Source organism: Canis aureus, chromosome 4 (genome assembly GCF_053574225.1).
Source record: "Canis aureus isolate CA01 chromosome 4, VMU_Caureus_v.1.0, whole genome shotgun sequence".
In the NCBI taxonomy this organism is placed as follows: Eukaryota; Metazoa; Chordata; class Mammalia; order Carnivora; family Canidae; genus Canis; species Canis aureus.
Genome location: NC_135614.1, coordinates 23,013,229 through 23,116,051, shown reverse-complemented (window position 1 = coordinate 23,116,051; position 102,823 = coordinate 23,013,229). Strand labels below are relative to the sequence as shown.

Sequence of the window (102,823 nt, the reverse complement as noted above, 5' to 3'; positions counted from 1 at the left end):
GTTTTCATCCCCTTCCCTGTATTCCTACTTACCATCATATTAGTTCCCTAGGGCTGTGATAACAAATTGCCACACACTGTGTCACTTAAAAGAAATATATTTTCTCATAGTTCTGGAGGCTGGAAGTGCAAAACCAAGGTGTTTGCGGAGTTGTTTCCTTTCTTGTCTCTGCCTAGCTTTGGGTCCTTGCCTACACAGTCCTTGGGATTCCTTGTGGCTTATAGGCACATCACTACCATCTCTGCCTCGGTCTTCTGAGTCCCTTCTCCTTGTGTGTCTGTGTCTCTTCTCATCAGAACACCATGTACATCCTACTCCAGCATGAACTTATCTCTTTTTTTTTTAAGATTTTTAAAATTTATTTATTCACAAGACACACAGAGAGAGAGGCAGAGGAAGAAACAAGCTCCCCTTGGGGAGCCCAATTCGGGACTCGATCCCAGGACCTGGGATCACACCCTGAGCGGAAGGCAGATGCTCTGCCTGAGCAGACCCAGGTGTCCCTGGTATGAGCTTCTCTCTGCAATGACCGTATTTCCAAATAAGGTCACATTCTTAGGTACTGGGGGTTAAGAGTTCAAGATACCTCTTTTAGGGGAGACCATTCAACCCATAACATCCCTCAGGACCCAGGGGAATGTGTGTTCCTTATCCGACTGCCCTAATACCCAGAGACAGAATTAGGACTCCTGCATATTTAAGACACGCTTCTGTTTATTAGAGCATTAGACATGTTCGTCGTCACGGGCTGAGCCCGGGGCCTGGCCTCTTTTGAGCTCTCCAAAGTGCCTTGGAAAGGGGTAGATGGTGAGCTCTTCATAAATGAAGCAAGCCCTGCGAAGCAGCCCCCCTTCCATAAGCGGACGTGCTCTCAGCACTGTGGGAAACATTCCCTGTAGTAGTCCTCGCAATGACTCCTGTAAAGTATTTATGCGTTGTCACTCCTCTTTTATAGTGGAGAATGTTGGGATTTAGGGAGGCGAGAGAGCTCTAAACCTGAACTGGCGCCCGAAGGCATCCCATGAAGTTCCCCATCCCCCACCTTCACATCTCCCAAAGTACCCCTGATCTGGCTAATTCGGCTCTCTTCCCTTGAGAACCTGGAGCCCCACTCAGTCCTACTGCCCCCGGGATCTGTGCGGCGCGTTCGGGTCCACACGTCCGCCCTCCCGAGCCGCGTCCGTCCCGCAGCCGCACACAAAGCGGATCCACCCTGCGCCCGAGAGCGCGCGGTCCGCTTCTCCGCGCGGGCAGCTCCCGGGCGCGGCGGGAGGCCCGGAGCGCTGATTGGCTGCGCGCGGCCCCGGCCCGATGCCGGCGCGGCGATTGGCCGAGCGGCCCCGCGCGCCCCGCCCCGCCCTGCCCCGCCCCCCCCCGCCCGGGCGCGAGGCTGTTGCATGGGCGCCGCCGGCGGTGGAGGGAGCGTGAGTGCGCTGCGCAGGGCGCTGGGAGGCTTTGTCGCTGTAAGTGGAGCCGAAAGCGGCCTGCATCGGGGCCCACGCTGCGCGCCCCGCAAAGTAGCCGCAGGCTGAGGCCGAGGCCGAGGCTGGAGGGCCGGGGGCGCGGGGATGGCAGCGCCCCGGTCCTGCAGCGGCCCCTCCCCTCCCCCAGGTCACCGGGTGGAAAGGGCAGCGGTGCGTCAGCCGCGGCTTCCGCAGCGCCCCGGGGCCCGGAGCCCGGCTCCTGCTCGCGTCCACTGTCGCTGGACCCGGCCGGCCGCGGGGTGGGCGCGGCGGCGGCAGGGAGTGGGGAGCCCGGGGGCGCGGGCCGGGCCTCCGCCTCCGCCCCCGCCCCGCGGGAGGTGCAGCGGAAGCAGCGCTGTCCGGGCTCGCTCCCGCCCTGGGAGCACGTGCCCCGGCCCTCCGTGCTGCCCGCGTTCGCCCCTCTCCCCGCTTTATTGCCCCCAGTCCCCGCCTGCCGCGCGAGCGGAGGCCCGGCGGCGAGGAGCCATTGGCTGCGGGCTCGGGGGTGGGTAGACGCGGGAGGCGGGCCCCTTGCGCGCGGCGCGGAGACCCTGGCCCGCCCCGCCCCGCCCCGCCGCGCCTTCCCGGGAGGCGCTGCCGGGCGCCTGGAGCGGAGGGAGCGGAGAGAGCGGAGCGCGCGGCGCTGCGAACCCCAAGGCCCAAACCCAGGCGCCAGCCCGTCCGCTCGCGCCCCAGCGGCTGCTCTCCCTGGGGTGAAAAAGTGGGTCAGCTCTGCCCAGGTCTCGAGGGCTTTCGGGGCTACTTGGATACCGTCCAGCTTCCGCCGCTCTCCTTCCCCACCTGCTCCCCCCACCTGGCCTGGCCTGAAGGACCCGCAGGAGCCAGCGGTCGGGGAGCTTGCACACATGGCTCGGGAGGCTCGAGTTGCCCTTCGGAGCGGATGCCAGGCTCTAAAGTTCCCAAGGGACCACAACAGTAACTAAATATAGGAGCAGCTGGTGCGGACGGGGTGTCGCAGCAGCTCCTTTGCACAGATCTCGAGGCTCCAGATAAGGTGGAGTTCTCACGAGTGAGGACAGGAGCTCCAGCAGGGGGCTGCAGTCAGGGTTTAGGCAGAAATCACCCCAACTCCAGCCTCGTTTCCGGATGAAACTAGGTTATAGATCCAGAAGGGCCTATCGCCAGCTCCCACAGAGGAAGGCAGCTTTTCTGGCATTGAGTTAATGATATCCTAACTTACTGTCTGTACTTGTCACCTATGCATTTTGTGGGAAGTGCTTAACATTTGCAAAGACTCTGCTCAAAAGTTCTATATCATTTACTTGTCAAAACAACTCAACAAGGTAGGTGGTATTTCCATTTTACAGATGGCGCTGCTCACAAACACCTGGATAACTTTCCAAACTGGCCTTAGGCTGCTGCCCTCCGAAAACTTCCCCTAGCTGCCTGCAGAGAAACAGAGGACAGAGTTAGGGGAGTGCCTACAGCCCCCTCCCCCAGTAACCTGGGGACAGATTGGCTACCTGTCTGCCTCTTTCTCTCATCTCTTTGGGTCCCTCTGCTCTCTCCCTTTATACAGAGGGAATACAAACTCCTTCCAGTTGGCATCACAGCCCTACTAGCATCTAGCTCATTCTTTGTCTTGTCACTAAGTTTCTCCTGGTTGGGGGAACCTCATTCTGGCTCATGCCCCATCTCTATAACTCTGCTCCCCTGGGTGGCCCTTCTAGAAGGTGCCCAGGAGATGTTTGTTGGATTTAAACATTTCGTGAGGCTATGATGTCCACTCTGAGGAAAGGGGAGTTGGGGATGTATAGAGAGGGATGTGTTGCTGGGGCAGCAGCAGTGTGAATATGGCTTTGGATCCTGTGCTGAAGGATCTCTAGGATTTGGAGCACTTGCTTTGAAATTAGCTAAGGCTTCCCTGCAGTCCCTTGGGGGACATTCTCTGACTTTCTTCTGCTATGGACTTTGCCTGTGGGTTTGGCCAGATGCCTCAAGGAGCCCAACACTTGCGTCTGTGGTGTTACCCTGGAGCCCTGTAGTTGGCTTCTGGTTCCAGGAGGGCTCTTTCAGGGACCCAATCCAGACTCCTGTCATCCTGTTTGTTCTTCCCTCAGTCTGGCGCCCCCCTACCCCATCTTGGGCCTTCTACCCCATGCGGCCCTGCCATGCTCCTCTCTCACTGCCCTGACTGTGCCAGAGTGACCAGCCTTTGTTGTCTGACCTCAGAGAGGAACAGCCAGCTGGACTGTAGGAAGGAATTCTCCCTTGGGAGGGAAGGAGTAGTGTTAGGTGAAGTGAGGTGGTGTCCTGGCCAATTAGTGAGGGTGGCGATTTTAGGCAGAAGGTAGTTCTTGGGGGTCTAGGGCCCATCTGTGAGGTACCCAGAGCATCCTCTGGGATTTAAGTCCGTCTAGTCTGGCTGTCAGATTGCTCCTGTTCCTGCTCTGATGTCCATTCTCTGACCCACACCGTAGAGTGTCTTTGCTTGCCACCAGGGGTGAGATTTTTAATTTGATTAGTTATCATCAGTGGGCTCTATCCCTAAGATCCTCCTGCCCTGCTCCCCCTACCCCCCAACCTGGTGACAGCTAGTAGAATTGTAAGCATAGTGCCTGGCTGAAAGTCATCAGCCCAGACAGTCCCACTTAGGGTTATTAAAACAGACCCTGGGCAGCTTGGAGATCTATCTCTTTCCCTTGTGCAGGGAGGACAGGATTGCCTCAGTGATGTTTCCTAAAAAGCTGTCCATCAGAATCACAAGTCAGAGCTTTTTCCTGTGTTTCTATCCTCTTTATTCTTATATGCCCTATACCTAGTAGCTGCTCAGTACATGTTTGTGGTTATTGATAAGTAATGGAGATAGGGCAAGGAAGGAGCATGGTGTAGTAGGAAGAAGACTAGGCTGGGAGTTAGGAGACCCAGGGTTTTTGTTTCCCATCTAAGCTCATTTATCTCCCCTCTTGGGGTTCAGTTTTCCCATTCACAGGGATAAGCCACCAAGATCCCAGCAACATTGCTGTGCCCTAGACTTTGGGGATGGTCCTAAGGGCAGCATGGTGGAGGTGTTGGGTTTAGTTTGCCATAATCATCACTATTCCCTACTTTCTTATCCTGGCCTACCTCATACAAGTTGTCTACTTAACACCATTAGGCATTTGACTATATGACCCTTCTTATTTAAACAGTATCTTAGATTTATTATGAGAGTCCACATTGACTTGTATTTAGATTTGAAACCCAAATGATGGCTGTTGATCATCATCACCATTGCGGTATCCTAACTAGGCATTTATATTCAGCTTATGGTGTAAAGTGCTGGGAGAAAGCACAGTATAGATCCGCTCCCTGTGCCAAGCTGCCCACAGGCCAATTAGGGAGACAAGTATATTTATTTTAAAAAGCTCATAAACAACCCAAGTGGCTTGTACTAAGTCTGTAAGTGGTGCTGAAACTCAGAGGGAGGAGAAAACACTGAGAGATGAGGCAATCAGGGAAGACTTCCTGGAGATGGCAAAGGAAATCCTAGTCATTCCTTAAAGATGAGTACATGTTCCACTGAGTTATTTGTTTGAAGTCACATGGGTATGAAACTGGGTTCAGGGGCCAGTGTCCTGTCTGCATGTGTACCGTTTTATCCTCCTTTTTTTCTTTTTTTTTTTTTTCTTTTTATTTTTTTTTATTTTTTTTATTGGTGTTCAATTTACTAACATACAGAATAACACCCAGTGCCCGTCACCCATTCACTCCCACCCCCCGCCCTCCTCCCCTTCTACCACCCCTAGTTCGTTTCTCAGAGTTAGCAGTCTTTACGTTCTGTCTCCCTTTCTGATATTTCCCACACATTTCTTCTCCCTTCCCTTATTTTCCCTTTCACTATTATTTATATTCCCCAAATGAATGAGAACATATAATGTTTGTCCTTCTCCGATTGACTTACTTCACTCAGCATAATACCCTCCAGTTCCATCCACGTTGAAGCAAATGGTGGGTATTTGTCATTTCTAATAGCTGAGTAATATTCCATTGTATACATAAACCACATCTTCTTTATCCATTCATCTTTTGTTGGACACCGAGGCTCCTTCCACAGTTTGGCTATCGTGGCCATTGCTGCTAGAAACATCGGGGTGCAGGTGTCCCGGCGTTTCATTGCATCTGTATCTTTGGGGTAAATCCCCAACAGTGCAATTGCTGGGTCATAGGGCAGGTATATTTTTAACTGTTTGAGGAACCTCCACACAGTTTTCCAGAGTGGCTGCACCAGTTCACATTCCCACCAACAGTGTAAGAGGGTTCCCTTTTCTCCGCATCCTCTCCAACATTTGTTGTTTCCTGCCTTGTTAATTTTCCCCATTCTCACTGGTGTGAGGTGGTATCTCATTGTAGTTTTGATTTGTATTTCCCTGATGGCAAGTGATGCAGAGCATTTTCTCATATGCATGTTGGCCATGTCTATGTCTTCCTCTGTGAAATTTCTGTTCATGTCTTTTGCCCATTTCATGATTGGATTGTTTGTTTCTTTGGTGTTGAGTTTAATAAGTTCTTTATAGATCTTGGAAACTAGCCCTTTATCTGATATGTCATTTGCAAATATCTTCTCCCATTCTGTAGATTGTCTTTGAGTTTTGTTGACTGTATCCTTTGCTGTGCAAAAGCTTCTTATCTTGATGAAGTCCCAATAGTTCATTTTTGCTTTTGTTTCTTTTGCCTTCGTGGATGTATCTTGCAAGAAGTTACTATGGCCGAGTTCAAAAAGGGTGTTGCCTGTGACCTTCTCTAGGATTTTGATGGAATCTTGTCTCACATTTAGATCTTTCATCCATTTTGAGTTTATCTTTGTGTATGGTGAAAGAGAGTGGTCTAGTTTCATTCTTCTGCATGTGGCTGTCCAATTTTCCCAGCACCATTTATTGAAGAGACTGTCTTTCTTCCAATGGATAGTCTTTCCTCCTTTATCGAATATTAGTTGCCCATAAAGTTCAGGGTCCACTTCTGGATTCTCTATTCTGTTCCACTGATCTATGTGTCTGTTTTTGTGCCAGTACCACACTGTCTTGATGACCACAGCTTTGTATTACAACCTGAAATCTGGCATTGTGATGCCCCCAGATATGGTTTTCTTTTTTAAAATTCCCCTGGCTATTCGGGGTCTTTTCTGATTCCACACAAATCTTAAAATAATTTGTTCTAACTCTCTGAAGAAAGTCCATGGTATTTTGATAGGGATTGCATTAAACGTGTATATTGCCCTGGGTAACATTGACATTTTCACAATATTAATTCTGCCAATCCATGAGCATGGAATATTTTTCCATCTCTTTGTGTCTTCCTCAGTTTCTTTCAGAAGTGTTCTATAGTTTTGAGGGTATAGATCCTTTACATCTTTGGTGAGGTTTATTCCTAGGTATCTTATGCTTTTGGGTGCAATTGTAAATGGGATTGACTCCTTAATTTCTCTTTCTTCAGTCTCATTTTTAGTGTATAGAAATGCCACTGACTTCTGGGCATTGATTTTGTATCCTGCCACGCTACCGAATTGCTGTATGAGCTCTAGCAATCTTGGGGTGGAGACTTTTGGGTTTTCTATGTAGAGTATCATGTCATCGGCGAAGAGGGAGAGTTTGACTTCTTCTTTGCCAATTTGAATGCCTTTAATGTCTTTTTGTTGTCTGATTGCTGAGGCTAGGACTTCCAGTACTATGTTGAATAGCAGTGGTGAGAGTGGACATCCCTGTCTTGTTCCTGATCTTAGGGGAAAGGCTCCCAGTGCTTCCCCATTGAGAATGATATTTGCTGTGGGCTTTTCATAGATGGCTTTTAAGATGTCGAGGAATGTTCCCTCTATCCCTACGCTCTGAAGAGTTTTGATCAGGAATGGATGCTGTATTTTGTCAAATGCTTTCTCTGCATCCAATGAGAGGATCATATGGTTCTTGGTTTTTCTCTTGCTGATATGATGAATCACATTGATTGTTTTACGGGTGTTGAACCAGCCTTGTGTCCCAGGGATAAATCCTACTTGGTCATGGTGAATAATTTTCTTAATGTGTTGTTGGATCCTATTGGCCAGTATCTTGTTGAGAATTTTTGCATCCATGTTCATCAGGGATATTGGTCTGTAATTCTCCTTTTTGGCGGGGTCTTTGTCTGGCTTTGGAATTAAGGTGATGCTGGCTTCATAGAACGAATTTGGAAGTACTCCATCTCTTTCTATCTTTCCAAACAGCTTTAGGAGAATAGGTATGATTTCTTCTTTAAACGTTTGATAAAATTCTCCTGGGAAGCCATCTGGCCCTGGACTCTTGTGTCTTGGGAGGTTTTTGATGACTGCTTCAATTTCCTCCCTGGTTATTGGCCTGTTCAGGTTTTCTATTTCTTCCTGTTCCAGTTTTGGTAGTTTGTGGCTTTCCAGGAATGCGTCCATTTCTTCTAGATTGCCTAATTTATTGGCGTATAGCTGTTCATAATATGTTTTTAAAATCGTTTGTATTTCCTTGGTGTTGGTAGTGATCTCTCCTTTCTCATTCATGATTTTATTAATTTGAGTCTTCTCTCTCTTCTTTTTAATAAGGCTGGCTAATGGTTTATCTATCTTATTAATTCTTTCAAAGAACCAACTCCTGGTTCTGTTGATCTGTTCCACAGTTCTTCTGGTCTCGATTTCGTTGAGTTCTGCTCGAATCTTTATTAACTCCCTTCTTCTCTTGGGTGTAGGATCTATTTGCTGTTTTTTCTCTAGCTCCTTTATGTGTAAGGTTAGTTTTTGTATTTGAGTTCTTTCCAGTTTTTGAATGGATGCTTGTATTGCGATGTATTTCCCCCTTAGGACTGCTTTTGCTGCATCCCAAAGATTTTGAACGGTTGTATCTTCATTCTCATTAGTTTCCATGAATCTTTTTAATTCTTCCTTAATTTCCTGGTTGACCCTTTTATCTTTTAGCAGGATGGTCCTTAACCTCCATGTGTTTGAGGTCCTTCCAAACTTCTTGTTGTGATTTAGTTCTAATTTCAAGGCATTATGGTCCGAGAATATGCAGGGGACAATCCCAATCTTTTGGTATCGGTTCAGACCCGATTTGTGACCCAATATGTGGTCTATTCTGGAGAAAGTTCCATGTGCGCTTGAGAAGAATGTGTATTCAGTTGAGTTTGGATGTAAAGTTCTGTAGATATCTGTGAAATCCATCTGGTCCAGTGTATCATTTAAAGCTCTCGTTTCTTTGGAGATGTTTTGCTTAGAAGACCTATCGAGTATAGAAAGAGCTAGATTGAAGTCACCAAGTATAAGTGTATTATTATCTAAGTATTTCTTCACTTTGGTTAATAATTGATTTATATATTTGGCAGCTCCCACATTCGGAGCATATATATTGAGGATTGTTAAGTCCTCTTGTTGGATAGATCCTTTAAGTATGATATAGTGTCCCTCTTCATCTCTCACTACAGTCTTTGGGGTAAATTTTAGTTTATCTGATATAAGGATGGCTACCCCTGCTTTCTTTTGAGGACCATTCGAATGGTAAATGGTTCTCCAACCTTTTATTTTCAGGCTGTAGGTGTCCTTCTGTCTAAAATGAGTCTCTTGTAGACAGCAAATAGATGGGTCCTGCTTTTTTATCCAGTCTGAAACCCTGCGCCTTTTGATGGGGTCATTAAGCCCGTTCACATTCAGAGTTACTATTGAGAGATATGAGTTTAGTGTCATCATGATATCTATTCAGTCTTTGTTTTTGTGGACTGTTCCACTGAACTTCTTCTTAAAGGGGAATTTTAAGAGGCCCCCTTAAAATTTCTTGCAGAGCTGGTTTGGAGGTCACATATTCTTTCAGTTGCTGCCTGTCTTGGAAGCTCTTTATCTCTCCTTCCATTTTGAATGAGAGCCTTGCTGGATAAAGTATTCTTGGTTGCATGTTCTTCTCATTTAGGACCCTGAATATATCCTGCCAGCCCTTTCTGGCCTGCCAGGTCTCTGTGGAGAGGTCTGCTGTTACCCTAATACTCCTCCCCATAAAAGTCAGGGATTTCTTGTCTCTTGCTGCTTTAAGGATCTTCTCTTTATCTTTGGAATTTGCAAGCTTCACAATTAAATGTCGAGGTGTTGAACGGTTTTTATTGATTTTAGGGGGGGATCTCTCTATTTCCTGGATCTGAATGCCTGTTTCCCTTCCCAGATTAGGAAAGTTTTCAGCTAGAATTTGTTCAAATACATATTCTGGCCCTCTGTCCCTTTCGGCGCCCTCGGGAACACCAATTAAACGTAGGTTTTTCTTCTTCAGGCTGTCGTTTATTTCCCTTAATCTATCTTCATGGTCTTTTAATGGTTTGTCTCTTTTTTCCTCAGTTTCCCTCTTTGCTATCAACTTGTCTTCTAGGTCACTCACTCGTTCTTCCACCTCGTTAACCCTTGTCGTTAGGACTTCTAGTTTGGATTGCATCTCATTCAATTGATTTTTAATTTCTGCCTGATTAGCTCTAAATTCTGCAGTCATGAAGTCTCTTGAGTCCTTTATACTTTTTTCTAGAGCCACCAGTAGCTGTATAATAGTGCTTCTGAATTGGCTTTCTGACATTGAATTGTAATCCAGATTTTGTAACTCTGTGGGAGAGAGGACTGTTTCTGATTCTTTCTTTTGAGGTGAGGTTTTCCTTCTAGTCATTTTGCTCAGTGCAGAGTGGCCAAAAGCAAGTTGTATTGGGAAAAAGAGAAAAAGAGAGGAGAGAAAGAAGGAAAGAAAAGAGAAAGAGAAAAAAAAAGGGAAGAAAAAGAAAAAACAAAAAAACAAAAAAAAAAAGAAGAAAGAGAAAGAAAAAGAAAGGAGAAAAAAAGGGGGTGGGGGAAGGAAACAAATCAAAAAGCAAAACAAAACAAAAACAAAAACAAGAACAAACAAACAAAAAAAGAACCACCGGGGAGTATCTTCTGATTCTGTGTACTTTAAGTCCCTTGGCTTCTCCTGGAAGTTGTCCGTCTAGCTGGTGTTCTGGGGGAGGGGCCTGTTGTGCTGGTTTTCAGGTGTTCGCAGTTGGGGGAGCTGCTGTGCCCCTGCCTGGTGCAGGGCTCAGTGGGGGTTGTTTACCCCGTGAGGCCGCAGGAGGAACAGCCCCAGTGGCGGGGCAGCTCTGGAAACCTGGATTCAGCTCCGGCAGGAACTCCGTCTGCAGGGCCTGGAGGCTCCGGGGCGGGGCCGCTGATCTGCTCAGCTGGGGCAGGAGCGTCCTCGCTGTCCTGGGCCCTCCCGGCCTCTACCTGTCCCGGGGGAGGCGGGATCCTGGGCTGTGTCCCGGCGCCCTGTGCTCCGGGGCCTGCGCTGTTGGATTCGCGCTCCGGCCCCGCAGCCCCCTCCGCGGAGCCGCCGCCCGAGCCCCTCCGAGCTGCTCCGGGTCCCGCCGTGCGCGCTGCAGCCCTTAGGGAGCTCGGCGCACTCTCCTGGGCGCGCAGTTGCTGTTACTGTCCCGGGGAGCCCGAGGGCATCTGCTCCCTCCTGGGTCCTGCTCCACCTCCCCGCGAGCCCCTTTCCGCCCGGGAAGGTCGGTGCAGCTCCTGCTTCTCTGGGACGGGGCTCTCCTGTCCTGGGGACACTCGCCCCGGCCTCAGCCCGGCTCCTCGCGGCCCCTCCCCCTTGGAGGCCTTTGTTCCTTTATTTCTTTTTCCCCGTCTTCCTACCTTGATAGAAGCGCGAACTCTTCTCACTGTAGCATTCCAGCTGGTCTCTCTTTAAATCTCAGGCCGAATTCATAGATTTTCAGGATAATTTGAAGGTTTTCTAGGTAGTTTGGTGGAGACAGGTGATTTGGGGACCCTACTCTTCCGCCATCTTGCTCCTCCCCCCTCCTTTTTTTCTTTTTTTAAATATTTTATTTATTTATTCATGAGAGAGAATGAGAGGCAGAGGAAGAAGCAGGCTCCCTGTGGGGAGCCTGATGCAGGACTCGATTCCAGGACCCCAGGATCACGCCCTGAGCCGAAGGCAGATGCTCAACTGCTGAGCCACCCGGGTGCCCCCTGTTTTATCCTCGACTAGAATCTGTTGAGACCTACATGTCCTGGGCCCTGGCCTGGAAAGATATAAATATTTTTGTTCAACCCTCATGTGAATTCAGTGAGATGGATATTACTAGACCTCCACTCAGATGAAGAGACTACAGATCAGAGTAGTTAAAAAGCTTTCCCAGGCTCCTGAACTAGCAAATGGCAGAGTTGGGCACTAGGCTTGTCTTCAAAAACCCAGACTGTTTCCACCGCACTGAGTGTCTCAAGTCTTGAGTGTCAGCCTCCGTGGGGAGATACACCCACATATTCACCGCTAACACGCTCAGCACATGGGTGGGTTTGACTAGCCGGGGCAGCCTTGTCTGCCGACACCTGTGTCGTTGAGCACGTTTGGACTTCTACGTGGTATCTATTAGCAGCACCGAGTACTACCCTCACCCCCTTCTTTCTGTCCTCCCGTTCTTTGGCCTCTGACCCTCAGAATGAGCGCATTAGAGCTCCCTGAGCCATTTTTGAAGCTGGGATTGGGATCCAGAGGCAAAAAAGAGTCCTGACCTTGGCCCCAAGTTCATTCTGTCCCCGGGGTGCTGCGGCCTTGTGGGCGACTCTCGTAAAGAGGTGATGGCTGGATATGGAGCTGGGCTGTTAACATTGTTGCCAGTGACTCACTTTGACCTTGGCCAGGTATCTAGTCCCTCTCTGTGCCTCAGTTTCCTTCTCTGTAATAAACAGGGAGTTGGAGACATTTCTAGAGTCCCTCATGTCTTTAACACCAAATAACTTTGATTGTGTTCCTCACCTGTCTTGAAGCCTTTTCTCCCCCAGGGATCCAATTTCCCTTCTCTCCTTTCCTTGCCCTGCCCCCGCCCCCTTCTCCCTCTGGGTCTGGCAGATAAACTCTGCACCAGGCTGATCGTCAGGTCTGCGGCTTAAAACTGTAATCAACCTGTAGCCTTCCCTCCATGTTGACAGGTAGGAAGGGAATTCTTAGAGACCCCCCACCCCTATCCCACCCCTTGCCTGTGAGCTCTGACCTGGCAGGCTGGCTGGATTTGCCTCTGTGCCCCCACTTCCCAGCACACAGAAGGTGCCTGGCAGAGGTGGGTGAGATGAACCGGGGCTGGAGGACTTGTCTGTGTGTGTATGGACAGGGCAGCCACCCAGAGGCTGTAGGATGGAGGGACACGCATCTCCCCCCTGCGGTTGGCTGTTCTCTGCCTCTTCCCTGCTGCTCCACCTGTTAAGTGAGTCACAGGCGGCACACACCTGAGTCCTCACACACACCTGGCCGCTGTTTGAAGCGCTTGCCCTGAGTCTGGTGAGGTCACGAGTGGATCACCCAGGAAAGTGGTTAGGCTGGGCTGCCCCGACCCTCTGATGGGCAGATTGGCTGCTCCAAAGGCCAAGCTGTATGTGGCCTGGTCTCTGGGCCTCTTGGAAGAAAGTGAGTGGCTTGGGGCTCTCCCTGAAGGCTTCCTGCAGCCTGGGTCCCTGGGGAGGACAGATTCAGGGGCATTTCTCTGGCTGGCGGGTGGGCGCTTCATGGCCCTGTGTCTTCCCCAGGCACAGGCCCCCTTGTGAGCAGCAGACCGGCCTGGTGGCTGGCAGCAGGACCCCCTCGCCTGCATGCTGAAGAAGATGGGTGAGGCTGTGGCCAGAGTTGCAAGGAAGGTCAACGAGACCGTGGAGAGCGGCTCTGATACCCTGGGTGAGTGAGGGCAGGGCGCCCCTCAGGCAGCATGTGATATCAGTGTCGATGTGGATTAAAAGAGAAGAGTGTTGGTGTGTCCCCTCCACACCAGGAGAAGTGTTTTATGGAGTTTTATCGCACTTGTGCTTGGTTTTCGCCTAAGAAAATAGGCGAAACCAAAATAGGCTGCGTAAGACCTATTTCTTATTATGGGTCACAGTCAGAGAGGTTTGAAAAACATTGAGCGAGGGCTTCCATCTGCTGGGAGCCTGTCTGCACTGCCACTGACTCTGAGTGTGTGTGCCCTTGGTCCAGGTGACAAAAGCTGGCACTGCCGAGTAGCCCCAGGTACCAGGCCCTGTGCAGGTGCCTCGTGAGTGTTGCCATATTGAATCTTCAGCGCGGCCTCGTGATAGAGGAGACCCACCAAGCATGACTAACCTTGATCTTCAGATGAGGCGATGGAGGGTCAGAGGCAAAGTGGGCTTTTTCCAGGTCACCCAGCCTGGAGGCCCCTTTTCACTACATTGCTTTCCTTGAATTGCATCCTGTATGTTTTTTGCTTTCACTTGGTCGTAGCATTTTAGCCCATACAGCTATGCCAAGCCTTCAAGCATCTGAGCAAACCATCCTATTTAATTGAATTCAACAGATACTTATTGACCATTCGCATGTGCAAGGATTGCGTGTGTACGTGTGTCTCACCCGCTGGAATGTGTGTACCCCCTTAGAACCATTAGCATGTTGTGGGAACCCAGAGCGAGGGGAGCACCATCTCACCTTGGGGATGATTGCGTAGATAGGGTGGGATTTGAATGGGGACTTTGGCACACAGAGAGGAATTCCACAGGAGGGTAGGGATGTGTGTGTGTGCCCGTGTGCGTTTGTGTCTGTCTCTCCAAGGAGCATTTCCATGGAGGTTATTGCCTGACCAAAGATCCAGAGACTGGGAAGATAGAATATTTCTGTGAACAGCCATTGGTCAGGTGTGTCTGGGGCTACTGGGCAGGGGTGGTGGCCCAGAAAGTGGAGGGGCACTCAGCCTTCAAGATGAGCTTGGTCACCACCTCTTTCAGGAAGCCCTCAGCTCTACACCATTCACCCCTCGCTCCTTTCCTCCTCTATGTAACATTCCCTCGGTGTCCCTAGAGGGCAGGGACTTTTGCCCCCACCCCCCACCCCAAGAGCTGTGTTAGGTACTTTGTAAGCACATAGCATTTGGTGAACTGGGTGGGCTAAAGCGAGAGAAGCATCTTCCTCTGCCAGCGGACAAACTTGAAGGTTGTCTTTGGTTTTGGAGGGAAGTTTCTGGGGGATGCCTTCAGCTGGTGAGCGAATGGCCATGGGCCCTCAGGAAAAGAACTCTGGAATCTTGTGCTGGTTACTGATGTTTTCATGCTTAGCCCAGTGTTCAGAGCTCTCTACCACTCATACGGCCTGGATTCGAATCCCCACTCTGCACCAACTAGGCCACTATCTTAGCAGGTAGCTTAACTTCTAACTGAACCTGGGTTCTCTGTGTCTGTAATGGGGATGGTAACTGTGCCTATCTCATCAAGAGAACGGGGATGTCTGTAAGGCACTGGCCTTCCCAGTTCAGTGAATGGCAGCTGTTACTGTCTCACCTCCAGGGGCTGGGGGTGGCACCGAAGTCCTGCTCTGCCACAAACATACCTCCTCCAGGGTCAGCTGGCCACCTGGCTGGATCTCTTCATGTTGTTTTCAAATGGGGAGCTCAGTGCAAATCAACAAGTCTCTGCAGGGTATAACATACCCCTGCCTTAAAATGTTGCAGGGGGGAAGACACAGGTGCAGCGCGGCCTCGTCCACATGTCTCATGGGGGCAAGGATGGAGGAGCAACATTTTGACCTCCTGGGTCTGTTGTTGCTAGATAAAGGACTCTAGGAGGCAGTAGTGAGGAGGCTGGGGCCCCAGGAAGCTGCGCAGTTGCCACTGTGACATGGAGAAGGGGATGGGGGAATGGGGGATGGCACGCAGCAGGTAGGGAACCTGGAAAGCTGCATGGAGTCTAGACTTAAATGTCTGTGGACCGGAGATTACAGTTCTCTCCAGGCCAGGTGAGGAATTTCTGGAACTGAAGCGGAGCTGCCCTGCTGCCGGGGTGCAGTGTGTAAGGGGTCTAAGGTGGGGTGTGCTGTGACCAGTTCCTTTGTCGTGCCCAGGGCTGTGCCCACTGAAGAACCCAAAGGCAGGCCTCTGTCATCCTGCCTGGCCACTGCTGTACTAGGATTGGAACACTGGCTGTCCAGTGCCAGGGCTCAGGCAGGCCCTTTCCACACCACGCTGTCCTGGGGTGGGGGCACGGATGGTTGCCAAGCCCCAGGGTTGTAAGCACTGTAAAGCTTTAGCCAGGTTTGGAGAGGAATTCATCCTTTTAGTCCTGGATGTCTTGATTAGAGCTCGAAACTTTCACAGGGAGGTCTTTAAAGTTAGAGCACATTGATGGGGGCCTACCTACCTCTTCAGTGCCCAGTGAAGAAGCAAAATGCCAGACCATGCCACTATGGGCACCTGTAGTCCTGACCCTTTGGCAAGTGGAGTTTACTGAGCTTATGCAATCTGAGGGGTCTGGGGGTCTGAGCTCTCTGTATTGAGCATCTGGTGTGTGCAAAGTGCTGGGGGGCTCCCTTGGGCTATGTGCAATAGAGTTCTGGATGTGAGACCAGCCTACCACTGTGGGATACAGAGCAGTGAGTGACACAAGGTTTCCATGCTGAGCCATGTGGGATACACTGCAGGTGGTCGGAGTTCAGAGGTAGGAAATGTTACGGGTATTAAAGGCATTCTGGAGGAGGTGGGAATTGAAATGGGTCTTGAAAGATGGGCGAAGTAACCCACTATGATTCTCATGTAAAACAGCAAGCAATCTGAAGCAGCCTAAAAAAACCAGGACCAAAAAATTGCTTAAATAGGTTTTGTTAGAGCTGTACAATGCAATTTATGTAGCTATTAAAAGTGGCGCATAAAATTTCATTACATGCTTGAATGAAGACTGGCAGCTTGTTCTGTATAACATGAATTGGAAAAAAAGTAAAGATCCCAAAACTGTATAGGCAGCACGATGCCAGTTAAACGTGTGTCTATAGGGGAACTAATTGAAACAAAATAAAACAAGATACAAATGGATGTTAGAAAATACCATTGTGCACTTTCTGAATGTCCTGTGATAAACATATTACTCTTTTAAGTAGAGAAGTCTAGGGACGCCTCGGTGGCTCAGTGTTTGGGTGCCTGCCTTTGGCTCGGGTCATGATCCCAGAGTCCTGGGATCAAGTCCCACATTGGGCTCCACGTGGGGAACCTGCTTCTCCCTCTGCCTGTGTCTCTGCCTCTCTCTGTGTGTCTCTCTCATGAATAAATAAAATCTTAAAAAAATAAAATAAGTAGAGAAGTCTAGATTTTGGAGAAAGGACCACCTGCCGCTATAGGAGGTGGAAATAACCCTTGCCAACAGCAGAGGAGAGTTTTGGGGCTACCTCCATCTCAGCCCTGGGGTGTGGGCCAGGCTTCTCTGGCTTCTTCCCATCTGCTGGCTTCCCCTCCCTGCTTACCTGGGTGCAGGCCCAGGGTGCAGCTCTAGGATGGCTACTCAGAAGACGCAGGTGTCTTGCTGCAGGGCGGAAGATCCAGACTGGGCTGGGAGAGCTCAGTTACAGGCTCTCACCTTACTTAGGTAAGCATCACGCGCACTCCCCCAGGTGCTTGCGGGTGCCCTCTGGAGCCAGGCTTGCTCCTCCTGCAACCTGAGCTGTGACTCCCAGCCCTGGTCTTCCCACACCAGGCCTCTTCATCCCCCCTGGCCCCTGGTCTGCCCCTCAGCCTGAGCTGAAGCCACTTTCCCCAGCCCCTCACCCCTCCTCAGCCTTTTTGAATGAGCTTGCACAGAGTTGGGAACTCTGCACCATCCTCAGGCTTTCCTCACCCTCCTCTCCTTGTGTCCCCAAATTAGTTCTTTATCTTTGTAAGGATCTCAGACCCATCTGGGCTTCCTGGGTCCTCAGATCCCTGGGGCCCTCTGTCTGACCTTACCGTTCCCCCTGGCCAGTGGATCGGCAGGCCAGGCCGTCCTGCACCCCACTCCTCTCCAGGGGAGAGATTCCCAGGCCTTTGCGGATGACTTGTAAAAACTGATCATGATTGCTGAGGAGCAGGACTTGGAAAGGTCTGGGAGAGTGTGGCTGGCTGGGACAGAGTCTGGCAAAGCTGGTGGGAAGGAGCACCCAGTAAGAGCTACAGAGGAAGGAGCCAGCATTTCCCAGGGCCTGCTGCGTGCTGAGCACAGATGTTTGAGTCCTCTTTTCATTCTTTCTGTGGTCTTTTGTACTTCCTGCCAGAGGATTCCTGTCTGTGTTCATTTCAAGTAAATTCTGAATCAATAGCTCTAGGCACGTTGCCTTCCCCTCTTCCCTTGGGTTTCTTTTGCCTCGAATTTCTCTTGGGGCTTCCATCCTGTGCATTCGTCGCTCTAGTGTATTTCCTTTATCGTCATCTCTCCAGTACATTCTAGATCCATCTGCCATTTCACTGTTTGCTTCTCCATTTGTGTTCAATCTGCTCCTGAACCCATCGTTGAGTTTTAAGGCTACATACTTTAGTTAGTTAGTTAGTTAGTTAGTTAGTTAGTTAGTTTTCAAAAGTTCTGGGGGATCAAAAAAAAAAAAGTTCTGAGGGATCAGAACTCAGCCGATGAAGTGATTGACACTTGATCTCAGCTCAGGTCTTGAACTCAGAGTTGTGAATTCAAGCCCCATGTTGGGATCCACGCTAGGTGTGGAGCCTACTTTAAAAAAAGTTCTATTTTAGTTCTTTTAAGAAATCTGACTTTATATACTCTGATTTCTCTTTATATCTGATAAATCTTTTACCTTTTACTAAAAAAAAAAAAATCCTATTTTAGGGAATAATTTCTTGTTCCTTATGTGTTTAAATCTGCTTGTAATTTCTTTAATCTTTTTTTTTTTTTTAATCTTTTGTACTACCTCTATCACAGGGCGTTCTCAGCAGCCCACGTCTGCTGTTCCTCTTGACTCTAACTCACACTGGGTTGTTCTGGATGAATTTGATGTCATTTTAGGCCCTATGCCTGGTAGAGCCTTGTCTGTGTGACCCTGGGTCAAAGGGGCTATCCTCCAGAGGGGCTGTGGTTGCTTCCAGCAGATACCTGCCTGCAACCAGGTTAGACACCTGTTTTGTTAGAAATACTCTTTCTGGGACGCCTGGGTGGCTCAGCGGTTGAGCGCCTGCTTTTGGCCCAGAGCATGATCCCAGAGTCCTGGGATCGAGTCCCACATTGCGCTCTTTGCAGGGAGCCTGCTTCTCCCTCTGCCTATGTCTGCCTCTGTGTGTGTGTGTGTGTGTGTGTGTGTGTGTGTGTGTGTCTCTCTCATAAATAAATAAATAAAATATTTTTTAAAAAGCCCTAGGGGCTTCTGGGCCTTAGGGGAAAGGACTCTTCAAACCCTACCCCTGCCATGAGGGTGGTGGTTTCAGAACCTGTGATTTCAGAACCTTACAGGGAACTTGTTTTTTTTAATTCAGCGCCCAGGCAAAGACAAAGCAGCATTCTAATTATGAAAAAGCGCGTCTTATCCCTAGTCCGCTCTTCCTCTGAAGTTAGTCCTTCAGAACTCCAGCTCCACGGGGTCTCAGCTTCAGCATCCCTCAGTCAGGCCCAGCACTGCATTCCTCACCCTTCTAGACCATTCAGCCCGGGCCCCCGGTAACCCGGATTCACAGCAGACGTGGTGGGCCGAGCGTCTGTAGCTGCCTGTCGCCGTATCTTGGCGCTCCTCTCTACTTTGGACGCCTGCAGCTTGCTCTCATTAAATGCCAGGCGGTGTTGTCAGCACTTGGCTGGTGTTGCCTCATTGAATCCTCGCAGTGACTGTGTGACAGGGGTGATCTTAATCCCCCCATTTCACAGATGAAAAAACCAAGGCACGGAGCTTTCTTAATCCAGAGTTTCTAAGTGGTGGCACTAGGGCGTTCAGCTTGTCTCCTCTGCCGTGTTGCTTTTGAAGTAGGAGTCTCCCTGTTTTCTAGAAGCTGGAGCTAAGGCTGAGGATGTGACACAGGTATCGAGAGGTGGAGCCAGTTCTGTCCCAGCCCCGGGTGGCCTTTCCCACTGAGGGCCAGGGGAGGAGATGAGAACTTGGAGCCCCTGCTCCCCCTCATGCTTGCCTCTCTGCTCACACCGTGTCAGAACCACAGTCGGCCCTACCCTGTTCCTTGACAAGGAGGAGAATGATCAGAGCCTGATACCTGCCTGGTCAAGATGTCTCAGGTGGTGGTGAGAACAGCCGCCGTGAGCTGCTTCTGATTACAGACAGATTCATGGAGCCCATTCTAGAGCTTTAAAGGTGAAATCCCAGCATGGGCATGGTGATCTGCATTTGAACATGAACTTGTATGATTCTTCGCTGTCTTGAATAAACTACTGGCTTATGATTTACAGTCTGGAACTTCCTTCTCCTGGTGGGTTCTGGGGGTCTGCGTAGGGAGGGGTGTTGTCTGGGCAGGTCTCTGTGTGTTTATATGCGTCTGTGTGAGAGAGAGAGACAGAGACAGAGAGAGACAGAATGAATGTGAACGTGGGTGTGATCCATCCTCAGGGAACTGAGCAGCTGGGCCAGGAGCTGTGAGATAGGTGGGCAGACCAGAGCTAGTGAGAGAAGAGATGCATCTCCCCTTTGCAACTTACCCTCTCTCCCAGGCTTATCCCCACTTTGCTGGGGTGACTGCTTGTCTCCTCCCACTCTCACCAGCAGATGGTGCCCTGTCACCATGTGACAGGCAGCTGATGCCGGGTCTTGACCACACTGTTGCTAGGCAGGCATGAATGCCCACGTCCCACATCCTCACCTCCTGTATTCACATTCCTAGCTGACTCCCATGGCAATCTGACTTTGTAGCCCCTTTCTTGAGCAAGGGTATTCAGGAAGCTCAGTATTCAAGAAGCACGTAATGTATCTGTATATACTCACTAAATCAGAGTAATATCTTCCCTTGGGCCAGACACGGTCCCTTTTCAAGAAGTAACTACATTGAGCCCCTCCTTTGTGTACCTCACTTAGAGGAAGTGCCCCAGGAGTGCCCAGTCTGGAGGGGGAGGCAGACACACACAGACACGGACTCTCTCAGGCACATGTCAGGGAGGGGAGCAGCCAGGGGCTGTGGTGGAAGCAGTCTTTCTTGGTCCCAGGCAGGGGCCTGCATGCAGTTCCTGACCCTGAGCCCAGGAGGCTGGTGCTGGTGGCAATGACGGGTATGCCGTTGCTCGGATGTATCCTGGCCTGGGAAGTCCTGAGGTCAGCCAGGCTCAGGTCAGCTCTGAATGTGCGGAAGAGGGAGTGGGTCCTCACAGGGCAGCCCTCAGCCCACTCAGGGCCACCTGTTCACCATGAGGGCTGGAAGCCTCTGATATGCTGTCCTTAGCTTCCTGCCTTTCAATTGGGAAGGCAGGCTGCTATAGCTATAAACATTTGATTTAAAAAAAAAAAAAAAAAAAAAAAGAGGCAGCCTGGGTGGCTCAGCGGTTTGGCACCACCGATCCTGGAGACCTGGGATCAAGTCCTGCGTCAGGCTCCCTGCATGGAGCCTGCTTCTCCCTCTGCCTGTGTCTCTGATTTTCTCTCTCTCTCTGTGTCTCTCATGAATAAATAAACAAACAAAGTGATGCCAAGGTGGCTCAGCAGTTGAGAGTCTGCCTTCGGCTCAGGGTGTGATCCCCAGATGGGGATCGCATCGGGCTCCCTGTTGAGGAGCCTGCTTCTCCTCCTGCCTATGTCTCTGCCTCTCTCTGTGTGTGTCTCTCATGAATAAATCAATAAAATCTTTTAAAAAGAAAAACAAAAACTTGGTAGGTATTACATGCACCCGAGTACAAAGCATGAGACTCAGTGGATAAATAGTGGGAAGCCAGGCTTCCTCCTGCCCTGTCCTCTGTGCCCTGGCCCCTTGTCCCTCGCATAGTGTCTTGTGGAAGCAGAGGGTTAGTTATAAGGCCCTGTTGGGGCTAGACTGCCAAGCTCTGGAATTGTTAGGGGTGAAGATAGCTGGTGTCCTGAAGTTTTTCCAGGACTCTTTCTAGCAGTGGTGGGAGAGGATGCCAAAGCCCAACAGATATGGCCCAGGTCTCTCTACTGGGATTCCTTGAATCCCCTCCTGGAGCTTTGAGAGCTCCATTGACCACGAGTCCCACCTGCCCCTACTGGAGCCCTGATGTGGACTTTAGACTTCTGGGTGGGAGATGGGGGGAGGTGGGGGTGGGGGTCAGTGCTGGGTGACTTCCAGCACGGCCAACCTGTATCTTGGGTTCCTGGTCACTGCAATGGTGCCCCATGTAGCAGTGTTCAGAAGGCATCTGCCAAGTGGATGGACAGGTACCCTCAGACCACTTAAGGCATTAGCCGTCCCCCCTCGTTCTTCTGTCTGCAGGAAGGAAATTGCTCAGCTGTGAGAACTGGCCCAACCCTGAGTGGTCTCCAGGGAGGTCCTGTGGGAGGCAGAGAGCCCTGCACAGCGAGGAGGCCATTAGCTGGGTGTCAAATACTTGCAGGATGGAAAATGAACCACATGGATGAGTCTGCCTTTACTGTCTTGGGTTCTACATACCCCGGGCATTGTTTGAGTGCCCGTGCTGAGGGGGTGGCACGGAAAAGGGGGCACTGCAGCTGAGCCCCTGAGGATAGAGCAGGTTTGAGGGTGTGGGTGAGGCATGAGGGGAAGGCTGTTCTAGGAGAGGGTGTCTCTGCGGGCAAAGGCATGGCTGTATGCAGGCAGGCTCCTGTGAGGGGTGACCCAGAGAGGAAGGAAGGCCCTCAAGTGTCACCTGCAGTAGTGCCTATAGCAAAGTCCTGTTGTCAATACAAAATGAACAAACCTCTTAAAATCTCTTTAAAAAAAAGAAAAAGATTTTATTTATTTATTCATGAGAGACACAGAGAGAGAGAGAGAGAGGGAGAAGTAGGCTCCATGCAGGAGCCTGACGTGGGACTTGATCCCGGGACTCCAGGATCACACCCTGGGCTGAAGGCTGAGCCACCCGGGCTGCCCCCCTTAAAATCTCTAAAAGCAAGGAAGAGAGTTTTATTAGAGCCCAGGTTAGGACAGCTGCCCAGGAAGCACGGCCTTTGCAGGGAAGAAAGTGCTCCGGAGAATGAGTGGTTTTTATTATAGGGTTATATACTTCTTACATCCTGCAAAATCTCAAAAGATTGGAGGTTTACATATAGGCAGGAGTCACAAGTTTTGAAGGAACGCAGGGAGGAGGAGTACTGATCGCTATCTCCAGGACAGGATGGTTTTTCTTGAAGCTGCTCACTCACAAAGCAAATGTACAGTGTACGCGTGGCAGGCTGTCAGCCCAGCTTTTGAACAAAGTCAGAACACGGTCATGTTGACTTAGAAATAAAAAATGGATTCCTTTGTATATCAGGCCTTTAGAGTTTTTCTCTCATCACTTTGTATGCAGGTTTTAGGTTCTAAAGACAGGTTCTAAAGACAGAAAATCACCTAGAGTCAGGGGCACCTGAGTGGCTCTGTTGGTTAGGTACCTGCCTTCAGCTCAGGTCATGATCTCAGGGTCCTGGGATCAAGCCCTGCATCAGGCTCTCTGCTCCCTGCTTGTGCTCTCTCTCTCTCTCTCTCTCTTTCTGTCTCTTTCTCTCAAATAAATAAAAATCTTAAAAAAAAAAAAAACCTTGAGTCAAAATGACCCATGAATTATAATGAGCTCACACTTAATTTACAACCCGCTATGTGCTAAACTGTCCCAACTGTTTTTTTTCAAGATTGATTTATTTATCCATGAGAGACAGAGAGAGGCAGAGACATAGAGGGAGAAGCAGGCTCCATGCAGAGAGCCCAATGTGGGACTCGATCCCAGATCCCAGGATCATGCCCTGAGCCAAAGGCAGACGCCCAACCACTGAGCCACCCAGGTGTCTCCCAGCTGTTTTATATATGTCTCATTCCATCCTCACTGCAACCCTGTGATCTGTTCATCATTTAGCCTTGTGAGGGAGCTGCTGTTAACTCTCAACTTTCAGAGGAGGGAACCGGCTCAGAAAGGCTAAGCCGCTTGCTTCTCCAAGGGAGGGGATTCAAATCCATCACTCTAGCTGCAGAGTCCATGTTCTTACTGCTGGGTTAGCCAACAGCATGGGATAGTCCGCTTTGATGGCTGGCAATCAGGGGAAGTCACTGACTGTGATCAGCAGATCCATGTAGGGAAAGACATCCCATCAGATGCTAGTCACGCTCAGCATCTGAGGCCAGTGAGTTCATTGGGACCTGAGTGCCTCTGCCGTGCTTAATCTAGCAGTTTCTTTCTTTCTTTCTTTTTTTTAAAGATTTTATTTATTTATTCATGAGAGACAGAGAGAGAGAGAGAGAGAGAGGCAGAGGAAGAAACAGACTCCCTGTGGGGAGTCTGATGTGGGACTTGATACCAGTACGTACCCCGGGATCACACCCTGAGCCAAAGGCAGACGCTCAACCACTGAGCCCCCCAGTCACCCCAATCTGGCAGTTTCTGAGCAGGGAGTGACATGATCCAGGTGATGTTTAGGAGGATCACCACTAGGCAGAGGATGGATATGAGCACAGCGGGTGGGGAAACCAGGGAAGAGGCATCTTCTGTGGACCAGGCCTGTGCTGGTGTGGCTTTGTCCTGAGTAGGGCCCAGGGTCCAGGGGAGACAGGCGAGGAAGGCTGTGTGTGGGGGTGGGCAGCTGATTGCTTGCGGGAGCATGCAGTCTGAAGCCTAGTGATGCCATAACAGAAAGAGGGAAATCTGGGCCATTGGGGTAGATAAATGGATTCTGATGAGTTGGGGTCCCTAGGGGACATGTGCCTGAAGAAGTGCATGGCATGGACACTGGAAATATTAGCACAGCCAGGGAGAAGTGGAGATTTCTATGGAAGTGCTGCTGCCTGGGAGCAGTGCTGTCTCAGCCCCCACCCTCATTGTGGGGGGCACTGCCCACCCCCAGAGCACATCCTTTACCTCTCCAGCACAGACCCCTGGCCACCTGGCTGCCCTCGTGTCACAGGTGCTCAAAGCAGCATTGTTTTGTTTTGTTTTGTTTTGTTTTTTGAAGGTGAAGAGAAATACTGAAATCACTTGGATAATTATGCAGCCTCAAAAGATACGTGTTGGCAGATGCCTGAAAATGTTCTTTCTCGGAGAGAGAACCACACAGAGCCTGTTGTGGCATCCAGGCTGGCGTTGCTCAAGTAGGAAAGTGTTAGCCTTGGGAAGGTGATTTAGTGAGACTGGGGAGTTTATGAAAATCAGATATTTCCAGAAACACCTCCGTGCCTCTGGCTGCCGAGACGGTGGGCGCCGGGGGCAGAGTACACAATGGAGGGGGCCTGGCTGTGGGGCTCCAGCAAACCCCACGCCGAGAAGGTGGTGACTGAGTGAAACTAGTGGTCTCTGCCTTCCGCTGCAGGCTAGGAAATGTGGTTCACCCGGAGAGACAAGTGCAGCAGAAGGTCATTATCTTTGAAGATGAGGCTGGATTCAATAGACTTGTCATTGGCGCCTGCCTCGTCTTGGTGGACTGTTTTGCTAAAGCGCCTATTTTTCTCATGCACCAATTTATCCCCAGGATTTCTTAGTCTGTCAAGTTCATTTCAGCAGACCTTTACTCGCTGTGTGCTGTGTCAGGCTCTGGAAGGCTCTGCGGAGGATGGGAAGGTGTGGGAAGGAGGAGGGAGCTGACTACTGAGCCCTGCCCGGGGTCCCTTTACACTGTGTGTGTGCTGGCGCTTGTGTTTCTGCCTGGGTTACCCTTTGTCTAGATCTTTGCATGCCCTGCTCCTTCCTACTCTTGTCTCAGCTAAGTGCCACTTCTTCCAAGAAGCCCTCCCTGACCACCCTAGTAAGGGTTGCCCCTGCGTCCGTCTCAGTCATCTGGTCTACCATCACATGGTCTTGAGAGTAGTACCGCCGCTTGACATTCCCTCAGGTATTCGTCTGTACTTAACTACTCTTCTCCCCGCACTATGGTGTAAGCTCCTTGAGGTCAGGGGCTCTGTCTTGCTCACCACCATCTGCCCGGCCAGTGCTAGCATGGAGCAAGGGCTCAGGAGACTTTGTCAAGTGAATGACTGCATCTGATCTTCTCAACAGCCCTGGACGGGTGGTGTCTTCACATCACTCATAGAAGGGGAAACTGAGGCTCTGTGAGCATCCGTGGTTTGCCAGGATTTTTACAGCCAGCAAATCTTGTGTTGGACTTCACACTTGAGTCTGTCAGGCTCCCATGCCCCCTGTAACCTCCCACTCGCCTCTGGGACTGATCCCCAGGGGAGCTCTCCGTCCAGCCAGGGAGGGTGAGACAAAGACACACATACAGGGTGAGCACCCTGACAGAGGGGGCAGATGCGTTAAGGGACCTGGAGGGCAGAAGACATGAGCAAAGCCTTCTTAGAAAGGCAGCCTTCAGGGGATCCCTGGGTGGCTCAGTGGTTTGGCGCCTGCCTTTGGCCCAGGGCGCGATCCTGGAGTCCCGGGATCGAGTCCCACATCAGGCTCCCGGCATGGAGCCTGCTTCTCCCTCCTCCTGTGTCTCTGCCTCTCTCTCTATGCCTCTCTCTCTCTGTGTCTATCATAAATAAATAAATACATCTTTAAAAAAAAAAAAAAAAGGAAAGGCAGCCTTCAGAGGCGTCCTAATATGGTGCTGATGAGGGATGTTTTTGAGGCTAAGGGAATAGCGCCAGCAAAAATACAGAGGTGGGAAAGTAAAGGGAGTTTGCAGGGAGCACTGAGCAGTCTGGCCAGGGTGGGGAGGGGCACCCAGACTCCTCGTTGGAAATGCAGGGCTGCAGAGGATGGGCTCCACTCATGTGATGTGAGGCGTCCTGGAGGTTCTCCAAGGAGCCAAGGGTATTGGGGGGCAGAGGGTGAGAATGGAAGGGTGGGGGCAGGGTGCAGAGCCAGGGAAAAGGATTCCTTAGTAAAGGACCAGCCACAGTCATTGTCAAGGTGGATTCCAGGATTATAAAGCTGGTTTCAGGTAACAAGCCCACATTAGTTTGGGGGGGGGGGGGGCACCTGGGTGGCTTAGTCTGTTAAATGCCTGCCTTTGGCTCAGGTCATGATCCTGGGGTCCTGTAATCGAGCCCCACGTCAGGCTCCTTGCTCTGCAGGGAGCCTCCTTCTCCCTCTCACTCTGCCTGCCGCTCACACTACTTGTTTTCCTCTCTGTCAAATAAATAAATGAAATCTTGAAAAAAAAAGATCTCACTAGTTGGAATCTTCACATCTTGGCCACAGAAGGCTTGATTCTTGCTGAGAACTCAAACCTTAGACAGATACTAGCTCATTGTTTTCCTCATTCCCAAAAGGGCCTATGTGCCCCCGTTTTACAAAGGGAGAATCCCAAGACAAACTTCTCAGTGGTGCAGAGTATAGTTAAGTTCAGAAGTGTTTGGCTAGCTGAGTGCCAGGCCTGAGGGATCTTCAGCAGGATGCACATGTCTCCTGCCAAGTTCACCACTCATGCATCCCAGACACAAGTCTGTAGATCTTTAGCAGCTGGGAGAGGATGATCCAGGACAAGTAGTAAGGCAAGTGTCCTGGAGTTGGTCACCCTTCCTGGGGGGAGTTGGGACTGTCTAGCCGGAGGATTTGTGGGGGCTGAAGGGTGTTCTGGACTGTGGGAATGGCATGGACCAAGTCCAGGTGGTGAGTGAGCTCAACAACTGGCAGGTGGACAAGACAGGGTGTGCAGGCTGATGGCCCAGCACTGGTGTTTGACTAAGTCAGATGCTGAGAGCAGATGCTCTCTAGAGGCGTTTGCTGCTGTTCCCTGGTCCCTTCATCCAGCTGTGACCTCAGGAAGCCCAATTACTACTCAGAGAATGAATTCCTTACAGGCCTGGATTCCTCACTGTTTCAAACCCTGATCGATTCTTGGAGGAGAAAAGGTGAAAATTTAGTCAGGGATTAAGCTTGCAGCTCTGTGGTGCCCAGGGCCCTGCCTTTGTTGTAAGCGTGCCCTCCCCGCTGTCAGCCGCAGCCCGCTCACCGTCTGCCCTGCTCAGAGGTGGGCTCCAGGCGAGCTGAGTTGTCTGCAATCTCATCACCCCCAGAGATGTCCACATGTGCATACATGTGGGCTCCTGCTCTGTGGCCAGCGCCTCAGCCACGGCAGGCATAGGTGAGACTCAAGGCTTCTCCTGGGCCCAACAAGTCAGGCCAAGGAGATTTATTCTGGAACATGCATTGGCCCCTACTGTGGATGAGGCATTGCGCTGGGCACTACAGATGTTGGGGATGATGAGGGGTGTATAGACACTGTTCTTGCCAGCAAGAAACAAGTGTTTGCCTCCCTTTGACCACGCGTAGGTGACGTTCACAAGTTTTTGCCACATCACAGGGCCAGCTGTACTCATTCATCAATGGAATAACACGGTCGACCCTAAAGTCTGGCTACCCTGATTTGAAGCCTGGCTCTGCCGCTTGTTGCTTGGGTGACTGTGGACAAGTTACTTGATCTCTCTGATCAAGTTAAGTTCTGATCTGAGTTAGGTTTCCATTTTCTCGTGTCTAAAAGGTCCTCACTTTCTGGAGTTGGAAGGATGAAAATTGTGTTATATTTAGAAGGGCGGCCAGCATATACACAGTGCTATAAAATTATTGCAATTATTGTTACTTAACATTTTTCTTGAAATGAAATGCACTTAAGTAAAATTTAAAACGACTTTATATCATTACTATAAATGGAAAGTCAATAACTGGTAGCCATAAAAGTAAATATAAAAAAAAAGTAAATATGAAAACAAAGCACCATTGGGGGGCGCCTGGTGGCTCAGCCAGTTAAAGGTCTGCCTTTGGCTCAGGTTGTGATTCCGGGGTCCTGGGATTGGGCCCCACGTCGGACTCCCTGCTCAGTGGGGAGTCTGCTTTTCCCTCTCCTCCCTTCTCATGCTCTCTTCTCGTTCTCTCCGTCTCTCTCGCTGATCTCTAATAAAATAAATAAATCTTTTAAAAAAGAAAGAAAACGAAGCACCGTCAGGAAATCTTAGGTATATAGATGGGCTTAAATCTCCTCCCCCCTTAGAAAGAGGGTAGAGCAAAGATGAGAGAGGTGATGGCCAGGTCCGGACGGGAGTTTGAAATAGGCGTTTTTCACCATGTGGCACATTGCCACTTGTATAGTGATTACCATCCATGTCCTGCTTCTCAAAGTGTGGTCAACATTAGCATCACCAGGAAGCTCATTAGAAGGGCAGATTCCCAGGTCCCATCCCAGACCTGCTGAATCAGAACCTGCATTCTAACAATATCTTGGGGTGACTCATGGGTACATTATGTTTTGGGAAGTCTGGTCCATAGTCACCAGTGTGTGTATTCCACACTTGAAGAGAGATGGGCCAAGTTCATTTTTTTGTATTTGACACATGAGGAGCCTAAGGTTCAAGAGTGACCTGCCCATGAGTTAGGGGCAACAGCATTTCAGAATCCAGGTCTCCAGACTCACTGTGCAGGGCAGCATCCTCAGAGGAAGTCAGGCTCCACCCCGTCTTTACTTACTGTGTGACCTCGAACAAATTTTTAACCTCTCTGAGCCTTAGTTTTCTTATCTGCAAAAGGAGACTGATAATATAATGCCCTTCCTTAGAGGATGTCCTCAGGATTATCTAGGGAAGATGCTCCATCGGTGTGCTTATCTTTGTAGAAGACCTCAGGGCCTGTCTTGCCTTCTCCAGGTCTGGCTCAGCCTGTGGCCTCCTCCTGGACCAGCGTTGGTTGCCTCTGAGGTGTTGGTGGCCACACTGTTGGCATCTTTATGGCTGCTACGTCTATTCCCTTTTGTCCCAATGTGTTAGCAATGAGTCATCTATCAAATTAAAATAATTTAATATCTCAAATGGGAACTATGTGTCATTTGGTTGAATTCTGCGTGGGATTTATTTACTTTTGATTTTAATTAAATAGGTTTTTGTCGAATAGCTCGCTTGCTAGGAGGACATCAAGATTGTTTTGGCAAGTCCCAGACCCCACAATACCATGCACGCTTGTCTCCTTGCTGTGAGGCTCTTAAAGTGGGTGAGTGCCAGGGGTCGTCTTCCTCCTTCAGCCAGCCACGGAGCTGGAGCTCATCCTTGTAATGAATTCTCACCTAGAAACAATGTCTACATCCCCGAAGCAGCACCTCCTCTTCCCTGAGTGACACCGTCTGCCACCTCTTGCGCGGAGCTCCTCGAGGACAGTTTATTTCATGCTCAGAACAATTAATTGGATCATCTTATTCCCATTTTCTTTTAAATTAAGGACTAATTCATATCTGTAAAATTCTCCATTTTAAGCTGCAGTGTTCTGTGGTTTTTCACCAAATCCACGGGGTTGTGTAGCCATTACCGCAATCCATTTAAGAACATTTTCGGGCACCTTGGTGGCCCAGGCAATTAAGCATCTGCCTTTGGCTCAGGTCATGATCCCAGGGTTCTGGAATCGAACCCGGTGTCAGGCTCCCTGCTCAGCAGGGAGTCTGCTTCTCTCTCTCCCTCTGCCTGCACCCCCCCCGCCCCCGCTACACTCATGCTCACTTCTGCATTCTATCTCAAATAATTAAGTCTTAAAAAAAAAACAAAACTATTTCATCATCCCCAAAAGAAACCCTGTACCGTTTAAGCAGTCATTCCCTATTTTTCCCATCTCCCCGAGCCCCTGGCAGTCTCCTTTCTGTCTCTACAGATTTGCATATTCTAGACATCTTATATCATGGAATTATATACTATGTGGTCTTTGTGACTGGCTTCTTTCAGGTTCATCCATGTTGTATCAGTACTTCTTGTCTTTTCACAACCACATAGTGTTCCATTGTATGGAGATAGCACATTTTGTTTGTCTCTCCCTCCACTGATAGGCATTTGAGCTATTTCTACTTTCTGACTATTGTGAATAGTGCTGCTATGAACATGCACCTGTAGGTTTTTACCTGAATTCTTGTTCTCATTTTATCAAAGGGGAAACCAAGGCTGGGATCAAGTAACTTGCTTCAGATCACGTAGCAGGAAGGCCCTGGCACAAGGAAAGGCTCAGTTTGGATCCTGAGGAAGAACGAGCTCGCAGGCCCCACTGCAGGCCACCTCTTCCTTTTTAGGCCTCTGGCTCTCATGTGGTTAGAGCATGTTCTGACCTTTGGGTGTGATGGCCACTGGCTGGGGGACCAGAGTTCAGCTTTGTTCTCTAAGGCAGACACCCTGCAGTCGTGTCATTTCCCGGAGAGGCTGGGACTCCTGCAATAGTCCGTGAGGAAGGGATCCCTGGGTGGCGCAGCGGTTTGGCGCCTGCCTTTGGCCCAGGGCCGATCCCGGAGACCCGGGATCGAATCCCACATCGGGCTCCCGGTGCATGGAGCCTGCTTCTCCCTCTGCCTGTGTCTCTGCCTCTCTCTCTCTCTCTCTCTGTGACTATCATGAATAAATAAATAAAATCTTTAAAAAAAAAAAAAAAGTCCGTGAGGAAGCACGTCTGGATTCATGTGTGTGTGGGATCTATCACAGGATTTCGGCTCAGTTCTGCGGTTAGCTCCTCTGAGCTTGATCCTGATGGGTTTGTAGCCCATCCCTTTGTCCCCATCAAGATGATCTCCACTGGCCCAGCATTCTTAGCACTTGAGGGAAGACATTCTTATGGGTAGGTAGCTGGATGGTAAGGATGTCACTCTCTTGAAATTGAGGTTATTAGTAAGAAACAATGAGTGCTTGTTATAAAAATATTAGACAATACAGAGATCCATAAAGTAGGAGGTGAAAGAAATAACTCTCCCAGACCCACAGCCACATTCAAGTTAAATGGTCTCCCCACATTCCCAGAAGGCACCCTACCCATTTCCCCCTTCTCCTCAAATGCCTTTCTCCTCTTCCCTAACTACTGGCCGGGCCCCAGTATAAATGCCATTGTGGTGGAACTTTTCTGGACTTCTGCGGTCCTTGGTGAGTTCCTCCTCCTGTGACCTTTTCTCTCCAGGTGGCATGACACCTGGACCGACTAGGGAACTCTGCTCTAGAGATGGGAATTTGAACACCGGAAAAATCCCTGAAAAGACCTGGAAGCAGTCGTCTGTGGGGAAGGAGATTTGTGAAGAGGAAGTAGTGCCAGGCCACTTTTTTGTCTTCAGTCTTCTAGAGCTAGTTAGCTCAGTAAACACTGTGCACAAGTAACTCTGCTAAAATCCTGGCAAATTGTGCACAGTGGTGCATTGGTGCTAGTCCTTGATGACTGGTGTGTTTTGCTTGCTCTGGGTGTCCCGCACCTCGCAGCTTTGGAGACCAGGTGGCATTTCAGAGATGGGCAGCCAAGTCAGAGAGGCCCGGCTATCTACGGGGTTGCCTCTTGTTCCAGGGTGCCATACCTGGAGGTGCTGGGAATTTGATCTTCTGGAAGGGGTGCAGGCACCAGCCTAAGTTTTCATTTTCACGTTCCAGAAAAATCTCTTTTCTCTCCATCAGCCTCCTGAATGGGAGCCCCATGCCTCACAGGACTTCTGTTCCAAAGCCCTCACACAATCCCACAGGATAGGGGAGCTGGGTTTGGGTCACAGCTCTTCTATTTACACTCTGTGCCTAGGTTCCACGGTGGTAAAATGGGGACGAACATAATAACACCTATTTCATGGATTGGCAAATTAGACAAAGTGTGTCAGGTGCATGGATACATATGGTACAGAGGAAGGACCACGTAAGGGTAAGAAGCTATTAATACTTTTTGTTTTTAGGACTGTCTCTGACCATGGTAAGAAGAGTGAGCATAGCGTAGTGTAGACTGTGTCACAGAAAGATCATGGGCTGTGGAGTTGGGTTACTCTGGGTTCTAATCCCAGCTCTATACTCGTGAGCATCGGTAGCCAACTTCAAGAAGCTTCTGATCTCCCCATGATAGTCCGCATTCTAGCATGTTCTGAGGCAGACAGCTTAGAAGCATTTGACTGCAACTTGCAGCCTCTCCTCTTTGATGGGAGCATTGGCCAAAGGGCCTTTGTCTAGAAAATCATGGATTCACAGAATGTCCAGCCTGGTTGAGACACCCCAAATCCCCATGGTTCCAGCCCTCATTTTACAGAAGAGGAGAGACCAGGTCCTGAGACCCCATGGCTGTTAGAACAGGGGCCAGGATGAGAACGGGGATCTCCAGAGCCTCGCCCACTGCTGCTTCCACATCGAGGGTCGCCTGTGCCCCTTCCAGAGCTGGAAACACAAACCAGGCCAGTGAGAAGAATGGTTTGTGCCACCAGACAGTGGCTCTGTTTTGAAATAGCCTGTTCTGAGGGGAAACAAGAGGTGGGCAAGGCAAACCTAAGCCCCCTGCACAGGCCTGGACCAGCCAGCCCTTAGTAAATGTGCATTACTGTCATTACTGCCACCATTATTGTCCTCAAGGCCAAGTAGCCACAGCTGATGGGAGGCCCTGTGCCAGTGACTTTAGAACATGGCTGCACACCAGAGGTAGAGGGCTTGTTAAAACACAGATGGGTGGGACCTGATCCCAGAGCTTCTGATTCTACAGGTCTGGGTGGGGCCTGACAATGTGCATTTTTAGCAAGGTCTGGGGTGTTACTGATGCCATGCTGTAGGTCCAGGGTTCCCACTTTGAGAACCACTGTGTGAGCCTGGCCCTTACTACTGAGCATGGTCCTGGGACCTGCCTGGGAGAAATGCAGAATCTCAGGCCCCACCCCAGAAGCCTTGCCTAGCAGGATCCCCAGTCGTCTGTGTTCATGGTGTGGTTTGAGAAGCAATAGTACAGTGCAGAGTTCCCCACTGTGGCTTCAGAGTAGAATTACCCAGAGAGCTTTGGAACCCCCTGATTTCCAAGCTTCAGCTCCCACTAATTAAGTCAGAGTCTCTGGGAGTAAGACTCGATGATCAAGAGTCTGTAAAGCTCTCCAGGTGATTCCAGTGTGGCCAAGTCTGAAAACCACCAGCTAGAGTCCACAGTGGCAGTCAGGAGGCATCTCAGGGACCAGAAGTTCCAACCCTGGCATTTGACCAAGATGCAAACCAGAGCAGTAAGGGCCACAGCCGCCTGCCTGAGGTCCCACGGCGGTAAGTGACACATCCCAGGCTCCTGATGCCAGATAATTCTTTCACCAGCTCTTTCAATTCTAAGTCTCTTTACTCTCTAATAGCTCCGTGGCAGCTGCTATTAATAGACCAGTGTCCCTGGGAATCCATCACACCTTGGGAGATTGGTCTGCTCATTGGAAAACAGTCTCCTGTTGTATTGCAGAGCAGATGTCTGTGCTGAGTGAGTTGTCCATTTTAGGCAGGCAGTGTGCATAGTGATCAGGGGCATGCACTGAAGGCCACCTCTGCCACTTAGTAACCAAGGCCGGTGGCTTCGTGCCTCGGATTCTTCCTCTAACAACGGGGACGGTGATAATAGTATTCATCCATGGAGCTGTGGGGAGGACTAAGGGTTAATGGGACCATGCCAAGATCAGTGACTTGCACACGGGGAGCCCTTCATAAATGTTAATTATTATTTCATTAACAGGGTGACCTTGGATAAGTCACGTGATCTTGTGCAGTCCAGTCCTTTAACTTCTCTGTGACTCAGATTCCTCCTTTGTTAAGTGAGGCAAGCAGAGAACTGACCTTACGGGGTGGTTGTGAAGAATAGGAGAAATTGTAAGTCTGAGGCCCCAAACACAGTTTCCTGCACACAGCTGGCATCCGTGAATAGTGGCTGCGGCTCTGTGTTGTAGACTGAAAGCCTGAATGACCGTAAGTTCTGGCTGAGGCAGGATCTGAGTTGAGCCAGTCCTGGCTCCCTAGAGGGAGCATCTAAAACCGTGGGGCTTCAAGGTTCCTGGGATGTTTTTGTCCAGAGAAAACCTTATAATGTCCCTTATCCTCATTGATGTAAAAGATTGCCATGCCAGGGCAGATATACTGTGTGATCCAAGAGGGTAGAGTAGCAGTTATCACGTAGTTCATGAAAGAAGTCTCTAACAGTTAAAACCATTCTGTAGAAGGGAGGGTGAGCTCCCCATCACCAGAGGTACTCGAGAACTTTATGCCCTCTGGTGGAGATATTAAGAGAATTTCGGGTCTGAGATTAGAGGCTACATTACTTAGTATTTCCCAAGTTCGCTTATTGCTAAGAATCACCTGGGAATATTTATTAAAAACATTCCAGTGGTCATGGCAGACACTGAAGCAGAATTTCAGGGGTAAGGGATCTAGGATTTGTCTCTTCACATGATTCTTACTGGGAAGTTTGGAAAACATGGACCAAATGACCTCCATTCTCCTTCTAACTCTGAGATTCTGTGGGTCAAAAAAGGTTATTTGGAAACAAGACATTCTGGGCAGGATCAGGTCACACTCCTGCAGCCTTGGGAGTCCTGCTTCTTGGCCAGGCCACAGAGCCGGTGTGCATGCCAGCGGAGTCCCTAACACTGTCTCCTTTTGGCCTGGAACTGGGTCGGCCAGGGCTGTGCCACCCTCTCTGCCTCCCCCCAATAGGGCCCCATCACCACCAGGCCCAGCTCTCAGCAGGGACCGAGCAGGGGGCACAATTCTGTGTTTCTCCGAAACACACGAGTTTGACCCAGCCCTCCTGACTCCCCTCAGTACATTTGGTTTACTTCTTGGATTTTGCTTGTTTTGCCCTGGAGCTGCCCACCAGCTACTTTTCATTAGGCATTTACTAGAATTAACAAGATGACCTTTAATGAAAGACCTGTGCATTGTGCATAAAAGCTGCTTTATTAACAAAAGGTACTGTCCTAATTAGAATTTTAGGGAGGAGCAGTTTGGCCTTCTTGCAATAATAGTTACAATGATGAGAATTATTTTGCCTCGTGTTTATTACCAAGCCTTCCTGCAGGCTTCTCTGTTCTCTGCTGCAGCTCAGGTCTCTGCCTCTGTGGGGGAGGACACTGGGGAAAGGCATGCTGGTGTCCCACTGCTGTCCAGATGCTGTCCAGATGTCTCCTGGTGCTAGTACCCCCGAGCCCCACTTGGGGTCTCTGGGCCTGCATGCACCACCCCATAGCATGAAATGGTCCCATGCCAGACCCTCCCTCGTGAGGACTTGCTGAGTGAGGGCCGGGCTCTAGGAAATTGTAGCTCCTGGCAGGAATGAAGGTCTCCAGGGCCTTTGCTTGTGCCATGGCCTGCATCTGGGTTTCCCTTCCCTCTCTCCCCCTACTCTAGTATAACCTCTAGTATAACCTCTCACTCATCAGCATCTAGCCCGAATCAAGGAGGACTAAGTCTCCGGAATTTCCCGGGACTGAGGAGCGGTCCCCCAGGACTTGCAGTGCCAAAATGGGGAACGTTCTGAGCCAACCAGCACAGGTTGGTCACTCTAGTGGGATCTTTGCATTCAGATTCTTTGCCCTTTATCATCTTGCCAATATGACCTTGGACAGTTTACCTATCAATGCAGGCCTCACTTTGTACCTGTGAGGGTAACTCGTGGTTGCTATGGGAATTTAATGAGTTACTATATAAAAAGTGCCTATTACCATGCCCGGCCCATACCGAATACTCAGTGATGTTAGCTATGTTTGGTTGAGTTGAGGGAGAACTTTGAGGTCGCCTGGCCTCCATGTGGTTTGTGAATCCTCTGGGTGGTGACTCCTAGATCATCCCCCACAATGTGGCCCTCACCTCCTTGGGTGGGAGCCCTTCCTGTATGGCTGGCTGAATGATTCTCTGTACTATCAACTATTGCGTAGAGAATGGGATCCTTTTCTTGAAGACATCCCCTGGCTCCTTGAGGAGGACTCACCTGTCTCCAGTCTGGGGCTTCTCTTACCTGGGTGGGATACACCCTCTACCAGTGAGACCTGTCTCCTAGCCATAAATAGTGCTCCTGTAAGCCCCAGGGCCCAGCATCGATCTTAGCTCAGTGTAGGAGGCTTTTCTCTACTGTAGACAGGTGTAGCAGGTATAAATGGTGCCCATCCTCTGTATTAGATCTGAGAAGAATTTCCTGAGAACAAAAGGCCTCTTCCCCAGAATCACATGCTCTGAACTAGATAGAAAGGCCTAGTAAAAAGGATTTTTTAGCCACGGCCCTGGTTTCCCTTTGAGATGTTCTGCAGACTCCCCTTTCTCTGGCTTGGCCTAGAGACAGGCATCTAGGTACTTCTTAACTCAAGGGGGGAGGATAGTACAATGGTTAGGACCCATGGCTTCCTGAACAGCTTAACCATCTCAATCTTAACTCCCCTACTTTTAGCTGTATGACCTTGGGCAAGTCACTGCATTGCAATTTCCTCATGTGTACAGAGAGGATAGCTCTTACAACCTAGCACATGTGAAATAGGAAGTGGTATTATTTATGGTTATTTTTACCCCCCATCCCACAAGGAATGAATGTGAGCTACATTGTTCCTAGGGCACAGGCTGGGAGAAGATGGGACAGGGCTGAGATCTGTTCCCACATGTCTGGGTACCTGGATCTCCATATTCTTGTTCCAGGGACCATGGAAAACTATTTTGGAGATCATGGACCTGTCCTCTCAGCAGGGATTAGAGTCCCTATGCAGTGTTAGTGGCTGGTGATGAGGCCTGGTCGTTTGCCTCGCATCCCAGCAGAGGCCTTTACCATCAGTGGCAGCCAGATTGTGCTGGGCGGGAGCTTTGGGCTCTACCCCTCCCACACGCACACCAGGCTTTAAGAGGTCGTTCTGGGGTCAAAAGATAGGTGGAACAGATGGCATTGCTAAGAACAACAACAACAACAATGCTAGGGAAGTCGCTAGGCACAGTGGGGAACATTGCGTGGCACACAGTAGGGCTATTATGGAGAATGAAGGAGAGCAGCAGGCATGAATACATTCCAAGCCTTCAGCACCCTTCAGATGTTGGGGCGGGGGCGGTGCACGTGCTTCTGTGACTTCGGCCTGTGTTGCTTGAATGGGAGACTGGGAAAGGGGAGAGTGTACAGTTGGGATGGTGTGTGGGTGGCCCAGGTGGCAGGACAGAGGTTGTGGGCTGGGAGTGTCTGGGCTGATGTACTCTGGGAAGACAGCTGCTTTGAGGACCCTTGGAAAGAACTGGAATGGCTTTATGGCTTTATGTCTCTTCTGCCTCTATTGTGAGCACTTTCTCTCCCCACCATGAGGAATGTGGGTGCATTGCATGATTGATTCTTGGTGCTTGAGTCCTGAAAGGTCCATCTCCTAGCTTTTGCTCCACCCGAGTACACCAGGGTTTCTTTCTTTTATGGGTCTTATTTGTTTGTTTGTTTCTCTTATTGACGAAGAGCTGGCTGCCCTCAGTTTATACTTGAATCTGCCAGATTTATTTTTTCCAATAAAAGCTGTTTTGGGGGATGCCTGCGTGGCTCAGGGGTTGGGCACCTGCCTTTGGCTTGGGTCGTGATCGCAGGATACCGGATCGAGTCCCACATCAGGCTCTCTGCGGGGGTCCTGCTGCTACCTCTGCCTGTGTCTCTGCCTCTCTTTGTCTCTGTGTCTCTCATGAATAAATAAATAAATCTTAAAAAAAAAGCTGTTTCTGGGATCCCTGGGTGGCGCAGCGGTTTAGCGCCTGTCTTTGGCCCAGGGCGCGATCCTGGAGACCCGGGATCGAATCCCACGTCGGGCTCCCGGTGCATGGAGCCTGCTTCTCCCTCTGCCTGTGTCTCTGCCTCTCTCTCTCTCTCTGTGACTATCATAAATAAATTAAAAAAAAAAAAGAAGTAATTTATTAAAAAAAAAAAAAAGCTGTTTCTGTGATAAATTAATTTTTCTATTTTATTTTATTTTTTTTAAGATTGTATTTATTTATTCATGAGAGACACAGAGAGAGAGAGAGAAAGGCAGAGACATAGGCAGAGGGAGAAGCAGGCTCCATGCAGGGAGCCCGACGTGGGACTCGATCCCAGGTCTCCAGGACCACACCCTGGGCCAAAGGTGGCGCTAAACCACTGAGCTACCTGGGGTTCCCTAATTTTTCTATTTTAAAAGTAAAGTATCACCATATATGCCTCAGAAATATTTTTGTTTAAATATGCTGTGGTACTTTGCCTATTTTATATAAAATAAACATCAGAACCATAAGTAGTACTAAATTCTCAAATCCTTTGTAATAACTATTCAATGTGCTTATTTTCCTTTTGATCTTCTTTCCCAGGCATATGCACTTTATAACCTAGTTTTACAGTATTACAGAGTGCATATACTTTTTATTAATTGTGCTTTAAAAAATGCTATAACTTGCATTATTAAACAAGAGAAACAATGGACGTAGGTCGATAATACTATTTACGAAGGTCTACCAACATTGGGAGGGGTGGAGAGAAATGCCAGAACTCCAAATAGAAGAACGGCCAGAGATGTGAACAGGATTTGCCACCAGGGAAATAAAAATGGTTGATTACCCATGAATGATAATCCATCTCATTATTGAAAGGCTTGCGGATTAAAAGCAAGGAATGCCATTTCCCCTGATCATATTAGCAAAGATCTTTTTTTTAATGATCCTGTTACTTACTGGGCAAAATGTATGGTAAGTGACATAAATTCTCTGGAAAGCAGTTTGGCAGTACATTTCAGGAACCATGTTTATTTGTTTACTAGTTTTCCCCCTTGTGAACATCTTTATGTTCTTTTCTCGTCTCTCCACTGGTGGTCTTAATTTTTTTATTTGAATTATATTGAGACTGCTAAATAAATAAGGATAGCTTTTTAAAAAGATCTTATTTATGTAAGAGAAAGAGTGAGCATGAGCAGGAGGGGCAGAGGGAGAGGGAGAGAGAATCTTAAGCGGACTCCATACTGAACACAGAACCCAGTGGGGGCTTGATCTCATGACTCTGAGATCACAACCTGAGCCAAACTCAAGAATCAGAGGCTTAACCAACTGAGCCATCCAGGCACCCCAAAGATAATTTTTTTTAAAGTTTTTTAGTTAAGTAATCTTTATACCCAACATGGTCTCGAACTCATGACCCTGTGATGATCAAGAAGAGTTGCATGCTCCACCAACTAAGTTAGTCAGGCTCCCCTAAAGATAACTTACCATCCTATTTATAGACCCTTTTCACAATCTATAGCCCTATTTTTTTTAAAACATCCAGGTGTTCTATATGGTTTATATGGTAGGTTTGTTGATCTGTTCTTTGTGATTCTTTTATTGCTCCTAGGTTTAGAAAGTCATCTTCACTTAAGAGGTTGTATAAATATTGAATTCTGTTTACTTCTGATTTTTTTAAAGATTTTATTTATTTGAGAGAGAGAGGGTGAGTGAAAAGAAGAGAGAACACAAGCAGGGGGAGCAGCAGAGGGTCGGGAAGAAGAAGGCTCCCCACTGAGCAGGGAGCCCGACACAGGGCTCGATCCCATGACTCCGGGATCACAACCCAAGCCGATGGCAGACACTTAACCAACTGAGCCACCCAGGTGCCCCTGCTTCTGATTTTTTTGTTGTTTGATTTCAAAAATATTTCAAGTGTAATTCTCTCTAGAGTTTATTTTCTTTTTTTTCTTTTTTTTTTTTTTAAGAGAGGAAAGGGGAGGGGCAGAGGGAAAGGGAGAGAGAGAATCTTGAAGCAGGTTCCCCTGCCCTGCCTGGAGCTGAACGTGGGGGCTCTGTCTCAACGACCCTGAGATCATGGCCTGAACCGAAATCAAGAGTTGGACACTTAACTGACTGAGCCACCCAAGTGTCCCAAGTTTACTTTGATTCTTAGGTTAATTAAGAGTCTCTCTTATTTTCCCAGAATTAATTGGCTATTCTGATATCAGTTATTAATCCTTCCCTTCCCCAATTTATTTGTGAGACCTCTTTGGGCATTCATTAAATTATGATATGTTCTTTATCAACTACATTTCCTAGACTGTTTTTTTTCTATAATCTATTTTTCCTGTTGTCCTCTGTTTTAATTATTGTAGTCTTTTTTTTTTTTTTTTAAGATTTTATTTATTCATTCATGAGAGACACAGAGGGGGCAGGCAGAGACACAGGCAGAGGAGGAGCAGGCTCCATGCAGGGAGCCCCATGTGGAACTCAATCCCGGGACCCCAGGATCACACCCTGGGCCGAAGGCAGACACTAAACCACTGAGCCACCCAGGGATCCCTAATTATTATAGTCTTAGAATATTGGTTATCACCCTATCTTCTGCTCTTTTGAGGGAGCCTTGCTTACGTAATCCCCTAGCTGAAATTTAAAACCATTTCAAAAATAGTTTTGGGGGATCCCTGGGTGGCACAGCGGTTTGGCGCCTGCCTTTGGCCCAGGGCGCGATCCTGGAGTCCCGGGATCGAGTCCCGTGTCAGGCTCCCGGTGCATGGAGCCTGCTTCTCCCTCTGCCTGAGTCTCTGCCTCTCTGTCTCTCTGTGTGTGACTATTGTAGATTTAAAAAAAAATAGTTTTGGATTTTTTTTTAAAGATTTTATTTATTTATTCATAGAGTCAGAGAGAGAGAGAGGCAGAGACACAGGCAGAGGGAGAAGCAGGCATCATACAGAGAGCCCGATGTGGGACTTGATCCAGGCTCCCCAGGATCACGCCCTGGGCTGCAGGCGGCACTAAACCGCTGCGCCACCGGGGCTGCCCAGTTTTGGATTTTAAAGTTAAAAAGAACTTTCTGAATGAAAAGTAAGGAATTACATTAAACAATCTATAAACCAATTTCTGAAAAAAATCACTATCATTTTAGTCTTTTGACTTATCATGAATGAGCAGGTTCTATATCTTCACTTACAAATCTATTTTTTTTGCATTCCTTAATTTTAAAAATATTTTTGAAATTTAATTTAGTTAACATATAGTGTATTATTAGTTTCAGGGGTAGAGTCTAGTGATTCTCCAGTTGCATATAACACCCAGTGCTCATTACATCACCTAGTTACCCTGTCCCCCCACCTCCACACCTCCAGTGACTCTCAATTTGTTTCCTATGATTAAGAATCTCTTAAGGTTTGTCCCTCTCTCTGATTTTGCCTTGTTTTATTTTTCCCTTCCTTCCCCTATGCTCCTCTGTCTTGCTTCTTAAATTCCACACATGAGTAAAATCGTATATTTGTCTTTCTCTGACTTAAATCGCTTAGCATAATACTCTCTACTTCCAAAGACAGCTTTGTGAACTTTTCTACTTAATATTGGTCAGACACAATTTCCATTCTGATTATATGTTTTATATTATTGTTGCTGTTTGAAATAGGATCTTTAAAAATTATATATTATTGCTGACATTGGGAATATTACTGAATTTTGTGTATGCATTTTGATTAGCCACATTGCTGAGACCTTTTTGATTTGCATAGTTTGTCAGATGACTACTTTGGTTTTTCAAGGTTATGCAGGCATTTCATGTGCACTTAATCATCATTCTGTCTGTTTCTAGTGTTTACATTTTCTGTTTCTTTGGCCAGAACCTCCCAGACCATATTCAGGGATACTGGTGATGGAAGGCACCCTTATTTTGCTCTTTGCTTTAAAGGGAAAGCTTCTGATGTTTTCCTTGATGTTGCTTCTACCTTGAATGAGATCTGCCAATTTTACCCAAAAGGACCATTATGATTTACAACCACAACAAAGATTCCTTTCTAGCCCTAGCCCATCTGGCACAAAGCACTAGGAGACTAATTGAAAGCATTTGCTCTTTTCTTCTTTCTTTTTCTTTCTTTCTTTCTTTCTTTCTTTCTTTCTTTCTTTCTTTCTTTCTTTCTTTCTTTCTCTCTCTCTCTCTCTCTCTCTTTCTTTCTTTCTTTCTTTCTTTCTTTCTTTCTTTCTTTCTTTCAGATCTTATTTATTTACTTGACAGAGCAAGGGAGCACAAGCAGGGGAAACAGCAGAGAGAGAGGGAAAGCAGGCTTCTTGCTGAGCAGGGAGCCCGATGTGGGCCTCCATCCCAGGACTCCAGGATCATGACCTAGCTGAAGGCAGATGCTTAACAAACTGAGCCACCCAGCACCCCATGTTTGTTTTTCTAGAATCCCCAGCCTGCCCCAAACTTTGAGCCTACAGGGCTAGCTAGTCCATTTCCAGATCCTTGATCTCCCTTTACTAAAAGACTGACTTCTGGAGTCATTCCTCCGTGGCAGGACCTCGTGCTGTCTTCTGCTAGCCCTACTGGCTGACAGAACCAGTGCCTGACATGGGACAGTGGCAGGGCTAGAGTCACCTAGCACAGCCCTGGACCAGGGGAAGCAGTAAAGATACTTTTTTTTCTTAAGGTGTATTTACTTATATGAGAAGGGTGGGAGGGAGAGAGAACATGTGTGAGTGGGAAGAGGGGGAGAGGGAGGGAGAGAATCTCAAGTGGACTCCCCACTGAGCACACAGCCTGATGTAGAGCCCAGCCCCACAACCCCGAGACCATGATCCAAGCTGAAATCAAGAGCCAGATGCTTAATGGACAGAGCCACCCAGGCACCCAAAGACACTTCTTAACAAGTTGCCCTGCACAAGACCTGTGGATCCTCAGTCATCTGTACTAGCCCCACCTGTCCCCTTTCTTTTTTCAGACCTGCTCTGTGAGGTTCCATACCCCTGCCTTGCCCTCTGAGCCTGCTGGAGCTCTGCTGACCCTGTGCTCTGGAGGTGTTCCCAGTCCAGTGGGAAACCAGACACAAAAAGAGGTTAATACAGTGCTGGATGAAGTCTCATTCGTACTGTATGAGACTCAGAAATCAGAGCACCTAACTACTTAGAGCAGTCAGAGGACGCTTTTAGAGGAGGTGACATTTGAGCTGGTCTTAGAGCAAGAGTAGGAATTCTATGAGGCAGATAAAGAAGGGCTTCAATTATGATTATTTTGATGGACTTTGCATTATTGTTGCTTTTCAGAATTGGATCTTTAAAAATGATGTATTATTACTGGCATGTAGGAACATTAATTGAATTTTGCATATTTATTTTGGAGCAATCTTTAAAGGCTTAGGGACTTAGGGGAGTCCGACCTCTTTGGGGAAAAGAAAAGTTTGTAGAGAGATGGGATAGTGTTGTTTGATTGGTTAGTGCTCCTGGGGTTCAGGGATTGGAGGGTGACCACCAATAACGGGGATGATCCAGGCAGATTTTCAACCAGGTGGAATGGGAGCTGCTTTGAGGCATAGAGAGAATTTGGGTAGAGTGGGAAGGGAAGGGTAAAGTGGAGTAGACAGAGAGAAACAACATCCCCCCTGTGCACCTGCCAGATACTTTGTTAGCACATTTAGTACTTTTCATATTTAATTTCCATGACAGCTCTGCTCAGGTAGATAATAATACCCCTGTTTTGCAGATAAGGAAACTGAGGCTCAGCGAATTTAAATGTCTTAGAGCAGCTGGAGAGCCTAATTTCTGAGCTTCCAGGCTTTCAGTGCCTCCCTGCTACCATATGTACAGAAAAAAAATTGCTTTATTGGAATAGAATTAACAAGTACCCAGGTGGTTCAGTGGTTGAGCATTTGCCTTTGGCTCAGGTCGTGATCCCAGGGTCCTGGGACCAAGTCCCACATCAGCTCCCCATGGGGAGCCTGCTTTGTCCACTGCCTGTGTCTCTGTCTCTCTGTCTCTCTCTCTATCATGAATAAATAAATAAAACCTTTAAAAAATAAAAATAAATAAAATAAAAAAGAAATAGAATTCAAATATCATACAGTTCACTTGAAGTGTACAATTCAGTGGTTTTTGTAGATTCCCAGAGTTGTGCAGCTATCATCACAATCAGGTTTTAGAGCCTCACCTGTTAGTTGCCAACCCCCAGCCCCCCTGGCTCTAGGCAACCACTACTCTACTTTCTGTGTCTATACATTTGCCTGGACATTTCATATAAATGATCTCATAAAATATGTGGTTGTTTGTGGGTCACTTCCATCACTGAGCATCTTGTTTTCAAGGTTTATCCACATTGTAGCATGTATTGGTACTTAGCTTCTTTTTATGGCCAAATAACATCCTTTTTTATGAATGATACCACATTTTGCTTCTCCACTCAGTCTGTGGATAGACATCTGGGTCGTTTGCACTTTGGAGCTATTGTCCTGTGTGATGTGTTTCTGCGTGGACACGTGTTGACAGTTTTCTCTGGTGTATACCTAGGGGTGAAATTGCTGGGTCATGTGGTAACAACAGGCTTAACCATTTGGGAAACTGCCAGACTGTGCTCCACGGCGGCCTCCTGGCTGCCTCTTGCACAGGCTTGCCTTTAAGTGACAGGGCTGGGAAGGAGGTCAGACCACAAAGTCTATGTGAATCGCCTGTTTTCAGAGTCAACTGTTAAAAAGCAGCGTTAAAAAAAATAAATAAATAAATAAATAATTTTTAAAAAGCAGTGTTAAGACGGCTTCACCGTTGAGCCTTTGGCTGTTGCAGAGGGCGATTACTGCAGGAGCCCCAGGACGCTGCCGTGAGTGCCGGTCAGTCCTGTGCCTGCAGAGCAGCTCCCTCTGCACGTCAGCTCACAGGCTGTGCTACTAGTGAGGTGCTGCACTAAACCCAAAGGTTCAGGGCACGAGAGAGGGGCAAGTGTGACCCATGGTGATGACGGCTCTCAGGAGAGGGAGGGCAGGGTTTCGAGCCTGGCACAGGGGAGACGGGTGAGAGAGAAAGGGGTGGAGAAGAGAGCCGGGTTGGGGGCTGTGTGGTTTGGGGTAAGTCCCTAAGTGACTGTGGCTAACTCTGCTCTCTGTTCTTTGGTTGCAGACCTGGCCGAGTGCAAGCTGGTTTCCTTCCCCATTGGCATCTACAAGGTCTTGCGGAACGTCACCGACCAGATCCACCTCATCACGCTGGCCAACAACGAGCTCAAGTCCCTCACCAGCAAGTTTATGACCACATTTTGTCAGCTCCGAGGTAGGCCCCGACCAGCGCAGGCCGGGAGGGCATGGCCAGTCCTGGTCCTTCAGGCCCCAGCCCGGTCTACATAGTGTCCGCCGGGGCCAGCATCTGGTTGGCGACACTCAGGAAATCATTCCTGAGGGAGACTTCACGGCTGGACCTGTGTGCTCCCTACAGCCGGGAAGTCTCTAAGTGATGCTCCTACCTCTAGCTGGCTGTGAATTAGATCCATCGTGGCAAGGGTGTGGGTCCAGGAGTGATTGTCTTGTTTAGAAGAGAGCAGCAAATCGTGTGGGGTCCTGAGCCCCACAAGTAGTTACCTTTTTTAAAAAAAAGATTTTATTTATTTGTTCATGACAGACAGAGAGAGAGACAGGCAGAGACACAGGCAGAGGGAGAAGCAGGCTCCCCGCAGGGAGCCCAATGTGGAACTGGATCCCAGGGCCCCGGGATCATGCCCTGAACTGAAGGCAGACGCTCAACCGCTGAGCCACCCAGGCATCCCAAATAGTTACTGCTCAGTAGACATGAGCAAGCCCCTTTCCTACCCTGCCACCCTAACACTGGTTTCCTGTGCTGCTGGCTTGGTTCAGGAGTGATGGATGTTGGTGTATCCTATACTGGGCACACACACAGCAAGTGGACAAGGGTGCTTGGCAGGGAGATGGGCAGGAGGCCAGCAGGTGGGCATTGTGGATTCTCTTGAAACAGCCCCTCCAGATGGGCAAGCAGGATGCGGTGGCTGCTGCGGTGCCCACTCCCGGCTCCATAGAGCAGCCCCTCTATCCTTCCACGAGAATCCACTGCCGCTCAGTGAGCCATAGGGTAGGAGAATTGGGGAGGGCACAGGGGGCATGGGGGAGGTGATTCCTGTCTTCTGGAATTCTCTTTGGTAGAGGCATGGAACGGGTCTCAGGGCCTGCTTGGAGAAACCAGTAAATGAAATGCTGATGGAGCAGGAGAGACATGAGCCAGCAGACCTCACTCGGCCAGCCGATCTGAGGCCTCCTAGAGGAGGCAAGGGCCTCAGGCAGAGCCCAGAGGGGCAAGGGAGGCATGAATTGACAAACGCAGCTGCCCAGGGACAAGAAACAGCTTGTATAGTGCTCAGGTGCAAGTTACAGGCAGGGCCTGCAAAGGCCACCGACTAGCTGCAAGCACAGGGGCCAAGGAGGATGGATTGATCTGTGTAGTTGTTTCTGAGATGCGCTCAGGACTCACTGCGTCTGTGCCTAAACCTCTGGGAGGTGGAGGATCCTGGGCAACACTTGGCTCCTGGAAGCCCCGTGGACACTTTTGACCAGGTTAACTTTACCCATTCTTCCTTTTCTGGTGGCTGCTGCTCTGCACAGATGAGATGGGGCCTCATGGCCAGCAGGCCCTGTGGACCACAGCTCTCAGCCCTGGCAGAAATTAGAATCATGTGAGGAACTTTTCTACAAACATAGTTGCCTTGGCTCTACCCCATGACCGTTGAGTCAGAAAGTCTAAGTATGGGCCTGGGCCTTGCGCATGTCTTGGAAAGCCTGTTCTATTCATCCTGAAGTGCCGAGGTCGAGGCCATGGCCTAGGGGTTATACATGCAAATACCTAAGAGATTAGCATGTCAGTGATGAGCGTCTGGGCATGAGAGTGGTGGGGACTGTGGCAAACTAGAACGTGCCATGCTCAGCTTCTGCCAGAGGAGCCCTGAGAGTGTTCTGCTTTATTCGATAGAAACTAGAGGGGGGGTGGGGGTTATGTGGATCTTACCAATTTTTATATAACATGGAACCTAATAAAACACACTTGCACAGTAGATTTAGCCCATGGGCCATCAATCTCCCATAATATATTAGAGCTGTCTCTGTCATGTCCTTTCATGGATGGACAAGGAATGTTGGGGAGAGGAGGCTCGTCAGGCATCTCAGAGCAGCACGCCTACATCGTCCACCGTGCAGGCCAGAGCTGCCTTTCCAGGCCACTCGCGTCAGCTCAAGGGCCCTCTAGAAATATTTGCTTCCCAGAGGAGGGCAGAAAGATGGAAAATGGATAGTGGTGGGGGGTTAGCTCAGACCCCTAGGAAGGGCAGTCAGGTAATGAGCTGCCTTTGGGTAAGCAGAGCGTTCATTTGTGTTCCCTTCATTTAGCTTTCCCTTGAGCCCCTGCTGTAATCCAGACCCGTGTTTAGAGGCTGGGGAACAGAGACCAGTAGACCAGGTCTCTCCCTAAAGGAGCCCAGGGTTGCAGAACAGAGTTGTTAATAACCCCAAGTCCCATGATGCCGGTGTAGACAACATGCTGAGACCGCTGGGAAGAAAGCTTCATGCTCCCTGCGAGTGGCCTGGGCAGCGGGTGGGCACAGAAGCAAAGACTTTCAAAGGACTTGACATTTGGCATTGCCTTGGGGGATGAATAAAGAGGCCTTCTCCAGGGGACACAGTGACACATGCCAGAGAAATGTGCCCGGAGCCCCCAGGCATGTGTGCCTTAGCTATGGAAACGTCTTTATCATAATACCCTTCCGGTCAGAAGTCCATTGAAGGATGCAGTTTGAACTCCCTCTGTGCAGCTGGCATCTCCTGACTCCCCCGCACTGGCCTGGATTACAAAAGGAAAGCTGTGCTGTGCGTGGTAATTAGACTTTGCAGATGTGGTGATGGCGGCAGCAGATCCAAGAGCTGGTGACTAGGGGCGGGGAGGCGCCAGTGCTGAGAGCTGCACCTGGCTCCCAAAGAGATGGCTCTGGGCCCCAGCCTTTATTTATGGTTTCTCTTTCAAATAGAAAAACTCTCTCCTTTTATGTGCGAAGGAGAAGCTTAAATAGGCTTTGCTGGCTTGCCAGCTTCCTCTTCTTGCTTCTTGCCGAGGAGGTGGACTGCCTTGATGCTGGGGAGAAAGCCCTCTGCCTACTTCCCACCTGCCTCATTGTGTCCTGGGGGTGCCCTGGGGACTATCTTCTACTGGGCTTATGGCCCCCGCAGAGTTGGGTCATCTTTAAATTATTCCATCCCTTTATACCCTTCACCTATTTTATAGACAAAAAAACAAAACCTGAGAAAGCCTGTGGCACAAATGGGATCTGTCCATAGGGCAGGTGTGTCCTGTGGTGTGGATTTCATTGTCTGACTCTGGCTCTCCTGTCCTCTGTTCTCCTATGTCCCTATCTCCACACTTCCTCCTCATACCAGTCATTGAACCCTTTTTATTGATTGTGTCTTGGGCCTGCCAGGCCCCAGGTGTGTGAGACACACCTGTGGAAGTCAACAAAGACCATGCAGATGAGAAGCAGAGGCTGTTTATTCAGAACTGGCTCTAGCGGAGGATCCAGCAGCTGTCACAGGCATTTGGCAGAGACTCGAAGGCAGGCAGAGGTGGGGGATAAAAGGGAAGCCTGTACCCCAGATCGGAGGCCTTTGGTGGAAGGGGAGCTTGATGCCGGCCAGCTCCCAGCAGGTATCCTATGGGATTGGTTAGGGTGCATTTTGGTTTTTTCCAGGTGACCCACAGTTGGAAGTTGGAAGAAAAATTAGAGAAACTGTCAGTTGACAATCAAGGCCTGGCTACCTGGGCTGATTGTTACGGGAGCATCATTTGGCTTCCTGGACTGTCAGTGGAGATGGCTGGTCCCTGCAAGCGTGGCCTAGAGCAGATTGGCTTCCTGGCCGGTCCCCACCGCTGATGGGTTGGTTCCCCGGGCAAGGTGCTGCAGGTTGTGAGCCAGAGTTCTGTTTTTATATTTGGCCTGGCCATTGTCTGCATGTCTATTCAGTCACTCACAGCCTGCCTTTCAACTCAATTCAGCAGCTCCGCAGGAGCACCTGTTGTGGCCCTGCTGTGGGCACGGACAGATGAGTAATAACCTGAGGGTCCGAATTTGTGGGGCACTTAGCCCTCAAAGCTTCACTCAGAGGGCCTGACATGTGTCATCTCCATTAACCCTCCTAGTCCTGGCTCTTTAGGGTAGGTAGGACAACAAGGACCTAGACACAGTCTCTGAGGAGTCTCCAGTCTCTCAGGGGAGGCAGGTGTCCAAGCAGACACCCACCTTAACGCACGGGAGGGGCGACACAGTTGTTGAGCAACTGTTGAGCAAGTTGTTTGAGCAGTTGTTCGCTCAAAGTCTGGTGGGCATGTGGAAGTCGAGTCTGCCCTGGGTGGGTGCGTGTACCAGTTCGCTAGGGCTGCCAAACACAGTACCACAACCCAGGGGTACCAGGGAGCTCAACAACAGGCATTTGTCGCCATAGTCCCAGAGCCTGGGAGTCAGACATCAGGGTGGAAGGAGGCTTGGTTTCTCCTCAGGCCTCTCTCTCCAGCTTGGGGGTGGCCACTTTCTCGCAGTGTCCTCGAGTGGCCATCCCGTGCACGTGTGTTCCCACAGTCTCTGTATGTCTTCACTTCCTCTTCTTGGGAGGACCCTGGTCAGATTGGATTAGGGCCACCCTGACAGCCTCACTTGAACTTGAGCACCTCTTTAAAGACCTCACCTCCAAACGCAGCCACCCCTGTGAGGTTCTGGGGGCTAGGGCTTCAATATAGGAAATTGGGGCATTGGACATCATGCAGCCCAAAATACTGGGGAGTCAGGAACCTCCAGGGAGAACGGCCTAGAAGGGTCAGAAAGGGGGAACTGCCATGGCATCTTTCAGGAAGATGGGGGTGTGCTTGGGAAATAGACAAAAATAAAAACATTACAAGACTGTTAGAATGCAGGGGGATATGGTGTGACGTCAGCGACTGGCCCGAGCGAATGAGTGGTCCTCAGAGAGTCCGCCAGGAGGGAGCCCGGGCAAGTGACCCAAAAGCAGCGGTAGACAAGACGGAGGTGGGTGTGTCTCCTTCTGCTTCCTGCTTTGTCCCGGACCCACTGGCTTACCTTTTTTTTTTTTTTTTTTTTTTTTTTTAGCTGATGGCACTTTAGCTGATAGATGAAGAGAGAGAGAAGAGGGCATCTGGAGGTGTGCTGGGAAAGCAGGGCAGAACTAAAGCCTTGCAGTGGTCAATTGCGTGCTAGCGTCTTGGTTTTAGTCTAGGATCAGGCATGTCTACTCTGTTGGGTGCACATCCTCTGCTCCCTCTGCACAGCCCACCCCTGGAACAGTGTGGGCCAGGAGGGTCTGTCTCTCCTGAGTCATTCACAGCTGCTGACGATCAAGAGCTCCTACCTGATACCGTGTTAGTGATCAGATTGTGGCCTTTTGCATCAGTTTTTGCCATTGGGCTTCAAGGATGCCTGTCCTCTAGGGAGCCGAGCTCAGTGGGCCAAATGCCAAGCTCTTAGTGACCTCTGTGTGCACGCTTATGGGCAGTAGGTCAGCCCTCCCTAGCAGAGAATTAAAGGAATCCCAAGTGTTATGGGTTTTAGCATCCGTAGGATGGAATTGCAGAGGTAGAAGCACCAAGGCCAGCATTTTAAGGCTGTTGGTCTATCCTAGGAGGTCGTCAAGCCCTGATGTTACCCTGAGCCTGGGACCCAGCTCGGTGAGGAGCAGCCCGCCTTGTGGTCAGGCTGTACCAGGACCTGCAAGATGGGAGGCTGGGCTGTTTGTTGTGCAAGGTACAGACACCAGTTCTGGGGCGGGCTGCCTTGTGTTTCCCTTGATCCTACTCTAGCCCCCTGGCTGTGGCTGGATGCGGCCAATAGGGATTAGAGAAGAGAGAGAAGAGACACAGTGCATATACCCCCTTGGCCACCTCCCCATGAGGTCCACCTCGAGGGCTGTGCCCCTCGTCCCGAGGTCACCTCCCTCTAGGCAGCCTCCACACGACTCTCTCATCCCAGGGTTCCTGTGGGTGGTGACAGCTCCCTGCTCTGAACCTAGGGCTCCTACACGATCTCTTGAGGTACCCCCACAGCTCCCTATACCTTTGTAAACAGCTCATTGCAAATAAATCCTCCATGGTTATCCTAATTTGAGTGTGCCATCTGTTTCTGGTTGGCACCCTGACCGCTCTTTGCCACTTGTTAGCTCTGTAAGAATGGGCAGGTTGTTGAGCTGCTCCGTGCCTCAGTTTCCCCCTTGGTGTTGTGGGATAATAAAGGTGAAGGCTCTACCTCCTAGAGCTCCTTGGAAGATTGACTGAGTTCATCCCTGTACAACCTGGCTCTGAGATTTAGAAGTGTCCGTCCCCACTCTGCCCTTCTTACCCTCTTCCCATACATTCCTCTAGTCGTTACAAGACTCTAAGGCTTCATTCGAGGTTCCTGTTATATGTTTTGAGTGGGCAATGGATACACACAGTACAATATTCCAAGGGTCAGAGAGGGACATAGGGAAAAATAAGTCTCCCTCTGATCCCTGTCCCCAGATAGCCATTTCTTCCACCCAGAGGCAGCTACTTCCCAGTCCTAGAGGTAATCTGTGCCAACGTGAACCTAAATGTACCTATAGGCCCTATATCACAATGGGCCAGCGCTGATAGAGCACTTTGCCAGTATAAAATCATTTAAATCTGTGCAACCCTGCGAGGTCAGTAGTGTTCTCGTCACGTTTCAGATGAGGAACCTGAGGCAGAACGGGGATCTGGAACTTTCCCAGGGCCCCAGAGCGAGAAAGAAGGGGTCAGGACAGCAGGTCCACAGCCAGGCCCCTTTGTAGAGTGTGTGCCCTGCTCTGTAACTTGTCTCTCCCACTGAGCAATATATTTTAGCAAGTGGCATACAATGAGAGTCACCCTGTTCTTTTCATGAGGCAGACGGTTAGCACTTTGCTTTAATTACTTCTAGACTAGACCCAGTTAGAGTTTTCTCGACCTTTCCTGTGTCCATGTAGATGTGGCTTTTGGAAACTTCACTTTTGTCTCTTCGGCCCTCTGTCTGCTGTGGACGGCAGCCGTCTTTGTGCTCAGCATGGGCCAAGGGAAGGACACCTATTTGCCTCACCCCAATGACTGGCTGCCCTGTGGGGGGCCCCTTGCAGGCAGCAACATGATTGCTCATTGATGCAGGGTCACGGCCGAGATGCTGGTGGATCCTCAGCGGGCAGGTATTTTTGGAGCTGGCACATTCCCTCGCTGCCTGGCTACATAATTACTGCAGACCGGCCTCATCTGTGCTTTCATGGAATCAGCAGGCTTCCTCTGTCCGCTGAGGTCAAGCCAAGGCCTCTGAGTCAGACCTGGCAGTTGCCCAAGATGAGGATGATGCGGAAATAATAAGAAGAACTTGGGGAAGGAGAGGTCCATTAAACAGACACCGGAAACCACACTTCAGTAGGGTTAATAAATAAGGGAATGTCATGATGGGCTGTTCTCAGGCTGTGGACAGCCGTGGGAGCCGGATGGAACAAGGTCTCCTCCCAGAGCCCCTGTCCATCCTGGGAGCCTAGGTTGTTCGACTGAACTGTGGCATAAGAGAGCAGAAAGAAACACATGGGGCCAGCCCCCACTGATGCAGCCCCCTGGCACCAGAAGACCACAGCCCTCTGTGTCTCAAGAGAGAGGCTGGGGAGGCCTGGGCATTGTTGTGACACCACACGTATAAGAGTGTGCCATGGCCCCAGGGGTGAGAAGTAGGGCTAGCCGTGGCTGCTGCTGTGGGTTGTTGGAAGCTTAGCACACCAGCCCATCAGGTGGCTTGGCTCTTGCCATACTTCTGTTCTTCCTCTGAAGTAGAGACAACAGAGATAAGCTCAGGCACCCAGGGTGGGGTCACAGAAAGTGTTGGAGCTAGACGGGACTAGGACTTGGACAGGTATGGTGGATTTGATCCCAAGAAACCTGTGCTCTTTGCCCTCCCCTCATGAGGGGGGCCTGAAGGCTGCTGTTCCGTGGTTTGGTTCCCACTCAAAACTTACCAAGTCTATTGTAAACAAGTTGCACTCGTTAACTTCACATAAATTCTCTAGGCCCAGATGATTTCACTGGAGAATTCTATCAAACATTTAAACAAAAATTAACATCTATTTTATATAGATTTTTCCCAAAAAGTGAAGAGAAGAGCTTGCTTTCCAACCTGTGATATACAGCCAGTAGTGCTTTGATTTCAAATTTAGATAAAGATGATACGAGAAGAAAACTATAGGCCAATGTCTCTCATAAACTAAGTAAGACAAAAATTGTCAGTGATCAAATACAGCAAAGGATAAAAAGAATTCTACGCCATGACCAAGTGGGATTTGCTAATTTTTCCAGATGTGCAAGTTTGGCTCAACATTTGCAAAGCGCTTGAAAAATCGATGTTTTCTATCATATTAAAGGTTAAAGAAGAAGAATCATACGATCCTATCTGTTGACTAGGAATACAAGAGAAGTGCTGTAAATTGGTAAAGAATATCTATAAAAATCGTATAGCTGGGCAGCCCTGGTGGCTCAGCGGTTTAGCGCCACCTTCAGCCCAGTGTGATCCTGGAATCCTGGGATCAAGTCTGACATCGGGCTTCCTGCATGGAGCCTGCTTCTCCCTCTGCCTGTCTCTGCCTCTCTCTCTCTCTCTCTCTCTCATGAATAAATAAATTAAAAATCTTAAAAAAAATTCCTATAGCTAACATCAGACTTAATGATGAAATCTTTTCCCTGTAAATTTGAGAACAAGGTCATGATATCTGCCCTCATCCGGAAAGTTTTAACTATTGCAGCAGGACAAGAAAAGAAAGGAAGGCATATAGATTGGAAATGAAGAAAAATAAAACTGCCCCTATTTGGGGCATCTGGGTGGCTTAGTCGGTTAAGCGTCTGCCTTCAGCTCGGGTCATGGTCTCAGGGTCCTAGAATCGAGTCCCAGGTGAGGCTCCCTACTCAGCGGGGAGTCTGCTTCTCCCTCTTCCTCTGCCCCTTCCCCTGCTCGCACTCTCTTTCTCTCTCTCTCTCTCAAATAAATAAATAAAATCTTTTTTTTAACTGCCCCTACTTGCACACAAAATGATTGTCTGCATAGAAGACTCCAAGGAATCTATAAAAAAAACAAAAAGCAAACCCTCCTAGAACCCATCAACGAGTTCAGCAAGTTCCCAGGGATACAAAATCAACAAAACATGCACACTCATTCTCGAAATGCTTCCCCTGGCTTCCTCTTTCAAGTAGAGTAAATCCACTCTCTTCCAGAGGTCTCTGAGGCCCTGCCTAACCTGGTTCCGGCCTCACCTCTACTATGTTCTTCTTTCACTCCCCTGTCCTGGCACATTGACCCTTCCGTGTTCCTTGGATGTGTTACATCTTTCCTACTTCTGGGCCTTGTACTCATGATTTCCTGATAGCTTCCCCCCGGGCTCTTCCCTTCTCATCCTTCGCTCTGATCTTAAGTGCCTTCCTAGCAATCTGAAATAATCTCACTTATTTATTTGTCTCTCTCCCTCCACCCCTGCTCTCATGTGTAAGCTTGTTAGGGGGAGGCACTAGTATTCCCCGAAGTCACACAGCAGTTGCCCCATGGCAAGCGCCCAGTGAGCGTGGGTTGAGCAAGGGACTGCAAGCTGTTCTCGTGTCATTGTGTCTCAGTGATTTTGCTGTAAGTCATGTGTCCAGGCTACATTCACCTTCTCTTATTTTCCCTTTCAATTCCTGCTGTAATGTTAGCTTTCGGTTTTGTTTCCAGAAAAGCCTCCAGAATCCAAGAATTAAGTCTCATGGCTCTTGTACCTCCCTAACAGAAAGAATTCCATCGATTGAGTGCTTTTACTTTTCAAAGAGTATCCTTTTCATGTCCAAGTGGAGGGCTGAGCATCCAGGGGGTGCTTGAGAAATGATCTTCATCATGCGGCACGTCTGCCAATCACAGCACTCTGTCAGGGCATCCTCATAGCCCTGCTGTACTTGGGCAGGGAAGACCTCCTCAGGGGGCCGATCACAGGGTGGGGGGCCCACGACACAAGAGGAGATGGACCAGAAGCAGGTCAGAAGCAGGGATTTGCTGAGTATCTGCTCTGAGAACAGGTACTTCAGGGTTAGGGAAGCCACACTGGAAAAAGCTGGGTACCCCGAGTGGCCCACTTCTCTCGGGGAATCTGGCTGGGGTTCAAACCCAGGTTTGGGAGTTGGGGGAGGAAAGTCAAATATCTGGAGGAGAGGTTGAAATGTGACCTGGGATGAGTTACTTTATGTTTCTGCAAACTGGGGCTAATGGGTTAGGAGAAAATTAAAATGCTAACTGCAGGCGCACCCCAAGAACAAGCACCTGGAGCCTAGCAATCCCCAAGAACTGCTGGCTGGCCTTACTGATTTTTTGTTAACCAGCCCCAGACCCTGTGTCCAGCAGAAGAGCCCTTTCCTGGAATCCTCCCCAACTCAAGTCTAGCACCTCCACACTTAGCCGACATAGTGGAGCCTGAGTCACCCGAGTGGGCGGACACTGCCTCGCCAGTGCACCCCCGTTGAAGCTCAGTGGTGGAAAGCCTCCCCTTCTATCCAGCCTCCATGTAGCCCCTGTGATGACCCTAATGCAGTGAAGGACTGGACCGCTGAGGGAGCAAGCCCAGCAAGCCCAGCCAGCCCAGCCACTACTCCCTCAGCACCTTTTGCTTTTCAGAAAAGCTTCTGAGCTGTGGGAGAGGCCACTTTCCAGGCAGATCCATCCCCTCCTCCTAGTAGCTGAGCCTTCCCTCAGAGCCTGCCTCGCTAAAAGAAGGCCAGACTTCAGAGAGCAGCCTTCCCCGGGGCACAGGAAGCTGGGGCCAGGGGTGATTTCGTATTTACAAGTTTCTTAATCTTTAGAGCAGTGATCTCCAGAGGAGGAACCAAGCAATAACTTGAAAACTGCCTCAGCCCTGTGGAGTGAAAAAGGCAGGTCTCAAAAGAGTCTATAGTCTGTAGTTGCATTTGTTTTTTTTTTAAGATTGATTGATTTCAGAGGCAGAGGTGGGACCGGGGAGGGCAGAGGGAGATGGGATGCAGACTCCCTGCTCTCATGGGGCTCCATCTCCTGGGAGATCATGACCGGAGTCAAAACCAAGAGTCCCAGTACCCCTGCATTTTTGTTTTTTTAAAACAATACCTGTGGGGCACCTGGCTGGCTCAGTTGGTTAAGCGTCTGCCATCTACTTAGATCATGATCCCGGGGTCCTGGAATCGAGCCTTGCATCAGGCTTCCTGCTCAGCAGAGAGCCTGCTTCTCCCTCTCCCTCTGCTGCTCCCCCTCTGCTTGTGCATGCTCGCTCTCTCTCTCTCTCTCTCTCTCTCAAATAAATAAATGAAATCTTTTTAAAAAATAGAACAATACCTGTCTATCCATCTGTCTGCCCATCTATCCATCCATCTGTGAGTATGTACATGGAGAAATACCGAAGAAGAATAGCAAACAACTCTGGTGCTGTCTAGGGGTAGAAGTACATGAGATTTTCATTTTTCTCTGTTCCACATTTTTGGGATGTCTATATTTTTACAATGAGCATGCACTGCTTTCATAAGCAGAAAATGCATTTGGGGTTAAACCATATCAGTCAGGATAGCCAGTGGGATCACATTTGGTTTTTGTGATAGTTATCAGCACTGCCCAATGCTAGGCTACCTGCCACCTTCAGGAACGATCAAGGACTGGACCATGACTTGTCTTGAGCATATAGCTTCCACAGTAGCACAGACAGTGTCTATGTACAGATGTTCCCTGCGTTCCTTCCGATTTACAGATAAGGGAAGGGGGACCTTTCCTTTCCTCAGGGAAGGTGGGTGGGGTGGGGACACATCCAGATACCAAGATAGGACCAGGACTGGGGGAGCAGAGTCCGAGGAAGGCTGAAGACACTTCTGTGGGAAGCTCAGTTGGCACATCCTCAGGACAGAAGAGCAGCGTGAGCCACTCTGCTGGGGAGCCGTGTCAGGATCAACCAGGGGCTGCTCCAGAGCTGGGGAGCTGGAAAGCTTTTCATCTGATTGATGTTGTTTTAATATATGCTCAGTGTGTCCTGCCAGGTCCCTTTCCTGCTGTTTAGCTTTTCTCTATATCTCTGTCTTTCTCCAGCTATGACTCAAGGGCTCTGCATATCTCCTTCCCTCACATGCTCTTAGAATGAACACATCCAGAGGCTTTTGCAGGATCACAGCCCCTCCTCTTCGGGCTGGGGGAGGAACAGGAGGACAGGAGCCCCCCTCTTCTCGTAATGCTCAATACACATTCCTTGAGCCGAGCCTGGAACTACCCAACAGTGCTTATGGCTCAGTGAATGCTAAGACCTGCCCCTAATCCAACCCCTGCTTTCTCCAGTTCCTGGTCACCCAGGGCAACAGGCTACCACGCTTCTACGATGTAGGTTTACTTGACTGTGAAATGATTTATGTCATTTTTCTTTCCTATACCTTAGGAAAGGACAGAGTTAAATATTTGAGCACCTACTATATGCCAGGCACAGTAGACATACCATCTCCTTCAATTTTCCTAGCACATCAGAGGTGAGTTTTATCAGCTCTTTTTTAATTCATTATTTTTAAAAAGATATTTATTTATTTATTTATTTATTTGAGAGAGAGTAAGAGAGCAAGCACATGAGCAGAGGGGAGAGATAGAGGGAGATGCCAAAGCAGACTCCCCACTGAGCAGGGAGCCCGATGTGGGGGTCTATCCCGGGACCTGGGGATCATGACCTTAGCCAAAAGCAGTCACTTAACTGAGCCACCCAGGTGCCCCTCATCTCTCTCTCTCTCTCTCTCTCTCTCTCTCTCAAGAGATGAAAGAAAGGACTCAGGTTCAGTATTTGCCCAACGAAACACAGCTAGCAAAGTGGGGCAGCTAAAATCTGACACTGGATCTGTCTAGCTCCAAAACACCATGGGCTGTCTCCAAAAGGGTGGGCGAAGGATTCATAAGTAGAATCTATTGCAGAGGGTGGTTGCTCTGAGATTGGAGAGTCTCAAAGCCTGACAGACCCGGGAAAAGCTTACTCTTACAAGATTTACAAAATGCCAAGTCCCTACATGTCGAGGCCCCAGGTATCAGAAGGCCAAGACTGCTCTGTCACCCAGCATAGTTAATTAAAAAGTAAAAGTCCAGCAGGGCATTCCTGCCTCCAGAAAGGTTTGCTCAAGAACCACTCAACAGCAGGCTCTTCTTCCTAAGCTCTTTTAACCCTCATGACTTTCCATTTTGACTCCATTTGGTTGGACCCCATTCTGGGAAAGGGCAACACTCATTTCTATCAAATCAGAGACTAATTGCTCACATTCATGCACCCCATGCATAATGCAGGGTCAGCCCGTGCCAGGCTGGGAGCAGCGGGAAGAATTTGTGGCATTTGTGGTCACATTAGCCTATGGCAATCCACTGGTTCCTTATTTGTCAAGGCTTTCCCCAGCGCCCTCTCTGTGTCAGGCCTTGTGCTGGGCACCTGGGTGGGATACAAGGATGAACCTCACTGATCCAAACCCTTAAGGGTTCTGGTCTGGCCTTGTCCTAGTTTGGTAACTTGGCTTCAGTCTTTTTCCTTGGAGCTCAGCTGGGACCTGTTCTAACACGTTTCATGGACCTTCCCCAGAGCATCACTGTCCTTGTCACTGGGTCACTGGGTCTTGCGAACGCTGCCCACCTGCTGCCTGGGGTTCTCATGCCTCCATGGCCAGCTCTACCTGGTTCCCCATTTGCTGTTCCTTGGCCCCTGCCCTCTCTTTCTGACCCAGTGGTACCTGTTACCCACAGTATAAAAGCAGTGCCCCGTTGGTCTGGACTGTGTCTGTGAGACTTTGGAGCCAGGCCACACATGCACCCACTCCCCATCCTCAGTATGATCACCCCCACCCTGGATGTAAGCAGCAGGTGCCAACAGCCTACAAGGCAAGCCTATTTGAGGTACAGGAAAGAAGGCCCCTCTGGTCATTCTGGGTATCTCTGTTCAAGGATGTCATGGCCCCTACACCAGCCTCAGGAATGACATCTAATCTGCTACCCTGAGCAGGGGGAATGATGTTGAGGGCTTCCCAGACTGGCCATGACCCTCGGGTTTTGTGTTCAGGGCACTGGGCAGAGCCTTCTTGCAGCTCACTTTCCCAGACTAGATGGCCTGACTCCACCATCCCTGAGCTGACTGATGGCAGGTTGTTCCTGCCCTGAGCAGCAGAACGGCAGGCAGGTGAGGCTCCTGCTAGTCAGGGATGCTCCCTCAGAGCCCCCTATGCTCGGAGCAGGCCTCTGAGACACCCCCCTCCCAGGGAGCACCCTCCTGTCAGCTTTCGTGATCCCATTGGCCCTGACTATTCAGGCTGCACATAGAGGCAAGCTCCTCAGAGGCTCTCAGAAGTTGTCTGTCGCACTGGATGCTTTTGCATTTCTGAGCCACTTTGGGACTGTCATTAGACTCAGGCCTAAAATGGTTTCATAAAAGGTTCTTTAAAAAAAATTTTGTATATATAGTGATTTAAAACATGTCAAAAATTGAGGATAACAAAACCAAGAAGGGGAGATTCTCTTCCCCACACCCTGCACCAGTTACCCCAGTCGCCACCACCCCCCACTGTGGGTTCTGGCCCTGGGGTGTCAGGGGATAGGGTCAGCAGGTGGCAGCAAGGTCAGCAAGCTCACATGCTATGCCGCTGTGATGCTGGGGCCTTGCTTCTTGGCTCTCCACTGCTCGTTGCTGCAGACACCTGCTCCCCAAAAGCCTCAGGATTCCGCGAGGCTATCCAAAGCAGTAGAGGACGGTCTTGTGTTCACTGTAGCTTCAGGCAAAGAACATTTTCTTCTAAGCCCAAGTTAAAGTGGTTAAAAATACAAACCTAGCAGCTAATTCCTTCCTATCTGGATTCCTCCATTTACCGGGTGCCTGACCTGGTTTGCTGTATCTGTCTTCCTGTTCTTCTGTCTACCTCACGTACTTACACAGTACTTACTGTGTGGCTAGTGCTGTTCAAAGCCTTTTTCGTGTATTAATGCACTGAAATCCACAGCCATCCTATAGAAGAGTCTAGTACTGTCTTCATCTTAACAGATGAAGAAACTGAGGCAAAGATGAACAATTTGCCCAAAGTCACATAGTCAGGAAGTGGCAGGTCTGACTCTGAATCTGCAGATACCAGGCCCCAGAACCTGGCTTTGTCACACCCGTACCAAATGGTCTCTCACCCCAAGCCATGGCGGGGGGTGGGGGTTGCTGAAGGGCCTCCCCGTCTATGCGGGGCGTTACCCCAATCTCATCTGTGTAACCCAGCAGGCGAGATCTGCTGGGGGGAATGTGGCAGGTCTCAGGAGGGGAGGATCCAGCACCCAAGTGTGAGGAAGCCTTCCCAGAGTTGACATTCTTGACTTTGGGAATGAAAACAAACCTGAGGACAGTTGAGGATGTTGGCTACCTCCCTGTCTATAACACCATCTGGCACCTGCCACAAAGCTCAGCAGATGGAGTTATACCCTCAGAACTGCCCTGTTAATCACCAGCAGCTGCCCCGTGGAGGCCAGACTGGCTCCCTAAGTGGCCCATTGCAAGCCCCACTGGCAGATGGCCTGTGAACTGGGGATTTGGGGGCGTGGCAGCAGCCAGACCACACAGAACACAGCAGGCACATTGTTAGAAAATGAGAGGAGGCACCTGAATGGCTTAGTCAGTTAAGCGTCTGCCTTCAGCTCAGGTCATGATCTTGGGGTCCTGTGATTGAGCCCCATGTCAGGCTCCCTGCTCAGCAAGGAGTCTGCTTTTCCCTCTCCTACTTGTACACTCCATCTCAATTTCTCTTTCTCTCCCTCAAATAAATAAATAAATAAATAAATAAATAAATAAATAAATAAAAAATAAATAAATAAATAAATAAAAAGGAAAGAAAGAAAACAAGGGCTCAGGGAAATGTACCAAATAGGAACCGAACAGCCAGGAAAATTGGGCCAATTTTCATCTGAGAACAAATGTCCATTCTAGGCAAGTGGCTTCTGAGAGCCTCCAGGAGGAACCTTCTGCCTGGAATGTGCCCTCTACACCCCCATCCGCTGTGTAAATGCACCTGGGGCCCAGATTCCTCATCTGGCAACAGCGTCCAGTGAAAATTGAATATTATTCTTATGGAAAGTAATAACTTTTTCCATTTTTATGTAATAAAAAAGAACAACCTAATTTAAGGAAAAACAGTGTATATGTGGAACAGAAGTTTGGCAAAACTGTGAGGGTGATACTCAGATTCATTTGTTTATTTATTCACAGTCTCATCCAATACTGAATCAATCCTCTGCGTGTACTGTGCTGTGGGCACCTTTCCACGGCAGAGCAAAGCCCCCACTGTCATGGGGGAGACAGCTGGTTTCCAAACAGGCCTGCGTGTTAGGTTAGACAGGGTGACATTTGAGCAAGGACACTCACTGGAAATATACTGGTCAAGAGCATGCTAGAAAGAGAGAACTCCAAATGCAAAGACTCTGAGGCAGCAGCACGCTCAGAGTGTCTGGCAAAGGCATACCTGGGAAGCACCGGACTGAACGCTGGCCAGCATCCCTTCCAATATGGTGGCCTTGTAAGTGTGATCTGGATGGGGACAGTTCCTGGTTTAAGACATGGCTGTCTAAGAACCTGGCTGCTGGGGGGATGGGGGGACTGGGTTTGGCGGGGGAACAAGCGGTGGTTCTGCTGATGGAGCTTTGGGTTCAGGATGTCCCTGAAGGTGGGAGAATGAGAGGCAGACAAGCCAGCCCCCGCACACACACATTATCTGTTTGCCTCCTGGGTGGGGGGGTGGGAAGAGTCACTATTCATCCAGTGTTTGCTGGAGGGGTGGCTGTTGGGAACAAGTCAGTCAGATGCAGTTCCTGTCCCACCAGAGCCCCGGCATGGTGGAACAGGGGCCCAGGTGTGGTTGGCACCCAGGCATGTGGGTAGAGAGAGTACATAGGGACAGGTCTACCTTCCCTGCTGAACCCTGTCTCACCTGAGAGCAGCTCACCTCCCGCAGCTCAGGGCTGCATCCTGGAGGGCCCAAGGGAGGAGCAGGGCCAGCCAGCGCAGAATGAAAATGCAGGATCTTCATTCAAAAACCAGGAGAACAGGGGATCCCTTGGTGGCTCAGCGGTTTAGTGCCTGCCTTCGGCCCAGGATGTGATCCTGGGGTCCCAGGATCGAGTCCCACATCGGGCTCCCTGCACAGAGCCTGCTTCTCCCTCTGCCTCTGTCTCTCATGAATAAATAAATAAAATCTTTAAAAAAACAGGAGAACAGTGCCATTAAAGGGACATAAGTGTTTCCCTTTTTCCCTCGAGGTCGCTCTCAGGGTGTCATGGTACTTTACATTTGCTGTTTAAGGTCTTTCTGAGTAAGGAGAAATTAACACTTTATTTTAAGTTATTAGTGTTAAAAAATTATTAGTGTGAATTTTACCTTTCATCTTTATACCATACCAGGCCAGCTTGAGATGCAAGTATCAGAGCATTTAACTCATTTGTATTAAGAAATCACACAATTCGTGTTTTGCGGCCTGCTTCTCGAGGGTGCCTTGAGTGGGCCGGGACAAATTCAAGCCAGGCTCGTGAAGGTTGGACAGAGGGAAGGAAGGAAGTGCAGCTTCTCAGAAGTCCTAGGGTTTCTCTGTCCCCATGATGCAGGACACACACGCATGAACCTTCAGGCCTGACAGCTCTGTACTCTGCTCTGGCCAGGGAGGGATAGGATCTGGGGAGGTGCAGCAGGCAGCTCAAGGATTTTTTTTTTTTTTTTTAAGATTTGTTTATTTTAGAGAGAGTATGTGTGAGCAGGGGTGGAAGCAGAGAGAGAGAGAGAGAGAGAGAAAGAAGGAGAGAACCTCAAGCAGACTCCCTGCTGAGCACAGAGCCAGACACAGCAGGGCTTGATCCCATAACTCCAAGATCACAACCTGAGCTGAAATCAAAAGTTGGACGCTGGGCAGCCCGGGTGGCTCAGCGGTTTAGCGCCGCCTTCAGCCCGGGGCCTGATCCTGGAGACCCGGGATTGAGTCCCACGTCGGGCTCTCTGCATGGAGCCTGCTTCTCCTCCTGCCTGTGTCTCTGTCTCTCATGAATAAATAAATAAAATATTAAAAAAAAAAAAAAAAGTTGGATGCTTAACTGACTGAACCACCCAGGCATCCCTCAAGGATCTTTAAGCCTCTATCTCAGAACATGCCCTAACCTGGGTCGGAGTGGATGAGATTGCCTAGATTCAGCCTCCAGGCACCACCCACTAGACAGACTTTGGTGATGCCAGCCCAAGGGCAGGGAGTGCGGGGGGACTGCTGGCACCATGCTCCACCTGAGATGCCATGGGTATGTGTGGCCAACTGATGCTCATGCCTGGGCCCCTGCTGGGGATGGAGAGCTGCCACAGCTCCAGAGAAGGAGGCCAGCCTGTCCTGGAGTGTCAGGGGCAGGAGAGCAGGCTGCTTGAGAATGTGTCCTGGGGAGGCAGTGGGAGGCAGGACCAGGCGGGACCTGACACTCCATGACTCCAGCTCTATTTATAAAACACAGATTCTGGGATAGAATTAAGACTTTTAAAATGGGAGCATAGAACATTCAGTCTCCAGTGTGGGACCCCTCTGAGCCTTGGACCCCATGTGACTGCACCGGTTGCAGGCCCATGAAGCAGGCCCTGGTCATCGTTCAAGTCCCTTGGCACTTCTGGGCCTCAGTTTCCTTCAGGTCAGACAGGGTGACCGGGTGCCCCTGCGTCATGTAGTGAAGGACGTCTGCAAGGTCGCATGTGGATGGGGGCCAGGAAAGCAGCAGGAATCAAGGCCTCTGCTGGCCCAGCCTCTTTATCTCAGGCTTTCCCGTTCTGCTGCTGCCAGCTGGTTTCCTCTGCTGCCTTACGTTCTTCCCCAGTGTTTTTGAGCACCGACTGTGTGCAAGACATGGGCTAATAAGCACATTGCATAACCCTGATGTTCACAACCCCGTGCTGTGGTGGTAACAGCAGCGTGCATGAATGCTTACTGTGTGCCGGGGCACCGCGCCACGTGCTTTACCCTCGCCGACACAGTGACCGCTCCAGCCACCAGCACTACGAGGCAGGTAGTAGTATTATTAGTCTCTGTTTGCAGATGGGGAAATTGAGATGAACACAGTTAAATAACTGAGGGAACAGCTTTGAGGCAGCACAGCTGGGGTTTGAAGCAGGCAGTGGGAGCCCCAGATCCCCCACTATTCAACCCTGCTTTACGCTACCTCCCCCTTGACTCTTGGTTTCTGCCCGCCATTCCTCTCCCTGCCCAGGGCTCCTACCCCACCCTCCTGCCTGCCCCCCAGAGCTCCCTGGCTTCTCTTTGCAAAACACAGCATTTCAGCTTAGCTTCCACCATGCCCAGCAGAGGGACTACTGGGCCCAGCTCACCTTCTCCCCTGAGCTCTGTCGCTGGTCTAGTCGGCTTTCAGAGCAGCCACCTGCCATAGGGCGCAACCCCACGCTCATCCAGCCAGCTGGGGTTCAGCAGGGGAGCGGGGACATGTGACCCAGAAGGAGCAGGGAGAGTGCTAGAAAGCAGGACCCTCAGCTGAGCAGCAGGGACTGCCCGCCCTGACCTGTCCTATTGAGGCCCAGAGTCAATGCCCTGTCTGAGGGAGGAGCCAGGCTCTCCGACCCTTTGTCTAGGCCACGCTTCTGCAGGAGAGCCCAAAGCAGGGAGCCCTGCTGACATAGTGGGGCAGGACCCCCTCCTGCATATACATGGAACGTGTCCCTAGGTGGGGAACTGCCTATGACTGGGGTGACCTTGCTGCCTTCCTGGCCCAGGCGCTACTGTCCCTGTGATCTGTCGGTTGCCTCCTCTCAGCCCTTTTTCTCTTCCCCCCCATATGGCAGAGCTCCACCTGGAAGGGAACTTCCTGCACCGCCTCCCCAACGAGGTCAGCACCCTGCGGCACCTCCAGGCCATCGACCTCTCCCGGAACCAGTTCCGTGACTTCCCTGAGCAGCTCACCACCCTGCCAGCACTGGAGACCATCAACCTGGAAGAGAACAACATCGTGGGTGAGTGGCCCCAGCCCTCTGGCCCCCGTGCCTCCTGCCATCTGCCATTCCTCCCTCTGGTCTCCCGGGGCCCCACGTGGGGCTCTGCAGTCAGACTTTCACAGACATGCTGGCAAGGCCGGAGACCCTGGAGCTCAGGCCACTGGGCCTGGAAGGGGAGCCATTATGAGGCCCTGCCACCTGCTGCAGGTTGGGCTGGACAGCTGCCTTCACCTGGCAGGTAGGAGGCCCCAGTGTCCTCACCACCTGCCCTGAGCCAGCAGACCACCGTGGCTTACAAGCTCTGTCTTGCATCTCTGTTTGCCGGTCTGGGCTGCCTCCCAGACTCTCCAGTTTGGACCCAGTATATGTCTGCTTCCACCTAAGTCCCCCCGCAAACCCCATCTCCCTCCCTGGCCTTCATCGTGAGCCCTTCACCATTAGTACTTAGGCACCGCTAGGCAGACGTGTCCAGAGCAGCCTCTCCATGCTTCGCAGTGCACAGATACGCTCCCCCCAGGGAACCTGGGGGTCTCCCACCACAGGCTCAGAGTGCCTTCTGCAAAGGGCAGGCCCAGGGAGTGGTCCTCTCCTCCTCCTGAGGCAGTTCCACATGAGCATCCTCTCCAGCTGCCCAGGGATCTCCCCAGAGAGAACCAGCTCTCAGCAGGGCCCCTCTGTGCCCCTCCTCCTCGGCCCCCTCCTCCGGCTGCCTTGGCTCCCTCAGAAGTGCATCTTCAGCCCTGTTTGGTGCCCCCTCATGTTGCCTCTGATGTTGGCAGTGCCAATAATAACCCCCTTCAGTGCCGCTTTTATTTTTGTAATTGCTTTCACAGCCATTATGCCATTTGACTAAAAGCAATGGCTCTCCAGTGGTTTGGAGCTAGATGGAGAGTAGCCTGCCTTCTGCATGGGGTGCTGAGTATCCCTTCTGTCAGCAGTGCTGCCAGCAGGACTCTGGCCCTGGCTGAGGGGGCGTGGGATCAGTTTACCCCTGAGGCTTGAGATCCACTTTTTTACAGATGAGTAAACTAAGGCTCAGAGAGGTCAGGAGAATGCATCAGGTTGCACAGGGAGATGATAGAAGCGTCCAGGACTCTCAAACTCGGGCCGGTGCCTTGGATGAGGTTTCTTGTCTGACCCAGGATCACTGTGTGCCTCGCCCCTGGGTTGGCCCCTCTGTCACTTGAGCCCTCGTGCTGTCTTCAGCTGGAAGAGGCACGCCCAGAAGTGCCTTTTCACCCCGAGGCTCTCCCTCCCGTGCTGCCCTCACTATCTGGGGTCTTGCCCTGAGCCCTTCATTCTCGGCCAGGCCCTCCTTGCTGCGCCTTCCCTCCCCTGCCTCTTATTCTTGAGACCATTACTGATGCAGCCAGTTCCTCCTGCCGCCTATCCAAACGGGGCGGTTCCCAAGCAGGGGCTACTACGTGCTGACACCAAGACCAGAGCTGGGCATGTAACTGCGGGCAGGCAGGTCAGGAGGAGTGTCGGCCATTGGCTTCCCCACCTCCCCACTGCAGCCTCAGTAGACTCACGTCACCTGTCTGAGCCCCAGCTCCTTCTCAGCTTTTAAACAGGAGTTCTCCCCCAATCCCCACCCAGGAAGGGAGCTTTGCCCCCTCCATGCTGGCTGCGGTACAAAGTGGGGCGTACAAGGGGGTACAGATCCCCCAATCCCTCCCCTCCCCAACGCCAACAACATCCCTTCACAGCAACAGTTCCCAAAATAAAGATCAGCTTTTTTAAAAAAAATATTTTATTTATTTATTCATGAGAGACACAGAGGCAGAGACATAGGCAGAGGGAGAAGCAGGCCCCTCACAGGGAGTCCAATGTGGGACTCGATCCCAGGACCCCAGGATCTCACCCGGAGCCAAAGGCAGACGCTCAACCACTGAGCCACCCAGGCATCCGCTGTTTTGACTCATTCTGTTGTATAGATATCTCTTCCTTTCTGTTGAGGGACAGCAATAACGACACATGGGAGCCTCTTACAGTTTATCAAGAATGCTCATGCACAGGCCCAAGGCCCATTTGATAGCTGTAGAAACTTAGGCTCTAAGGGATTTCCCTTCACCTTCATGGCCAAGTGTCTGCTGTGCACCTAGCCAGGTGAGCCAGGAAAGAGATGTCAGTCAACCCCTGGGCTATTTCCCAGCCAGTTCCACCTGTAGCAGAGCCTCCTGGTGCCAGCCTGGGCCAGACACAGGGGATCCCAAGATGCGGGGGCCACTCCTGTGCAGCAGAGGCACCTGCTTTCTGCCAAGTGCACAGAGGCTCCCAGAAGTGCCCATTGATCTCAGGGCCTGCGCCACTGCACGAGGGCTTTCCGAGGACACTGGGGCCTCCTTCTGTCCTCCCACATGCCCCACATGGAGAGAAGGGGCACGTGGAGGCAGCACCTGTTCCCTTGCCGGAGTCTCCTCTCTTCCATTCTCTGCCTCTCCTGATCCATCCTGCTTACTTGGATCACCTCTAACTCCCGAAGCCATGGCAGGCCGGGCCCTCACCTTCATAGCCCAGCTGCACGGAGGGGGCTGTGATCATGGTGAGGAAGGTGAGGACTGCGTCGTCCTTCATTATGGAAGTAGCTCTGCACCTGTCGCCAGCTGTAGCTTATCTCCTGTAGAATCTCATTAGGAAAATTGTAGTAGGAGCTTAGGATGTCTTAAGAGTGGCTAATTTTTCCCCTTCAGAGCCCACAGAAGGTGTTGGAAACATTTTTCTTTTTTCTGAGAAATAAATCTGAGATGCATGAGTTGCTCTAAAGCTTTAGTTCAGCGAGAAGACAACAAGTAGCTCCAAAGCAAGCTCCCAAGTGCATCAGAAGGAGTCTCAGTCTGAAGGGACAGCCCCTAAGGATGCCCCCAACCTGGGCTCAGGAAGCATCCGGGGGGGGGGGGCGGGGAGAGCAAGGACAGCTCTGTCATCTTTTGCCTTCTCAGCAGTGCTGCACCCAATCTTCCTCCACTCTGGGCCACAGTGGGGCTCCAGTTCACAGAGGAGGGGGCCCTCAATAGGGTACGTAGGCTGACAGAGCTGGGGACGCTTGGTCTGCTCTGTGATGCCAGCTGCCAGCAGGTGGTGGTGCTGCTGCTGGACCTCAGTGCTCACCCATAGCTGAGTGTCCTCAGGTCATGTGTCCGGGTGGCCCTGGTGGCCTCATTGCCATTCCTGGTACAGATAGTCCGGTCCACGCGCATGATCTCTATAGCCTCATCCCAGGAGCTGCCCTGCTCCCTGCTTCCACCCAGCACCTAGCGTGCTGTCTGCCCTACAGCACGTCCTCGGGTGCTCAGAGACCTGAGTGAAGCAGAAGTTCCTAAGCACCAAAGGCCCTCTGAAATGACTGACACACAATACAGCGGATTGTTTCCAGTTGCCGGCTGTGACCCACTCATGAGTCACAAAGTCAGGTGGGAAGGTTGAGGCCAGTGTGTGATGAAGTACACCTGTAGCATGGTACTAGTGCTTTGTGACTTTCATTTCAGGTTTATGTACATGCGCAGCTGTATGTACTGGTTTGTGATGTAAAACGTATTTCTTACGGTGGGTCACCATGAAGAAGTATCAGAAGCCACTCCCTTAAGATGTCCTGCAGAGATGCGGGGTCTTTTCATGGCCAGCCTAGCTCCTTAGCCTCCCCCCCCAGCTCACACTGCCAGCCACACAATACATCCTTCCCTCCTCTCTTCTCCATCCATGGCCACGACCTTCGGCACCTTCCTGGTGACTGGTGGGGGTGGAGTGAGGACGGCCAGGGAGGCCTCGGCTGAGGGGAGGAGCTTGCCACCCACCTGACTATAGAATCAGGTAGACGACAGGGTCAGTGCCACCTGTTTATCCCTGCCCATCCCACCTCACCCATGCTGCCAGCCTGCAGCATCCCACCTCACCGTTTTCTCTGCCTGTGGCCACACACACACACATACACATACACACACACACACACACACACACACACACACACCCCTGGCCCCCCACCCCACAGTCTGTGGGTCTGGGCCAGGTTCAGGTGAATGGGAAGTAGCACAGATCAAGACGTCTCACTCCTCTGCCTCTTCCTCTGTGGAAGGCGTCCTGGAGACAAGCTACCAGGACATAGTTGTGGTTGGCCATGTGTCCCTGTGAGGTGGGGCTCCCAGGAGAGCCCAGGAGGGGTTTCAGAGGAGGTGGAGGTATTTGGTCTGAATGACAATGACAATATGCTGGATCACCCATCTTCTGAAAAAACCCAGAAGCCAGGTCTCTCACCCTGGCAGCTGCCACATGTGACTTGAAGGAGGTTGGGCAGGAGCCACATGAAGTTATCATTAGAACTCGATCCTGCATGGTCTTTCACTGTATCCCAGAATGTGTGGGGGGTGAGGAGAAAATTAAGTACTTAGGAGACTTCATTTTGCTAAGCAGGGGACTCTTTCAGTTAATCTGGAATTAATTTTCCATAACTCTCAACTCACCAGGGTTTTTCCCAGTGTTCCAGAGGGAGCCAGAGATCATAGGAAAACAAGCTCTTGCTAAGAATTTAATAGAACAATAGCACTTTGAAAAAGCTAAGTCACATGGGGATGCTATTTCATCCTGCTCCATACTGTTTCGCCTCTTACCGTGGAAGGCCATATCTCCTCAAGTAGGGCCTCAGGGGCAGCACCTGAGAACTTGTTAGAAATGTATTTTCACAGGGCGCCCTGCTGGCTTGGTTGGTTAAGTGTCTGACTCCGATCTCAGCTCAGGTCTTGATTTTAGGGTCCTGAGTTCAGGGCCCTGACTTGGGCTCCATGCTGGGTGAAAGAAAGAAAGAAATGCACATTCCCAGGCCCTTCCTCAGTTAGAAATTGGGAGGAGGCGATTTGTTTTAACAAGCTGCCCCCGGGGATCCCTGGGTGGCGCAGCGGTTTAGCGCCTGCCTTTGGCCCAGGGCGCGATCCTGGAGACCCGGTATCGAATCCCACGTCGGGCTCCCGGGGCATGGAGCCTGCTTCTCCCTCTGCCTGTGTCTCTGCCTCTCTCTCTCTCTCTGTGACTATCATAAATAAATAAAAAATTAAAAAAAAAAAAAAAAAAAAAACAAGCTGCCCCCACCGGTGATACGGCTCCATGCTGAAGCCCCCGCCGAGGCTATGGCTTCTCAAAGCTTCATCCACAGACCAGCAGCATGGGCATCGCCTGGGAGCTTTTTAGAAATGCAGAGCCATAGACTCTACCCTCTGTCCTCCAGGGTCAGAATCTGCAACTGAGCAAGGTCCCCAAGTGATTTCTGTGCACACTGCAGGCTAGGAAGTGCTGGTGAGGTGTGTGTGTGGGGGGGGGAGCTTTTCCTAAATAACCAGGTGCATCTCCGGGCTGCAGGCTACTCTCTTGTCCCACCCCTCCCACCCAAGCACAACTGCTCTGTAAGCCTCACAGAATGCCACAGGGTACAGGCCACAGATCCCACATCCCAATCCCCTGGGAGTGCTGGCTAGAGAGGAAGCCTCCCAGGTTCTCTTTTCAGACCTACTGAATCAGAACCTCTGCGGATGGGCCCAGGAACCTACATTTCTAACAAGCGACCTAGGCAGAGACAGCAGTGTGCTGATTGAGAATCTGTGTTAGACCCTCACCCCGGGCTTCAGTCTTTTGGTATAGTTTACCTGGACCATGGCTCCAGCCCTTATCCGTCAGTACAGGATCCTTGTCCCTGCAATACAAAGATGGGAATGGGGGCACCATGGGGACTTGGAGGGAGCATGGCTGGCCCAGGGGTCCCCTACACCCCTGCCATGACCCAGTGTATCACAGGGTGCCTGGGCCCTGTATCGTACCATCCTCGCCCTTCTCCAGCAGGCAAGGGAGGGCAGATCCTTCCAGGGAGCCGCAGCTTCACTCTGGCCTCTGTCAAGAGAAGAGATCCACCAGAATGCAGCCTCCACTGTCCTAGCCTGGGGGCACAGATGCCAGGACCTCAGGATAGCCCTCCTGGGATGTTCACATGGCTGTTCCAGCCTCACCTGGTACCACAGAATGAATTGATCAGTGTCACAGGGGCAGAGGGAATGCGGCTTTGTTTCTCTTTGAGGGATCTACCCATAGTGAGAGGTTCTGCAGGCTCTGGGTGCTCTCAGAACTCACCTGTGTGGCGAGAAGGCTGATGCGCTGGAGTTCCATCCCAGTTCCGGGTACTGGGATGGAACTCCAGTTCCAGTACCTGGAGGTGGGCCTAGGAGGATTTCCTGGAGGAGGCAGAATGGGCGGGACTGGTCCTTCTCCACAGCACAGCCCTTTGTCCCTCTGGTGGAATGGGAGGGGAGTCTCCCTAGTTCTTTCACTAGGGCCCAGAAAATGTTGTTTTAAACATAGAAAACTGGACAAGCAGAGGTGGAAATGATACTCTATTTGACCTAAAAAGAAGTGCAGAGACTTTACAAAACCTGATTGCTGTAGGTGCCTAGCATAGCTCTCCTGCCATGATCTTGTTTAACCTGCCTAAGCGTCCCTTCTGGATAGGAAGCATGATCGCCACTTGACAGCTGAGAAGAGAGGCTCACAGAGGTCAAGCAGCCTGCACGAGGACATGATAGAATCAGGATTTTAACCCAGGTCTCTGGTCATCCAAGCCTATATATCTTCAGTGTCCCCAAGCCTATCCCATGCTCCTTCGATAGGAGAGCTACATGAAGTGACAGGTGCAGGTGCCACCTGTCTGGTAGGCACCCATCAATAAGTTGGCAGGTTACAAAGCGATAGCTTTTGCCCACTACCTTGCCCAGCCCTTGAAAGAGCCCTGAAGCTGCAGAGAAAGCTCCTCCGGGAGAGGGCACGCTGCAAGGCCTCATTTGCTGGTGGCTCGCTAGAGGCTGGTTAGCAGACAGACCTCCTGTAGCTCGCTGCCTGCTGTGACAGGCCTGTCAGCCCCTAAGACAGGTCAGAGCTGAGAAGCCGGCCTCTCGCCCTCCTCACCCTTCGCCATGAGGCTTCCAGGCTCTGCTTGGGGAGAGGCTGGTCTAACCTGACCACGGTTGAGTAAATGGTGTGCTTTGAACCCTCCGATGCCAACATACTGCTCCGTCAGTCAGTGGCCTGTGTCCAGAGCTGTAGAAGTAACCTGTGGAATCAGCTGGCTATATCTTTTGAGCTCCTCCATTTTCCACCATGTACCACTTGGGGTTTAGCTAGGCTCTGATCCTGGGTGATCTGAATTGCCAGGCTAGGAAGGCTATGTCAAGGCCTCAAGGGCTTTGAGAGGTCAGGCTTGCTGCCCACCCTGCAGACCCACCAATGCTCAGTAGGGTGAGGAAGCAGCAAGTAGAGAATCTCAGCCAAAGCAAATGCTTCTGGACGCAAGGCCCTGCCTCCTCTTAGACCAGGCAGGGGCATAGTGAGACTGTTCACCAGCTGCCTTCCGAACTTCCTCTGGGCCCAAGAGGCAGCTTGAACCACAAGCAGGGAAGGCTTCTTAGAATTTCCCAGGCCTGCCTGCCTGTCTTCACTCTGGACAGAAGGGGAGCCCCCCGTGGTGATAGCAAAAGCAGAGTCTGTTTTTAGCAGGAAAGGCATAGGCCTGAAGCCCCACTTATATCATTAGCATAAGCAAGTCGCCTCACCTCTGTGCACCCATTTCATCCCTGCTGCAGTGTGGGGAGGACGGCTCCATCCTTTGGGTTGACTGGGTTCACTGCGGTCGCTCCCCACCAGTTGCTTGTCCTCCTGCCATTCAGCCAGCCTGGGGTCCTGACCACATGCTACCTGCTGGGCCACTTGCACTTACCCAGGGACCAGGACAGAGGAGCCAAGGGACCTAGCTAAAGAATTGGATAGAGACTACGGAGTGGACCACAGCATCCAGGACAGGGCTCAACTAGCCAAGGAAGGTTTGCCCAAATTGTCCTTCCAGAGGATTCTGAGTGGCCAGCCCCTGTGGCACCCGGGATCTCTGGGTGGCGCAGCGGTTTAGCGCCTGCCTTTGGCCCAGGGCGCGATCCTGGAGACCCTGGATCGAATCCCACATCGGGCTCCCGGTGCATGGAGCCTGCTTCTCCCTCCGCCTGTGTCTCTGCCTCTCTCTCTCTCTCTCTCTCTCTCTCTCTCTCTGTGTGACTATCATAAATAAATAAAAAATTAAAAAAAAAAAAAAGAATTGTGGCACCCACCCAGGTCCCTTGAAATCCACTCCACTTACCCCCCACCAGCACACTGAAGCAGGCTGCTGTACCATTCCCAGTACCACTCTTGCTTCTGGTGAGGAAGATATTTGAGACAGGTACTTAGTAGCTGAGAAAAGGGAGCAATCACCATGTGCAGCTTTAAGCCTGGCAAGATTTTGACTAGGCTGGCAGGTTTGGGAGGCCAAAGTCACACCCCTGGCACCTTTCTCCTGAGTCTGGACCTGGAGCTCCAAACCTATCTGGGGAGAAACAGAGCCAGTCCCCTCCTTGGGCACTGGGTTTGGATTTCCCTTGAGCACGGCCACCTGTAGCAGTCTGAGCCTTGCCCTGTCACAGGACCCAGGGGAGAATGACTTGCCCTCCACATGGCAGCTGCCAGAGTGCCACAGCAGATGCATGCTCTCTCCCGGCATGCCCTTGTCCAGCACAACAGAGTACCATGCTGTGCCATGGGTAGCAAGCAGTCGGTGCAGGCATCCCTCGAGCTGGCAGGCGGCTTGGGAGGTAATTACCAGACACACAACACAGGGAGCACTGACCGCCCGCGGAGCCTGGATGACGGAAAGGCTGGCAGTAAACAAACAGGCTTTAATAGCAATTAGTGCAAGTTAGACATGCCCCCCTTTGACATGGGAGGAAAGGAGCTCATGTGTGTCTGCCCACAGGGAGTGAGCAAGTGAGTCTCTGGGCAAAAGACCTCTCACACACTTGGTCTCTGCCCAAATGGAATGACATTCTCTGTGCCAACCACTGTGTGGTAAAGCCTTGATTACTCGGAACCTCCAATTATGCAGGATGCTCTTGGCATTCTGTTGGTAGCACACAGGGAAACAGCAAGAAAGGAGTTATTTGACGTTTGTTTAAAATAAAACACTTGCACGCTCCATTAGCCAGCCGGCCAGTCTCCAGCCAGTCTCCTGTCCCTGTCCAGAGTGCTGGAGAGCAGCCCCTAGGCTCTGAACCTCAGAGCTCAGCCTTGCCAGGTGCCTTACTCAGGGAACAAGGCCTGCAGGGGTACAGACACAAATCGAGGCATTGGAAATGTGCATTGATTCACCAGTGGTTCATTTGATTGAACAGCTTGCTGTGTGCCAAGCTCTGTGCTGGAGACAGAGATGTACAAAGCACGTTCTCTGGGGTCCTGGAGCTCGTGGCATGGTCCGTTAATACTAGCTGATACTCAGTGACCATTTACTTCACATCTGATCTTCTCTAAGCATTTTTCAAGTGTGCTCCTGTTTAGTCCTCATGACAACCTTGGAAGGCAGGTATTGTCCTCCTCCCCAGGTAAGGAAACAGAGGCGCAGGGAAGTTGAGTGACTTGGCCAAGGCCATGGGTCTAGGTCGCTGCCTAGGCAGAGCCAGGGTTCAGGCCCAAACAGTCTTGCTCCAGAACTCCAGCTCTTTGGGACTTTGTGTAGGGGAGAGATTTTTGCATAGAGCTGTGGAGAGATAGAAAGCCACAGTGAGGGACACCCGAGTGGCTCAGCGGTTGAGCATCTGCCTTTGGCTCAGGGCATGATCCTGGAGTCCCAGAATCGAGTCCCACGTCGGGCTCCCTGCATGGAGCCTGCTTCTCCCTCTGCCTGTGTCTCTGCCTCTGTGTGTGTGTGTGTGTGTGTGTGTGTCTCTCATGAATAAATAAATAAATAAATCTTTTAAAAAAAAGCCACAATGAAGTCACAGTGGAAGCAAATAACTTTAGTTGGAAGGAAGCTCCCGTGGGGTGGAGAGAAGGGTATTAGGTAGTGAGGCAGGATTCCCTAGGCCACGTGGGCCATCTGCCTCGCTCCTGACAGCTCTCCCTCACAGAGCAGAACAGGTGGGCAGCATCCCAGGATGGAAGTGCTATGTGCGTATTTTTGCCAAATTCTCCCATTAAACGACATTGGGAAGACCGGCAGTGCTCAAGCTAGCTGTACATTCAAATCATTTGGAGAGCTTTTAAAAGCCCTCGTGTCCAGACGACACTCCATGCCAATTAAATCAGAATCTCTGATGGTAGGTTTTGATTTTTTAAACTCCCCAGATGGTTCGAAAGAGCAGGCGTGATAGAACCATTGAGCTAGGGGCGCCTGAGTGGCTCAGTTGGTTCAGTGTCTGCCTTTAGCTCAGATCATGATCTCAGGGTCCTGGGATCCAGTGCCACACCGGGCTCCCTGCTCCACAGGGAGTCTGCTTCTCCCTCTCCCTCTGCCTGTCGCTCCCTCTGTTTGTGCTGTCTCTGTCAAATAAATAAATAAAATCTTAAAAAAGAAAAGAACCATTGAGCTAGACCCAGACCTTCCAGCAACACCAGCATTCCATCCTGAAGAAGCTGTAACTTTCCTCTTCTTCCCAGCATCTGTCTGCTATGTGTGTCTGTAGCTTTATCAGGATGAGAAAAGCAACAGCCTGGCCATGACAGCAGACGCTTGGCTGGAAGGGTGGCAGGAGTGAGCTCTGTGGACTTGCATCTTTCCCTTGGGACTCCCCTTTTACACTGACCCTACTGGACCCTGGGCATGGTGCTCTGCTGCCAAAGTGCCCACAAAATCCTCTCTCCTCCCTGTAGCACAGCAAGCTTACCTAACATTTTCTCAAGGAACTTCTAGAAGCCAAAAGCAACTGAGAACATAGGGGTGATAAAACAGTGGGCTGGTTCCCAGAGCACAAGTTTATGCCAGAGAATCCTAGTTTAAGTGTGGAGTTGGACTGAGCACCAGCACCTTTCATGCAGGAGCCTGCAGTCCTGCTGGGGTGGGCTACTCAGCTCGGCTCCCCACTGGCCTGCTGGGGTGCTCAGTCAGGTTAGTAGCTGGAAATTGGCCCTGGTGGGAGTATTTGCACCACAAAGCATCGGCAGATGCTACACATGGGATATGTGGGATATTTTCCTCCTCCAGGAGTAGATTGTGAGCTGTTAGGCTGCACGCCGCTGGCTCAGCTCTCTCCACCTCCTTGCTGTCATTAGCATCCTGACCACTCTCCCCAACTCCCACCTTCTTTTTTAAAAAAATATTTTATGGGGATCCCTGGGTGGTGCAGCGGTTTGGCGCCTGCCTTTGGCCCAGGGCGCGATCCTGGAGACCCGGGATCGAATCCCACGTCGGGCTCCCGGTGCATGGAGCCTGCTTCTCCCTCTGCCTGTGTCTCTGCCTCTCTCTCTCTCTCCCTCTCTCTGTGACTATCATAAAAAAAAAAAAAAAAAGAAGAAGAAAAAAAATATTTTATTTATGTATTCATGAGAGACACAGAGAGAGAGGGGGGCAGATACAGGCAGAGGGAAAAGCAGGCTCCATGCAGGGAGCCCGACGCGGGACTCGATCCCGGGTCTCTAGGATCACACCCTGGGCTGAAGGCGGCGCTAAAGTACTGAGCCACCCGGGCTGCCCCAACTACCACCTTCCCAGAAGGTTTTGTTTCCCAGAAGCTGGTTTCCCTGGGGGCGGGGGTAGGGGAGGCTGCGGAGCTCATTCCTACCTGGTGGTTATCTTCAGAGCCTTGCTTCTTATTTTTCCGACAGTAAGGGAAGTCTTAGTTCTGACAGTGGTCGGAAATCTGAGCAGGAAGTTTTGTAGAGTTAGGCCTGGCAACCTCAGTTTGCAGGCACAGAGGAGGATTTTCCAAGGCGCCACTCTCACTTCTGTCCCCCACCCCAGGGAGAAGAACCTTTAGGGGAGGTGATCACTTTTCCATCTGCAAGTCCCATGACCCGCCCCCACGCCCCAGACCTCGCTGGGGGCCGGGTGGGGGCTCAGGAGGCGCCTTCCGGGGGCCCAGTGAGGGGGCCGTGGGGGGAGAGTAGGGACTTCAGCAGGGAGGAAGGATAGGCACGGGGATGGAGGGGGGGTGCAGAGACCACCGGAAATCTGACTGGGAAGATAAATGCCAGGCAAGGGCCAGGCAATTTCATTTACTTTTTTAGCTGTCTCCGGAGCAGCCAGCGAGGCTGAGTCATTTATGAAGAAAATTATTATGATCGTCTTTGCCCATCAGCCTGGCCTGAGGACGCGCAGCAGGAGGCGCCTGGCAGCCCACCTTTGCTGGCCAACCCGGACATGGCAAGGAGGGCTCTCGGCAGGCACTTTTCTCCTCCTTTGTTCTTCTTTCCTGGAAGCTTTTTTTTTTTTTTTTTTTAATTTTTCTTTTTAAGATTTTATTTATTTATTCATGAGAGACACAGAGAGAGGCAGAGACACAGGCGGAGGGAGAAGCAGGCTCCATGCAGGGAGCCCGATGCGGGACTCGATCCCGGGTCCCCGGGGTCACACCCTGGGCCCAAGGCGGGAGCTCATCCTCTGAGCCACCCAGGTGTCCCTTTCCTGGAAGCTTGTAGTGAAGGGCGGAAAAAAGTGTCTCTAGGTTCATTAACGGATTTTCTTTTTTTCTTTCTTTTTTTTTGGAGTACAGTTGACGCACTATAGGACCTTAGTTCCAGGTGTACAACATAGCGAATGCACACATCTACACGTTACGCTGTGCTCACCACCACCAAGGTAGCCACCATCTGCTGTTCCAGTCGTGGATTCTTAACACTCTGCACTCCCTGTCCTCTCACTGGGACGCCCGCTGCACTCTCCACAGCTTGGTATCCCTGTCCTCCTTAGGGGTGCACCTCACGGCCCCTCCGTAATGGCCCCTGTGTCTCCGTGAGGCAGAGGACCCCTTGAAAGATGAAAGGTGGAGCTCCAGGGAGGTTAAGGGGCCTGCCTGAGGTTGCACAACTTTTTTTTTTTTTTTTTTTTTTCATGAGACACAGAGAGACAGAGGCAGAGGGAGAAGCAGACTTCCTGCAGGGAGCCCAATGCGGAACTCGATCCCAGGACCCTGGGATCATGACCTGAGCCAAAGGCAGATGCTCAACCACTGAGCCACCCAGGTGCCCCTAGGTTGTACAACTTGAAATGGCAGATCAGAGGTTAAGGACCGGGTCTTTACCCTGTCTGCTCCCCCCACCCCCATGGACTCTCTTTCAGCAGGGGGCTTGCTGATCCAGTCTTCCCCGAGGGCCGAGGGCTGTGGGACTCAGCTTGCAGAATTATGAGGGGCATGCCTTGTCCTCTGTGCCTCCCAAAGGCAAGGGCTACTTCCATGTCCTTCCTGCCCCACCCTCCCCACCTCACACCCCCAGTGTGGGGCTCCGTGGGGTAGGGAAGGCTCAGCCACTGCCCCCGCCTGGCTCCTTCCAAGCCTTCGAGAGTAACAGACCCAGCCATGAGTGAGGGATGTGAATGAGTGTGCCCCAGGAGCTTTCTATTATAGGCATGATTCTCTGTCCTGCTAGGTTACCATAGTTTGTCTGCTTGTCTCTTGTGGCATTTTGAGTGGTGACATGAAGCTCGGCTCAGCTTAGCACAGCATCCTTGATCTTGGCTGGTTAGGTTTCCAGGCACCAAGTGTTGCATCAAGCCTGAGGGATGGGGACAGCCTGGATTCTCGACTGTGTGTCCAGTCACCTGGAGAGGTCCACAAACCTCAGGCAGCAGGCCTGGGGCGCTACCCCTGCATCGTTATCCAGCACTCCAGGTGCCATTGTGAGGTGTCCCAAAGGTGCAGATTCCACACTCCCCAGAGTCCTGCAAAACCAAGAATTCTGGCCACAGGAGATTGCCCAGGTCAGAGGTGGGACAGCTGCATGGAAACTCTCTAGTGCACTCCAGCCTGCAGCAGGGTATGGGGCGCCATGGTGTTGCCAGGGAAGCCAGACAACTTGCATCCTGGGCCACCAGGGTGGGGAGCCTCAGACCCTAATTCCAGAAGGGACCTTAGAGGTCATGGGGCTTGGCCCCACCCAAAGCAGAAATCAGAGAGCTGGTCTCTGCTGGCTTCTGTGCTGGGAGGCTCCCTCAGTCTCCTTTACCACTTCCCTGGGCCCAGACCCCTCCTCTTCTCAGGGTCTTTTTAGACTATGGGCACCACGTGTGAAGACTAGTGCTCTGGAGTGATCGTTTGATCATAGTTTGATCTCGTTTGATCAGAGATCCCACTGGCACAAAACAGGTTTGCTAGGCAGTAGTGCTAATGACGAGTGAGGTAGATAAGGTCAAGCCGACCTCAGGGAAGTAATTTCCTCTAAATACTGCCCACTCTGATTCTACTATTGATTACTTGAAGCTTCCAGACATAGGCAAGAGCCTGGGCTGGCTGTCTGCAGTGTGAGGAGGGTCAGGCAGGGTATGGGGTCCCCAGCTGCAGCCTCGAGGGGACAGGATGATGCAGTGGACTGTGCCCCCATCCATCCTGCATTCATGGTGTCCAGCTCAGATTGGGGGGTCTTCTTCTCCACCATGGGCTTCTGTGTGGCCTCACTGTGGAAGTTCATCACCATCATAATCATGCAGTTGGGGCCCTGAGAAAGTTGGAGGAGCATTACTCTGGCTTCATTAAAGGATTCTAGAAGTTCCCATCCTACATTCTGCAGTCACAGGCTGAGAGATGAAGTGACCCCAGAGCCCGGTGGACTCCGCCTCTCATCATCTGTCATAGTGAAAATTGGAAACCTGAATGTTCCTCTGGATACCATGGGCTACGACCCAGTCATGAAAATGTTGGACTTCCAGCCTGAAAATATATTTATGATACATCACTGAGAAAAGCCCATGATGGCATAGAATCAAGGAGGCCATTTTTCAAATCTAGATGCACCAAGGCACACATGCAGATTGCTAAGTCGGGAAGACCATATGCCAGCACACTGCCAGTGGTTGATTCTAGATGGTGGGACATGGGTGGTTTTGGTTTTGCACATCAGTGTTTTCTCATTTTCTGAATTGACTGACTGGTGCTAATGGGCCTGTGACCTATCACAACCTTGGTGCACAGACACCTGGTTCCGACTGGCAGATGGGCACAGAGCGAGTCAGGCTGGGGCAAGGGCCCCAACTCTTGAATGTGCTGTGGTCAGAGTTGCTTAGGCAAGTGGTGCCAAGCCTGAAGGAGCTTATAATCTAGTTTAGGAGCCAAAACATTCATTCATTCATTCACCCAGGGATCCCTGGGTGGCGCAGCGGTTTGGCGCCTGCCTTTGGCCCAGGGCGCGATCCTGGAGACCCGGGATCGAGTCCCACGTCTGGCTCCCGGTGCATGGAGCCTGCTTCTCCCTCTGCCTGTGTCTCTGCCTCTCTCTCTCTCTCTCTCTCTCTCTCTCTCTCTCTCTCTCTGTGACTATCATAAAAAAAAAATTAAAAACATTCATCCACCCAACAGAGTTATTGAGCCCCCTGTAGGCACTGCACTAGGTGTTGCATTTACAGGGTGAGCAAGCACACTGACTGGGCACAGAGCACGATGCATGATGCGTGTCTGGTGTAAAGTGTTCTGGGCATTTGGTTGGGGACCACAGGGAATGATGGAGGAGGCAGCCTTAGTGCTGGAATATGAGGGTGAGAAGGACGTCACCCGATGGTAACTGGGGTGTGGCCCTCGGGAGAAGGGAGATTGGAGGCCCTGTTCTTCTCCACATGTGCCAAAGTCCAAAGATTAGCTTCTATTACTTTCATGCTGCTGATGTGTCTTGTGGCCTTGGGAAGCTTACTTAACCTTTCCAGCCTCAGTTTCCCCATCCACAAAATGCAGGTCATTTCATGTCCACCTCCACCCTCCAGCCATCTCTCTCTCATCAGGATGCTGTGAGTGTAAATTTTGTGCTTTTAAGCCTTATCCAGAAACTTCTATTTGGCCTCTTGGGCTTATGCTTGCTAGCTTGGTTGCTCCAGTTCATTGAGTCCACTGGTTTTGACAGCCTGGTGGCCCCATTGCTTCTTCCTCCGAGCTGTGTCTGTGACTTGAGCAGTTACATCAGGGCAAAGAGCTACACCTACTCCCAGGTCTGTACCCGAGAAGCCGTCACTGTCTGTGGCAGAGTGGTTTGGAGAGCATTGCAGACCCTGGAGAGGCCCGCCTGGTAGTAGATTTGGGAATGACAGCTGGGAACTCAAGTAGCACTGCTGTCTCTAAGCCTGGAGTCGTGGGGACTTGCTCCAAGGCGGGGCCGCACCTGGTCTTCATGTCACATCCAGCAGACCTACTGCAGGGACCTCACAGAAAGATCACCCCCCCTTCCCAGCTGCTCTCATGAACACCAGCAACTCTGTAGGCCACTGGCCTCCCTGGCCACTCTGTAGGTCACTGGCCACTCTCCCCCTTGGGGATGGGGGAGTCAGGAGTCCAGAGAGAGGAATGTCCTAGTCCAACCCCCTCTGGAGAAACTGAGTCAGGACCAGTGGTCCCCAGTGGCAGGTGAGATGAGGTGACAGCAGCTCTGAGCCTCAGCCCCCATCTCTGAATTGAGGCTGTATTGACAGTTGAGATTATGTCACCCTCAGCCCGGGGTCCAGCCCTAGTGAGTTGCTCAGCAAAACCTGCCCATCATGATTACCTTTGTGGGGTGAGGAGGGGCCGCTGGATGGAGACTAGCTCTGGCCTTGGCCTTGACCCTCAGTGTTGTAGGATGAAGCACAAGGACTCTGGGATCAGGAACTGTCCGGCCTTCACCACTCACAGTCTTGGTGACCTGTCAAAGAAAAACCAGAGCTGGGCAGTAGTGAAAGCTGTAAAAGCAAGACTATTGCAGCAGAGGATAAGAGACCTCAGTGCAGAACCAGGCTCAATCCCAAAGGCAGCATGGGCGGCAGTGGATGGAAATTACAAAAGGGGGTGAGTGAGGCTGAACTGACCTCACAGGCTTCTTGCAGCAGGAGGCCGGGGTAAGCGGACATCACCTGGGGGACGGTGGAGCGCGAAGAACCCAATCAGATATCAAGGGTGGAGGGTTCCGGCTAAACCATTTAGCAGGATTCTAAACAAGACCATGAGAGTCGAACATAGAAGCCCAAAAGTCAGGCTTTTCGTTTGAATTGAAAAACTCAGGGGAGCTGGAGTAGAGCTAGAGAATCGTCAGCACCAAGAATCGGAGCCTGTTTTCTTATCTACAAAATGGGTTTTTGTTAGAAACAAGGTGCTCCACCCCCATGGGCCTTGATGCCCTTCTGTGTCACATGCAGGTTGCAATACACTGTGAAGTGACTTTAGCTCTTCAAAGCCCAATGCAAAGGGGTTTTCTTATCTGAGTGATCTGGGGCAGAAAGCCTGGTGTCACCCCCCCACCCCCTACCCCCATTGCTGGCTGTGTTGGTGGCCATGACCTTTACAGAGCTGCTGCCAATTAGTGTAGACGGTATAGCTTCCAATTAAGGAGCCCCTTTGTTCCCAGCTGTGGGGCAGGAGAAATGGGGGCCCAGCTCACGTGGAAGCCCTAAAGTGCGGTGGGCAGCCCCTTGAGCCCCCCTCCCGCCGTGCCGGCCCACTGAGCAGTAGGGAGGAGGCTGCTGGCAGGGGGGACCGTGACATCAGCAGACAGTCGAGAGCAGGGGAGAGCACTGGGTGGCGGGTGGGGACTGGGGTCGGTGCATCTCGTTTCCTCCCCTCCCTGGAGGAAGTCGGCTCCCAACCCTGAGTTCTGGAAAAGCCTGGCTTTGCTTCCTTCTCCACCGGAGCCTTCGGTGTGGTTGGGCTCCGGGTCCCTGGCACCACCTCCTTCCCGGTCTGTGCTGACCAGTCCCTGCCCGCCGCCCCGGGGATTCAAGGACAGAGAAGAGCCCCTGCCTTCCCGAGCCCCAGAAAAAAAGCACACTGGGACCTCAGGGAGCTCTGAGCCTGGTCCCCCAAAGTGCCAATGAGGGTGGGCTCCCTGTTCCAGCCCCAGGACTCCTGCACTTGCCTCCCCCGCATACCGAGCAGGCCTCAGTCTCCGCATCAGCCCGGCCACCCAGGGCCTGGGTCAGACTTGTCCCCCGCACTGTGCCTCAGTTGCCGGCTGCCGCCCAGCCCTGATGGCCCCTCTGCCATAATCTGTGCAGCCCCTGACCAGCAAGCCGTGAAAAGGAGGAAGTACCTGAGGGCCTTTCAGGTTGGTTCTCTCCACGGAGGCCACGTCCCGGGCTTTGACCTTTTCTGAGTAGTGGTGGGGGATGTCGTTTGGGGTTGTCGGTGAAGTCGGTGGGGTCCGGAGGCGCCAAGGAAAAATGCTTGAGACGTCTTCGCTGTACAAAGGTGGTTTTATTAAAGCAGAGAGACAGGACCTGTGGCAGAAGGAGCTGCAGCCCCAGGGTTGTGAGGAGTCTACATACGTGGGGGTTGAAGAAGTAAAGATAAGGGACGTTTCCAAAGGATCTTCATATGCTAGAGAAGATTCTGGGGAAAGCTGAGGCCTGGCTATTGTCAAGCCAAGGTTCTTTTTCCCTCTGGCGAGGCATTAACAGCAGACAGGAGCTTCCTGGAGGAACTGGCTACTCTGCCGGCCTCAAGTGTTTGTCAATGGGCTGCAGGTTATCTGAACATTTAGTTTTATCTGCATTTCCTTCCGCCTTTGTTTCCCAGATCCGTGGGGGGCTCGGGGAGCGTGGCGCCGGCAGGGAAGTCTGGGGCTCAGCACCTCTGCGGCGCTGGGTCTTCCATCCGTGTCATCTGGTGAGTTCCGCGACCCCGCTGGCCAGGCTGGCCAAGCTCAGCCCTCGGGCCCGAAGCCGAAGCCGGGGTGCTTGTCCCAGGGCACGGAGGTGGTGCTGGGCTGCGGGGCTCAGTGCAGGGACCAGACCCGTGAGAGGGAGCAAGGGCGGCCAGGGCACTGTGCGGGGCATCGCGGCACCCCCTCGTCATCCCCTCGCCTTCACGGTCTCCCTGCATTTCACAGGCGAGATAGCCCAGATTCAGAGATCCCACCTGGGGCAACCATCAGGCACCGGGAAAGTTCTCTTTCTGATGCCAAAGCTCTGTTCAGCATCCTAACCACCACCTACCCCAACTGCCCCCGCCCCCCCGACACTTAACCACATGAAGTAAAGGCTCTGGGGTTGCATTCACCCCAAAAGACGTTTTGGGCAGCAAGTTTCAGAAACGTTATCATGAACGAGAAGGGACAGGTTTGTTCTGCACTGTGACCCAGAGCAGAACAAGGAGGCATGGAAGATTCTGGAATGAATCCGAGAAATCTCCAGGAAGCCCTTTCTCTCAGGGCAGGTCAGCAAAAATGCCACACCTGCCGAGGGGGCCTTAGGGAGCTCAGAAATTCTGTGTCCCTGGCTTCCCCTGGGCTGTGGGAGGGAGCTGCTCCTGGCTGGGTGGCCCCGAGAGCTGTGAGTGACCTGCCCAGGGTCGGAAAGCCACCCACTCCTGCTGGAGCCCCGGGAGCCCTGCAGGAAGGCTGTTTTCTGTTTTCTGTTACTAAGGGAATCTGGAGGGTTCTCCTGGCTGGTGGAGGCCTGGGGGGGTGGGATTCCAGGCTGGAGGGCCAGGTGGTGATACAGGAGAGCTTGGTTCTTCTCTCACAGAGGCGAAGAATGAATCTCGCTGACAAAGGAGATTGAATAAAGCAGTAGAGCTTTATTAAGCAAAGATAGAGAGAAAGCTCTCAGAAGTGAGATGGGTCCTAACAGGGTTGCCACTGAGGGCTTGTAAGGTTGGTCTTTTATTGAAAGCCAACCTGGGAACCTAAATCTTTTAACATATCTATTGATATCACCATTGAGTAAGGACTAATGATAACACCTTTAATGGCTTACTTCCTTTTTAAGGTCCTTTTTGGGTAATTCTTTGTTGGTCACAAGTAGCTGTTGTAACAAGACCCCACCTCTGGCACCTGGGACAGGATGGTCTGGTTTATATATCTCTGGTTTCCTTTCATCTCCAAATTTTTGGGATTTTCGTGAGCCTGATTCCGTGGCCCCCTGCCTAGCTCCATTTGTCCCTAACTCAGTGGGAGGGTGCATGAGAAGCACGGACTCAAGCCAGCCGGCCCTGGCTTCATATCCTAGCTCTAGCACTTTCCATGGGTGTGACCACGACCAGGCTACCAAACTCTCCACTATTTTCCTCATCTAAGGAATGGGGAGAAGATGGTGCTCAGCTACAGGACTGCTGTGAGGATCTAGAAACTTAAAGAGCTTAGGTCACCAAGCCCTCAATGTTCACTGGTTAAACAAAAACCACTGACCCACTGGCAGAGATCCCAAATGGCTGCAAACTCCCACTTTGCTAGGAGCACCTTGGGCAGATGGCTTTGGAGGGAAGAGCCCCCCCCCCCCCCCGCCACCATGGGTACCCTATCACCAACTGATGCAGGTTTAAGGCCTCTGAGTTGCTTTCTCCCCTCCCACAACAAGCATCAGCTGATGCTCCGTTTGGATTCTAAGTGCTGGGTGGATGCTGTGAATGAGCAAGCAGCCCCGGGGCATCAGTTGCCTCATCTGTAAAGTGGGTTGAGGAGCCCCTGTGGTGCTCCACTCCACGGCTCTGGGAAGGATCAAATATGGAAGTGCTTTGTAAACTTGAGTGACAGGCCTCCCCTTCCCTTCTCCTGGAAGAGCAAGGAGGTAGCCATGTCCCACTCACCAAGTCCACAAAGGAGGGGAATAGATGTCTTCAGAGGATTCCATTGTGGAAGCACTTTAGTTTTCCAAAGGGGGGCAGCAGAGCCCAATGTGGGTCCTGCTCACCCTCTCCCTGGGCCGTGGAGCCCCAGGTACTGCCCACCCCTCACTGGGCAACTCCAGGGCAATGGGAAGAGAAGAACACATGGAACTCTTGCTGAAGATCAAGGACTCATCAGCCTGGAGGTTGGGGCGGGCAGACCTGGGGCAGCCTCATTTGAAAGTTCTGAAACTAGGGTGGCTAGAGCTCCTCATAGACTCAGCATGGTTTCTAGAGAGCAATTTTTTAAAAATGTATTTATTCATGAGAGACCCACAGAGAGAGAGCAAGAGAGAGAGAGACATAGGCAGAGGAAGAAGCAGGCTCCCCTCAGGGAACCCGATGTGGGACTCGATCCCTGAACTCCAGGCTCATGCCCTGAGCCAAAAGCAGAGCTTAACCACTGAGCCATCCAGGTGTCCCTCTAGAGATCAATTAGATGAAGTATACACACATATCCTTTGACAGAGCAATCAACTCTGCTACTGGGCATACACCCAAAGACATTGTCACACCGACCCTTAAGGACAGAGGCCACCTGGCTGTCCATCACTGGCACAGTAGAGAGGGAGAGTGTGGGAGGACACAGGATGGTGTTCTAGGCAGCAGTCCAAAGCAGATAGATCAGATGTACACTGGGCCTCCTGGGTGGCTTGTAAAACATGGTTTGGTCACCAGCACTGTTAGTATTGGCCCTATACCCTTCTCACTGAGAGGAAGCAGGACTTCCTGATGGCTGATGCTAGGGGCTGGGGCAGCAAAGCTTTGAGATGAGCCTTATTGCAAAGTCAGGAAGTGCATCTAAAGTGGGGGGAAGCGGGGTTCATCACAAGACCCTGGAGCCAGATTAGAGGGCCTCCCGCTAGCTGGATCAGGGGCAATTTGAGCACTAAAATGATGAAATACAGCAAGGAACTATAAGCCGCTAGAAATATGAGAGTCCATTAGATAAATGGGAGAGAAGAGAAGGCTCTTGCCTACAGTAAAATGCTAAGGTGCTGCAGGAGTTGGAAGGTCAATTTGCAGCAGATTAGGCAAGAATCAGCAGGAGTTAAATCTAGGGGTGATGGATTTTAATTTTGACAGGAGCAAGATAGTTACACGCTCTCAAAGTGTGTCCCCACAGACTTCTTTTAAGTTACAAAGGAGGGAAAAAACAAAACAGTAATTACACAGTGGAGAAATTAATGCCTGGACTGGGTGATGACAGTTAACATCACGTATGAGGAGGGACAGGGATGGGATACTGTGTGCCTCGGGTGTGATACCCCTAGACCTACCACCTCGGCAGTCTTTCATCATGGGGAAGCTCCCGACAACCACAAAATGTGGGGCTCTTTTTTTTTTTTTTTACAATTTTTTTTTTTTAAGATTTTATTTATTCATGAGAGACAGAAAGCAGGCTCCATGCAGGGAGCCCAACGTGGGACTCGATCCCAGGACTCGATCCCGGGACTCCAGGATCACGCCCTGGACTGAAGGTGGCGCTAAACCGCTGAGCCACCTGGGCTGCCCCTAGGATTTTTCTTTTAAGTAGGCTCCACGTCCAGCTTGGGGCTTAAACTCACAACCCTGAGATCATGAGTCATTTGCTGTACCGACTGAGCCAGCCAGGCGTCCCAAAACATGGGACTCTATTAAAAAGACAGAGATGATGGTCCTGATATTCTTCCAAAATGTCAGTGTCACAAAAGACAGAAAGGAGTACCAGGAGACAGGACAACATGTGACCGCTGGATCCTGTACTGGAGGGGGTTGCTAGAAAAGACATGATTAGGCCACCTGAGAAAACTGAAATATGTGCCATATGTTAGGTAAGGGTTCTATCAACTTACAAAATCCATAGCTGTGGTTATGGCAGAGAATGTCTTTATTCTTAGGAAATACACAGTGAGGGCAGCCCGGGTGGCTCAGGGGTTTAGTGCCGCCTTCAGCCCAGGGCCTGATCCTGGAGACCTGGGATCAAGTCCCATGTCCAGCTCCCTGCATGGAGCCTGCTTCTCCCTCTGCCTGTGTCTCTGCCTCTCTCTCTCTCTCTCTCTCTCTGTCTGTCATGAATAAGTAAATAAAATCTTAAAAAAAAAAAAAAAGGAAATACACAGTGAAATAAGGATGAAGGGCCATGGCATATGTATATTATCCTCAGATAATTCAGGAAAAAAGTGTGTATGTGTGTCTGTGTGTCTGTGTCCAGAGAAGGCGCAGCAGGTACAAATGATAAAGCAAAGAGGGTAAAATGCTAACAATTTGTGAATCTTGGTGAAAGGTTATGTGGTGTTCTCTGTACGGGTTTTACCTTTGCAGCTTTTTATAAGACATTATTTCCAAGTAAAAAGGTAAAAAAGAGTAACTTGAGAAAATTATATTTAAAATGTCCCCAAGTGTAAAATTGTTACACTAAAGGTCTAAAGCGAGACATACAAGTAGGTTCCACTTGTATTAAGTTCAAGAGCAGGCAAGTGAATCAGTGGTGAGAAAAGCCAAGGAGGGATTAACGAGAAAGAGGCACAAGAGAGCCCTAGGGGAATCCTTGAAGTGTATCATAGCCTGATCTGGTCACCGGAGTATTTACCTATTTGTATTATCTATTTGTAATTTACCTATTTGAGGCATGTTGCTGTACGTATATCTCAAAAAAATTTTCAGTGCTTATTAAAAAAAACAAAACAACAGAATGAGATCTATAACACAGTACCATTTACCTAAGTTAAAAATATGCATATAACATGCCAAAGTGGGGGAGCCCTGGTGGCTCAGCGGTTTAGCGATGCCTGCAGCTCAGGGCGTGATCCTGGAGACCCGGGATCGAGTCCCGCGTCGGGCTCCCTGCATGGAGCCTGCTTCTCCCTCTGCCTCTCTCTCTCTCCTCTCTGTGTATTCTCATGAATAAATAAATAAAATCTTTTAAATAAAAAAAAAAATAACATGCCAAAGTGGTCAAAAATTAAAAACAAAACAAGCACAAAAACAGAAAACCCTCCATCTTCCCAATGCAAGGCACCCAAAAGAGGGAGGAGTTGGTTCTTGCCATTACTGATGGCTGGAGGTTGTGCAGGACTCAGGGGTGAAGCCCTGGTCCTGTCCTGGACTGGGGTGGGGTGGGAGGTCACATGCTGTATGGGCTGCTCGCAGAGTTGGATCAAGGTGCAGGGGATGTTTGCATCCAGGGCAGCTGAGCCCTGAGCCTCTGTGTCATGGCATTGGCTCCTGGTTGTTGGCGTCTGCTCTTGTGTCCAGCCGTTGCTCTGAGAGCCTTGAATTAACTCCTCTGAGCCTTACAACAGCCCCATTAGATAGGTGATATTACTTCCCCCATTCCACAGATGACAAAACTGAATCACAGAAAGTTGGATTAATTTGCCCAAGGATGCACAGCTAGAAAATGCCAGAACTGGGATCTGAATCCAGGTGGCCCAGAACACTCTAAACCACAACATGCACACTCCTAAGTAGAGACTCCGCCACATGGTGGTCCAAAGTGGGGAACAGAAGCACAGCTTGGTTGTCCCACAGGTCTCCCTGGGCCCAGATGGGCTGAGAGGTCTCCAGGCTTTGGTGTTCTAAACTCCCTGCAAGACTGCACCCTCATGGGGATCCCTGAGTGGCTCAGCGGTTGAGCACCTGCCTTTGGCCGAGGGCGTGATCCTAGAGTCCCAGGATCAAGTCCCACATCAGGCTCCTTGCATGGAGCCTGCTTCTACTGCCTATGTCTCTGCCACTCTTTCTTTCTGTGTCTCTCATAAATAAATAAATAAAATCTTAAAAAAAAAAAAAAAAAGACGACTGCACTCTCAGGATCTGGGCCTGGACGGCGCCATTCTAGATGCCATTGACAGAACCTTCCAGTTCTCCTGCTGCCCCCAGCTCTTGGTCTGGCATCCTGTCCCTACTCTTTGGCCTCTACTTCCCTCCAGCCACAAGTGCCCTCTCCCCTCATTCAATCCTGCCCACCCTTCAAGCCCTAGCCCAGCTGCCCCCTCTGTGTCCAGCCTGGCCCCTTCCCCCCGTGGACTCTTGCACTCTTTTTGAAAACTTGGATTCTGGGAGATTCCTGGGTGGCGCAGCGGTTTAGCGCCTGCCTTTGGCCCAGGGCGCGATCCTGGAGACCCGGGATCGAATCCCATGTCGGGTTCCCGGTGCATGGAGCCTGCTTCTCCCTCTGCCTGTGTCTCTGCCTCTCTCTCTCTCTCTCACAGTGTGCCTTTCATAAATTAAAAAAAAAAAAAAAAAAAAAAAAAAAAAAACTTGGATTCCAACCTGGGCTCTGCTCATTATGAGTTTGGGGCCTTAAGCAAGTTATTTAACTTCTCTGGCCTCGGTTCCCTTCAGTCGTCGTATCCGATGGCCACGGAGTACTGTGCAGGTGCCTATACTCTCCCATCCATCCTTGAGCAACCCTGTGAGGTAGATCTAGCCTGTAAGATGATGAAGGTTAGGAATTTGCTTTAGGCTCACAGCGGTTACCGTGACCTAGAGGGACCTGATCCAAAGACTGAGTGGTCCTAAAGTTTAGGTATGAGATGCTGTACAGTGTTAGCAAGACCTCACGCAGCTGCTGCCTTGTTCTGTTTTTTTCTTTCTTTTAATGGAGGCAAAACTCATGTAACATAAAACCAGCCATTTTAAAGTGTACAGTTCAATGGGATTTAGTGCATTCACAGTGTTCTGCAGCCATCGCCTTACCTAGTTCCAAAGTACTTTCCTCACCCCAAGGGAGACCCCACTCCCATTCCCCAGCCCCCAGCAACCCCTCATCTACCCTCTGCCTCATGGAGTGGCCCGTTCTGTACGTTTCCTACAAATGGAATCCTACGCTGTGTTAACTTTTGGATCTGGCTTCTTTCATTCAGCATAATGTTTTTGGGATCCAGGGCACGTACCAAGGCTTCATTCCCTTTCCTGGCTGAGTAATACTCTGCTGCTTGGCTAGAACCACACTGAGTTTATCCGCTTACCTGTGGCTGGACACGTGGCTGCTGGGAGTAGCGCTGTGGGGGATGTTTGTGCCCAAGTCTTCAAGAACCTGTTTTCCCTTATTCCAATTCTACCCAGGAGTGGCCGTGCTGGGATAAATGGAAATCCCCATGGTTAGCTGTATTTGGGGGGATGCTTCCCTGAATGTGGTTGTAGTGGTGCGGTGGTCCCCAGGGCCCCCCCACCCTGGGCTGGGTGCCTGCAGCGAAGCCCCACATGCAGTGGGCAGTGGAGAGCTGTAGCAGCGTCTTCCTGTTCCCTGTCCTTCTCTGCCTGCTGGCCCCCCAACCTGCCCTCTCTCCCCCACAGATGTGCCCGTGGAGAAGCTGGCCGCCATGCCCGCCTTGCGCAGCATCAACCTCCGCTTCAACCCCCTGAGCGCTGAGGTGCGCGTCATCGCTCCGCCACTCATCAAGTTTGACATGCTCATGTCTCCTGAGGGCGCCCGGGCCCCCCCACCTTAGGCCTCCCTCCTCATGCCCACCCAGCAAGGGACAGAGGCCACCTGAGCTGGCACCCTGAGGGGAGGGCATCCCACGGGCCCATGGGAGGCCAAGCCTGGGGGGGTGGCTGGGGGTGGGTGGGCCAAAGAGCACACGTGGTGGGAGGGGGTGCAGCTGGTCCGAGATAGATAGCTTAGAGCAGTAGGGGGCCCAGGAGGAGGGGGCCAGGTGGGGCCAGAGCCCGGATGCTGGGCACGCACAGTTTCTGTTCATATTTGGGCAGACCCCCACCCTCTCCGAGCCTTGTTATTTGGGAAAAGGGGCAGTGGGGGCGGGGGGGCTTTGCCTCCTTTGAGCTCCTTGGAGGCTTTTTGGGCAACACATGCCTTCAAGTTACCTTCAAACCATCAGGCACCATCTGAGCTCACAGATGGCCATTGCCAAGCGCTTTCCGGGCCACTGTGGGGTTCGAGGCCTTGTTTCTGGTGCCGAAAGCCAGCCACTGGCCTGAGAGGAATAGAAGACAACCTCCATCTGTTTATTGCTTCCTGAGGATTGACCCGCATGAGGCCTTCTACGGGGACCCATCCTCGGCCCTGTGGGTCTCTGGATTGGCAGGAGCCTGAACCAGCAGTTGTGGGAAAGTTATGGAGAGAGTGTGGCCCTGTGCTCTAGCCAGGGCTGAGAAGGTTTATAGAGGAGCCCAAGGCCCATCAGGCCAGGAAACCAGAGGAGCAAATCAGGTCGGCTCTGTCCTTCCTCAAGATGAAGATATCAGCGGGGTAAAGAGTTCTGAGTGTGCCTCAGGACAGACCAGGTGTGCCTGCATCACCCCTTGAGCCGAGGGAGAGGTGGCCCAAGAGAAGCAAAGCCGACTGTGCCTATGGCTCTGGGACAGGTGATTGGCCGCAGCCTGGCTGCCTCCTCATTGGTCCAGCTGGGGGCACTTTGGACCATTGGATTTGTGGCTGGCCAGCTCCCAAGCCTCCACCCAAAGCCCTGATGACCTAGTCATTTCTGGGCCCTCCATCTGGAGTCTGGGATGTGGCCAGGCCATGGGGCTACCAACCAACCCCATTCAACTGGGATGACTGAGGGTTTCCCAGGACACAGGACCTCAGTGCTCCCACTGGGACAGTACCTGGCAAACTGGGACAACTGGTTTCCTACGAGGAAAGGGCCTAGGGTTCTTGCTTTCTGATAATATCTGTGGGTTTGGAGAACTCCTGACTTCTTGATCCCTCCAAGTATCCACCTCCCACCTTCTCATCTGTGGAGCAAGCGGACTCAGAGCCCAGAACCCACCTGGCTTGGACCTTTGTCTTGGTCTGTGGGAGACACCTGAGGCCCCAGGACATGAGAGACAGGCCAGGCCACCCAACCCTACATCCATGCACCAGTAGCCACTCTTCTACTCCCAGGGTTAAGCCTCTCCCAGCCCAGACCCTTATCAGAATGCTGTGTTCCTTCTCTCCTCCCCAGCCCTGGAGCCTGCCCCTGCCCAGACGCCTTGTCTCTTGGCAAGGACCGACAGGTTGGACCATTGGTTGGCCCATCACTGCTCAGTGCCCCAAGAGATGCTGTATTTACTCTCTTGTGTCATAAGGCCTGGTTCACCAAGCTCTGGGAAAGGGCTTTGCAGGGCAAGGAGGTCCGGATGGATCTTCAGTGCTGCAGGGCTCAACTGTGGACAAGTGGGAACCATGGCCCAGTCCAGGCTGGCCTGGCCCCACCCACCCGGTGTCCCGGAGTGGGGTTACTCCTTGTCAAAGAATAGGTGCACTTTTCTTGCACAAAGGCACTGTATGGCCAGAGCCCTGCAACTCAAAGTGTGGCACTGGCATCCATGGGAACTTGTTAGAAATGCAGAATCCAGGACCCACCTTAGACCTCCAGAATCAGAACCTGCATTTCAACAAGATCCCTGGGTAATTCCTAGAAGCACTTTACCGTTTGAGAAGCCAGGGCCTAGGGCTGACCCAGGGGATATCCTTGGAGTAGAGGATGGAGGTTCTCAGCCCTCCCCCTGCTACTCCAGGCCCCTCTCCCTAAACCAGCCCCAGGACACCCTGGGTCTCTTAGATCTTTTCAGAGTCTGCGGGACTCTTGCAGCGAAGGGAGTGACCTGAAGTCACCAGATGAGGGTTGGCTTTGCCTGGCCCTCGGGACACTGGCTCTCTGGTTACCCTCTGCACACCCAGTCCTGCTTCCCCAGGTCCTCACATGAGGCTCTCTGAAGGGGTTGCTTCTGGAAGTTGTTTTCTACTCTGCTTGGGGAGTTTGCCCTTGCCTGTCTGGGAAGCTTGGGCAGTAAGAGAAGCCCCCAGATCAGAGCCCACCGTGTAAATGAGCCCTTAGCTTCAGTCTGCAATAAAGAACGCATTGGTTTCATCTGCCTGCTTGGTGCTCGATTCATTCTTTCCACACAGACCTCCAGGAGCCTGGGGGTCACACCTGAGGGGTTGCCTCTCTTATTGAAAGCTTGAGGTCAAAAGGCACCCTCTGGGGTGATACTCAGAATATTAGCAGGTGGGTGCCGAGGCCCTAGAACCCTGCCATTGCAGGGCAGCCAGAAATTACACCTTAGCAATGGATTCCTCAGGGTCTGTGGTTCTCAGGCAGACGTCTCTGGACCAGCAGCCGCGGAGCACCTAGAGAACTGGTCAGCCGTGCAAATTCCCCGTCCCAGCCCAGCTCTGCAGAATCAGACACCGGGTGGGGCCAGCACTCCGGATGGTCGACGCCTGCTCGAGTTCGGAGTTTGGTTTTCTCCATCCGAAGGGCCAGCCCAGTTTGTCTTGGGTTTTAGGCCACACGCTCCGTTATCTTTGTGTACTGAACAGTTTAGTGGGCACCAGGCGGTGCCTAGGCCTGTGGCACAGCTTAACTCCTTTAATCTTGGAACAACCCTAGCTAGTGCTGAGTTAGACAAATCCCTTTCCCTCTCCGGGCCGTTTCCGGTCTGTGAAGGGGCTGCACCAGAAGAACCCCGAAGAACCTCGAATCTGGGACCCTGCTGTAACTGCCCCTGTGGATTAGCCTGGACGCAGGCTGCCCATCCTCATCCCAAAGCTCAGGCACAGGACTCTGTTTCTTCTGGTCAAACCCTGGCTCTCCAAAATAGCACCACGTTGGCCCATTAAGACAGAACTCGAGATTCCTCATGGCAAAGGAAGCCCTGCCTCCAGACAGTCCGAATAGCGTGTCCCTGTGGGAGGACAGAGTCACAGTAGATAAATATCAGGGTGTGGTTGCGTGGGCTTTCAGTGCAGTGGAGGATGGACACCTTCACCAAGACTGGATGAAGGTTATCCTCTGGTTTATTTTTATTTTTTTAAGGAATTTTATTTATTTGGGGGGTGGGGGTGACTGGGTGACGGGCACTGACAGGGGCACTTGATGGGATAAGCACTGGGTGTTATGCTATATGTTGGCAAATTGAACTCCAATAAAAAAAAAGATATTTATTCATTCGTGAGAGACACGGGAAGGGGGGGGTGCAGAGACACAGGCAGAGGGAGAAGCAGGCTCCATGCTGGGAGCCCGACACGGGACTCGATCCCAGGACCCCAGAATCACACCCTGGACCAAAGGCAGGTGCTAAACCGCTGAGCCCCCCGGGGATCCCTATCCTCTGGTTTAGGATGGGTGGGTGCAGCCAGGGGGCATTTTGAGGCAAGGAATTTGAAGAGTCTTAAGCTATACACTCTCTTTTGAAGGTATTTTCTAAAGAGCTGAGCCATTTTTCCTTTAAATGATTCTCAAAGCGCCCAGAATGAACAATAAAGGTATTTACAACTTTTATTACTTCCTGGGCGAGAGTTTTTTGGAATGGTGCCCTTACGCTGAAGAAGACGAGGATATAACCAAGTGTTAGCAGTGTAGACAGTGTGCAGTGTGGGAGCAGAGGGTTGGGGTTTTTTTTTTTAATGATTATTGAGATATAATTGACATGACATTATATTAGCTTCAGCTCTTCAAGTGTATAAGAGAGTGATTCAGTGCATGCGTGTACTGTGAAAAGAGCACCCCAGGAAGTCTGGTTACCATCCCTCACCACGCACAAGGGGTATTGGTTCTCAGTCTCTGAGAAATACCAGGTCAGAAGTGCAGGCCTGGGACAGCACGTGACTCGGGGCCCAGGAGCAGCCAGGCCAGGCTGCGGACCTGTGTCTCAGGGCCAGGTGGGCCAGACCCCTTTCTCAGAAAAGGGCCATTAGCCCAGCTGCTTTAGGGCCAAGCAAGAACGTTCCACTGAGCTCCTGCTGTTGAGCAGCACTGGGCAGGCAGGTGTAGGTTCTCCTTTACTGTTAGCAGTGCCCCGCTGTGCAGATGCGGAAACAGGGTTATTGGGGGTTGGGGGAGAGGGATGGTTAGCGGGGGCCTGGAAGGAGCAGAGCTGGGGTCACAACCGAGAGGCCAGCTCAAACAGGAGAAAGGACGGCTTTCACCAGCTCACATGTTGCTCACCCTCAGCCTTACTCTCCTCATCTATGGAATGGGCGCCACCACTGCCTGCCTTCCCTAATACCAGAGGGGGGTTAACAGCAGACGACGCAGGTAAGCAGCCCTGGGTGAGCAGCATCATGCCCATTTGGCACACCCGCCTGGTGTGAGCACAGCCCTTACTCCCAAGAACCTCTCCTGGATGGGGGCACTGGGTGCCTCCCTGTTTGTCACACAGCCCTGGAGCACATCTGGGTGCTGGTGGGACACTGACCATCACCCCCACACACCCCCACCCGGCTCACTCTGTCTTCACAGTTTGGGGATCTCTCAAGCTCCGCTGTAGGCCTCTGAGGACACCAAATGACTGGGGATGATGAGGCCCTCCAGGCCTTGGCTCGGGGCCAGCCTGGGCTCATGAGGCACCACGTGTGTACACCCAAATTCTTACAGCCAAGGGACCCGGGCACCCTCATTCCTGGAGACTGGAAGCACCTGAAGTGGGGGCACCTTCAAGGGTGGCCTTTGCGGGGCTGCCGCACTGCGCTGCCCCCGGGGATGTCGCTCACCATGCGCTCCAGCTGATCGGCACCAGTTACCTAGAGAACAATGTGAATGAGCGAATGAGCCCCTGGAGTTAGTTGTGTGAGGGGTGGCCCTGGGTCTCTGGACCCCACAGAGTCCATTACTTGGGTATTTTAGAATAGACGTTCCCAGGCCCACCTGAGCCCTGGTACACCAGACTCAAAGCAGAGCCCACCTTGAAGAGTGTTTCTCTCTCCTGCATTGCGCCCAGAGGGTCCTTTTATTTTTTTATTTTAATTTTTTTTTTATGATTTATGTATTTAGAGAGAGAGCATAAGGGGGAGGGGCAGGGGGAGAATCTCAAGCTGACTCGATGAGTGCAGAGCCCAATGCTCGGCTCGATCTCACCGACCTGAGATCACAACCCGAGCCAAAACCAAGCCAAACTCTTAACTGTCTCAGCCACCCAGGCACCCCCAGAAGATCCTCTTCAATCCTAAGCCACTCCTCTGGCCAAGTTCTGCAGCGTTCTCCATGGCACTTCAGCATGAAAGCCAAGTCCTTGTCATGGTCCTCAAGCCTGATGTTTTCTTCCCTGAGTCCGGGCTCTAGCTTGGGGCCTCCCACTCCTCCCCCGCACTCCGGGCACACGCGCTTCCGCTGTTCCTCGAATACTCCAGATTGCTCAGGCTTCTTCTCACAAGATTGCTTGTGTCTCACCAGGGGACCGACAAGCAGGAGGACATCTTCCTCACCGTGGTCCTCCCCCCAAGTCGTACCGTGGCCCCTAGCTCGTGCACACAGCCGAGAGCATGGGCAGCTCCCCAGTACCCCCAGTGGCCTGCCACTGTGCCCGAAATCCCACCAGCAGGAGCCCCCTGCTGTGGATTAGGCTCTCCCCTGATCTTACTCCAACCCGTCAGGATGGTGAGGGGGGGACCCTGCACACAACGCTGAGAGGTTGCCGGGGCCCTTGCCATCCAAAGTGTGGTCCTCGGGCGGCAGCATCGACAGCACCTGGGGACGAGCTGGGACTGCAGATGCTAGGTGCCCCCCTCCGAGAACTTCTGAGTCAGAGTCCCATTTTTTTTTTAAGATTTTATTTATTTATTCATGAGAGACACAGAGAGAGAGAGGCAGAGACACGGGCAGAAGGAGAAGCAGGTTCCATGCAGGGAGCCCGACGTCGGACTCCATCCTGGGTCTCCAGGATCAGGCCCTGGGCTGAAGGCAGGCGCTAAATCGCTGAGCCACCCAGGGATCCCCCAGAGTAGCATTTTAACACGACCCTCACGTGACCTGGGCACGTTGAGCTTTGAGGCCATGGCTTTGACCGCTGAGACCCTGTGTCATCCTCTGCAAGTCCCCGGGGTGCAGGTGGGGAGTAGGTGGTGCCAACGTGTAATATTCAGAGGCTAAAAACACGCATCTTACTATAGGATGAACAGGGGTCAAAGGTTCTATTCGATCTCATCCATCGCTGAGGGAACCAGCGGGGTGCTGAGGCCAGTTCCCAGAACATTCGGGGACCTGAAGCCAGTGTGCCTGGACTCAGCCTGCTGCTGCCTCCGACGCCCGTGAGCATCTTCCAGAGCAACAAATAGCCACTTTGGGGCCGACGTCCTTTCCTGCTGGACACAAATGAACAAGTTCGCTTGTAACTTCTCAGAGTCTGTGCCCTTAATTCATGGGAACCAACCAACCCACAGTGGTGCCTTCTCAGGGGCCAGCCTGTTCGCCGGCGCTGGGAGCGCACATGTGCCACCTTGGCCTCTTCTCTAGGTTTGGGTAAGATTTCCTAATAACGGATTCCCCTGGGAGGGTGTGACTGTTTCCGGAACCAAGAGGATTGCAGCTCTGGGTTTCCGTGAAAGGATCCAAAGCTCGAGGGAAAGGAAAGTAACCAGCGCTGCAAAAAAGGAACAGAAAGGTGGGGAGAGGAACAGAGGAGGTGAAAGCAGTAAAATCAAAATATACGCTAGCAGCTTACCCTGTGTCTGTGACTATGCCAGGTGCTTCCCATTTTTCAGTCCACTTAATCCCCACAACATCGCATGAGCTAGCTACTGTTTGTACCTTTTCTAGAGGAGGGTACTGAGGGGGCAGGAGTAAGCCAGGAACCTGGCCAAGGTCAGAGGAACCATTGGCCGTCCAACCCAGGCCTTTTGAGCCGAGTCCATGTTTCTTAGACTTGTTGTCCAGGGCCCTGGGGAAATGGTATATAAAGTCCCCACCTGACCCCCAGGAGGCCCTCGGGGCTGCCTCCAGAAAGCTGCACCTTTCCCAAGAGGCTTCGACACCTTTCCCCAACATGTGTCCTTCCTGTCCCTGGGGGGCCTCACCCGAACCTCACTTTGATCGAGAAGCCTACAGCACCACAGCCCAGGAATGTGGGACCCCAGCCAGACAGCTGGACCTGCTTGGGGGTGCCGCCCAGCCCCCCTCCTCAGGAAGAGACTTCTTCCCTGGGGTTCTCCAAAGGACAAGGTAAAAGGTCAGAGTGAGAAAGTTCTTCTGGCCCAAACCCCTCCTGTGTTAGGGATGGGGAAGGACACGGAGTTCCAGAGGGACTGTTGCAAAGGGCACCCAGAGTGACTTGCCCAAGAAGGAGCAGGGAGCCAGGGGCAGGGCCCAGACCAATGCGCAGGTTTCCTGGCTCCTGCCCCTGGGTTCTTTCTGGGGCCCCCACAGGGCCCTGACATTAGGGAGCTCTTCTGGTTAGCGCTCCCCCCTGCCAGCCTCTCCTCCACAACTGTGCTGCCCCGGCTGTGCTGGGGAAGTGAGTCAGTCCTCGGAGCCCTCCTTGTCATTTATAAATGCAGATAACAACTCTGGCCTCCTTCCTTGGGGAGAGCTCACTAATAAGCATTTGAAAGCATTCTGGAGGAAGTGCTCCTCGGAGGCTGGCTGGGGAGGAGGGGCACCTCCTGACGCCCATTACCACCAAATAGATGCTGATGACTCCAGCAGTGGGCTGGGCTCTGCCTCCCAGCCACCCTATCGCCACCAGGCTGAGTCCCCTTCCCCTTCCCTGTGGATTTGAGCCTTTTGAAAATGATGGCTCTGCCACCGGCCTTCCTTGCTTCAAAGGCCCAAGTGCCTTTCCATTTCCAGCCAAGGAGAGAGAGAGAGACTGGGACTCCCATCGGAGGCACTTGGCTTTCCCACCACCGGGGAGGTTTGCCACAGGGCCCTCCGTAGCTTCATGCCAACCCTCCCTCAGCTCCTACCAACCCTCTCAGGCATCTCCAAACACACCTCCGACCCGGCTGAGAGAAGGGGCTCATGTCTATTCCAGCCATACCCACTGTGACCAAGATGTTAGACCTCCAAAGAGAAAGGCAGTCCTCGAATCATGCAATTGTCCCCTTTGACCTCCCTCACTGCCCCCCAGAAAGCTTGATTCTAAGAAGATCGCTCTCTACCTCCTCCCCTGCTCCCTCTAGACCCATCTCCAAGCAGGTGTTTACATCCATTCTTCAGCACCGAAGGCTCTTCTCCGGTCAAGGACCTTTGCAATCCCACTGCCCTCAAGGACCTTTACAATCCCACTGCCCTCCAGCCACCTCTTGGTTCCCAGTTTTTCAGATGCAAATCAGTTTCCTGGATAGTGGGGCTTTCTGGAGAAGAATCCCCAGGTCACAGCTAATGGGGGTAGGTTGGGATGGGGAGCAATCCCATGAGGATGAGGCACCCGGACAAGAGTTTGGCCAGAATGGGCAGTCAGAGAGAGCCCTGCAGGGCAAGGAGGGGGTGGACCTCTGTTGTGCCCAAGATTGCGAATCCGAGAAACCACCAAGGAGCCGACACCGATGCAAGTACACAAGGGTTTATTTACAAGCTCGAGCTTGGGTCCAAGTGTACTCCACACAGCAGAGCAGGGGCTTGGATCCCGAAGCGGGTTACAGCTGGGTTTTTTATGGGCTGGTCTAGGGGATCTTCAGAAGGGGTGGAGGAATTTTTTCCATTCCAATATGGGGGAAAGGGTGGGGGTAGTTTCTTAAGACCTGATATGGGATTCTCTGCCAAGGGCATTCTGAGCTTTATTGTCTTTCCGATATGGGATTCCCTGCTGAGGACATTCTGCAGTTTTTCCTGTGAAGTTCAGCTCTTATTCCCAGGGGCCTAAGATGGCTGTACTTGTGCTAATGCTAAACTTCAGGTGGAATGGCCTTAATTTTTCTCGGCCTCCACACCTCCACCTTCTGTGCCCTGGGTGACTACACCTGCAGTTTCTCAGATGCTCCCAGAAGGCCAAGAACCTTGAGAGCAGGCTGGGGTGGGGGCAGCAGGGCAAATGCCCAGGAAGTCTGGAAGAGAGTTCCTCCTCTTTTTTGCCACCGTCCAGCTGTGCGGTGTTGGGTCAGCCACTGGGTAGTGCAATGGCTTCCCCTGCAAAATAGGAGCAGTGGTGCCTTGCTTGTCCGAAGGGCTCTGGATCCACAGTTCAGCATTGGGAAGTAACCCAGCCCTGCAGTCAGGTGGACCCAGGAGGAAGGTGTGATCTAAAATAAATCGTTTAAAAATAAAATAAAATAAAATAAAAATAAAATAAAAAATAAATAAAATTAATCGTTTAGGGGCACCTGGGTGGCTCAGTTGGTTCAGCCTCTGCCTTTGATTCAGGTCATGATCCCGGGGTCCTGGGATTGAGCCCCTTGTTGGGAGCCTGCTTCTCCCTCTTGCTCTCCCTCTTGCTCTGCTCTACCTGCTTGTGTGCGTGCTCTCTCTGTCAAATAAATAAAATCTTTAAAAAAAAAATAGGACATTGAGATCCCTCAGGTTTCCTGGGAGCCCCTTTGGGGTAAGGAGGAGAGTGAAAGGAGGCAATTTTTATTTTATTTTATTATTATTTTTTTTTTATTTTTTTTTTTAATTTTTTATTTATTTATGATAGTCACAGAGAGAGAGAGAGGCAGAGACACAGGCAGAGGGAGAAGCAGGCTTCATGCACCAGGAGCCCGACGTGGGATTCGATCCCGGGTCTCCAGGATCGCGCCCTGGGCCAAAGGCAGGCGCCAAACCGCTGCGCCACCCAGGGATCCCTATTTTATTATTTTTAAGATTTTATTTATTTATTCATGAGAGACACACACACACACACAGAGAGAGAGAGAGAGAGAGGCAGAGACACGAAGGCTGGTGCCCAAACGCTGAGTCACCCAGGGATCCCCTGGAGACAATTAAAAAAAAAAACTGCATGGAAAGATCTTACCCAGTCTATCTGGACTCTACCCATAGCTTTGGGGAATAAGGAAGGGCACTGTATTATGGGAACTTGACTTTCAATCTTCACAGCAGCCTTGAGATGAGGAACAGGAATCCCATTGTACAGATGGGGAAAATTAAGTCAGAGGGCTTGACACCTGGGTCACACAGGTGATAGGTGCTGGAGGAAGAATTCACACGCAGGTCTTTCCATCCGTGCCACTGCCCTCCCTGCTCCTCAGAGGCTAGACCCACAGAGTATGTCCTGTGTGGTGCTCGGGCATGTCCATGTACTTGGGCACTGTATAAAGGTGGAAGAAAGAAGTCTGTAGAATGGGAGGCAGAAGGAAGAAAAAGAGGCTTTATGATCTAGAACCTTTCAAATTAAAAAAGGAGCGAGGGAACTTGGCCACAAGCCTAAGTCAATGCCCTAGGATGATGTGGCTGCTAAGGAAAGGTGAAAGGCAGGAGAATAGGGAAGAATGAGGGGGAGAAAAGTGAAAAAGTGAGATTGAATTATTCAAAGCCTAGTGCCCACATACTTACAGCTCATATTTCTTGAGCATCTACTATGTGCCAGGCACTGTTTAAGTGCTTGACTTTATGGTGGGTACTATTATTATCCCTATTTTGTAGATCAGGGGAAACTGAGGCACAAGGAGGTTATATGACTTTCCCAAAGTCACACCTACATCGAATGGCAGTGCTGGGCTATACAGATTTTATGGCGGTGTTCTAACTCTGCCCTGGTCAAGGGGGCTTCATGACCGTCAGAGGTCTGGGTCCTGACCGTCAGAGGTACCCTAAGAACTGTGGTGGACTCAAGACAGTCATGGTATGAATACCCAAGATGTACAGAGCACTTACTATGTGCCAGGCACTATTCCAAGTGTGTTACATAGAGTAACTCCTTTAATCTTTGCAGTGACTCTGGGAGATAGGGATTATTAATAGTCCCGTTTTGGGATCCCTGGGTGGCTCAGCGGTTTAGCACCTGCCTTTGGCCCAGGGTGTGATCCTGGGGTCCCAGGATCGAGTCCCATATCAGACTCCTTGCAGGGAGCCTGCTTCTCCCTCTGCCTGTGTCTCTGCTTCTCTCCCTCTCTCTGTGTCTCTCATGAATAAATAAAATCTTAAAAAAAAAAAAAAATAGTCCCGTTTTACAGATAATCCTGAGGGAGGCCACGGAAGAAAAAAGGCCAAAGAAAATCAGATGTTTGGCCTGCAGAAGGGTGGACTCCCTCCTGCTGTCTCTGGGCCATCCCGGGCAAAGAGAGGGTGATTAGAGGCAGAAGTACCCACTGCTGGGCTTTAGGATCCAGACCCCAGGATGGAGTTAGACCCCTTAGACCCCTCTAAGGCCTTCGAGCTCTGAGACTGCCCCCCACTCAGGGCAGAGGAGCAGCTGGAGGGAACCCAGGCCCGAGCTGGATTGCAAGCTTCTCTTCAGAACTCTGGGTCTAAGCCGCACCCCCAGTAAAGGAGCGGGGCCGTTCACTCCCTCTCCGCTGCCTGGAACCTAGGATCTTCTTTCCAGTGACAAGAGTCTCTGGCGGCGGCTGTTGGGGGGTGACGGCGGCTCGGGTAATGGGAGGGAGGTGCCTCCCGTGCAGCTCCAGGGACCATTTGTGGGGCATCTACTGGGCGCTGGGCAGGAGCTTTGGCACCTCGTTACGAACGCGGAGCCTGAGGCGGGTGCGGCCCTAGAAACTTGCCGGCGGGGGAGGGACCGCGCCGAACGCCCGGGCCCGCCGCTCCCCAAGCCGGGACACAGCGTCCCCACGGCCCTCGCTGAGCTGGCGCGGGTGGTGGGGGACCCCTCCCCCCGCCGGCGCCCCTCTCCCGCCCTTCTCAGGAGGGCCGGGGTCCCGGACAGCGGGGCGGGGCGAGGAGGGGCGAGGAGGGGCGGCCGGGCTGCGGGGCAGGGAGCGGGGCGTGCCCCCCACCTCGGAGGGCCCCTGCGGACACGGGGGGCG

At 51.2% G+C, this 102,823-nt stretch overlaps 1 protein-coding gene and 1 long non-coding RNA gene across 3 annotated transcripts; one reads left to right on the top strand and one right to left on the bottom strand.

The window, feature by feature from the left end:
• Positions 1 to 1,365: 1,365 nt before the first annotated feature.
• On the top strand, positions 1,366 to 93,059 carry LRRC20 (leucine rich repeat containing 20). 2 transcript variants are annotated; one of them, XM_077894841.1, is made up of 5 exons: positions 1,366 to 1,463; positions 12,985 to 13,129; positions 44,754 to 44,903; positions 64,514 to 64,681; positions 90,535 to 93,059. In XM_077894841.1, exons 2-5 carry the CDS (start codon positions 13,048 to 13,050, stop codon positions 90,687 to 90,689), a joined length of 555 nt encoding a protein of 184 aa, XP_077750967.1. In that variant the 5' UTR covers positions 1,366 to 1,463; positions 12,985 to 13,047; the 3' UTR covers positions 90,690 to 93,059. The 2 variants fall into 2 exon arrangements, with proteins under 2 accessions (XP_077750967.1, XP_077750968.1); XM_077894842.1 differs by lacking the exon at positions 12,985 to 13,129 and having other exon boundaries at positions 1,371 to 1,463.
• Positions 69,209 to 71,196, bottom strand: LOC144311823 (uncharacterized). Its single transcript, XR_013377328.1, has 3 exons — positions 70,465 to 71,196; positions 70,294 to 70,340; positions 69,209 to 69,441 (listed from the first exon to the last, which is right to left on the bottom strand). It is a non-coding gene; the product is annotated as an uncharacterized LOC144311823 (long non-coding RNA).
• Positions 93,060 to 102,823: the final 9,764 nt, after the last annotated feature.

Excerpts from the sequence above, each read along its gene's own strand:
- LRRC20 (XM_077894841.1), top strand. The coding sequence starts at position 13,048 with ATGCTGAAGAAGATGGGTGAGGCTGTGGCCAGAGTTGCAAGGAAGGTC. Across the intron at positions 13,130-44,753 it reads GAGCGGCTCTGATACCCTGG|ACCTGGCCGAGTGCAAGCTG; the intron begins GTGAGTGAGGGC and ends CTTTGGTTGCAG. Across the intron at positions 44,904-64,513 it reads CACATTTTGTCAGCTCCGAG|AGCTCCACCTGGAAGGGAAC; the intron begins GTAGGCCCCGAC and ends CCCATATGGCAG.